Source organism: Astatotilapia calliptera, chromosome 10, assembly GCF_900246225.1.
Source record: "Astatotilapia calliptera chromosome 10, fAstCal1.2, whole genome shotgun sequence".
NCBI classification, from domain to species: Eukaryota; Metazoa; Chordata; class Actinopteri; order Cichliformes; family Cichlidae; genus Astatotilapia; species Astatotilapia calliptera.
The window spans coordinates 27,170,094-27,279,387 of record NC_039311.1 but is presented as its reverse complement, the minus strand read 5'-3'; the positions used below and the strand labels follow the sequence as shown (position 1 = coordinate 27,279,387).

Below are 109,294 nucleotides of genomic sequence, written 5' to 3'. Positions count from 1 at the left end.
TTGGCTGCAGTGGTTATTATTATATTTACATTCTTCCGTCTCCCCTTTCTAGTAGGTCATTTGTTGAATAATCATTTAAAAAAAATATTTCTTCACGTCATTATGCGTGAAGTAGGGGTGACATGGGCTGCGAGATTGAGACACAGGCATTATTAGCCTCTAAATGCGTGTTTCGTTTGGGTTTAGACCAGCGTGAAATTACCAAAAATAGACAGGGCATAGCCTACCATATGAAAGAGGAAAAGACCGCTGTATAATCTATCAGTTTCAACAACGTAACTGTATTCTGAATACCACCTTTTTAAATGGTAAGTGTAAATACGTAACGCCGGTACATGTATTCCGTTACTCCCCAACACTGCCCGTGTCTATTTGTTGTACTAAACTGAATTTTTAAATGCTGTAAACAAAAAAGAAAAAAGAAGAAGTACTCACCTTTGAGTTAAATTTGCAAAAATTGCAAAAATTATGACAGACCCAGAATAAGTTTTCCCGTTTTATTTCAAAGTCATGCCACAAGTTGACATTAAATACAAAAGAAAAAATAATAATTTCAGATCTTAGCTATAAAATAACCACAGTGTAACCGAGAACCAAATTAAAACGAACAAGTGTTAAAAAAAACAGAACAAAAAGTAAAGCTCACGCTGAAAAAGAAGACACAGACAAGCACACAGTACAGAACATACAGCACGGCTCTCTGATACCTAGCTATCAGTAAACACGGTAGTTGGGAGTGGATATATAAAATTAACAAGGTTATAAAATACTGATAAAAGATACTTGTTATAAAGACCATAGCATTTTCTAGAAGAGTCACCATGCAGTAGGTATTCCAGTCTCCAGTTAATAAACAGCAGAAAAATACAAGAATCACAAGCTCATTCCTTGAGTGGACAAGACTTCGAGCTCAGATTAAAAATGTCAGAGTGTCAAATTCGGTACGGCCTACATGATGCTGTCGTTAGGATGAACGTGATATCTGGTGCAGCCGCTTCTCGACTCCAATTTAGACTCATGCAGCAAGCTGACGAGGCTGTAAGATCAGCACGCAAGCAGTCGTTCTGTCTAGAAATGATAAGCGCTCTAAATCCAACATGTTTTCACTTGATTCCTACTTCCATTGAACCTTGTGTGCATCATGACTGCAGGTGTCTTCGCTCTTCTTAAAGATTTGGGAGCCTTAACTGCTTATTCATACCAGAGAAGAAGAGAAGGATGACTTAAGAGATGAGGCTCACTCAGGCTCTTTTGTGCTGAACCATCAGCAGTCCTGACCTCTCATCTTCATTTTCCCTCTCTCCGCCTTGCATCTATGCTCTCCTAAACCTTCTTTATCTCTGGATTGTTCCCTTTCTGCATGTATGAAAGGTGTGCTTGATCATTGTGTAGTCCTTTCAATTTCACAAAACACCTGCAAACTGCTTGAAGTCCCCAATCAATCTATGTCATAAGTTTCTTATGCCCCTATTAGAGGCAGGTGACTGGCACTTGGACAATGACACAGATTTTGTAATTTTGTTTCTCTACACCACCTCAGTGAATTTCTACATCAAATAATCAAGATGTGACTAAAGTACAGACTTTACTAAAAGGGCTGTATTAACTGTTCAGGACATTTTTATACATAGTTCCTCATTTCAGAGGCTCAAAAGTAATAGAACAGTTGATTGATGAGCTGTTCTGTGGTTTTTCATGACAAATCAAGCAGATAAAACATCCTAAGAACCTCCAAACTTAGGATTCAATCAGACCCACATTTTTTTGTCACTACTTCTTTTTTTTAACCTATCAAAACATGACTTCAGAAACCAGTGGGTGATCATCACATCACAGAAGCTACATTCATATTTTTTAATCCTAAACGTGTTGGTAAAACTACTGTGCAGTGGGCATGTCTGACTTCCAGAAGAATCGAGGCCCTGTAGTTTATTGATGATGGGACTGCTGATAGAAGTAGCAGGATGATATAGTCTCTGCACGAATGGATAATGGCTCAAAGCAAACCCCAAGAGTAAGAAAAGTTTCTGAAATAATGCAATTCTGTTGTTAAAACTCTTGAACTAAAGCTTAAAGTCTGCACTTCAATCACACCTTGTTTGCTTGATTTTAAATCCACTTTGGTGGTGTACAGAAGTAAAGAAACAAGATCCGAATACTTATGGATCTAACTGTAACTCACACAAGGCATTATGGGAGAAGGAATAAGGGAAACAATCGGATTCCTTTACACATTCTAGCTGATCACTAGAGGTTGTGAACACAAAGTGCATTCACTTGAAATGAGTGTCTAGGATATAAGCATCCACCAGAAAGATGGATCTCATGATAAAAACTAATAAGTCAAGTTCCTGCTACTTTTATATACATACTGTATACTGCTGGATACTAAATACAAAATATTAGAAAACTGGTTACTGTTTCCATGCATGCAAGTGTGCAACACAAGCCTTTTACTTCACACAGTATGTTTATCAAAGTAGCAAGTGGGTTTTTACGGCACTCTGAGAACTGAAAATGAACACTCTGTGATTCGTGGTGGCGCGAGCAGATCTGAAGTGTTTTTGCTACATGCACTGGCATTTTTGGATTCGTACAAAAGTCGCCGCCGCTGTGACTAATTCGGCTTCATTCAAACAGTTTCTTCAAACCTGCTTTGGCGTGGCCATGCAGAAAATCTACACAGAAGACTGATACGCTTTACAGCAACTGTCAAAAAAAAGGTCCAGACACTCCAACAAAGCCTGGTCCGTGTAAGTGTGTGCTTGTGTTTGTGTGTGCGTGTGTCTGTGTGGTGGTTAACAGTGAAAGCCATTAAACACTTTTGGCAAAAGGATTACAATGTGCAACAATTACAATGATCGACACGGTGACAAAAGGCAGAAACAAAACTGAGCATGTAGTGAGGAACAAAAGCATTTGTCCAACTCAAACACTCCATCACCCACAATGCATCTCTTCAAAATAAAACACCTTTTTTTTTGGCACATGAGTTGGGGCTCGGACTCCGTACTCTTATGATTGCTAAATCTAGTGCCTAAATACTCACATGTGTCGCAGCTGTCAACTTCAGTGTTAGCCGTTATATTTCTGCGTCACTTCTGTATGAATAAAGAAACAGCCGGAGCCGCGAACCATTGATTGGAAACCTCATAGTACAGAACTGGCATCACCTGAAGGGACACTCAGAGGGAAATAAAATCCAGGTTGGCTGATGGGAAGCTTGTACTTCTGAATAAAAATAATGTCCTGTTCAGTCCCTGTCAGAGTTGATGAAAAATAATCTCCCTTCACTTATCTGCTGTTATACTCAACAACAAAAAAATAAGGGCCATATCTATCCATCCATTTTTCCTAACTGATTATCCGAATCCCAGCTCTCACTAGGTGAGAAGCGAGGCACACTCTGGACAGATGGCAGGTCCATCGCAGGGTTAACAGAGACTGACTGCCACTCACGCCATTCATGAATGCTAACAGACAGGGTGAAAATTAGCATCCCCCAGTCTCAGGCCATGATGGAAAAGGGCGGAGTACTACTCCAGGAAGTGGTGGAGCTTAAGTATCTTGTGGTCCTATTCACAAGTTGGAGAAAAGCAGAGCAGTCTGTCGCAGTAAAGACAGACCTGAGGGTATTCATTTACTGATCGATTTGTGTTTCTACCCTCGCCTATGTATACAAGTGGTAGGAATGAACTTCCTCTGAAAAGTGCCAGGAATCTACAGACACGCTGAGGAGCTCAGGCATTTTTAGGAATTAGACATAAGAGTAGGAGAGAATCTGGTTTGGTCATTTCTTGTCTTGCAAACACATCCACAGTCATCCATTTCCCATTTAACATACACATTTGTGCAAGAAATGCCAAAGAAATAGGAATCATAGATAAGGAACACTGCTGGGCAACAAGCAATGCATTTCGTGTAACCTGCAGTAAACAGACTGATGATTGGAGAGGGGGAGGGGGACCATATGGGCTAATTGAGTCCCATGTGATTTGTCTGTAAGCAACCTCATTGGTTAAAACACCAAAACTACAGCCCGTCACAGCGACATGTTTACCAGGAAGAGGGTATTTGTCTGATTCCAGCTTATATCTTTGTATCTTATATCTTTCATATCTGACAACTACATTTCACTCATAGAGAAGAGGCTGTGTTTTCTGAAAAATAAATCCCAAGCAAAAAATTTAAGACCCAGAACACTGACATTTGAGGTTGCAAAAGCATTTCCAGAATCCTCACATCTCGAACCATTTCAACAAAAGATTTTTAGTCTCCTGCACAGTAAAAGAACAATAAAAAATTACTTTCAAGCTATTTTCTTTCGTGAAGCCTTGCCAATTTTGTTACTCAGCATCAGCATAGTTTCTTATGAAGTCTGGTTAATTTTGCATTTATTTAAGAAGGATGCAGGTCATTTACATAGGCTGTATATAAAGATAGAAATGGACACGGTTTAGTTTGTAGATTCAGCATTTTTGAAGCCTTCACATCAGAGTTTTGGCCACGACTATGGTATTTTATTGGAGCCAGAATTTAGAAAAGACGATGGAGGGGAGCTTTTGGATAACCCATTAAAATGCATCAAAAGGCACCAAGAGCAAAAACAAGGTCGGGTGATTTAGTTTGGTGGCGGTGAAGTCAGACAGCTGCTGACTACAGCTGTTGTCTGCAAACAAAGCGACCACATCCCTAAATTTTAAGCATTACCAAATCCAAACAGGTGAGTTGAACATTCACCTCGCATTCATTCGATATGAAGACAGAAATCGTGTTCTGGACTATACACACTTTCTTTTTTAACTCTGTAAACCTGGGCATTTTTAACAGAGCACAATGACTCGTTTTGGAGCCCCAAGTGGCCGATATATGAAATGCAGTTTTTGCCTTAATGCTTTTTTTCTAATTTACATCTGCAACTTAAAGGTTGAAAATTTTTATCGTGTGGGAAAAACAATATTTGGTGGTTAGAAAATACTTTAAGGATTCAGAAAATACCCAAAAGATCAAAAGATACTTCTTTTTCAGGAAAAATAAAAGCTCTGTATCACAACACCCGTGCACACATTTGGCACTGATAATCTTCCGCAATAAATTCATTTATCTGAGCTGTCTGATTTTTTTTAGCACATAGACAAAAATGATCTTTACACTGTTTTGGACAAAGAGAAACTCATTTTAACCAAACTAAATTAACCACAGCTGGGACTTCACTGCCTTGCAGTAGGCCACTCTGTGTGAGGGAGGGGGAAAGCCTTCTTTGTTTACCCAAACACCTCTTTTTCACAGTAGGTGTTGGTTAGGAGGGAACTCTGCATCGATACCACTGAAGAGCCTGCCTTTATTTAAACAAGTTCAGGAGCCAAACATAAAGTGGTGAAAGCTGGAGTAACCTCTGCTCTTCCCATAGTCACAGGTTCCAACTTCAGGATCAATTTTATGTTGCAGAGCTTGCCTGTTTTCAGAGAAGTGCATGGAACTGATTGGCAGAATAAAGAGGAAATACTCTGCAAATAAAAACCGGCAGGCTGTCTAATCTCACACTGCTCTGCACTTACAGTCACCAACACTGGCTGTTTGCACTGTTAACACGCTTCAGATTCAGTCTCATGTTACATGACGTTCACTTTCTCTCTGAGTGAAACCAACAAAAAGACCACAAAGAAGAAGATAAATAGCACCTAAATAGTTGTTGACAACTGCTGCTAATGTTCACAGATGCTAGAGGCATTATGAATGCATCACTGTAGTACAAGACACAACTGCTTCAAACAGACTGACATGATCAGACTGACATGAGGTGCATTTAAGTGTAGACATGCTCACTGCTCAAAACTAGCATTTCCAAGACTTCTGAGATAGAAAGAATAAATATATAGAGTAACAATTGAACAGTACAATACAAGGCTGTGGATATCTTGGAAAAATAACCCATGCAAGACACATTTATAAAGATGCTGTACACAAACATGTGTGACCACTTAAATGCCATGAGTGACAGTTCAAGTCATGGAAAAGGGCACTGAAAAAAAAGGGGGTGGGGCTTGATATTTTGTCTGAGAGATTAGTCCACTAATGGTTTACATTCAAAGGAAAGGTCTTAAAAATAACCATAAGTTACATTTTTCAAATTTTAAGGGGAAAAACATAATAACCAAAAGTTTATAAAACTTGGATTGCACTTTTGAAGAGAAACAAAAAACACAGGCTGTTATTTTCTGTCACAAGAAGCCGACTGGATGGTAAAAGGTCGGATCGGATGGCCACATGATCTACGCGAGAAATGTCATCAGAGAAAAGATTAAACTGTACCAGTGTTGGTTCAATATTCAAAACCATCTGAATTCAACAGTTCGTCCGAGTTGTTTTCCTGCTGTGGAGGCAAAGCCAGGAACAAGGCGATGGCACAGGTTGTTTGGCAGGACGTCTCCTCTGCTAAAGCACTCCTTTCTCTCTCCGTAGTCTCCGAGGGTTTTTCTTTTTACCCCTCAAAGCTAAAGAAATAAAGTGCAAGGTGTGTTTTTTCCCTTCAAAAAAGGTCCCTTTTACTATTCGGTTCACACCTTTCCTTTGTGATCTTTTTCTTTCAGGTATAACATGACATTCACTCAAACACACACACACACACACACACAGTCTCACACACTCACGCTTGCAGAGCTGCTGTCTTTCGGGATCACGTGGCGTGAGTCTTTGGCCCGGGCCGACAGACTCAAGTCAGAGGAAGCGTCAGGCAGTGGTGTTGCCGTTAAGAGATGATGTGGCACAGGGGGTGGCGGTTTGTCGCTAGGCTTGGGCCGGGCCGGGCCAGGCTAGGCCGGTTTGAAAAGGGGGCCTGGCTCCTCTTTGGTCCCATAAAGCACTTGATTTATGTCAGGGTGAATCTTTGCACTCCACTGGACAGGAAAGATGTTTGCATGGGGAGGAGGAAGGGGGTAGCACTATCGGAAGCACCGGCTGCTAAGCTACGACTAGAGAGATGTGCAGCACAGGCAGAGAGTTTCGGGGTTTTTTCGTTTTCTTTTTAAAAGCCATGCAGTTTAGAGATCGTCCATAGCAGCCGGCGACGGAAAGCATTCTCGAATGATGCTAGTGATGGAAACCGGGAGGCAAGACTTCACACACGCGGGTGCGCTCACAGAACAACACAGAAAAAGCACTGAGTCGAGGGGAGAGAAGAGCTGCTGTTGGCTTTGAAGTCCAACGCAAAAAGTGACAGACTGCTGCATGCTCTCCAAAGCACCGGCAAACTGCTGAAGACTTGAGGTGTCTGGGTGGTTGGGCTGGCTGGCTGGGCGGGAGGATTATTCACAGTCATAAAAGAGCATTTGGGAGACAGAAGCTGATAACACGATGGCAAAAAGCAGGGCTTAATGCAAACTTTTAGAGACAAAGAAAAAACTAAACCAAGGCTGTGCTAAGATAAATAGTATTCAACATAACCCACCTCCCCTCGTCTCCTCAAAGAGGTGAGACAAACTCAGCCTTAAGGCAATGCATAGCCCTTGGAAACAGTGGCACATGCATGGAGAGTGCAGAGATGTCTGCATATGTATTATATTCATGTATATGTGTGTGTGTGTGAGTATAAGAAGAAATAAAAACAAGTCTGTAATTAAGGGTCAGAACAGCAAAAAAATCTGATAAAACTTCATCAGTTTCTTAAACTGTTGCTCTGATAGAGATTTCTGCTACTTTAAGAACAAATTTGTGACTGATGAACAATTTTGACAGGAATGTATTTAAAAATAGTCTGTACAACCCCCTGTACAGCTTCCATCAGGATATACAGATGCAGGCCTTCAAAAATAAAACCCTGTGAAGCTAAAGGAAGCAAAGGAAAACAGAGACACACAGAGCACGCAAGCGGCAGGAAAAAAAAGACACAGTGAGCTCCCGCGACGGTTAAAAGATGAACGGCGAAGGTGAACGGCGGGCACGGTTCGTACGCCACCTTGAGCTTCGATCATTGCAATTGTATAAACTGCCGCTTCAGATGTTGGTGAGCGCGGTGGACGTGATGAGGCGCACAGTGAGCGTGCCCGGGAGGTCGTTGTCCTGGCGGCTGCCTTTGTCGCGCAGGTGAAGCGTGTGCTGCTCCTGGCGCTCGTTGGGGTCGCTGAACAAGATCACCTGACCCAGGAAGGTGTCCACGATCATGTTCTTGTTGTAGATCTGTTGGCCACTCAAGGGAGGAAGTCAGAAAGGAAAGAAGGAAACAAAAAGACAAAAGGCAGTAAGCACAAAAAAGGAGGAATCAGCAAAGGAAATACACCAGAGAGAAAGTGACAGAAGAAAGAAGACACTAGGAAGGAGAGAAGTAAAACACTGAGGAAACAAGGCAGCACGAAGAAATATTGAACCTTTTTTTCCGTTATTCACTCACACAGGTCGTTTGAAACTTATATGTCAGAGTATCTGTTTAAAAATTAAACCACATGTCACAAACAGCGGTCCCCAACCTTTTTTGCACCATGGACCGGTTTAATGTCAGACAATATGTTCACGGATTGGCCTTTAAGGTGTTGCGGATAAATGCAACAAAATAAAATGATACGACCAAGACAAAAACTGTGGTATTTTGGAAATATAATAATAAAAGTGAATTCACTGTGTAATTGTGTAACTTTATTAGCAGCATCCTGCTGAAATGCGCCAAAAACATTGAAAGTAACATCCTCCTCTCTGACCCTTAATGCTCTCTGGTCGCTATGGTAACGTGTAAATATTTCGTTCAAAATAAGACACACAACTACAACACGGGAAAAGACCCAGGGAAACCGAGTTAACGATAAAACCCCTGAAACGACCGAGCCTCAACTCTCGTGGCCCGATACCGGTCCATGGCCCAGGGGTTGGGGACCGCTGATTTAAAACAATAAAACAAATATTTCTGAAATCTATTAAAAGCTTGTTTAATAGTAAGAAAATGTCATTTATTAAATAACAAAATGAAATGAATAAACAGTCCTTATTCACACGTTAACCAATAAACATAAAGGTAACTGTCTCTCAGTGATTGTTTGACATTTTATAATAGTAAAAAAAGGGATACTGTATTCATACATATACACACATTACTATGTAATTACATCGTATGAGAGTTTATTAGTTCAACAAAAGGTACAGCCACTTCAACGACAGTTTCACTAACCTGGACTAACAGCAGCTAACATCAACAGAAATGGCAGTGCTACCAACAGTTCACCAAATCCTCAACAGGTTCTCTAACTCTGCTTTCAAAAAGTTTTACAGCCTCTTCACAACTGAGGAAAACAATGGAGTGACAGCCTTCAACAAACAGGGAAAAGCCTAACAGTCAGATCCATTTCAAACAGTAGTACAAACAGGTCAGCCGGCCACAGCCATCATCTCTCGTCTGTCTGAAACATGTTTGTCCTATAGCAGCCACAGTAGCTAAGATTATGCACTTAAATTAGAAGGGCTAAGAAAACACCTCAGTTGACTGCAATCTGAAATCTTGAAATCCTGAAAACGTGGGATGTGTAACTGGGATTAGAATGACTGAATTTCCAAAGTAAAAGCGAGGGGACTGGCCACGGATGAATAGTGAAAATGATAAAATGAATCATTAAGTACACTTGGGTTTTTAATGGAGCTCTACTGGACAAATTAATAAGCTCAATGAAGGTCTCCTTACTCAGTTTTGAATTGATCTGTCCATCTTTTAGATTGTTTGGTGAAAAACAACATGAAGGATACCTCATGTGATTGTCTAACTCTCTTATTTATTTAAATGAATGATGTCTCTCTCTCTGATGCTAACAGTGTGTAAATACAGATGATTTACCAGCTCTAATGCCCACTCATGGTTTCATTTCACTGTGTTACAAATAAAACAATTTCACAGCTCTAAACAAGCAAATCCAACATCGTATTACTATTAATAACCTCCCTCACAAATACACTGGTTTACACGTGTCACCTGATATGGAGCCTGTAACTGATTAGTTATGGATGCTCTGCAAACATCCTTAGCAGCCTCATTCTCACGTCCCGTAGGCTCAAAGAGAGAGTTGATAAAGGGAAAAAGGACTGAAAATGAGACAAGCGATGAAACGCTGTGAAACTCTGCATGAAGACAAGTGCCGCGGGACTATCAACCCAAATTATTCCTGCAGCTAGCTCCCACTTTTCTGCAGCCGTCACTGTCGACTGTGTATTTAGGTTCTTGCTTTCACTTTGCGAATACTTAAGATGTTTTGACATATCTACAAATATAAGAAATATATTATTCATGCCTAGTAGATCGTCTACATCATGTACTGAAGGAGTCAATTTTTTTTTCAACTCAAATTTCCCACGTGTTCGGTTACAAAATGCTAAAACACACACACATACAGCGCTGTCACACAGGATGTCAACGTGAGACCAGAGAGCGATGAATGTGGCAAAACGTAAGGTTTTGCAACGTTTTATTTCAACATATGTAACAGCTGTAACTCCTGAACCACTTGCTCGATAAAAGAATTCCAACAGTTCCCGAAAGCAGCGGGGAACTGTTGCTTTTCAGTGATATCAGGATTATTACAATAATTCCAGGAACAGTGTTGCAGCAGCCTCGCTGAATGTGGCGCCCTACCTGGGATTACCATCACGACCCTCATATCACTGATAAAGCACAGAGTTGATGCTTTCAGGAACCGTTGGAATTTTTCAATTGCACCAATGGTTCAAGAAGTACGGTAGTTAGATCTAAATGTTTTACCTAATGGGTTAATAACAGTTTGATGCCCCTGAGGAAAACTTAAAATTTGTGATTATGAACATTTATTTCTCAGTAAATGTGATCAATTCTTAGTATTGGATTTTTACTGGCTGGATAACCCTGTATTTTGAATTCTACGGCTACTTTTTGTTTGTGTACAGCGTATATTATGTCTGCATAATAACATGTTTGTTCTGTAGGTTTATTTTTATTTTCTTTATATATAAATTATTTTACATGTAGTGGCAATATGAACATGAGCTTTTTTCCTTTTCTGGAACATTGTTATTTTCCTTTTATAAAACACCTGCTGGTGTTTAAGTTTTTGCACATTTTCCTTTGATATAGGTGAGTTTATGCTTTAATCTGATGATTTTTAAGACCCTATGTGGGTTATATAACAACTCAAATGGCTAGTATTTAATTTAGAGTGACCATGTGTTTGTCAGAGCCTGATGAAAAGCGGTTACAAAATGGTCTGATCGCAGAATAAACACACAGTATATAGCAAGACTTCCTAGACTTTGTTTTCTCATCCTGTTACCTTGATTTGAGTTTAGTGAAACTATGCAATGAAATCCAAAGTAAGCAAACAGTAACCTTTTAGTAACCTTATAGCTACTGTTCAGAAGATGTGCACTTTACATTTTGGTGCCATGTATAAATGTGAAAGTTGTCAAAGGCCACTGGCCAAAAGCTGTAGTTTCTGAGGGATAAAGAACAAATCAAATTTGAAGTTGCATTTTTTTTCTTCAACCTTTCACACTACGGACTGCAGAGTGACAGCTCACCTCGATGTGGATGCCCTCCTTGGGCTTCTTGCGGTAGAACAGGCCTTTGATGTCAAAGTTTGGGCACCGTGTGTCCTTATGAACTGGTGAACGAACCCTCTCTCCTTCACAGGTGATGATGACGTAGGGATCTACAGCTGTCAGAAAAAAATGAACAAATATCTAAAAGTTTAAAATAGCTCTGCCGGGATAAAACCAGCAAAATGTCAAAAAATGTATTAATATAGTACACTGATAAATAAAAAACAGCCACAGAGGACATTTTTATTAACAATGTGCATTTTGCTGATAATACCTCTGGACTTCTACATTTGAAAATACTATTTAATTAAAAAACAGCAACAAAAAACTAGTATTTCTGCCTCCACTTATGCTTTATAAGTATGTACAAAGCAGTTAAAGTGGGCGCTCGATGATAGTATTGATACCAATGTTGGTATTGGTATCGGACTGATACTGGCATTATGAATTGATACTTTGTTTCTATCCTCTGTTCAGCATGTAGCCCACTGAACTGAATAATTTTGTGGGAAAATAAAAACATGCATTATGAAAAACATCTGAGCCCTTTTGTACTGACTGTCAAATCTAATTTTATTAAGAGAGGTGGAACTAAAGTGCTTTAGAGACAGACACATGGTGGTCATTAAATGTGTTCAGGATTTGGAAACTCATTGATTTATCTCTTAAGTCATGACACACTGCTATCCCCTACATAAGCTAACTTTATAAATTTAAAGTAAAACCAAAACTGGCCCTTGTATTTACTTGGTATCGGAACAGTTAATGACCCCCTGTCGAGTGGCTCCTTACTGTAGTGGTTTACACATTTGCCTAACAATTAAAAGATTTGAACAGTTTTATCTCAGGAAGGGTAAAAATAAAGTAAAATCTGTCAAATCAAACATGAGGAGCTGCTCGCTCTGGTGGCTCTTTGTGGAGTAAATGTAAATAAAGCTCGACTTTTTGGGGGATGGTGTACACTGACTGCTCAGCGCTGATTTACTTATTTAACAGAAGCATACTATAAGACGCTACAATCACATGAACCTTTGTGTTAAAGTTACAGCAGTTAGTTCACACGCACGCACAAACACACACATGCACACACACACAGTAAGAGATTTAAGCCATAACTGCGGCACACTACAGGCTGTAGACACTACACTAGCTAAATAATCTCAGCGGGTGGTGCTGAGGTACCTCGTGCTTTGCTCTGGGCTCTCGCTCTCTTTTTGGGATTGAGGCAGTGCAGCTCTGTGGGTTTTCACAGCACTTCATCATTGACATGCAAATACAAAACACAGCACTCAATGTCAGGCAAGGTTACGTCTGCTACGCACCGACTGGAGTCCTCATACCGACCTCCATTGGAGTCCTGTCCCTGCAGACCCTCAGCGTTCAGTACATGGACCTGAGTGACCAGCTGAGGGTAGCCACACATCCCCGTCCAACATGTCTGAGGAGGCTCGTCCAGGGTCAGCTCTCTGAGTAAGATGAAGACAGCACAGGTACATGGATGTATGAACACAGATATGCCTCATGTTGGAGTGTGACAGGCCTCTGTAACGCTGCCAGTGCTTCAGCAGCAGGTTCTGGTCGGCAGTCCCAAAAGCAACAGGAAATAATAGGTGAAAAATTATCTACTATCTGTTACTGTGCTGATGTATCAACGCAGCATGAAGCAGTCCTTCTCTTAAGCTAACATGAATGAATTCCTTGGCAGAATTTCTGTGGTTGTGTTATTACAGGAATCAATCTGGTTTAATGGGTGTAAATGTAGGACTGTAACTGTCCTCATACACTGTATAAATCATTTTTAAAATTAAAGACAGGAAAATATTATATATAAATTATATATATTTTATATTAAGACTTAAACAGTGTTTATAATGGCTGAAATACAGACATTCTGGCTTTGAGCGGAAGAGTATACTCTAAGCAGGACACCAGCTTCAAACGGCCTAAGATAAAACTGGAAATGTGCAAAGCACCTAACAGCAACAGTGGGTCTAAGACTGATATGAACAAAGTGCATTGTCCCATACAATTCCACTATTCATTCACTCTCACATTCACACAAGCTACAATTGTAGCCACAGCTACCCTGGGGCAGACTGACAGAGGCGAGGCTGCCATATCGCGCCATCGGCCCCTCTGGCCAACACCAGTAGGTAAGTAGGGTAAAGTGTCTTGCCCAAGGACACAACGACCAGGACAGAGAGCCCGGGGAACGAACCGGCGACCTTCCGGTTACAGATGCGCTTCCCAACCCCCTGAGCCACGGTCACCCCGACCTTGGAAACCTAAACCAAGGTAGCAATCAAAATAAGCCGGGGAAGATACCTGAAACCCAGGCATAAGATGATTGAAATAAGCTAGACAGGACAACACTGGTATGAGAAAATCAAAATAAGCCAGGCAAGGAAGGAAGCTGATAATAAACAGGTCAGAACAACACAGAACCAAGCATTAAGCATTGTTCCCCTCATTAAGCCCATGATTTGTCCAGATGTGTAGGCAGATGTTTAGTGTTAACTATTGATTAAATGGGAGGTCTTGGAGCGAGTATTCAAAAAAATTACTTCTTGCAGAAGTAACTGTGTAAAGTGACTGACAGGAAGTACAATTTCATCCAATAATGTATCCAATTGCATCAGCCTCTGACGAGACTCTAAAGATGTAAAGCCTCCGAGTGTAGCTCTTTACATCCACATGTAAGACTATCATACACTTACTTGCAGTCTGAAGGCACATCAGTGAAGACACGGAGCAGGAAGTCACCCTGCTGCCCGGGGTCAAAGGTTGTGGGAATGATGACGTAGCGGCCCTCCTTCAGCTCCTTCCTGAGGAAGACGCAGCGTGAGTTGATGTAGATGGAACCTGCTACTTTCTGCTGGGCTGTGTGCATACGGTACTTCCGATTTAGCTCCACCTGTGAAGGAGAAGATCCAGATCTATCACAGGTTTACTTCCTGGTTCCGCTTTGTGAAGATTTCTCGGTTACGTGTGGGTGTTTCTACCCTGTGGATATCGAAGCCTATTGCGAGATTTTCTGATTTGCCCTCTTTTGGTGTGGCTCTCTTCTCTTTTTGCTGTAAGCAGATCAGCACCTCGTCCTCCACCTTCTTCACATCAAACACATACTAGGAGGAGAAAAAGAGGACGGTGCATCACAGTCCAGCACTGATCACACAGTTCTTAAAGACAAAACCACGACATGTACCGACCTGAGGGTTCTGCAGGAAGGTGGCTTTGTGATTGATGCAGCCTCCGGATCGGTTGCGTAGGGGATCCTGCCGGTGGACCCAGGAGCCCCTCATCACCTCCTCCTCCCAGGTCTTGTGGATGCTCAGGTAGGAGGTGTTGATGAGGCGGCACAGGATCAGGTCAGTGAAGTACTGGCAGAAGTCATCAAATGTCATCCTGCAGGAGGGCAGCAGGAAAAGAGGAGAGAAGAGAGCAGAGAGAGTGGATACCAACTAGAGGAAAAAGCTTGAAAGAAGAAGATCTTGAACAGGTACAAAAGCAGAGGAAACAAAACCAGGAGCAAAGCAAATGGTTAGGATGTACAGAGCTGAGATAAAATGAGCCTAAAGCTTGAGTGCCGAGGGCTTCTGAAGAAGAACTGCATCATTTTATTTGACACGATGAAGATAACCTTCTTAATCTTATTTCTAATTTGACTTCTTTCTTTAGTGATACATGCAACAAAGCAACAAAGTAATAAATAAACTAATAAATGAGCTTAAGCCAGGCTAGCTTATACTCTTGATGCTTGGCTAAACTACCCACCTGTAGGTGAGATACAGAAATTCATTAGTTTCACTGTAAGAGCTATTCATATATCAGAGGTGATTTGAAGGCCTTATTCATGTCTCTGCCTTCCCCTCATCATTCTGAGGTTGGTGCCAAAGAAAAGGACAACACAGAAATGCGTATACTTTTAGACCATGTTTAATTGCTTAATTATCTTTATGCGGTTCATTTACATCACAGGGAATTAAACAATGAAAAACAGGAAGAAGTGCGTTTCACATTCTAGTCTTCCCAGAACAGCAGTTCTGAAGTTCAACCCCTGAAACAGATACATTTCACATTGGTCCTAACCTTGGGTTTGTCAAAAATATAATGTCCGTAGTATGAGCATCTACCTTTGTGACATCAAACATGATAGGCCATCTGCTTTAGCTTTGGATCAAAACATCAAAAATCTCAGCAGGAAGTAAAATAAGCTCAAAATGTCAAACTGTTCCTGCGGCCCAAACATCAGTGCCTGAAAATAAAAGTGCTGTAGCCTTTTTTTAATGTAACAAAATGACTGTGGGTGTATTTTTTTCAGGCTCTCACCAGAACTCGCCGTCGTCCTGTACGGTGACGCCCAGCTTTTCTCTCTCACTCTTGCTCACCTTGTTCCACTCCTCCGAACTGCAGGGAGCAAAAACAAAAGAGCAAACAGGCTTTTATGTGAAATGAGCTTTTGTTAGAGGTAGACTTTAATTTTGTTGTATAAGTGTGTCAGATTTTAGTAAAAGGCCTCACTGTTTCATGACCTGAACCCATTTGGACCTGCTCTGGGTGACGTCTGTAGTTGACACGTTATCTTCTGTCTCATGTGTTGGTTTTACACAACCCCTGCAACAGAGCCCGGGGGGCTCAGGTGCTGCACATGGAGGGGGGATCCTTGAGCATTATCTTTTTGAGCTCATCATTTGTGACAGCTAATTTCCCCCTGCTCATCATCAATTTATTTCCTCTGTGACGGCAGCACACATTACAGGAGCCTTCACAACCTCTTGCTGGATAAACGGCACAAACGAAACACCTTTAAGCCTCTAAAAGACCAACTATAAATGGACCATTGGGCGAGCAAAAATCAAGCCTACAAATGAGACCTCAAAAAATAATGTCTGAACACGTAATTATACTTTCAAGTAACCAACATCCAAGATTGTTTTACTGTTCTCATTCAGCTTAGGTGCTGCACAGAGCCAACTGCTCCCTGTTGGAGTCTAGTATGACACTGCATTCGTAGTGTGGAGATGAAAGCCCACGTCTACCTGTCAGAGCTGCTACTATCAGCAGGGGGAAGTGCCAGAAATATGTACAACAATCAGTGGGAAGACAGAAGTCGACATCCATAAAGAACTTCTTTGTAACAAATGAAAATTGTCCCTGCAAATGCTTCTTAAGCACGATTTATTGATCATCCCTTTCCTGGTCGAGTCAGCATTTGACTTACATAAACCATGTTGTGGTTAATACTATAATCACCCCAAAAGAGCACTTTGCTCTCAGACTGTAGGCTTACTTGTGGTTGCTAGGATATTTAAAAGTAGAATGGGAGGCAGAGCAATCAGGTTTCAGGCCTCTCTTCTGTGGAACCAGCTCAAAGTTTGGATTCGGGAGACAGGCGCCTTGTCTACTTTTAAGATTAGGCTAAAAACATTTGTCGTTAGGGCTTAATCAAGTGTATCTGAATCCTCTTTTAGTTAACAGGCCTATTAACTAGGACTGTTTCTTCTTCACGCTTGTCTTCTCCATCACCCGTGTTTAGACATTTCTCTGCATTTAATCATTAGTTATTATTAAACTCTGGCTTTCTTCTTGCCCATAGGGGGTCGTCTAATTGTTGGGGTTTTCTCTGTATTACTGACTTTACCTTACAATATAAAGCAACTCGAGGTGACTGTTGCTGTGATTCAGCGTTACATACTGTAAATAAAACTGAACAGATCTACTCATCCCTGCGTTACCATACTGTTTTATAAATCCTGCCCAAGTCTTTAATTGTGAGGAAAAACCTGCAATCTGTTGCTTCAAACATGTCTTTGTCACTCGAAATATTTCAATTTTTATTTTCTGCTACTTTCAGTGCAAAATTTCCTTTCATAGCTAACCTTAAGTTACCCTCAGAGTACTGCAAATAATCCCTAAGGGTAATAGTAAACACATTTACACAAGATTAGCAGATTTAAACCATACAACTTTAATTTAAGATGCGTACAGTCATACTAGTAAAATAATATAATCAAATCAAATCAAATCACTTTTATTGTCACATCACATGTGCAGGTACATTGGTACAGCACATGTGAGTGAAATTCTTGTGTGCGAGCTTCACAAGCAACAGAGTTGTGCAAAATACAATAATGTAAACAAGCAAAATACAAGAATGGCTACATCTGAAACTAATAAATATATGTACAATATATAATATAATAGTATATACATCTGCCTGCTATGAAAATGGTGGGACCTCAAATATGGGGAAGAGGAAAAACATTTAAATTATTAACAGAATATTATAAATATTAATTGCAAGACTTATAACGACCACAGCTATAAAGTTTATTTCTGAGTAGCTGTATCGAGTTCAGACAAATGAATTGCGCGCGCGTCTCTCCCTCCTGAGCTCTATTTTACAGCACCAGTCGTGGTATTTATTACCGTGTGAATCATACCTGCACATCAAGGTTTCCTCTGTATTCAGTGCTCAGGGGAAACACAGGTGTTTTACTGGATGCATTAGCTCTGTGTTTATGTCTCTGTTTATGATGCCCTGACAAACGTCCAGCGGTCTGTCAGCCACCATTTACAGTAACGGGTTTTATCAAACCATGAATGAATTATTCAGCGACAGTGAGTGAATGATGAGGGATGACTCACGTCTCTTTAATAACAGCTGTCTCTCTTTCAGCCTTATCAATAATTCAGAGTCTGTTATTATCCGACTTTACCGGCTCCCTGTTTGTTTCACCGAATTTGCCCGTTCACGATTCAAAGACAGAGACGAGGAGCAAGCACATTTATTTTTCCGTTTTACCCACTCCTGAGCTGAAACATTTTTCTCGAGGACGTCTGAGCTGCTTTCATAAACGAGCGGCTCTCCGACTGGGCTGAATTTAGCCGTTCTTCTTTGCTCAGCGGCCCATTAGCTTGATTGCATTTCCATTTTTCATTGTCTACATGACATTTCCCATTGTCCTCCTCTTTTCTCTGTGTCCTGGACCTTATGTATGGATTGCTTTCTGTTCGGTCGTTTGGCATTTAATCATTCGTCATGTTACGTCTCTTAGAAACCTCGTGAGTCAAATTCTGAGGGACTGGCGCACTTTGACATTTTCAATTTATGTAATTGGTTAAATTGATCGTGACACGGTCACGTATCCTATTACGGGCAAAATACATTGTTTTGGGAATGCTCCACATCTGACTCACAGAGGTAAGATGTCTGCTACGAGTAATGATAGATGAAGACAGCTCAATTACCTTTAACAGGGTAGGATTAGAGACTGAGGAGCTTCAGTAGTTTATCTTCCTGCCTGCAGGTGGCAGTGTTGTGATTACCTGTCACTCCAAGGGCCACTCCACTCCTTCTCCCCCCAAGGGTTCCTCATGCGGATCATGTGCAGCTTCTCCGACTTGAAGAAGGCCAGCAGTCCGTGACCTAGCCGCACCTTCCGTACATCTGTCACGGCGTAGGCGTGGCCTTTGACCAAACCGCAGTCCAGCCGCGCCTCCATGTCTTCTATTGTGGTCGCCTGGAAAGCAGAAAACACAGATGCCTCTGTCAGTCTAGACAAAAGAAAAGGATGCTAACAAACAAAGCTAACACACAAAAGCAGTTCCTCTGGTGGCCACTTGAGGCAGTCTACAAAACTATTTAAGGGACCTCTTAAATGTGTGTTTGTGCTGTTGTTCCTTTAAAGTCTTTTTAAAGGAATTTTCACTAGTATTATCCCATCCCTGAGGTTTGTGCTTCAGTTTTGGTTAGTGATAAACAGGGTGATAGAAGAGGTCAGGCAGGAGTATCTGTGGACTACGATGTTTGCAGATGACACTGTGATCTGTGGTGAGAGGAGGGAGCAGGTGGAAGACAGCCTGGAGAGGTGGAGGTATGCACAAGAGTGATCGCCCCATGGTCGGAAGGTCGGCGGTTCGAATCCACTTAACGGCTACCCTGAGGTACCCCTGAGCAAGGTACCGTCCCTACACACTGCTCCCCGGGCGCCTGCTTAGTGGGCTGCCCACTGCTTCACTGAGTGAATGGGTCAAATGCAGAGAAAACAAGTAATTTCCCCATGGGGATCAATAAAGTATCCATTAAGAGTATGAAAGTACGTAGAAGCAGGTTTGAAAGTTGAAGATGCAAGGAATAGAGAGATTTTAAATACCATCCAAAACAACAGACAGTGCACCAGAGAGGTGAAGAAGAGAGCCGAGGCAGGGTGGAGTGGGTGAAGATGATTGTCATGGGGGATTTGTGGCAAAAGAAGAAAGGACAGTTTGCACATACAGAGGGCTGGTGTCACAGAGGAGCACGGTAGAAATAGGACAGGGTGAGATGGAGGCAGATGATCTGTTGTGGCGACCCCTAAATGAGGCAGCCGAAAATATTTAGCAGATGTGTGTGTGTGTGTGTGTGTGTGTGTGTTCCACCTGTATAGTTTATGAATGCAGCTTTGTTAAATGCTAGGTGGTGTTAGCTGATTTATAAGCTTCTGGCTCTAAACCCCCCCATCATGGTGGCAGACAAAATGCTAACGCTGGAATGTGGAAATGTAGTGCAAAACCAATGGGTGACATCATATAGGCTATGTCCGTCATGTATACTGTCACGGACCGCCATGTCAGTATGTTCAACTTACATACCAAATATGATCAGTTTTGGTTAAAAAAGAGCAACGAACAAAATAAAGCAAGCTGCAGGGGCCAAAAAGCTAGAAAAAAAGGCAAAAAGGTGAGACTTCAAAAAGCTCGAGTAACCAACATCTGTTGTCTTTTACATGAAATCTATGCTCGCAACAGCTTTTACTATTTTGTTCTTGCATAGAGGTGAGTCGGCTTAATGTTTTATTGGAAGAACTGAGCTTTGTAGAAAAGCTGCTATATTGATGTCTTAACAGATGGTGGCAGGAGAGCAGTAATTCTCAGTTTACTGGAGGTTCAGACAGCATAAAAGATGGACGTAGCCTCCTGGTCTTAAAAGTTAAGCACCTGAAACCTGAATTCTTAGGTGCATCTTGTCCTGTACCCCCCAGCCGGCCCCGACAGATGGGAAAAGGAGGTTTCTCCTTCCCGCTTGCTCACAAAGGGTCGTCTGATTGATGGGGTTTTTTTTTTCTGTTATTGTGAGGTCTTAACCTTAGAATCTCAATCACCTACAGGCGACTCTTGTTGTGATTTGGCGCTATATAAATAAATAAATAAATGCAATTGAATTTAATCTTTTTAAAAGGCCAGCAGGGGGCTGCTTATCTTATTGTAAAAAGACTTGGTTATACAGAAGTTCATGGGAAAATGGCCCTCAGCTCCCTCTGGGACCTCAGTGAGCACTTTCCTGATGGCTTTATGGGCTCGTGCTCTAGTTTCAGATCACACTGAATAAAACATTAAGATCATCTTGCAAATTACAGTAACCCACTGCTACTTATATAGTATCTTTCTACTCCGTTTTGAGTCACTTGCTGATATCTATACCTAAGCACTTTTATCTAACATTTACACACACCCACATTACAATGAATGCATCAGGGTATTCAGAGTTCAATATCTTGCCCAAGGATACATCAAAATGTGGACTGTAGGAGGCGGGGATCGATCCACCAACGTTCTGATTGGTATACGAACCGCTTTAACACCTTTTAGTGTCAAAAAGACAGGATTATCAATGCTATCCTCATTGGCCAATGACTGCCGACGTCAGTCAGATCCACACTTCATCATCTTTAGTTTCAAAACATCAAGATGTCAACGGTGAAAATGCTCAGCTCGAGGTGCAGAACAGGATTTCAGTAACGAGTGGGTGACATCAGAGTGGCTACATCCATGTTTAAGGCTGTCTATGCTTCAAAATGACAGTCCTAATAATAGTGTCTTAGCATAGACTCTATTAAGATTTATTTGACCCATTTATTGTACTCAAATTAGTCTGACTTTCTACTTTCCAATGTTGCAAATAGCTGCAGTGAATATTTGTTATTTTTCCTCCTGAATATTTTCAAGGGCTTGCTCAAAGGGAATGTAAAGTGCCCTGAAATGAATGTTGTTGTAAGGCTGGTGCTATTTAAGTGAAAATTAAATTGACCCTAAATGAGTTCCAAGAATAAATTTTACTAACAGCAAAAAAAAAAAAAAAAAGGAATGAAAGACCGATTTCTGTCTCCTTAAATTATTCAAATAAAAACAGAAGCTCTTGCAAAAATAATAATTTCCTGTGCTCAAACACATATGAGCACACACACATATAACTTGTAAATTAGAGCCAGAAAATAAATACATAAAATAAAATAGAGACTCAAAGAAACTTCATACACAGCCCTGAAGTTTGACTGTTGTTGCATTTCCAGCACTAGTACCTTACAGCTACAGTTATGTGTCGTCAGGGTGCAAAAACCTTGTGTGTCATTTCAGTATAACTAACAGCAGAAAAAAACCCAAATTAGTAACAGAACGTGATTTTAACTGACTATTCACGTCTTTACATTATAACTTTAATACAAATGGCCATAAATTTCTCCTGGTTTATAAGTGAGTTTTTATTGGCTTCTCTTTTTCACTGGAATGGACCGTTTATTAATCCCCACATTAAAACCTGCTTTTGCTAACAGGAAGCCTATAACAATACCCGGGTCTGGTTCTTCAAATGCTGAGGACAGGAAAAGACACACAGGCAAAAATCTGAAATGTTGCGCACAATGGCACCTCGTTCGCACATTAATTATAGCACAAAGTTGAAGAGCCTTTGAGAAGAGCTCATTCGGAGATTCTGAGATGGCTGCTATCTTTGCCAGACAATTGAATGTCTTTGGAAAGTCAGTCACGACAGGCAGAGGTTGGTTATTCATCCCTGGATTTTAAATCAGAATAGAAAACGTTCTAATTATTAAAGGGCTCTGGGGAGGTCAGCTGTGGGTGATTACACAATTTTCAGACAGCAGGGTTTTGAATGCTGTTGAAATGCCAAGTGCGAGCTTCCCGATGGCTTTGTTTCAAAAGTCAGGTGCTTGAATGCGTCTTTAAATTGCACTCTACTTCTGTGCTATTGCACCTGGATAAAGTGCGAACAGCAGAGACTGACATCCTCTGACTATTGGAGTGGGATGAGGTTTAAGTTCTGACTAAAATTACTCCATCAGCCGGTTGAGCTGCAGTTTAGACCAACATCTTTGACTCTGACCTCCAGTAAGAGAGTTTTTGTGCAGTAATTAGCGCATTAATTACTGAAGTATGGCCAGAAATTGAACTGTAATCCAAATTTTAGTCTTAACAAAGAAAATCAGCTTTGCTTTGAGGGCTGTGTTCAAGGTTTTCTTTTGGTGCTTCATATTCATATATGTACATCCAACAAACACAAGCATGTTAGAATAACTGGTGATTCTTAGCGTGTTCTTTAAGCTGAACCTTTCGCACGGTTCTTACCCTGATGGAGCAGCTGATGAGGCCGTCTCTGTTGTGGACTTTGAGCACGCGTTCAAACAGCTGGTTACGGGCCGCCTCGTCTGTGGCCATCTGACCCTCCAGCAGGTCCACGGGCTCAGAAACACCACCCGTGAAGTCCACCAGTGCGTCAGCCGTGTTCCCCCCATCCAAAGCCTCGTAGCAGCCGTAAACCCTGCAGGAAGAGGGAACTATTTCATATACAGTTCCTATTTTTTTGGGACAGTCGCAAAAACAGGTTACTTCTGACTGGTTAAATGTGGTAACAGAGATAAGGCCATGATGTGTTTTGTTTTTGTGTTATTTATTTAGAGAATTTTCCAATTTAAAATCGAGTTACAGATACCGGTTACAATTAAATGACTAAGTGTAAGCAATAAAAATAGTTCAGCAAATCTATAAAATCAAACTGACGTACAAAATACTGAGAAAATGGACATCACATCGAACTGTGCAATCACATCTTTTAACCGATTTATCTTTTTTCCATGAAAGAACTAAAAGAGCAAACTTGTGCATATGAATGAATGTTGATCTCTGGAGTAATCTGCCCACAGATGTGACTCATAAGAACCTTTTTAATATGAAAGGCACAAAAGAACCGCTGACCTTCATAAAGTAATGCACTTTTATTTCCAGTCTGTTTTTTAGCTGTCTTATGCTGTTGACTCTACAACAGATTGTAGAGTTTTATGTTTTTTGTTTAAAAATCACAAAAAATATGCCATATTCACAGGTGTAGCAACAGAAATTTACACTTCATTGTTTTACACTTAATTCCTGCATTTTATTTAAATTTTGCTTTCAAGCTTATGGTAAAAATGTCTATTTATTAATGTCCAAAAAAAGGCAGAGAGTGTTTTCCGCATAGCTTTAAAATTATTTTTGTTATTTGATATCAATGCTGAGTCATCCACGTCTAAAAAATGATGTACTCTTGTGTCATCTTGTGTTTTATGAAGGACATAATAAATCTTTGTATCGGGCTGCTTTTGGTGTTTTTGCTTCGTGGACAGAAACCAGCTGAAATGTGCTCGTCTCGCCTGTTCACTGATAAATGATAAACGTTCAGCACAGTTTAACACATCTTACAAATTTCTGTGTTATGGGATGATTTCTAGGAATAATGAATGTATCTGTGATGTTAAAAAAACTGTTAATGACACCAATATGTGACCACACCCTTGGTGACTCTGTACAAGCTTCATAAATCTGACTCCGATGGATTTATAGTCGAGTTTAAGTAAAATCTGCTGCCTCTGATGCTCACTTGGCATAGGCTTTCTCCACCAGGGCGCTCCAGAACTCGTTGCTGTCGTTGGAGTGGCAGTAGACCAGCTGGTTGTCCACCGTCGGTAGCCGGTCATCAATCACCACGTCCACCCACTCCCCGAAGCGCCAGAAGCGAAAGTGGAAAATCCCAGCGTAGGAGTCTGGTTTTTCTGTATCCCACTCCTGCTCCTTCCAGTCTGGAATGACCTACATGGTGGAAGAGGACAGGGGAGCAGAGGGGCAGGTAAGCCAAACAAATAGCCGTTGGTCCATGGAGCACAAATAATATCATAGTGGAGTGGGCAGGTGAAGCGAGACCACCGTCCCCCTCATGTCTGCTGTTGCGTTCAGGATTAGGGGACAAATTTATAACCTTGGCTTTCACAGTCATAAATCCAGCTGTAATAGGACATGGGTGAGAGGTAATAACTGTTTGACTGCAGTGTGTGTGTGTGTTTTGGCTGCCTGCATTTCCTCTGGCCCAGCGAAATGCCCATAACCAGACTCCATTTTGTGAACTGTAGTTAGTTTTTTCACAGGGGAGGTAAAACAAATACACGTATCAGGAATTTCTTGATGACCTCAGAGCCCAGAGCAGACACAGAGCAGTGTTTCCTGCACAGAGACGTGGCTCGGTAACCCAACTTTGAGAACTTTTGACCTCCTTTTGACCAAGAGAGCAACATTACCTGCAACTCATTTATTAGTTTACAGTCCTCTTATTTTCAAAGTTCAAAGTTTCAAAGTGCTCTTCCAGGCTCAGGTCCCTCAGGTCTTTGATATCTTTCAGCTACGGTGAGAGACACTGACTCCACCGTACTGGACTGAAACCGGTCACGGCAGTCGTCCTTCTGCTCTGGAGAGCCCCTGTGTGCTGGAGGGTCCCTTTAACCACACCTGCAGCAGGTGAAGAAGTGTTGCACCTACAAGAAGCTCACAATGTCTGCCACCACCACCTTGCAGTCTGAGACAGTGGTGCTGGAGTCGGTCCACACAATGGAGAGGCAACTAAAAACTGCCCTAGTATCACAAAGTGCATATAGTTATCACTTAACTGATTTAAGAAAGCATGCACACGTGTATGAATGCAGGACTGCACATGTAAATATGTATTTGATATATAACTCGCCATTTACAATACTGACTCAATGCAGGCAAAAAAAGCTTGTATTTCAGTCTTTCTTTAATAATGAAACCATCTATTATCTTAATCACACCCAAATTTCCTAAAAAAGTGCAAACCAAAGTTAAATGACAACATTTTTTGACTGATATCGATTAAAATAAAGAAATATCTGCAGCAGACAGGTTACAGCCTTTGTTAATATTATGGTATTTCTATTATAGCCTCTCACTCTCCTTCTGTTATAGAAACAATGCTGTGCCAGTCCAGCAAAGTTTGGTTCCTGACGCAATGAGCAAAATTCCTCCCAGAGGTTTTTGACATGTCCCCAATCTCCTTTCACCAACCCAGTGTTAGTTAAGCTAAGAAGATGTTTAACCTCTTTCATATGATCAGATATTAATGTCTGGTTACGCCCAATTCTTTGTTTCTGCTACCTTAGACTGTTATGCATGCTGCTGTGTGTGTTTGTGGTTGAGAGTGCAGAGTCCAGGGCTTTTCCTTTTAGCTCTACTTTAGTCTACGGTAGCTCCCACTGTATGTTTGAATTTCACTCCCAGCTGGTCCGCATATGTGTGGCAAGCAATATTTTATCTCAGCTTTTTCATTGAACACAACTTCCTGCTGCAGGAAATCAGTCAAACAGCCAAAATAATGTTAATCCCAACAGACTGCAGACAGCAGAAATAAACATGTTTACATCCTGGTACAAAGAAGAGCTTTGTTCTCTCCTCCTCATCAGCTGCTCTCAGACTGATTTGGTTCTATAACTCACATATTTAAATGATGATTATCTTCATACTTTCTGCAATGAAATGAAATCAGTGACCGGACAACATCCAGAAACGTACAAGGGGACACAAGTGATTTCTGAACTATAGCGTGGTGTGATTGCTCTCATCTTTTATGAAATATCATTTCACTGTGATCCCACTGCGGCTCAGAGTCATAACGGAGCACCTTATGGACACCAGAAGTGACCTGCAAAAAGGGTGTCTGTGAAGCCTCTATCAGCATGAATACAGTCTCCAATAAAACCTGCAAATGATGCAGAGAGCGACAACATGTGTGACTGACTGTCCCAGCGGGAGTTCTTGGAGATGTCAGGGTGCGCTAACTGAACAGCAGTTACTGTCAACCCTCTCTGCAGGAGGTGACACCCACTGATGGAGAGAATCTGGCCCCTCCAGAGCTCTGAGAGGCAGCAACAGCTCCTTTTTACAGGCGAGGAGAAGGAAGAAACAAAAAAAACTAAGCACCACACCACAGAGTCATTTCGTAATCCTTCGGGAAGCAATCTCTCTTGCACTCCACCTTCGCTGCTACTTAGTCTCTGTCTCTGCAGTGTGCATCTATCTCAGCTTTCAGCTGGGCAGTGCTGCTATACAGCAGCTGAACTCTGGAGGGAAAGTGACCCAACGACTGACCAGAGACACAAGCACAAAGCGTCGCGGGTTTCCCCTGCTGCCACATAAGAGGAGTGAAGAGGCTTTCTTAACACTCCCTTCTTCTTATCCTCAGATGATAGAAGCCCACCCATTACATGCGAGGGACCACCTGACTCTTACTTCTGGCATTCACATTTGTTTTGCCACTCATGCAGGCTTCCAAAATCTAGACGACACTTCATGCAATAAATGTGTTACAGTTAAGAATCTGTATCTAAGGAAGCAGAGACACAAACGAATGTGACAAACACTATTAAGCACAGCTCCCTGAGGGCTAACCCTGCACTGTGGTTGCATCTTGTTTTCTCCTTCTGTAGTTCTAAGTAAGACCCGCCTCTACTATCAGTAGTACACGCTCATGTGTAAGCCAGCAGAAAGGAGCGGAGCACAGGAGAGTCTGGACAGAGATAAATTATCTTCGACACAGCTGCCGATCTAATCCAGCCTTGCAGTTGGTATTGACCTCTCTGCCTGTCAAGGTGTGCCCTCTGAGCATGTCTAAAGAGGTGAAGCTGCCCTTCCGGCTGGACGTGGAGCTGACGGAGGTGATGCGCCTGCGGGTTCAGTCCCTGCAGCAGCGCGGCCAAAAAAGGCAGGAGGGCGAGCGCCTGCTGCAGGGCAATGAGGCCGTGTACCGGCTGGACTTCTCAAACCAGTCCCTCCAGTTCTTACACTGGAAGGTGTGGCTGGCCCAGCCGGGCCGCCTCACCATCATGGGTACCTCGCAGCTCTGGACGCCTGACCTCACCAACCTGATGACCCGTCAGCTGCTCGAGCCGGCAGGTGTTTTCTGGAGAGCAGCGGGCGATGGGGACGACGCGCCGGTCCAGTGCTACGAGGCTGACGCTGACGAGTTCGGTGAGAGGATCGCGGAGCTGGCCAAGGTGAGGAAGGTGATGTACTTCTTGTTTGCATTTTCAGAAGGCTGCAGCCCAGAGACGGTCGACTGCTCCATCACCTTCACAGTGGACAAATAAGACTTGGCGTGTATGATCTCGGACAGATACTTGGACTCATCTTCAGTCCTTGTGTGCTTTCAGTTGAGGAACCCGCTACTATAAAGCCAGCCCTCTGTCTCCTTTCATGATTCCTCCCCTCTAAAATATCGACACAGGCCATATGACATCCTTTAAGGACTCAAAAACACTTTAGTGATCAAAACAGGTTGTTGTTTCATAACTTTGTATCAGATCATTGAAATAAATCCAATCATTCTAAAAGGCGTATCTGCATTTTCTTAAGTGCTTTGGGTTTGAGTGTTGAACAAAATTGTTATCCCATCTCTAACTCACAAACAGCCAGCCCTGAAGGGTTTGCTGGAGCCGATTCCCACACGAGATAATGCATAGAGACAGTGTTTACTTCTGTGGATGGGTGCAACTATTCCCCAGCGGACGAGGGGAACAGGTTCCTGCCACCTCATCGGTCTCTGTCTCACATGGTGACCCTGACAAACAAGTGAGGAGATGCATGTGGATTTCACCTCTCTGCCTCCTCCTCCTCCACTTCTTCCTCCTGCAGGCTCGCCCTGACTGCTTTCAAACTGCCTCAGGGGATGAAATGCTAACTGTGAATGAGAAGACAAGTGTCTGGAAAAGTGTGAGAGAAAAAGGAAAATAACCCAGACGACAGGAGGATTTAGACTCGTTTCTTGTCTGTACAAAGCGTGTGACTAACATGCAACTCAGAGGCTCGGTTTTGCTTAAAAAAAAAAAAATCTAACTCTGCATATTCTCAAGAGTCTCAATTAAATCGATCTTGCCAACAGTGTTGAATGCATGAATATGAATTTTCACCGACTGTCCTCGTTGGTATGTCTTCTCTGCTCACTCTTTCCTGTCGCCCTGTGACTGAGAGGTAAACTAATGCACCAGAGAAATAAGCCCACCGGTCATCCCATTATCAAGTGAGGATTTTTCTCATTAACACAAATAAAAGAACATCAAAAATTACAAGTTAAAATATTTCCAGAACTATTTGAAAGAACTTTAAAAGCTGGCAGCTTTTTGCAGGTAATTAACTGGTACAAAAGTACAAAATGTTTTGAAGTAGGATCTCCAGGGAGATGTGTCTGCTCCTGGGAGACTTGGACCATTTACTTGTTTTGCTCTCACAGGAAGTAAAACTAGCAGGAAACTAAGTAAATGAGGATGTCTATTCTCGCTTACAAGACCTGACACTGGCTACTTAATGCATTCAAAAACTGTGAATTAAGAATAAAGGATTCTAAGATTAAAGCCTAATTTTTCATGAATTAAATGAATTATCTTGCCCAAAAAAGAAAAGATAAATAAACCTGTTACTTTGTTTCCTGCACATTTACATTTAAATTCATGACATTTTTATATGGTTAGCTTTTAGATGGCTTGAAAGATGTCCCAGCTATCCTTTGTTGACATATTTTGGTTTATAGGGAAAACTTAAACTAAGCATCCACCTGGAGCTGATCTGGACTTCCTGTGTGACGACCGGTTAGTGTTTCGGCACTAGAGCCCAATCAGGTTGTGCGGTATGCCTATCACCCCCCCCATGAGATTAGTAATAACTGCTAACCACAGGTACAGAGGGAGTCAGTAATGTCTACTCATTAATGTGGCGCTATCCACCCTCCATGCTACACGACAAAACCAGAACAGGGCTACTGCTACTGAGAGAGAGACTAACAAGGGATTTTTTTCCACATTGAGCATGAAAAAAAAAAAGAATGTAGACTATATGAGTGGGAGCACCCCAACAGCTAAAACGGTACATAGTAACAACTAGCTCATTCAGTCTCTTGATATATGTGTAAAATGGTCCACCTGTCTCTCCTCCAGTCTCCACCACGACCTCCTAACACACAAACACAAAAAGCACAGGAAAGGACACAAACCTGTATGTCTGTGGAAGCACAACCGCATTATATCTCTATTAAAAAGAAACAAAAATCCTCCTCCTGTTTACACTTGTTTTGAGGCAATGACTGCAAGTGTTGGTTATATTCAAAGGTGCCGACATGAAACCATAGCAAGGCAGATTATTTCAAATAAGAATAATGAATTTCAGTTTACTTCAATAAGTAAGGAATCACATGAACCCAAATAAGTAAAACACTTGTTGACAGTGGGAAGGAAAAACTCTCTTTTAACAGGAAGAAACCTCCAGCAGAACCGGACTCAGGAAGAAGAAGGAAGACAGGGCAAAAGCCACACTATGGAAGAGAGCCAGAGATTAATAATAGCTAACGATTAAATGCAGATGCAATGTGTATAAACACACAGTGAGAGAAAAGGTGAGTGAAGAAGAAACACACAGTGCATCATGGGAAGCCCCAGCAAAATGTGTCCCTATACATTTTTACTCAATAAAATGTGTCCAAAATGAGGAATGAAGAAACTCTGGTTCCACGACAGAGTCAGTAATAAATGTTTTAAAACCTGGATGTATTTTTTTTTTAAAAAGTGTATTATAATTTATTATGTAACAAATTCTAATGACGAAGAACAAGAAACAAGAAAAGAATGAACAAGTGGCAACATCTTGGAAAAAAAACAGCGGATGCTGATTGGTAGGTTCCTTTAGCAGCTGCAGGCGACGCTCACTGAGGGGTGGCAGCATGGAGCGGATATTTTCCAAATGACCCTACGTGTCTGTTTTCTTTTCTGTTGAGCTGTACTTTCTTGCAGGTGCTGATTGGAGGGTCATCTGCGGTGTAGACGACACCTGGGCCTGTGCTGAGTATGCTCCACTCCATAAAAACTTCCTCCTGCCTGCAGATTATTTCACGAATTTACTTCCTTTTTTCTCCACGTTTACCATCACACAAAGCATATGTGCTTTACATTACTAACATACTGTTATTTAAACACTGCATCTTCTTGTGGTTTTTTGTAAGAAAAAAGAAGAAGATGTTTTTCTCAAGTCAAGGTGCAAAAAAGAATTTTAAAACCTCAGTGTGACAGAAAACAGACAAAAATCACAAAAGAAATGTTAACCTGGTTTGAATATTTTGATACTGTTTTGAAACTGAAGGTGCTCTAAAATTAGGTGCAGTTACCTCGTACCGTGCCCGAGTATGATGGACCCTCTTCTGGTCTGTGTTTACACTGACTACACTTCGTTTTGCATCTGAAATACTCTCTCCTGTTCAGGCAGGACACAGTTGAGTTTATGATTTACAGCATTTTGTGGCTTTACAGGAGCAATTCTGGAAGAAGTGCCACACTTTTATATGCCTACAGCAGCCCTGAGAGGTCAAATACACTGGAACTTAAACACCTTGTTTATTTTGTAAGTTACCTGACGTGTCCAGTCTGTCCTAGTCTTTATGTTTTTGTCCTCAGCATCTCCTGTGAGAAGTCAGTTGCGTCCCCGTGTCTGGTTTCTGTGTCCCTGTTTAGTTCTGTCAATTTAGTATGTCTTAGTCCTTGTCCCAATGTTCCTGCTTTACTTTGACAGTCCCTTATCTCATTAGATTCAGTTCATCTGTTTCCCCAGATGTGTTCACTCTGTCCCAATCTCCTCTTGTGTATTTAAACCCTATCAGTTTTCTATTCTTTGTTGTTTCATCCCTTGCAGTTTGTCTTTTGGAAGATTTGAAGGTTTGGTTGGATTATTTGTTCTTGGCTTTCATCTTGTTTGTTTTGTAAGTGGCTCAGCAATAAAAGTTTTAGTTTTATAACTTCTTTGCCATGTGTACGTGTGTAGGCAGCACTCCGAAAACTCGCTACAAATTTCACACAAAACGTAATTCCTGTACTTGTGTGCATGCATTTTAAAATTGCATTAAACAAGCCTACAAGTGCACCTATCATTTCAGAACGCCACCTGGGACTTCAAAGAAAGGCCTACTGTGGTGATAATGCACCTACAGGTGTCTGATAACAACTGCAATGCACCAGAAAATGGCCTGTGAATTTTAGCTGTTAAATTACAGGAACAATTACACTGCAGGTAGATGGCAATAATCAACACAAACATGCATTCAACAAGCTCAGGTGGATTAAGGAAGATTTACAGTGATTCTAATCAGACATGTGCATCATTTAAAAAAAAGAAAAGACATTAACAAAGTAGGAAAAACCAGAACAAAATAATCAGCCAAAACTAAAGACCTAAGAAGGGAAATAAGCAGAAGACATGCTGTTCCTTGAGGATGGACCTGATCAAGCTGCCATGTAAGCATCCCCATGTGTACTCGGCCTAGTTCCACAATACAGCATTTCTCTAGAACAGGCTGAGGCATCTTGTTTCAAATCCCATTAAACCTCACTAATCATTTTGTTTCCTCTATCAGCACGTGAAAGAACATCTCAGAATCATTCTGACGCCAGAGACTTCAAACCGGCTCAGCACAGTTCAAATAAACTGCTCTTTATTGACAAAACGCTGCAAGTTTGTGTGCTCGAGCTGGTGATAGTGGATGTGTGATGCCAATCAGGATGCAAACACTTGTTTATTTAAATCTGTGTTTAAAAGGCTTCAAATTGACTTTTCATTGCAGCGAACTACATCTCTGAAAGTAAGGACAGCTGAATGAAGCTCTCTGCGGTCCATTTAAAGATCTCCAATGCACCTTTATTCAATTAGCAGAGGTAGTAAACATTGGATGAAATCTGTTAAAGCACTGTTGCATCTCCTTACAACAAACCACACTGCTGGACAACAGCTATGACTGATTAATAATGACATCCACTTTGCTGCATGTCACCCCCCCCCCCCCTTTTTCACCTATTACCCATCTTATCAAATAGAATCAAAATGCCTAAAAATAAATCTTGAAAAAGACACCTGCTAAGGCTGATCACAATGCAAAACGAACACGAGAAAATCAGAAGAATATCCGATTTTTTTCTGCCTAAAACTTTTTTTTTCCCAAATTATAAATCTGCCATAGATGTCACAAAAACAGAAGTTCCACTTGTGAATTAATTCTGGATTTTTATTACAGTGAAAAAACATACTAGCGGCTGCCAGTGCTACCCCTGAGCCTCCTAGTAGATGCACCAATGAAAGTCTTAGGTGACACACAAGAGCACAAGATTTTCAGAAAACCTGACCTCTGACCTTATGAATTTTAGTAGATACACATATGGTTTTTTGATGAATTTGAAAGTCCTACGTTGCCTCGTTTTCGAGTTATCGCATTCACAGACTTGGATATCCACACCGCCTGCCAGTCACAGCGCCAATAACACTCCATCAGCGTTTATGGCTGAGGGGTACAAACGTCTGCATTCACTGGTGAAGTAGTCGCCACTACAAGCTTGAATAAGCCTCACCAGAGCTAAAATGCTAATATTGCTACAGAGCAGGAACCTCTGAAGTCAAAGTGGAAACGCCAAAAACTGCAGTTCCTTCAGTCAATTCTAAATTTTTAGATTACTCACTGATTTAAACTGTATTCAAATCAGGGCTATTTTGAGTGTCAGTTGCATACCTTTTGAAGCATTCAAACAGGTAGGTGTATTTGAATGCTAGCTAACCAGTAACATTTTAAACTGCATTATAAGAGCATTATAAGTCTTGTTGCTTTTCCTTTTATGAATTGGCTAAAAGGCAGACAAGGCACTGAATCCCGAATAGTAGTCTATGTTGTAGGTTGTGTAGGCTCTGTGATAGCAGGTTATATAATTGTTATGTGAGTGTATTTCGAGCCTTGGCCTCTTCTCCATGGTTTGATCATTCAGGTTAGCTGAGGGGGTTTACCATGCATACATTAATGGAGTGCCAGCAACTCTCCATAATGCACAACGTGTGGTCCAAACACAAAAACCACAAATGTACTCTCCAAAGCTGTTGTGGTTCTACAGCACAAACACACACCCAGAAGAGGAAAAGAAACAAGAAGAAGAGATAAACAAGCAAAACAGGTTCCTCTGATTTAAATTGAAACCACTGGATGCAAATCGTGTCTTTCTGTTTTTATTTTTGTTTTTGTTTCCATTTAAGTCTTACTTTGGGGAAAATGTATCACACCTCTGAGCTGTATTGAATAACTGCCCAGACACATTGCAAAGATGGCTGCTAAGTGACAGGATTTGGTGTTAGAAGGGCTTACACTGATCAGGCATAACAAAACCGCTGTCAGGTGAAGTGAATAACATTGATTATCTTCTCATCATGGCACTTGTGGCACATATATCAGGCAGCAAGTGATAATTTTGTCCTCAAAGTTGATATGTTAGCAGCAGGAAAATAGGTAAGTTTGACAAAGGGCCACACTGAGATGGCTAGACAAGCTGGAGCCCTTGTGGGGTGTTTCCAGTCTGCAGCTATCAGAGGCAAACCAATGACAGGGTTCTTTTTATTTTTAGTTATTTAATTTGTCCAATCACCTTTGAGCCCCTGAAATGAAGGGACTGTACTAAAAAAGATGCTTTAGTTCCTCACATTTTATCCACTCTTTGTTCAACCCACTGAATTAAAGCTGTAAGTTTGCACTTCAACTGCATCTTAGTTGTTTCCTTTAATAATTCAGTGTTGTAATGTATGGAACCAAAATTAGATAAAAGTTGTCCATGTCCAATGTCCAAATATTTATGGACCTAACTGTATTCTGTCTTCTTACGGCTAAGTGTGCCCCTGCTTGCTTTAGCAGTGCAGAAACGCCTCTGCTGGTTAACCATGTAAAATAATAATAAAAAACCCCTCACTAATAAAAACGCATTCAGAGGACATCCATCTAGCCTTAGTGCTTCCAGTCTGTCCTCAGAGACTCCACATTAGACTCCACCATTCAGACTTCTACTGACTGATGCAGTCTGGTGTTTACTTCTTATAGTAATGTTTCCTAATGGATGCTTAAACACAGTCGAGCATATGATGCATCCCTTTTTTCCAATGTACTGTGCACACTTTTGCACAGGGACTTTCTCTCTTTAACTATGCCTCCATTACCTGGCCGATCCTCAACCAAAGGGTTGTGTGTGGTTTGTTTGGTAATGCTGGCAACTGTTCAGTGAGAAGAAGTTATCTGACAAAAATGGACACTCAGCCATTAGAGGGAGCAAAAGAGTACAGCAGCTTTCAACTAGCAAGCAGCTGCAGTCACTAGTTTATTCGGTTTTAAAGGAATAGTTCAATATTTTCACAAGAGGTGGAGAAATGCGTGGGGAATTGGAACTTGAAAAATTACAATTTATAACACTAAACATTTATAAAATCACAAATCTGAAAAGCATGCTGGGTAATACTAGCTAGCTAGGTGGGTTTCTTGCTACATTCAAGATCCAAAAAGACATGGATGAAAATCAATCGTGGCTCAACTTGGACTGACTGTAAACAGTTTGCAAACACACTGCAATCAGTTTGAATCTGAACAATTTGTCTGCGACTCGTCTCTTTGCATTAAGGAACTCAAATTCAACTATCACAAACTGATAGCAGACCGACTCCATCTTATTGCTGTTTATCGCCGTCTTGATCCACCTAACTTGCTTTGAAGATGACTGAGTGGTTGAAGCAACGATTTCAAAGTTACATTTCCATAATCTTAAAAAGATCCTAAATGTATACCACCCATAGCTAATAACAAGCTTGGTCTGGAGTTTAAAAATACCCCCACCCACACTTTGTTTAAAATCATTTAAGTGCAGATTTACAGTAACAACAGACACAATGCAAACCAGAAGTGTTTCATCGGTGGGTTTATGTCTTCAGGGTTTAATACAACATTAATCCAACCTTGTAATCAGGAAAAAAGGCAGAGGAAAAAACATGTTCTTACCTTTTGCCACAAAGACTCTCGGGAGGCCAGGCTGGAACACGCTGCAACAAACCAGCAGTTACCCAGCTGTCCCTGATGCAGATCGTGTGCACTGATGCCATCTACAAACAGGTGAGGGTCCTCACACAGCTCCTACACTCCCAGAGAAAGACAAAAACACTTATGAAACACGCTGCACAGCCAGTACATGAGTAAAACCCTTGCAGGAACTCATACTATTATTTATATGTGTTTAAAAAAATTTTTTTTAATGGGGGGAAAAAAAAGCAAGTTATTGTTTTGAGGGTGAAACGCCTCTAAAATGAGGTTTCTGGTTAATAAACTGTGTGTACAGCCCACAGTACAAGGCACAGAGGTGCATAAATAGGTTATTGAGTTCATGAATCAGAAAGAAACCATCTGTCCTTATGCATCCATGTTTCACAGTCATGAGTCGGGAGTGGGGGGGGGGGGGGGGGGGGTGATGGGTGGGCTGTGTGCATTTGTGAAATCACATTTGCTGCGGCTGCTGTGTCGAAGTCCATTTTCTGGCACAGTGTGTACAGACAGCCTATTACCGCTAACAACACGTTCAATGAGCTGCTCACGCTTTTTCTCCTGCATGTAAACTGGACTCTGCACATCTATCGGCACGCACAGCCACATCTTCTGTGGGGCGATTACAAGAGGCTGTGTGCTGTCAGTGGACACTTTTACTCTCGTCCATACACGCTGGCTACACAAGGTTATCTGCACCTTTTAAAAATCAAATGCAATCCCGTTTCCAACAAATCTGGGTCGCTGTGTAAATGGTGAATTGAGTGGCATTTATGGAGCTTTTCCACTCTCACTCAACACTCACACAGTTTGGAGTTCAGTATGTTATCCAAGGACACTTTGACATGTGGACAAGAGGAGTTGGGGCTGAAACCACTGAGCTTTCAAGTACTAGAACACCAGCTCTACCTGATGATGACAGCAACATGAGATGGGCATGTTTACCACAGTGTTGCCTCACCTCTGCTTTTAAAGACTCTCTGTAAGCGTTTGGGAATTTACTGAAATGGGTGCCAACACATAGGAAACACTTTATATAAGGCAACAACAGTGTCAAATTCTAGCAAGCTTGAGAGTTAATGTGTAGTATGATCACCTTTATTCTTCAGCACAGTTTGAACTCTTTAAGACAAGATTTAAGACAAGAATTTCGTTAAGTAGTCTTCAGGAATAGTTCTCCAGGGTTCCTGAAGGGCATTCAAAGATCTTTGGATGCTGGCCGCCTTTTGTTCTGTTCTCTGTAAACATGATCTCACACTTCTTCAACAGTGTTTAAGATTATTTTCATGTTGAAAAATGAAGCTGCTGACAATCAGAGACTGTCCAGGGAGACTGTGGATCAAACGGTGTTGTTTTGTTTTATTTTTTTACTGGGATTTTAATTCCATCAATTTTCACAAGAAGATGGAGGCCCTCCTGAATCCTGCTGATCCATGTTTTTTCTTTGCATGGTAGTTGTAACTTTTACAGCAGCAAACTAAGTTCCCTGACACTCTTTCTATTGCAGCTCAATAATAATGTAGTGATAGTGGGGTAATAATATGGAAATAGGAAGCTATTACTACTTAATTATCAGGACAATGCCTGAAGATAACGATATGGAAACAAATATGTTAGTAATAGCAGAGTAACATTTTTGTAACAATATGATAACCAGCTGGCAAAGAAATGGTAATATCAGTGCAGCACTGAGCTGTTGAATGCAGGCTTTTGGCTTATCAGCCTAATTTAAGTGGGACTGTCTTTATCTTTTAATGATACTATGCACCATAGATTTTACAATTTTCTCTTACTTCATATTATTCTAAACATTTTCTGATTCTAACCTGGCGTTCTATATAATATGGCAAAACAAAACAGTTAAAAAATGATTACACAAGGAAACAAGCTCAAGTAAATAGAAGAAATAAAATAATGGAGCACAATAACAAAAAACCTAAGACAAAATAAAACAGAAACAGGTGTTTCATGGAAATTCAAAGAAGAGTTTGTTTTGTATAAAATCATCTAATGCACTAACTCCAAGCTTTAATTTAACCTGATACAAAATATGAGCCAGCTTCATTTTTACTGCAGAGCTGTGCTTGCAGTGTTCTGGGTGTGAAGCCTGTCTGTTCTCTGCTCTCTGCTTTATGGGACCAGAGGGTCGATGAGCACCTCGGCCATTACTCAACAGGCAGCAGCAAGCATGGGACCACTTAGCAGCTCTTTATCTTTACACACTGGCAGCACTCAACTAGGGTTAGAAAAGTAAAAGAGGGGCCAGGAGGGAGAGAGCATGGTGCAGGTTGAGCTTTTAGATAGGCAAAATTTAGAAAACGGTTACACTCGTTTTACACCTGCGTTACCAATTCTGCAGACTCCACATTTAGGAAAGATGTGACTGATGCTTTTTAGTTCACAGTAACTTGTGTGCATCTGCTCGCCAGATCTGACTTTAATCATTGTTAGTTTTCCTTGACCGTAATTAGTTTTCCACTTTGCTTCAGTCCATTTTAAGTGAGCCCAGAGAAGATGGTGGTGTTTCTAGATCATGTTCACATCTGGCTTCTTCTTCGCATGATAGAGCTTTAACCTGCATTTGTGGACAGCATGGTGAACTGTGTTCACAGACAGTGGAAGTGTTCCTCATTTCATGCAGTGATTTCCACGACAGAATCATGCCTGTTTTTAATGCAGTGCCAACTGAATGCCTGAAGATCATGTTTATCCGATATTGAATTATAGTAAGTGTGGAACTTTGTGATGTTTTGGACCTTTGTTTGAGAAAATTTTCTCTGGACCTTCTTAAATTCTAATTGAGTATCCCTGTAATAGATTAATATTTAATATATTACCAGGTTAAGTTCTATTGATCTTGTTTATAGTCACAAGGTATGATTTTTTTGAATATGTAGACTTTTCTGTGAGCCACACTATGTGGACCACCTACACATTACACCTACAGGAAACCCATGCCATGACGCTCCCGGCACACAGTTTCTGTGCTGATGTTAATGTCATAGGACGTCTGGAGTTCTGCAGCTCATTTGGAAGTTAAAATATTTACATGCAGGTCTTTTGGTGATACACATACCCAGCCACCAAGAAGAGACTCTAAACCTGAGGCAAATCCCGGTAGTCTGCATACTGTTTTACAGTCTAAACATGGCAGCTGAACAGAGACTTAAAGCGTGTGCCCTAGGGGTGATTTTAAGTATGACTGAATCAGCCCTCTAATAGCCCATCCAATGTGGGCTGGGACGGCCTCAAGCACACCATTTGACTTTAATCATAAAGATTAGTGCTATTATCAGCCTTCACGGCTCATGTGCATGTATATAAAGGCAGATCACAGCATACAGATACACACAAGTGTGTGAAGCTAAAGCTTGCAAGCGTGTGCACACACACAGGACACAATAAGGTCAGTCATTTGCTGACTCTGCAAAGCTGTATGCTGCAAAAGCAAACTTTTAATCTGAAGCAGAGGCCACTGCAGTGCTCCCCAGAGGCCTGCAGTCTCTAACAGCAGGATCCTCTCACCTTACACTGACCAGCACCAGAGCTTCCTGTCTGAAATCTCTCTGTACGTGCAAGTCGGCAGAACTTTGTGAGGCAATGTTTTGATGTTGTTCTGTGAAACTGTGTCGGAGTTAAGATATCTAATCACGTTTCTTCTCCCTGTCCGCAACAACATTGATTGGTGGAGTCTGAGCAGCGGCGAGGGCTCCCTGTGGTGGCCTGCCATCCAGGGATTGGCTCAGGTGGAAAAGTAATAGAGTATTGATCAGTGCCCAGCCCTGCAGTCTCTGAAGTAATGTGAATATTGTGGCTGAGCACAGCCTAATCATTTACCCTGCCATTGAGAACCTTTCAACCGGCTTCATAGCCCTCCTCAGCACCATTCATCAGCTGGTAAAGGAGACATGAGCCACGAGTGCAAAAACCCAGAGAATAAAAAGTGCAATCCAGCAGTGAGAATCCAAAGTAACCCAACATTTTAGAAAAAAATGAAAGCTTGGATTATTTACACACAGTTTTTGCCAGTTTACATTCTTCTTCCCTACCTGCATTCCTTGGCACTACTAAACTGTCACCACTTGTAACAGTAACGGCTGCGTCCATCACCACCTGCTTTGGCAGTTTGGACCAGCTGAAAGGACAAACTCGTGTATGAAGTTTGAATTATTAGCAGTTATTGATGTTCAAGGATGAGAAATAGCAATGGTTCCTAGTTACCCCTGTACAGGAAGTCAGGACCGAGGTCAGCGTTTCTGATGCTACGATTATTACCCTAGGTTAGGCTATGCAGAGACTAACTTAAGCCGGTATCAAGGACTCTCACCTAGATCTGCTTACATCCAAATGCCGACCCGCCCCCCACAATCCTCTGATGATAACAAACTACCAACCCAAACAGTTAGGTACAATGCCTGCTAACAGCAGCTTTCCTCATTATAGAAAGATAAATTGGCTGAAAGTTATTACAATAGTTATTAAAATAGGCCCCAGGGATCTTTTCATTTTCAAGGACCAGAATAACCTGTAAGAATTAGAAGACCATTAAAATACTCCTATACATTCTAACCTTACATGAAGACTCGAGAAGGGAATGCCCACAAATTCAAACTTTAAATGAAGAGTTTAAATAAAATATCCTATGTGAAAAAAAGCTTACTGCTAGATGTCAGTATATTGTGAATTGTAGTCAAGTGAGTTCTGCTTGCGTGCCCATCCTAATTCCTAGCTACAGTGGGCGCTGTAGGACAAACATGTTTTAGTCCCCCAAGAGAAATCAAAAACACTAAATGTGAACTGTACCTCGTAACAGCTGTGGCCAGCCGGCGTATTTCTGCTACTGTTTGGAACAGATTTGGATCTACACAGGAGTTTTTCCCTATCTGTGGAAGCCAGTCAGTCCACTCTTGATCTCAGATGTCAATGCATCCACGTTTACTCTAGGAGAGGCAGTCAAACATTGTGAAAGGAGTCCGATATGGATCAATGAGTCAGAGAAGCCATACTGAAGTGAGTTGTTAAGGATATGCTGAACCTATTGCATATAAGAGAAAAGGTTACTCGATGCAGAGCTGGGTCAAAAAGACCGAATCAGAGCAGAATCAGGAGATGATCAATTATAAATAACGCTAAAAACATTCTAATCCTAAACAGCGTCTTTGACCTAAATGTAAACTTGAGTTTGCAGAAAAGCTCAGTACAATGAGTGTGCATACAGTATTTTAAATGAGCTTTTGTCTGGAACCTCATACATTTTGATTGCTCTGAACATTTCATTCTCTCATAGCCACTCTGCTCCTAAGTAATTTGATGTTTAACTTCATTATCGTGCACTCTCCCTTGAACGAAATGCTGCACTAAGAGCTTGCAGAGAGAACAGAATCAGCTTTTGTATTAACAAGTTAAAACAGAGCTCTGCTTTGTCTTGTAGATTTTTGGGTCAGCTACATTCTTTACTTTTTTTTTTTTTTTTAAAGGATAGATTGCACCAAGAAAAACCACAGCAACAATCACTGGTAATGCTATGGGAGATATTGATCTGCAAAATTGGTGGTGAAGTCCCAACTCTTTTGAATGCCGCTGCACTCATTAATTCAAGTCTGGCTCTATGCAAGCACCACCCACTGGCAGGTAAAAATACTACTTTATCAGATAGTACTTCATAAGGGGACCTATCATGCTCATGTTATCTCGTACTCAAACAGCAGGCATTGTGGAAAGGTTAGTTTAGGACTTAGAAAAAGATGATCAGTGTTATTCACTGCATCTGTCAGTGTTTTAAATGTTTAATATTAAAGGATGATTGGTGTACAGGGAGGTGCTTTTACAGATTCTTGAGCAAAATTAAGAAAATCCCCAATAAAAATCACTAAAGCACATTATTTTTGCTTTTTGTGAGCTTCAATAAAACCTTTAAAAATAGCTGGGCTAAAAATGTCCTGCTCCGGGTTCCTAACCTTCTCACATAAACCGCTGTCAGTGACGACACAAACCGTGTGCTGGCAAAAATGAAAAGGATGCTCCTCCTGCTTTCTCTCCCTTTGACTTCTTCCAGTTTTCCGTCTGCATGACTGACATCAGCACAGACCAAAACATATAATCTGTGTGACCCAGTTTCCATGGCAATGCACGCTGGCTGCATGCTGCAGCGGTACACAGGCAGAAGGAGGTTACAGCATCCAGAACCACGACGTGCTGTGAGAGGAGGATAACAGCGGCAGGGGACTCGGCTCAGTAAATCCTGAGGCCCTACATCTGATATCATCCACCACCGAAAGACATGCGCGGTGCCAGCTTATACAGGAGACTAGAGAGTGCAGTAGAGCAATGACTGATTACAACTGATGTTAGTGTTGAATTATAAATGTTTAGTCTTTCTCTATGTCACAAAACTCTTGTTCTGCAAGCACCTTTGGCACTGATAACTCCCCAATGCGAGTGTTTTTACAGGTGCAAACACTGCTCACTATTTATGTCCAGAATAAAATATTGCTGCAGGGCATCGGCTGTGCCTCACTGACTGTCCAGGGAATAGGTTGTTATTTACACGCATGTATGCTGAGGAGTAAATTATTCTGAACATATAAACTGTGAAGTTGTGGGTAAAGTTTCTTGTATAAGAATTGAATTCAGATTGCATTTTGTAGATTTACCAAATTGCATGCTCAGACCCCAAATTTTAGCTCTTGTTGTATTTGCAACAAGTTTGCAGACGATACGATAGTCATCGCACTTATAACTGCTAACAATAGGCATGCATACAGGGACATCATCATGAATCAATAATAACTTGGTCTTAAACATGACAAAGACCAAAGAGATATAGATGTAGGGCTGCAAAAAAAAAACAAAAAACCCACACACAGAGCTCATGGAGTCTTCAGCTTTAGGTTTCATCTTGCCTGGAATGACAATACCTCAGCAGTCATGGGTAAGGCACAACAGTGCTTTCATTTCTTAAGGAGGTTAAGGAGAGCCAACTTCGCCTAAAACTGCTTGTCAGCATTTACAGATGCACAATAAAGCGATCTGTGTGACAACCTGGTACAGTAGCAACACCAAAGCTCACAAAAAGGCCCTCCAGTGTGTCATGAAATAGCACAAAACATCGCCGGCACAGACCCATGCATCGCTCGCAAATCTCTACAAGAGATCTCTACACACCCTCGGCGCCATTCGGTTAAGCTTCTCCCCGTCTTTTCAGAGCGCTCCACACACACACACTGAAACACAGCATCTTCCCAAAAATCTGTGACACTGCTGAACTGTCAGTGACTTCAGTGCAACCCCAACGTGCAGTATGTTCAGTTTCACACGTTTACTTCCCTGATATGTATATATAAACTGCACAAAGAAATCAAACCACAAATGTCCATTAATGAAGTTAAGGAAGCTCCTTTCCATGCATGGAGGGTTTCACCTCAAGTCCAGGGCCCTGAGACTTGTTAAGAGGAAGGAAGGTCTAGTGAGTATCAGAACCACTATCCAGGATAAAACAACAACGATCTATGAGTACATTAGGAAAGCGGCCATGGCTGATAGTGTGCTTAGTAAATACCTCAGGCAGCAGAAACCTGAGAAAAAAGAGGAGTAAGAACAGGAACCATCAAGGAAGAACAGGTCCCTGCAAGGCATGTACCACTGACAAATAGAAGAAGTAGCTGACGTCGAGAAATCCTACCAATGACTGGATAAAGCTGGACTTAAAGACAGCACAGAGGCACTAATCATGGCAGCACAGTAACAAGCTCTAAGCACAAGATCCAGGCAAAACCTCAGGTGCAGACTGTTCAAAGATCCCCATGAAACAATCCAGCACGTACCAGCAGGGTGAAAGATGCTAGCTAGCAGGGCATACGTGGAGCGGCATAATCAAGAGGCTTACATGGTAAGTCCTGAGGTCAAAATGGGATAGGGTGGTTGAGAATGTCTTGTATCTAGAAGGATTTTAGCTCAGTCAAAGTGGTGATGGCTAACCAACATAGTACATAGTAGTTGTAGATAAGCAGAGGAAGATGGCTGTAGTGATAGATGTAGCGATACCAAGTTAACATCTGGAAGAAGTTACACAAGAAATGAAAAAAAAAAAACTACCAAGGGCTGAGAGCGGACCGATAACAAAGCAATAAAATCAATGATTAAATTTGATTATTAAAAATCTGCTATCCATTACAGAACCATTACAGAAACATAAAAAATGATTTTGACAAATATATACACGTCTTTTTATATAAGTCAATAATTTATACTTATTTAGATGTTACACATCATGTGAGGTTAACAGAAATCTCATTTTATTAATACCATAATATTTTGAACTACAATGAACTGCGTATAATTAGAATTAGAAAGTAGAATAATTTAAACTTACATTTAAAATGTAAGTGGGGAAAATGATAAAAAAATTCAATAATTCTACCGCATTAAGAGTTAGCAAATAGAGCTTGTAACTGTGGGTTAACACATAGATTTACTGAAACTACATGTAGCACAATATTTATAGAAATAGTAATTGAATGAAAATATATCAATAATAAAAAATAAGAAAGAGTTAATATGGAGTTAATATTTAGTAATGGTAGCTAGCTATATAATATCCAATGCGCAAAGTAACTCAAACACTTGTATTTATCTACTGCAATCATTCAATATTTACATGTATTTAGTTGCATTCACACTTAGACAGTTCATCCTCATTTCATGAAAATCTGGGTCAACCCCATGGAAATACAGTGATAAATGTTACTACTACCAAGCACCAACAACAACAGTTAGTTAGCAACATCTTAGCACAAATTATTTCCAGAGATTCAAATGCACATTGCTCCCACATGTCTTTCAGTGGGTGAACTGATCTTGGACCAAGAATAACAGCTTGTTACTCCTTCTGTGCGAACATACATGTTAACACAGGTGTCGAACTCCAGGCCTCGAGGGCCGGTGTCCTGCAGGTCTTAGATGTGTCCTTGATCCAACACAGCTGATTTAAAGGCTAAATGACCTCCTCAACATGTCCTGAAGTTCTCCAGAGGCCTGGTAATGAACTAATCATTTGATTCAGTTGTGTTGACCCAGGGTGAGATCTAAAACCTGCAGGACACCGGTCCTCGAGGCCTGGAGTTCGACACCCCTGTGTTAGAATTACTGGAGCTGCTTTTCTACAGGCATTTAAATAATACAGGCAAAAAAAGAGGTCAAATTTCAGTGAAGCTGAAGCTTATTGAGACTTCTTACTGGTAGAATTGGAAACACTGGCCACAAATGCTGATTGGTTGAGTCCAGAAATGTTTGTTGTATTTAGTGTGCCTTAAAGGAATGAAAGAGTTAACTGTAAAAAAGTTAAAGTGGTGGTTAGGAGTGTTCGGTACCATTTATCATATTTGAATCTTCTCTGATATTGCAGAGTTTGTATTCTACCTAAACCAGCTTGAGTCTGTCTTTTTTCTTCTAACGAAACTTAATAATATCTACCATCGTGGTCAGAAATGTACATTTTTTCAACAAGACGAATGTCTTGGTAATTTGAGGCTTTTAATGATTTGTTTGAACTGTTCTTTTTCCATGGTGGAATGATTGTACAGTTTTATTATTTATTGACAATTCATATCTGGACACAGACACTTTACGCCTTAGCAGTTTTAAAACTAAACAATACCTAAAAAGCACCAAATGTGTTACTCGAAACCAAGTTTTTATATCATTCTTTATGGTAATTATATTATTAGCCAATCAGTAACCAATCCATGAGGTTTGTTTTTATCAAAATATAAGTACCGAAAGTAAAAGTAGTAATTACTAAGAATAATATGCATTACAGACTATATTATTTAATCTTTAGATAATTATTACATCACTTTTGATTTTCAGCTGGAGATTATTTTAGTTTCTTATTAACTGCAGGGTACTTCAGCTATAAAAATATAGTGTAACATATTTTTAGATCATCTTATCCAAGGGGCAGTGCCCCTCTGTTCGCCCACCCCCCCCCCCTCTCCCCCCTCTGGACACGCCCCTACAATCCAGTGATTTCATCCAGTACAGCACAGATATCAACACTCTTGTTTGGTTCAGTGCTTACCTGTAGATACTTTTCCTCATACAAAAATAAATAAATGGATTTAAAAATGCTAAAACACATTTCATTAGCAGTTTGGTGAACTGTAAAATTAATACCTGTATATTCATCAGCAGCAGTAAACCTTTAATGCTGCACTTTTAATCAGATTTATCAGTTTTTGTTTTGCTGAAACAAGCCGACCTACCCGAGGCCTCTTCCAGACGACACGTCCGATCCTGTTACCCTGGTAAAAGAGCGAGTCGTCTGTGGCGGGGAAGCGGGGGTCCTCGAAGAGCAGGCCACTCTGCAAGCACTGCCTCTTCAGGGTGGAGTACTGCTGCCCCTCGAAGGCCTTCACTGAAGTGAACATGCTGCAGCCCTGGAGGACACAACGCAGATGGCAATGAAGTACAGATCTGCATCCTGTCATCACACCACCCTCCTCTTCTGTCATTGACTTTCACACACACATTTCAGCATCCTCTCTGAAAAAGCACCATCTTGTGTAATTTCTGAAAATAAATTTCCTTCCTGCTCATCTGGTTTTCAACTCACAGTCATCCCAGCAGACTGACAGCCGAATCCAGCAGACGGTAATACCTTAGCAGCGAAAGCTCTCAGTGGAAACAGAAAGTCGATGTGCGCTGCTGCCTTGAGCACAGCCAGGCTTCACTGGGTCAAAATGATTAATCTGTCAATTCACTGATATCCCTCCTGGGCCTAATTATCACTGCTATGCATTAAAGGAGTCACATATACATTGATCAGCTTAGGGCAAGCAGGGGAACCGGTGAGTGAGGGAGGAGGCAAACTAAGAACTATTGAAGGGATAATCAATACTGAAACACTGAATAAATGGCACACCGTTCCACATATCACTAACTGCTTACTTAACATACATCACTAGGCTACACATCGATACAAAATGAACAAAATAAAACACTTACACATTTATTTACACATTAAGCAAACACAAAACAATGTTATAATTTATTTGGAGCCACATTTCTTCCATACTAATGAATAAAATACTTTTCTTCATTCTTTTTAGCTCCATTTTGGTCTCCACCAGCGATTTAAAAATATCTTGTTTTCTAGCTGTTCGGAGCTTCCACCTCACACTTCTGTCTCACACTTCAGATTAATATTATTCACAGTGAAAGCAGTCAAATATCAGTATCAGCCCCAAAATGTGTGGTATCGCTAAGCCTCAGAGCTCAAATTTCTGAGCATCAGCACAAGTAAAAATATAATATATGCCACTTTCAGGTAGATATGGCCCCTTATTGATAAAAGACACAATAACCAAAGGTGACATCAGTCACAGCTAGAAGTGCATGTTTTCTTAGCAAATTACTTATTAAATGTGATCTATTATTATCGTATCCACATTCTTATTTTTGGAGTTTACTAGAGTAGCTTTGCATCAACTATGTGCCTGAAATAGTCATATTAGCAATATGGCTTCTTAATGACATCATAAAGAGCCAAGAGTAGAAAAGAACTGTCTGAAACAGAGCCTTTTTGACTCACAGAGATTACTTACACATACATTGTACATATGTGTAACTTGAGCCTCCGCCACTGTAACATATGTACATGATAGAAAATAAAACAACAAAGTACACAAGGTCAACTTTAAAAGTCTGACTTTTAGGACAAATCAGCAATATCTAATAGGGTTTTAATCTTACCGACTGTTTTTAAATAACTCATCATATTTATTAGTTTTACTGTCAGAATGTCAGAAACAGGTAGCTATCCCTTAGCACTGGACTCAACACAACTGACAACTCTTTATATTTAATTAAAACCTCAGAAACAGTCAATATGCTTTTCAGATGCACAGAATTATTCATGTCTGAACTTTTCATGGTCAGCAATTTGCATATGTCCTTTTCTATCAGTGTCACATCATAATCAATACCTCTGCCAGCAGAACTATTGACAACTTATGAAATCAGAGCCTCGCTGTAAGGCATTTAAGGCAAAATCATACTGGCTGATTAGAAACTGAGTTTATTGACTGGTGATAAAAATATATTTTCTTATTTTGTCTGACGGCAGAATTTTTAAATTATTATTGATTAACTCACCTTATTATTTACCCAGTTACAGTGTCACAAAGTAGTTCCTCTAATGTTTCCTGAAAACACTTATCGTTGCCAAGTTCTTATATTGTCTCACGTCACATGTCTAATCATAATAAGCTAATCTAATATTTCACACATTAAGAAAAGTTTGGAAATAAATATCCAAAGTCTTAATGGTGCAGCTTAACCCTGCGTACCCACGAAGAGACTCTCAATCTCCACACTGGGAATCATTGACTTGAGATGGGATGGCATTTAGCTAATCCGCAACTTGGAGGCATACACCTCTGATCAATTCATTTTATACGTTCCAGTCTAAGAGCAGTAGAAGACTGCACACTGGCACTGCTCTTACATTGCTATTACACAGACTCTGTGTGCTCGGGAACTGGCAGGTTAAAGACTGTTTTAATGTTGAATCTAGCTGTGGTTGTACCTCAAATTAGTAAACCATGAAAAACATTAATTTTCTAAATATTTTGTTCTTATAATGTTCTTGATATTAATTAAGAACAGTACTGCATGTGTGGAAAGGTCTTATTGACAGGTAGAAGTCAGGAGAAGACAAATGCAGATCATGCAGATCAATAAGTCTTGTTGCACTCAAGGTTAATGTGACATCCTGCTTTATTTTGATTGATTTGCCAAGATGCACATATAATTAGTACAGTGCCATGAACCATTATTAGACCCTGAACACTTATCAACTAATAAAATGACTGCTGGCAGGAAGAAATGTAAACAAAGAAATATCAACACCAGGAGAAAAACACAAATATTAATAATTACAGTTGATGCTGATAAACACTGGATTAGTGTTACTATGGTTGTGGTCAGAAGATAATATGCACTCATCATGGACATGAAGGTCCTGATAATTTGGGGCTTTTGATTTGATTTTGATTAATTCCTTGAACTGTTCTTTTTTTCAAGGGTGCAATGATTGAACAGCATACATCTTTAGTGACTTAAAATAAAATTGGGTGCACAAGTTCAAATTTATTTTGGATTTTCTATAATCCACACAGGATCAAAAGAACACAGACTCAAAGATATGCATATACTTCCACATATTTGGTTAAATGTCTCTGTGCATAGACCAGACACTTATGGTAGCCATCACCAAGTTTCTGGGTGGCTATCTGACCTTTGACCTCTTCTTGGCGGAATTAATAGAATTTATTGAATTTTGTTTGTTTCCTAGCATAGATGTGGCCTAGCATGGTTTGGGGCCTTGGAAGTGTTATTCTGCAAGCTTAATGTTAGCCAGTTGTATCCATTCTAAAACCAGTTTTAATACGTGTTTGGAATCATTACCCTGTCTGAACAACCAAATCTGTTCACATTTTATCGAGCTGATGAGCTGAGGGGAAGCTGAAGTGAAGAATTTGGAGGTAGTCCTTATGAGTGGGTTTTGATAATCGATTTTCCGATTAAAATCGATTCTAGCTTGAATAACGTGATATCGATTTATTAAAATTTTAAATAGAAATTTATTTTGCCGGAAACGCCAGAATCTCAGGTTAAATTTTGACAACCACCGAACAGCTAAAACAGTAAATGAGACACGGATACACGGTACACTGATTCTGCACAAAGAGGTTAACACAAAGCACAGACCCGCCGACGCATCAGAATCAGTGAGATGTCGGCTTTCTCACCCGATGGCACATACACGGACACGCCATCGGGGCTGAGAGCCGACATCCCACTGTTTCTGGTACGTCGGCAGTCCGGTCTTTGTGTTTACGTCTTTTTTGTGCTAGATTCTGAAGCTGCAGGTTTCATCACTATCCAACCAAACCAGCAGCAAAAGAAGATTCAAACTACGCTTCACATTTAGCTTCACATAAACATCGCAATGAATTCCCTCTTACTCTTGCTGTTTTGCTTCCACCACAATAAAATAACACTTCATGCACAACTCTCTCTCTCTCTCTCAGTGTACTTCAAGACAGTTTCCCATCTAAAAATCTCTGTTTTCTGCATTATTTGCTTGCTTATTACCCGCCAGTCTACCATTATGTACAGCGCTGTCGGCCACTGTTTTTTTTTTTTCTTTTAATTTAACTGACTTCCGACAAGAAAATCTCATGTCTGCTGTTCAATACTGAAGAAATTTAACAATTTTAAAATTATGCGAAATTGCAAAACGCTTAGCCGTGTCTCTAATTAAACCTCTGTAACTTTGCTCTGCTTCACTTCAGCAGCATCTGGTAATGTTTATATGTTGATTCATGGTTTTCTTTAGTTTTTGTTGTATTGCAGAATATTTTTAAGGGTTTCTGCTATAAAAAGCCAGGCCAGGAAAATCTCCTTCATGTTTTTCTGTTTTATGCTCAGTTACTTTGACGCAACGGCATCTGCTGTGATGCTTACACCTTTGATAAAGTCTCAGAAGTGTCAGCTTTCTTTTTATAGATATAAAAATATGGATATGTACTAATAAATGATCAGAATTATAATATTTCTGACTGTCTGAGGCAAAATTTCCCCGATTCAAATCGAATCGATCGAATCAAATCGGGACCTTGTGAATCAGAATCGAATCCAATCTAGAAATCAGTGACGATACCCAACCGTAGTAGTCCTCCTTCATTTATATACTGATACTAGCGGCTACAAAACAGCCCCAAAGCATGATGCTGCCAATACTATGCTTGACAGTCGGTACAGTGTAAACCTAAAGCATCACTCTATAAAATATTTAAGTGAGGGCGTGCACATATTTGAGCCTGTATGTTTTAGTTGCTTATACTTGGCAAATCAAACAATACACATAACCTGTCAGATGCACTCTCGGGTGCATTATGAGAGCCTGCTGTTTTAAAGCTAACACGTTCTGAATGCTAAAAAGACACCAGTGTATAATCCGGCTGCTTGAGGCACTCGAGTCTTTGTAGGGCTCAGCTTTTAAGTGACGCTGTGCTCCAACACAGAGTCAAGGGGGAGATGTTCAGATTAAGTGGGAGGGCTTATTCCGCTACAGCTTTTCAAACTCATCTTAAATCATCTTGAAACTCACAGATGAAATGCTCTTGTGATGTTGTTTGGATCATACTGCAAACTGAAGTGTGCGGAGAAAAACCTGCTCAGAGAAATGGAAATGTATCCCTGTTAAACTTGGTACTGAACCAATCTGCATCTGAACAAGGTCAACTCTGAAGCAGTAAATCAGCATTTTCTGCCGTAAAATTACCTAATACATTCAACAACAACTGAAGACTGGAGAACAAAACATGTGTGCATGTGCCGGTGGTATTAATGTATAATGTAAAATGTCTCAGTATTTCTCAGTATAGTATAGTAACAAAACCAAATCCTGCTTATGTCTCTTTATGCCAGATTACTACGCAGCACTGCTATTAACATAAAGTGTTTTTTAATTGGGCTGAGATGACCTGTTCACCTTCCAGCAGTGCTCAATGACATCTAATATCTTTGGGAAAATGAGGAGAACAGAAAATTGAAAGCAGCCCCACTGAAAGTACGTCAGCAGCTAAATGAAATCTAACCACAGTACCTTTCAAACATTATTAACCTGAAGGATTTAAGGACTAACTTTTTCTGACACTTTGAGAAATCTCATGCTTTCAGCAGACATTCATGTGTTCAAAGCAAACTTTAAACATCCTGCTGCAAGTGTGGTTTTCAGATATGTCACATTACCTACAGCCTGTATCTGATTAGTCTCTAACCTTAATTAAAGAAAATAGCCAGTAAGTTCACTTTACAGGAATTAACAAGCTATCTCACTCTTGAGTGAGTGATAAAGTAAATTCCTGGGGGAATGAGGAGGTCGCAGTTGGAAGCAAAGTCTGACAGATGGCCTGGTGACTTGGCTCGTGACTGCAATGGGGAAAACCATGCTGTCATCTGGCCTCTGTGGACTGCCAACAGGATCACCTGCAGAGAACGAATCCTGAGAAGCTGCTGGGCTGCATTTCTTCACTACTGTGGCAAGAACAGCAACAATCACTGCTGAAAATTAAAGCTGCAAGGTTTCTACTATGATTATCTGTCAGTATGTGGCACATTTAAATCGAATTTTCAAACAAATTCTCTGTTCCATGAAGCAGGATGATCCATAAACTTGACGCCTGCACTTCCCATACAGTCTCCTATGCTGGTACATTTGCTATTTTAGTACTTTTGCTTCTTTTTATTCATCTGAGAGAAAAACTACTGCTTTAATCCGCTACTGGATAATCCATCCATACATTTTCTGCCGCTTATCTGGGTTCGGGTCATTGGGGGACACCAAGACGTTCGCAAGCCAGCTCAGACATAATCTCTCCAGTGAGTCCTGGGTCTGACCCTTGGCCTCCTCCCAGTAGGACATGCCCAGAATACCTCACCCAGGAGGCTATCAGGTGGAATCCTAGTCAGATGCACGAACCACCTCAACTGACTCCTTTCGATGTGGAGGAGCAGCGGCTCTACTCCAAGTCCCTGTCGAATGACTGAGCTCAGCCACTTCTTCTCCTGGTAAGACGTGCCCAGAACACTAAGCCATCCTCGTCAGATGCCCAAACCACCTCAGCTACATTCAGCTCCCTCTTCACCATAATGGGCCGTATCTAATGCCCCTATCACAAAATCACTTTCCAATATAACTATATGCACATATACACTCACAAATACCCAACCCATTTGATAAATACACTCTAAAGCTGCAAAAATCTCCGTCCTGATGGAAGTACATCACCATCACTTAGGGTGGCTCACCCCCTTTCCCACCACTCTGGACTAACATAGTTGCATAGAGGGATCTCTGTGTTGTTGTCTTGCTGCTCCTCCACATCGAAAGGAGCCAGTTGAGGTGGTTTGGGCATCTGACAAGGATGCCTCCTGGGCGCCTCCTGGGTGAGGTTTTCCGGGCATGTCCCACCGGGAGGAGGCCCCGGGGCAGACCCAGGACCCGCTGGAGAAATTATATCTCTCGGCTGGCCAGGGAACGCCCTGGTGTTCCCCTGGATAAGCTGGAGGAGGTGGCTGGGGAGAGGGAGGTCTAGGCTTCTAACTGCTGTTTAACTGACACAGGTAGCAGGAACTGAAAGGTGAGGACTTAAGATTTATTTCAAAAGGATCACTCTGACTGGTTTATTGGAATCGCCTCTTTCTCTCTGATTGATAAATGATGAAGATCATCATTTATCAATGCAGGTCTGGTTCTTTTCAAGCTCCCACAGCTTTTACTTGAAGTATAAGCCTCGGGATCCTTTCTTGTAAATGACACTTGTGGTTTTCATCAATTGCTAAATATATATTTTAATTTACATCCTTGGAACAATCCTGTGTTGCTGTGTCTTCCTGATCAGTCTAAAATTAAAACTCATCTTCTTTGTTTGTTTTTTGGACTGTTACCTATACACACATCAATCTGACATGGAGCTGAACTGAGCTGAACTCCAGTTCTGGCACAGATAGAGGATGAGCTAATGGGCCACTGTAGCCCCACTGTAAAAGTAAATCAGGATTATTTAGTACTGTCAATCTTGCAGAGCTCTCTAGCAGAAGAATAACAATATGAACCTAAAAATGAGATTAATAGGCCTCTCTTTAACAGTGGTTCTGTTCCATTAAGTGTCCCCCTGAGCAATGACAGCGAATCAGTGTACACAATAGCAGGGCCCTCCCTAAGTGGAGCGCAACCACCATTAATGCACATGTGATTTTCCCGTAATGACATTTGAAAACGTCTGCTTTGAAAAAGGTCTACTGGTGGCCACAGGAGCTCTGATGTGGAAGAAATGCTGTTGGACTGCAGGCAGATGTTTGGGAAGACGTGCTTTATGATGATTTAAGACTTCAGCCCTCCTACGAGTGCGGAAAGAAAGCAGATGGGAGGTTTCTCCAATGGAAACTCAGTAAGAACTGCCTACGCTATGGGAACAAAGGGTGAAGCAAGCAAGTGGAGGCAGGGCAGACTCTGGTAGTCATCAAGAGGCTAAAAGCAGCCCATTTGGTTTCTCTGCCTCTTCAGAAATTACAAAGACAACACAACCAAGAAACTGTGAATATTAGGAAGATGGCATTTCCATCATTCAATAGAATTATCAAAATTTAACCATTAGAAGTGACCATGGCAGATTTTGTTTGGAAGTGAAAGCAGTCAGAATGAATAAATGAGGTAAATCCTGATGCAGCTGAGGAGGAGTGTGGAGGAGGAGGAAGACTTTTGAAAGGACAAAATGACAGTTAAAGAATTCCGAGCTGACACAAAGCACAAATCTCTCCCCCAAAACAATGGAGACATGATTAAGAAAACGACGGCTCATGCACTGGAGAGAGGTGAAACGCTGGAGGGAAAAGTCAGCCAATCAGCGATCAATAAGAATGAGGAAACAAGGGGCCCTTTCTGACAAATGTGAGCAACGCTGATGTAATAACAACATGTTGTTTAATGCATTGCTTCCAGCAGCAAATATTAATCTTCAACTGCGCTCTAAACTGTTGATCTCGGAAAACAAATTATTCACAATGCTCGCTTTTTCCTCATTTCTGACACTGGGCTTGTTCCCCTGTTTGTTTACACAACAGTGTTAGAAGCCTGACATCTTGTGAGGTTACAGATTTTGGTGGAGAGGCCGCGGCAGTGATAATAAACTGATTGCAGTCCCAGAATGATCTATGATCTTCGCTGTGAGTGAACAACACACATGAGCAAATGGCTGAATTCGAGCAAAGGTGCAGACTGCCAGCTGCCCTTGCTTCATTGTGCTATGCCTGCATTACTGAGCAGGAAGAGCTGCTGGTCAGCAGATGTCAACATTGATGTCATTCGACTGGTGCTGCCCAGTGCAGGCTGAGGCATCGCAGAGTATCGATGATGGCAAAATGGCAAGATTTTGACATATGTGAATGCCAAACTAATTGAAAAAATAAATCTGCGGTTGGGTTATTATTGTAATCCACACTTATTGATTATTCATTAAGTTACCAACATCATGCAGATAACTGAATTCAACAACATGTTTTTTTTTTTTGCAGTAATTTTCTTAAACGTCATTTATAAGAAACACTGTTAGGCTTCCCCCAGATTGATCTTACTGTAGGAATGCTCTCTTCTGCTTACATGAACCAAAACATTAAGCAAGTTTGAGGTTTAAGGAGGGGGTGAAAGAGCACCGCTGTTAAAGAAGCAGGGGCACTGGATTTATAATGAGAAAACACTGACAGCCCTCTAGTGAAAAATGAATGCAAAGAGTATCGCATTATTTTGTTTTCTGACTCGAGCCTCCTTCTGTCGAGCCTCTTCTGCAGCACCACCAAGAGTATTCGTCTAAGGACCACGGAGAGCTCCTGTTACACAGCACTGGGTGGGACCAGTGCTGTGAATCAATCACAAAAGAGTCAATCTTTGTTCGCGTTCCTGGACACAAAATGTCACGTGTTTTTCTTGATAGTCGACAGGGATTTGTGGGTAATGTATTTTTAGCAAAAAGTCTGGCATATTTTCTTTCTGCAGCTTGTCCAGATAAATTCGGGGGCTGTGTCACCATGTCAACCAAGAAATCTGAGCTTTCAAATCATGACATTTCTAAACACTAACCCGTTAGTGTTTTAATCCATAAACCTAACCTAAATTTTTAATAATCACAGCAACCTATTTTAAGTTAATAACATATTAAAAATAATCAATGCAGACTCATATTTTTTAATTTACTAATTTCAGTTTTGTGGCAGATGCATTAAGCCAGACAGAAATATCCTTCACCAGAAGAATTTCAGGACTTCTGCTTAGGAAGAAAGTCAAAACTTCCAAAGATTTAAAACTAAGAGATATAAAACTCATTTGTGCCATCTGCTATAAGTAAATTCATTTCATTGGAATGAAATAAATTAACATTTTTGTGCATTGTTGGTTTTAATCACACAAGCTGCTGCGCAACAAGTTTCCCTACTTGGGAAAATAAAGTGAAGTCAAGTCAGGTTCTACATGATTTTTGAGTCCTTGAACACGTTTTCTTCAGCAGTACGCCCTCATATCTACAGAATGCACATTTTCCACTTGCATAGGAAAAAAAAAATCTGCATTTGGAGGTTTAGTGGGTTGGTGATGGAGTGAATCGCTTTGACGCTCATGCCAGAGACAAAAGTTTACTTTTTTTGATAGCTTATTAATAAAAGGATTTCATTTGGTTTCAGGACATAAAACAAAGCTTTACAATGTACAAAAAGGACCACTTCAGATATTTTCAATTATAGAATAATATCTAAATTATACCAACAATGAGGAGAACAGGAACTACAGCACTATATGTTAAACAGAAATGGGAAAAGTAACGCGTGAGTATTTCTGAGGATGAACGGTTGCAAATACGGAGACACAACAATCCACTACATCATCACATACTTCAAGAGAACGCGGTTTTCGAGAATTCAGTACAATTTTTTGAAATTTTGGTGATTGCCAAATACTGGGCTTTCATATACCAAGGTACCATATTTAGGTAATATGGAAGGAAATATTGTGTCAGTAGAAGAGAAGACAGCTTTAAAATCTTGTTAGTAGTAGTAGCCTGTAAGAAAGCAATCACAAAGCGATGCCACAAGCCAGATCCACCAAGGCAAGATGAATGGCTGAAAACAGTGAGTGAAATATTTGTTTTGGAGCGACTGACTCTGATCAGTCTGATAAGACGGAGACTGAGAGAAATGGAAGAGCTGGACCAAATTCAAGTATCAGTGACACAGTGAGGGATGAAAAACTACACAGTCAGGTTTAGGAAAAGATAAAGGTTTGGCTTATAACACGGTTATAAAGTAGTTATCAGGTCTTATAAAGCAAAAAATACTTACACATTCATGCTAAATGATAAAAAAAATGTTTGTTTTTATCACCACTTCATGCTTTGCTACAAGTCTGTACTAAAACAATTCAAATGAAGTCATGTGTAGATCTCGAAATGCAGTCTTTGCACTCCTACAACTTCCAAATGAGAAGTTTTCCTGTGTGTCAGAGTAAATTCACAAACAATGACTCTACTGTACGTTTTGCTTAACCTTACCCACACTCAGGTTCTTCTTACTTTTAGGTAAGCTGTTAAGTCTGTAGGCATATTTCCATTTAATCTGTTAGCAAATTAGGAGCTTGGGGCACGCCTGCCTTCTTCTGTGGATTCTTGATAGAGGAACCAATGAAATTACCTCCATATTATACCAGCAAAGAGACAGAGAGTTCCTTTAAGAGCATTAATGGTTAATGTTAAATAGACTGGTTTTTATATAAAGCTTTTCTACTCTACTTAAACACTGAAAGCGCTTTCCGCAAAATGTCTCATTCCCCCATTCACACCCAAGTGCTAGCATTTACGCACAGCAATCTAAGGACCACGGACAGCTCCTGGGACACAGCACTGAATGGCAACGAGTCTTCTAAGCTAGTCAGAAAAACACGTATCTAATCAGATCTGGGGGGAGAAGGCATCACTGAATAATGATGTGCAAATGAGTCCACACACACCCTGGAATCACAGTAAGAGGCTGTTCTTCTGTTCTTTTAGCTGTTGCTCACGACGCATGCAGGAAATTCACACACTAGAGATGATAAGGGTGTATGTAGAGCAGAAATGCAGTGTAGGTGGGCTGTAGCGTAGTTAACTTAAAGAGTGATGTGAATATTGCACGTTTCCATCTGGTTTTGTATGGATAGACAACACTTTGAGTCACAAAAACAAAAACAACAACAACGGAAAATAAAGATTATTGAACCGATTTGAGCTTAAGGCCGAGGCACCCCACAGGAAGGATGTGGTGAATGTGTGGTCAGATATCAGAGTGTGTTCAGGTGGATCTGGATGTGGTGGTGGTGGTCAGGAAGTGACTGATTGAGTCTGCTTCTGCTGACAGACTGATTACGCTCTGAAGTGAACAGGGAGGAGTAATGCACCAGAACACCACGGAAAGAGAGGGAGAGAGAGGAGAGGGAAGGGTGTGCCAGACCATCCTTCATCCACCGCCCCCACCTCTCTCCTGCATCACGGAGGAGGGCTATCCCAGCTTCCCCCATCCTCCCAGCATCGTGATCTCCCCTCTGCAGTATCTCCTTGTGCTTCTGTGGGCTTGGCCGTAACACACAACACTTATGCCCAAAGTCCACCCAGGCCAGACTGTTTCACTTTTAGCTACTCATATGACACTTATATGATGAGATAGATAAATGTTACATTATGTGGTTTTTAATTATTATAAGGTGTTAGTTAAACCCGACAAAAAGCTGACATTTTGACCATTATCTTCTCTTTAATGAACAATAATGGCACATATGAAGTAGCAATTATTGGGTTTACACAGTTTACCTGGCATGAATCGGATTAAGGTTGAATGCCAGTAAAAACATGCTGAGAGTGTCCACTTTTAGACCCTGAAAGCTGGCAAGTGGTCCAAACATAGACTATTAATGTGCATCCACTCCCCTCTGGGTTCTCTGCAGAACAATATAGTTGTGCAATTACTAATTTATTACTCCGAGTGGAGTGGGGGAGAAAAACAGGCAGCACAGAGTCACGCAGAAAGTCCCTGTTTGAGAGGTAAACTTACTGAGAAAGGCTTTAATTTTCCAGCAGGAGCCATTACTACTGATGTGAGTGATATTTGGTGAGGGTAACAGCAGCTCGCTCAGATATGGCTCCCACACAGATTTACTGCAACTGTGGCTGTGCATTGTAAATATGAAACGAGAAGGTAAAAGACTAAGCACCTTTGAAACAGTGGATATGCTGCAAGCCCTGAAATGCACAGGCAAGACCAGTAAAGCCTGGAAGAGCGGCTCTCCCGTCCAAGATGCACAGTATATAGCGCTCTTTTTGCGCAAAGTAAAAGCTGCTTTCACACCGGTGCAATACGAGTTCACTCCCACCCCCCATCCTCACCTCTTGTTATCGGCTCGGCAGCCCTGGACACAGAGGCCGTGTAAATCATACGACAAGTAAGTAACAGGATATCGAATCTACCGAGATTTAACTCGCTGATCGCCGACTCTCCATCTCCGGCAGCCCTTCACACAGCACCTGCCTGCCAAGGGGGAGAGCAGCCTGAAGCGGCTTAAAACAGCACCCTCACCTGAACCGAGGCCTCTCCCGTGGCAACGTGGGTCTCTCTCGGGTCCTCCTCCGCAGGGGGGGAGCGGGCGAGGGAGGAGGGGGATCCAGCCGGTCCGGCTCTCGCTCTCCGGGGCTAGGGGGGGTGGGGGCTGCTGGGATTCCTCTCCACGCGCTCCCTGGTCCGCCGACGGAGCTCCTCTCTCCTCCTCTCCTCTCCTTACCCAAGCAGCGTCAAGCTGCGGATGGAAAACGAGAAGTTCCGCTCTCTTGATTTCAAAATAAAAAAATGTAAAAAAAAAAATGTACACACATGACCTGTAATATAGCCAGCGAAACAGTAGGGGGCGCCATAAAACAACCCCCAGCCCCTAATTAAGATGACCAGGAGCTTAACGTTTACTTCTAAAAAATGAATTAATTACAAAATAAAAATATGTAATTTTTCGCACATTATATTGTGTATTATATTGTGTTTGATTTAAATAAAAGGACACTTAGTCTTTAGTTCCTTGTCCTTTAGTCTTTCTTTCACCAAAGCAAATTTTGCCCATAAGTCGCTAGCAAGTGCATGCTAATTGGTACATTGTGCCATTTCCAAGCCATAACTCGACTCAAAGAGCAGTTAAACCATAACATTAACTACTAACTGAGTAGAAGCTGATTACCGTGGTCGAAGGCGACTGTTATCAAGATGGTAAAAATATCCTGGACAGGTGCCAGCTTCATGCCTGAAATCAAAATGGCAGATACTGTGACGTCCATAGAGACAGGTATTTTTACTTCCCTATTCGTCGGCTTAGTTATTGATATTTTAACTTTGAATTATTGTCTGTATATATTGCGCTTTTGGGATCTTTTAAAGTGTTTATCTTGAACTGACAACTTTGGTTACACTCCGTACTCACTTCTGTAAAACACCAAATTTTTAGCTGAATTTCCTTTTCTACCTCATTTTCCACATTTAGCCGACTTTTTCTCGGGAAGAAATAGCACCTGATTTGTTAGTTCTACCAGAGGGTTTGTTAACACCGCGCTTCAGTGCGTTTTATTTTGAAGGTACAAATGGGAAATTGTGTATCTCCTTTGCTTCCTCGTAACGGGAATCCTCAATATTGGGCTGTACACAGTGCGCATGCGCTCAGTTAACGGGCCTGCTGTAATCCCCTTTGTCACAAATAACAAGAGGACGCAATCTGCTGTAATTAAGGAAACCTATCCGCCCAATTACAGGTTTCCACTTATGTAACAGTTAAGGTCATTAAAACAAAAATAAACACAGCTAGGTTTATTCGATATTTCTCTTTACAAATTAAAACACAAGATCTGTGCTTTGCAAAGTACAATCGTGCAGTCGTTTCATCAAAAAAGCAACAAATTCACGCAGTAAGCCCTCAATTTCAAATGTAAAGCAAAAGTATTGGCGAGGAAACTTAATATAACAATTACCAAGTATTAAAAAGAAGATATTAATAGTCTTCACGAACTCTGCCATTGCTCATTTAATTTCCTAATTAACTGACTGATTTTTGAAAAACAGAAAAATAGTGATACGTGACCCAGAGTCAAAAGTGACATCCCAGAGTCAAAAGTGACATCATTGTGCATCATTTGTGTTTTAAAACCAAATCTTAAAAATTATAAGTAATAACTATTTAAAAATAAAACGGAACCGCCTCACGTTTCAGGAGTTTTGGAGCTTTTTGCGTGACAAAAGCATCACTGGATTTCAAAAAACAAACAAACAAACAAAAATTAAAATTAAAATATTTCGCTCTTGATGAATTAACATATGAGCAAAAACGTTGGAGCTTAATAGTTGTTTTATTTTTCCTTAAGTTTTCCTGAGAGTACAGTACTTAGTTACATCAAGCCCGTGCAAGCTTACCTTACCAGTGAGAAACTGAGGTGAATTATACCTCCACAAGTGCGTGTAAAGGAGGGTTTTTTTTAAGGTGATGGATTTTCATATGCACACTCACTGCTGTGTAGATTCCAGATTTTTTTGCTGAGGCTCTGGCACCATCTGCTGTTCAGTGACCACCTTTATAATGCTGCTGGGAATATCATTTATCTACAGGTGAACAAGCTGCCTTTAACGTGAGCCTCAGATTTAATGATGGGAAGAAAAACAACAACACAATTTTGTTAAACAAAATCTAATTCTAAGTGCTCAAAATATCTCCATGTTTAATGAAAATAAAATTTCATGGTCCCCAGAGGATGAGTGCCACTTATTTTAAGAGAACCAAGTGGCCTTTCCTCCAGCATCACTAGTTGGTCAAAGTTTTCACTGATCCAGTGAAGTACACTATATGGACAAAAGCACCGGGCCACCCACATAGGAGCTTCTTGGCCATAGAAACACATACCATGAAGCTCTCATTGCACCGTTTTTCTGCCGATTTTAATGATAGGAGGGAGTCTGGAGCTCTGCAGACACATTGGCGACTGTTAGGCACTATGCACCTTAGCACTGGTGACTCTGCTCTCCAACTACGTGGCTGGAGACTAGTTGCTGTTGCTTCCACTTTGCAATAAGTCTACTTAAATACTGTAATATCTCAGAGGGAGGACTTGTTGCAATGATTGCATCCTATTACAGCACCACACTCGAATTCTATGAGCTCTTTGGAACAACCTGTTCATTCACAAATGTTTGTAAAGGGAGACTGCATGGCAAGGTGCACCTGCAGCAATTCAAAGAGATAAATACTTTTGTCTAAATAGTGTATGTTAAAATCAGCGTGATGTATAGGCACAAAAACCTGGGACAGCTGTTGTCCCAAGAGAATCTATGCCAGAATTATTGGTGACCTCTGATTGGCCCTGGACTACAAGAGGGTACTTTTACAACACAACTGATATAATTATTACTAAAGTTCATAAAGATGATGTATTTTGGTCGCTTAATAACTTTTCACCTTGCATCAGTATTTATTGTTGGTTTTGGACCACTATCCTGCAAATTAATAATAATAATAATAATAAAAAAGAACATTTTAGATGAGCTCGAAGTTGTACTCATTATAGCAGCACTTAGCTGTAACATGTTAGATTTACTCACTATTAAATTAACTACCATACCAGAGTGTTATCCGATAGGCGAACCTTGCGTGTTTATTAACACAAGAAACTGCAACAGCCCTCCTGGCCTATAAATGGAGGCTGAAGGAAGCCTTTCATGATTAATGGTTCAAAATAAGTTTTACTTGGTTCATGCTTGATCCATCCATCAGTTCCACTCTGTCTGACACAGGGGGTAGGTGGGGTTTTTGTGCTCACATCCAGAGCCGTATACCTGAGATGATCATACCATGGGTGTTTCAAGGAGTCTGAATCTTGAGCTTTCAGCTCACAGGGATTACTTGTACATGGCTAAAATTCGAAAAGGAGTACATGTATGACTGAAAACCGGTGGTGACGAGTGAGGAGAGAATCTGACGGAGAAACCGAGGAGCACGGCACGGCGACTGGCTCATCGTCCTTCTTTGTGATGCTTCCAATGAGCACATTTTTAAACAGTGGGCTTCTTGTTTTATTCCAAACTAGCAACTGATCCCAGGAAAGTCTGGGTACCTCTGGGCTAAAGTAAACTTGCTGTAGTGCCAAATTATAAGAGACACTTTGTGTGAAAACAAAACAACTGGCAGTCTATTATAAACCTACACTGCATTCTCCACAGTCTCTTCCTGCTTGGTTACAAGGTGTAGCTTTGGGAAAAATGATTCATTGATAGCCTCTTGACACAGAATGGAGGTTTCTAGCATAACTTCACCTACTTCCTAGGTTCGTTTAGAAGAACCAAGGGTCTGAAGAGGTCGAGGCTCTAGCAACACTTGCAGTATAAACAGCAGCTTTATTACTTGACTAACGCGTTTTGGCTTGTGGTGCTGATCAAGTAATAAAGCTGTTTTTTTTTTTATCCTAGTTTAGAGTTGCTGGAGCTTCAACCTCTTTAAAGCTTCTATGAACAAAATATTTGAGTGAAGGAAGCGTACGCTGCTCTTAGCTCTGCCTGGAAACAGGCTTGTAAATGACTCCAAATATACCTCAATTGAGGGCAATTAAGAGGATTGTTAGGGCTTCCTTTTAAAAAAAAGAAATCACCTAAACTGTTCATGTGATGAAAGACAAGCCTACATGTTGTTTTATAATAAGGTGCTGTTTATTTCATCATTTCATTATTCACATCTCACAGTACACTTTCTTATAGCTTTGAATTGTAGTTTTTAACCATGTGTAATACTGACCTCAGCCTCCTCTCCCAGGCTTCCTGGCATCACTCCCACCTCTGTTCCTGGGTACATTTGGTCGCAGGGACTCGGATTCTAACTTTTTACCCAGGGCCAGAGGCTTGAGGGAGTCTGGAGCTGGCTCTAGATTGTTGTCTGGTTCAGTCCTGCAAACTGTGAAGTGCTTATCTTGTTTTGTTTATTTATTCACACAAAGTCCAGATTAAGTGTTTGATCACTTTAACTGCAGAGAGCCGCCACCATAAACAGGTTATAGCAGCCTTTGAGGGACGCGGGCGGCGCTTTATTCAACGTTCAGATGATGTGGATTTGGCATGGATTAAAAGTGGACTGCAGGTATTTTGAGTTCCTCGGCCGTTTCCTGTCAGCATGCCTTCAGAAGTGTGCAAGCACTGAGCAGGAGTGTTATAGTGGCTGCCCCGATGATGCACCACTGCATCACAAGCAGACCATTAAAGATTAACAGCCTCATCTGGACGGCAGAGGAACCCCGCCGTAACTAAAAATACTTATGATCACTTGGTGCAGACTCCCACTGCAACTGGTCTTTGTTTTTGTTTTTTTATGTCTGTACAACTTTAAGGCAGGAAGTTGAATTTTTTTAAATAGGAGTCAGTCTTAAAATTCATGCCTCCCTGCACAGGATTTTTTGTTTTTTTTTAAATAAAGGACGGGGAGCCTGGAAGTATTCTAGTGTCCATCAGGCCTGATCCACTGAAACCAAAGTCAGAACAAGTCGTCCTAATGTGCTCTGCTATGCCATGTAGATGAAGGTGTTTATATCCGTCTCATCCCGCTTTATGTACTTATGGTCTATCAGCCACTCAATCTGCTCCTTGATCATCTTCTTCTGTGGTAAAAACATGTTCTTTAGGATTTCCACCAGCTCCGTCTGCAGCTGAGCGTTGTTGATGCGCTTCCTCATCTTCATTATTTGGATGATGGCCTCCTGGACGTGAGAAAAGGAAAAGAAGAGGGTGGAAAAATAACAAAGCAGGTCAAGAAACTGCACTGTGAGGCTCTTTATTCACAGTAGGTGGAGTTCAAAACAAATGAAGATACACCAGCCTCTAAACCTGCATGCTGCGAGCTCATCTCTGTACCTGTGTTCTTAGTATCCTGAGCTGGACGATGCCCTCGTTCTCCTCCTCTCTCATTCGCTCCGTGGTGAGCTGCAGCCGACCGATCAGGTTGATCTTCCCCCTTTTCTGAACCTTGGAATTTTTTCTGTAAAGTTGAATTTGAAAAATAAATGCCCCGGGTCAGCGTATGGACCTGTGGTCTCAACTAAGATATCTGGTCTGCAGTGTGACCAACTATTAACACCATCATCACTGGTCTGTTCGCACTAACAGCAGTGACGCAGAGAGGCCCGGAAGAAGCTGCTAGTTGTCTAACCCTGCTTACCTAAGCTATTATTTATTTAATAGGTTTTTATTTATAATAATATTATTTGTATTACATTTGCATATATTTTTATATTACTTATTATTGCTAGTTTCAAATCACAAAAATGTTATTAGACAAAAACTCTTTTTTCTCATTTATATAATGCATTCTCATTTATCACTGCAACAATTTCTTGCGTTCGTAGAAAAACTTCATAAAAAATTAAGGGAGCCTCAAGATTTTTGCATAGGGCTGCACATTTAAAGCACATCTAAGATCCTGTTCTTAAAAACAAAAGTGTTTTCAAATTAAAAAGAGAATGAAGTGATTTTGAATCTGAAATGTTCCTATTTTTGGAATATGATAATTTCATTCAATAACCTCTCAGCATCTCTAGTGTCCCTCAAGTACATCTGATGCTATAAATGTGGTAAAAGCTGAAACACATGCACAGAGCTAAACTTCCAACCACTCAAAAGTTATGTAATGGATTTTATGAGTCATTTGGAAACAACAGAGTGTGCAAAATTATATTTCTTCCTCACTAAGACCAGACTGTGTATTAAAACTTCACAGAAAGAACTAAAGAGGCAAAGTTGTGAATAAGAAGAAGAAGAAGAAGAAGAAGAGAGGAACAGGGTGAACGTGATCACTTACATGAGAGAAAATTCCTGGTTGACATAGAATAACGTTCCTTCTGCAAAGTCTTTTGGCGAAGACACTGCCGGGTCATAGAGCAACACCTGCCTCTTGAGTTTGGGAAACGCTACCAGAGACTGGGCGAACAGAGAGGTTTAAGGAGGGAAACAGAAAATCTTGTATTAATCAAACAAAAGAACAAACTTGTTTGTCTAAGACGTGGTAGAGACAGTCATCTACAGTTCACAGGCACTTTTGTCCTCGTTGTTTACCCAGAGAGTGCGCCGCAGCTCTGCATCGGGCAGCTCAGTGGCTAATTTGAGGTTTTCAAAGCTGATCCGCTCCCTCGGTCGCTGGTTCCAGGCAAACAGCACCGCCAGCTGGAATGTGGTCACCTCCAGGTCATACTGGCCCACCTCGTTCTTAAACGTTATCTGGAGAAGTACATTTTATTTAGATTACTAAGTTCAAACAATAAAGAAATAATAGATCGCGGGAGGAGTACATGTGCATGGTCGAAACTCTCCTTTGTAAAAAGTTTGAAGGAACTGCCTGGAAAATGTTCAATACAGAATTAATATGCTAATGTGGTCACCTCAGACACACACATGCTTTTCTAACCTTGGGCAAATAATCAGAATGATGCTGGTTTGAAGGGACAGGAGCTGATTAGCTTATTTCAGACAGTGGAGAAGTGGAGAAGCTGCTGAGCTCAGTATTAGATAAAAAAGGATTATTCTAATCTGTGAAATATGCAAAGCTGCACCAGTGAAAGTTTTCCAGTAAACTGCTTTGGCCATTACAGTAACTGGAATGGTGCAATTTCACAGTTAAGTTGCTTTTGTGAGTTCTTGTGCAGACACGTTAGACTCACGATGCCGTTGGACATGAGGTGATGCCAGTGAAGCTTCCTGCCACTGTGGTTCTTCTTATAGAAGTCTTCTACCTCAGGTATCAAATCCTCCAGCTCCGTAGGGAGAGACACAAAAACCTTCTCGCTGCTCCTCGACCACGCTCCAGCATTCAGGATCTTTATGTTGACCGAGTCAGCTGCAAGGGAGCGCACCAACATGTAAACCAACAGTTTACAGTTATAGCACATCCCAGTCAAAAGTACACATTACTGCACCTTGCTGGCTGAAACCAGCTACTAGTTAGCTTAGCATAAAGAAAGTCTTTAGGCTTTTGTGTTATCTAATGTTAAAACAGTATTTGATGTCTGTCTATTTTGAACACTGTGCTCACTGTTCTCGTGGAGGATGTAGATTGCAGTGTATTGAACTGTAAGGGAAATCCCCTTTGGGGTTGTGTCTCCTCCCAATAATTTACATGTTATGTTACTTTTTTATTCTACCCAGAAGACAAAGTCGTAGGGGTTAGCCGTTTCCCCCATTTCCAGCCTCTATGCTAAGCTAATCTACTGCTCATTAGTCTTTGTGTTTAGATTATACATGAGTGACATCAATCTGCTCATCTCAGTGGAGAAAAGCAAGAAAGTAAAATGTACTTGCTTCCCCAAACTATCAAACTCTGTCATCATTTTATTAAATAAAACATTTTCTGACTTTACCTGGTAAAGCAAGCTTGTTATGTTTATGCATTTCTTTGAAGGACTGGTTGAGGTCCTCCGACACCTTGATGTCTTGGAACATCCTCGCTAGCTTGTTGACATAGTCAGCTGGCATTCCTACTTCCTGTTTGTGCAAATGACATCACAGTAAAGATTAATCAATTAATCGTGTTACTAATTGTGTCTGTGTTAATTTGCGAGCAGTTTCTCATTATGATGTTCTGTCGGTGATACTTGTGATGATAAATGAAAAGGAGACAGCCCCAGATGTCTCACTGATGAAAACATTTAGTAAAAAGAGTAAGGTGAGCTTCATAGAAGGAAAAATAGAAAGTAAATGTTCCCCGTTAGCTCCTACCCTGAGCCACTCCACCATGTTCTCCTCTATCTCGCTGTCGGCTGAGATGTCCAGGATGAGCCGACGGGTCAGGTGGGCTTTGTGGTAGCGCATGAAAACATCTTTGTTCTGGACATACTTCAGGACTAAAAGCTGCAGGAAAACCGATAAATAAATTTAAATAAACACCGGTTGGAAAGGACTCAGCAGCGACTTTCGGTGTTTGTTGCAGTTTCTTGAGAATTCAAACACGTAAGAATATTTGGCACAAATTTGTTGAGGTTATTGCTCTTTACTTCTTAACGTTCCAATAAAGTCAGAGCTTGCCTGTTTCATGTTCTTCCTGCATGTTCTCTCAAGACTTCCAGAGCAATAACTAACAGTAGATCAATGTCAGATGCAGGAATGCCATTTTAAAAACTTACAAGAACACTAAACTTACCACTTCCTTGAGCTTGGCCTCGATCTCTTCAGAGGTGAGCTTCTTGCTGAGTGGAGTCTTCCTCAGGAGCATGTCACAGTAGTTGGCTAGCAGCTCTGGACACTTGGACTCAGGCTGAGTTTTCAACCCTACCCTGTAAACGCAGGTGAGGAGAGACGAGTGTAATCAAGCTGTCATTCGGAGCTGAAGTTCATGCAGGCAGCTCTCTTACCCTTTCTGTTTCATGGGAAGCTCTAATTTAAATATCGTGGCATCATTCACAACCGCTTTATAGGCCTGCAAAGAGGATTGAAAAAAAGTTCTGAGGATATTCTAAGACAGGCACCCTACAGTTACAATGGAACAAAGTGTGACTCACTTTGTCTCTAGCAGTCAGGAAGCGTGGATCATCCTGAAAGGCCTCTTTCACCAGTCGACTGAAGCGGTTAAACAGGGTGAGCAGCTGCTCCACGTATTTCTCTGAGTCCTGCAACAAAGACCCGATGGTGCAACCACTCACTGAGATCAGGATAAAAGTTCAGATTTACATTAACCAAGCTCAAGGTCCACAAACTTACAGTACGTTGAAATTTTATCTACAGGCCTTAAATTTTATAATTTAAGCATTAAAAATCTAAACCGTTAAAAAAGGGACCATAAGGACCACAAGGACAACCTGTAATACCAGTTACAAACAGGTACAAATGCACTATTCTTAAAATTAAAAACATTTATAAAAGCCCCCCCATCTGGTTCATTTTCACACTGCACAAATTATGTAGAAAGCAATAAACTTACTCCCTGACAACACCCTTATAGTGTTTCTTAAAAGAGAAGGGACATACACTTTGAGGCCAGTGGTACCCCTCAGCCTTCGAGATTTTTTTCTTTCAAAATTCCAGGTGAATATTGCATCCACAAGATTTTTAGAAACTTTACCTCTGGACTTGAGGTCAAGTTCAAACTCGTCTGAAGTTTTTAGTAGATACACCTATGGTATCAGTTTTAAATTCCTACATCGCTTCAGTCTCGAGTTATCGCATTCACAAACTTCGATGTCCATGGTGCCCACTTGGCCTCCTGGCAGGGTGACAACAATACCCTCCGATGGGGTATCTAAGGAGTCCAAGGATTTGTGTAGATTTGGTGTACCACATCTAAATTTCTAAATTAATTTATTAGCATAAAAAGGACTGAGTGTGAGACGAGAATTTTTCAGCTTAAACAGAAGTGTGGAGGTGTAAAGTGAGGAAAATGTTTTGCAATATTAAAAAAAAACAACCAAAAAATAAAAATCTAACATGTTCTCTGTTAGCGCTGCGACAGACTGGCAACCTGTCCAGGGTGTACCCTGCCTCTCGCCCTATGGTAGCTAGGATTGGCTCCACCACCCCTGCAACCCTGAGAAGGATAAGCTGAAGATAATCGATGGATGGATGTTTAGTCTTCATGCATAAGATTAACTCATCTGCTGCACACCCATTTCTTTTCCCAACCCCAACGATCTCTCTCTGGATCATTATCAAGCTGGCGTTTTGATTAATAAGAATGACGGCATCTCAGCATTTACTGCTGTCATTGAAACGCATCTCGATGTTAATACAAACTGTAATAACCTGCAGTCTATTCTGGCTAACCTCCCACCATCACCAGTGTGGCATGTTTGTCTGTGCGACACTCACAGAGGTGATCGTCTCCGCCGACGCTACCATATCGGCCAGCCCAGCACTCATGATGTGCTCCTCCAGGTCCTTCAGCATGGGCTCGATGCCGTTGGGCACTTTGTCCATGAGAGAAAACATCAGGTGCAACTCTGTGGTGAAAGCAAAGGCATCATCCTTGCTTTTTAGAAAGACTATGACTCAGAGTTATGGAGCAGTCAACAGCAAGGAGGTGGGCAGACCCTAAAACAGATGATATACTGCAAGAAATAACTCTGTGATGCCCCAGTCTTTACCAGAATCAATACAACTTGAAAAATTAAGACTGAACTAAATCCCTAAATGTGCATTTCTGTACTAGTGACATGTCTCTAATGTTCATTTTGTAGCTACATTATAACACGAGCAGAAGACGAGCTACTTTAAAATCCATTATTGTGGAAGGCCTTTGTCAATTTCATGAATTAAACCACACACACACACAGATGCATTAATAATACGGATGGGTGGTTAATGCAGCCCAGAAACTTGACAGAGGTCTTAATCACGAAACAATTCTCCAATACAAACTTTTATGTATTCTTAAGATTTTCCATATTGGACATTTACATTGAAATCGTGCAAAATGTCTGGAAGAAAAATGCTACATAATCTCTGGGTAGGTTTAATGCACCAGGATGTGTTCATCTACAGTGAACAGCAATGTGAGCAAAAGAAAAGAACAAGATGTGATACCAGCAGCTAAAATATCAAATTGAAAACTAAATGCATCTGTGGCAACGAGCACAGACTACCTTTAATGTATAAAATTATTATTGTGATATAAAACCTCATGAATAAGTCTCAAAGCTCGGGCACAGATACAAGACTTGAAAGCCTTTTATTATTAAAAAACAAACAAACAACAAATTCATGTCTGAGTAACGAGTTTCAAATCCTTATTTTTGTTTTACTTTAACCTGAACAACTTCTGCACTTCCTGCACTCAGTCTGTGTGTTTTCAAACCAGCGCGAGAATCAGTTATGATCCACTGAATACCTGTTTTTATTAACGTTATGAAATTTAGTGTATACTATTTAACCAGTCCCCCCCCCCCCCCCCCCAAGTAAAAGCTTTGGATCCCACAGGACACTCAGTTAGAACATCGAGTGCTGTGACAGACGGATCTATCGTGACGACCTTCCACCTCACACGTCGCCTTCTGTGTAAACCTCCGACTTCGTTTTAGATTAACGAGGCTGGTCATACTATCACACAGGGATGTTGTACAGATGCAGAGAGATTTGTTCAGGCTATTTTCTAGTGCAAACCTGAGCTGGCTGAGCCTTTGGTGGGAACAGTCCTGCCGTACTCACTCTCTGTCTCATTTCGTTTGATCATGCCCGGACATTCGGCTAAGATGGTCTCCTTGAACGATGTTACTAGCGCATTGACGCAACACTCCATTAACTGCAAAGATAAGCAGAGGCAAAAACACTCAGAGACAACACACGTGCAGATATCAGAAATCAGCATTTTTGGGACGATCCTTCAGCACTGTCTTTCCAAGAGTAAGAGGAGAAGACCAAACTTGGAATAAGCCCATCAAGGAATAATAATAAGAGGAAACGTGAAATAGGCTTTGCGTGAAATAACCCAAAGATTAAAGTAAAAGGAAATATGTGAAAGGAACGCCTGGCCACATCTGTATTATTCACTATACTACAAACAGCAGTTTGTAAAAACAGTAAAAACTGCAGTTCAAGGGAACTTGAACTGCTACATACTCTAAATATTTATTTGCAATCTTTTAATCACACAAAGTAAACAAGGATATTTTAAAAATATGCTTTTTGTCTTTGATTTCTGGGTGAAAATTGTGAAATATGGCAGAAACTGGCACAATATTTTTTACTGTAACTTGAAAAAGAAGAAAAAGCTTAAAAATTAAATAGAATATAAACATTTAGAGACCACAGAAATTGATGTTTATGTTTACACAATTTCAAACTAAAACAATGGAGCTTATACTAACTGCTTGTACAGAGTTGCAGTCACGTCTCGTCTCTAGGTAACGCAGGGCACGTTTCTCCTCTTCCCTCAGCTTCGAATCAGCCTGATGAAAATAAAACATATATATGCAATATTTATGCATGTTAGAAAAAGCTAAAAGCAAACATATAAAGATGAAAAGCCTGTAAGTTTTAAATGTTTATAGTTGGTATTTCACAAATATGGGATAAATAAAGGTAGTTATACCAGCAAGTAAACAGTGAGCAGCAGTTCCATTAAAATAAACAAAGAAACTGGGAAATCTGTTTTCTGGCCCAGGAGTGTTACTCACATATTTCATGTAGTTTTGGACGCCGTTCTGCTGGAGGTAGGCCGGTGCTTGTGTTCTGTAAAACCTCTCAGTAGAATCCATATACGCTTTTTCAAAGTTATCCCTGTAGATCTGCAGCTTGTCGTCGGGGTTGGAGCACAGGTTTACTGCTCAGGACAATAAAAATCATCACACAGTGAGATACAATACAATTTTTTGAGCTTGAGTGACTCAAATGTTAGTGTTAAGTGGTTAAAAAAAAAGTAGTACAAAGGCTAGACATAGCAAGACTGTTGATTTGCATATCTGTGGTTTTTCATATTTTTCTCTTCCTGGTCCTGTGTTTTTTTAACAGATGGTGATGAATTACATTTTCTACTGCGCTCCATTTTCAGGGCTCGCAAAATTGCTAGCCCGATGGGCAGGGCTGAGATAGATTTTGGTCGCCCGACCAGAGATATCGCTAGCCCCGGGACGTAGGGCTAGTACTCAGAAATCCTTAAGTACTTCTGAAAAGTTTTTGTGTTTTTCTGGAAAGGCAGCTAATTTTGTGTTACTTTTCAAGTGTTTTCATCATTTCAAATGTTAATAACTAAAGACAGTATTTTGGATTTTGTCTCACTTGGCCTCTTGGCCGGAGTTTATTCAATAAAGAAAGAAAGAAAGAAACTGAAAACTGAGTTTTCGAAAATCTCCACCCCGGCAGGAGTTTTAAAAAAATCTGTTTTCAGTGAGCAAAAACATTGTTTACGTCTGGACGAAAGGCCCAAAGGCCCAAACGCATAGAAAAAGCTGCGTTTTCAAAAATACCCGAGTAGGTGTGGACATCGCCGTAAAGAGTTAGTATGTTTGGTGCATTCAGATCATTGTTCTGATTGCAAAAGCGAAGAAATACGAAGAAATGAGGGGTGACTCAAGACTTTAGTATGTATAACACAAAGAGTATTTCCGGTAGTCCAAAAGGTGTGAAGCAGACCATCTCCAGTTGTTGTGCATTCATAAACAATGTCTGTCATGTAGAACAGGAGGCCTCAGCCTCAATACCAAGCTGCTGAAACCAAAAGCTACTACGCTGTCATTCACGAGCAGTCATATTTTCTACCCTTTCTGATCTATGACTGGACAAACAGAACCTTCAGACGTCGCCTGCAGGATCCAAACAAAGGCTTGAAACAGGTGTGTCTCAGTTTTTCTCACCGTATGACTCCCGCACTCCGATGACCAGCTGTGAGTCAAAGGCCTCCCCCAGCCTCTCGGCGTGGACGAGCTTCATGGCACTGTCTTGTAGCCTGTTTTTAATGTTGGAGAAAATGGACTCGTTCCATGTGTCAAGCATGAGCTGCAGTGAGCATAGAGAAAAAGTGTTAAACACAAACATGCACACTGACGAATGTTTCTTTGGATCACAGTAAAAAGACAGAAACAAACAAACCCACTCACCTTGCGGACGATGCTGTCCTCCATGTTGGACTTCTTGTTGCTTCCTTGCTTACCCATCAAAGTGATCTCCAGCTGGCAGAAAGGTTTGGGCAGAATGTCACACTGTGTGAAGAACTTCCTCCACTCCACAATGTACGCCTTCAGCAACGCCGTGTCATCTTGGTGACTAAGCACCCGCTAAGAAAAGGAGAGAGACACAAGTTAGGGTCAGTTTGCACCTGCAGAAATAAATTGGTAGCCGATATTTAAAATTAAGATACACCTTAAAGAATCAGCACGAACACTGATGAGAAATTTAAACTGATGTCAGAACAGAAAGTATTTTTTAAATGTCTGGAGGAAAAAAAACATAGCCTGTATCTATCATTCAAACAGACACAGATAATTTGAAATCTCTGTCATAACATTCATCCAACAATTAATGGAGCAGTTCCCAAAACGGTCAGCTAACAGGTAAAAAAAGGAGAACTTACACAAAACTTTGGGGAACAAGTTGATAAATCTCAGTTTGAAATTGAGACTAGGCTAGATTTTACTAAAGTTCTGTAATACTTATATCTTTTAAGTATTTTTATTACAAATGCCACTCCATATTAGAGAAAAAAAAATCTGTTAAAGGGAAACCTACTCTTTAAACGCTGGATGGAGGAACTCATTTCAGCGTGACTTTAAAGCTCTGAGTACTAGAGAGCAGAATGCCGTCCGGCCTGACCGGGTCATCTGTCAGGGGAAGTTGGCTAATGTTGGACGATGATGCTGCCAATTAAGCATAAAGGGGACTCTCAAAACCCAAATGTCCCTTCTGAGAGAAGAAAGGAGCAGTTGATCTTCAGAGGACTGTGTGAAAGTGTCAGCTAAGGCAGTGGGACCAGGTTTTTCTGCTACTGTAAAGTAGAAGCAACCTCACAAATAACTGAAAGTCTATGTGTGCTGCAAAAATGATCAAAAGAGGAACTCATGACATGAATCTATTTTGTTCATTGAAACAGGGGCTGTACAACAAAGAAAGCTTAAATTATAAAATATTTTTTTTTCCATATCTAGCTTCATTTATTCCAACAACAGCAATCAGACTAGCTACAAGCAGACGGACGTGAAAGATGCAACAGTGGCAGCATGTCAACAATCACAACCATGGACAGGTGTAGTGGCCGCAGAGTCACAGTCACACAAAACAGTGGTCTGAGATGAGAGGTTTGCAATGGTTGCTTTGAAGAAAGGATCATTTGCTGTCAGTTGTCTTCTTCAAAGCATCTTAGGTGTGTCACAACGGAGTTAAAACACCAATAAGATGCAGTCGGTCTGCTACTCATCTGTGACTGAATGAGGTTACGTTTGCAATTATATGCAATCTGTCTACGAAGATAAAGTGATTAACTGTAACAAATTGACAAAAAGTGCAAATTTGTTGCTGTCTGCATCCACAGAAATTCATGTCAACTACTTACATTCAGTGTCCAGCCAGAACCCCGTAGATACAAATCAAAAATTGCTCAACAAATAATGAAGCAGTTTCTACAATACGGCAATTTATTGTGAAACTATAATGTTGCTTTTATACAGGAATATACCCAGAATACAACAAGCTGAGTGGAGTCCACGACTGCAAAGAGACCTGTTGCAGACTCAGATTGATGGTAATGTGAAGGCATCTGTCTGCATTTACAAATTAGACAGCAAACCTTTCCCAATCTGTGTGAGAGTGACTGCAGTCAATATAAGTCAAACTGTGACTGTTTAAAGACATGTTGCCTCCCCTAGGCAACCTGTGCAATCACCTTGCGATCAAAAGTAATTGTCTGGGATCGAGGATATTTGCGCGTTCAACCTCTGTCTAGAAAAGTTCAGTGTAATCACTAGGAAACTTCCCATTCTTCCTAGTCACATAGCCACAGTAAAGGAAGATAAAACTACAATATTAGAAAAATGCAAAGATGTTAAACAGGAAGGCTTTCTCATCTACTCAGATAGATACAAAAACATTTACAAAACGCTAAAATAAGTCACAAAATATACTTGAGTGTTGGGTAAGATGCTTGTATATGCTGTCCAAGCAACATGTATGTGTAGGAAACACTGAACTTAAATGAACTGGAAGACAAAAAGCTTACTGCTTGTGCTTGTTTGATGAAATCTAATATGTCCTCTTTGAGGGCCTGGTGGATCTTAGCTGGACCTTTGTCGTCCCACAGGCACACAGCATGGACATCTCTGTAGAAGCAAAAAAAGGAGTCACATCATCACATCTAAAAACCAAAGCCTAAGGTGAAAGCGCAGAGGTAGAGTCACCGAAAACTTACGAGAACAGGTCAAACCACTGTTGTTTGGTGACGGACTCTTGCCGCAGGAGCTTCAGTACTATGGGGCGCATCAGGTCCCATTTATCTTCAAACTGAAGGGAGCCTTTGTTCTGGAAACAAGCAGGAGAGGAGAAGAGTCAAATTATATGACTCACTAAAACAAAACTTTAGGGTGAGCTACAACTCAACATTAATCTGCTTTCAAACACCTGGCAATTTAAGATTATTTATATGTATATATAAGTTTCACTTTCTCAGCTTTCTGTTTTTCTCTGTGAAACTTTCTCAGCTTTCTGTTTTTCTCTGTACAATGACAAAATTTTGAGATGGAGGTTTCTTTTTGACAACACAGATGAAAGGGAATGGGAGGCAGTGAGAGGAGAAGCAGAATCTTCCCCACAGAGAACAATCACTTGTGATGACTTATCAAAATGGACAAAGCTGCCCCTCCTCAGCCACAGACTAAAACATGACTTCACGGGCCGACCATAAAGCCTGATTTAGGAATTGCAAAACACCATCACCATTCCTGGAAAACTGCTCTGACCTCAGTGTCCTGACAATACGTTTTCAGTGACAGTCTTTGTCTTTCCCTGGTAAGCAGAAAAAGCCTTAATATAGATGATCCAACAACAGGAAGTCTGAACCTTGTACTTCTGTACCACATATAAAATCTGCAAGTAGGCTAAATCTGCATATCAGATCCTCCCTGTTTCTTAACAACAAAACTGTGAAGTCTGTTAACTTACACACTCTGACTTAAATCGGCTTTATTCTTATATTGCTTTTCAGTTTTACTGACTTTCATTCAGTGCTCTTCCCCTCTCTTCTGATTGGTCAGATGCTGCCAACTTCACCTCATAACTAGAGTGATAAACTCTGTACTTATCGAGTTGTGAAGCAGATTTGTGTGACCACTCAGCCTGATTGATGATGTTAGGTGAAGTGAAGCCAGATAAGGAAAGATATCTCAGATGTGTTGAACTTGTTTTGCAGTGGAAACCCCAGGAAGCTTAAAGGACTGGATGCTTGTTCAATTCACAGTGTTAAGATTTGTACAAAAAGTCAAAATAAAAGCATTTGGATTTTAATTTAATCTCAGCTGTTTTTCATTTTGATGGGTCATATAGTGACTCATTCAAGACACGCTGCGGTGCTGATGGACTTTTGATATGTCTGATATTATTAATGCCAGTGCTGATATTGATTCAGTCTGCAGTGTGTTAGCTTTTTTGTTTCTTTTTTGTTATATATCATTCAAAAAAAAATACATTAAAAAAAGACAAGTTTTTAGAGTGGTAATTATTGCACAATGACTTGATAATAGTGCAAATGAAATAGACTAAGGTTAGACTACCAAAACTACCATCTAGTTGCACAGCTAAATTTGTGGCTATATAACATTTTATTACTTGTTGATTACCTTGTGCGGGTTCTCTGCATCAAACTAGTTTAAATACCTTTATGATTTTAGTGTAGTTGGTCACAAATCCTGGGATCATAACAACCCTAATATTTAAAATAATGCGGCTGATCAACTATGCTAGTGTTTTACTGTTTTTTTTTAACCTCTTGTGCCAAGGAAACCAAGAAAAATAACTGATGTGACAAGAAATAAATATCTGCCTCTGACATTAGCAGACATCAATCACCAGTATATCACGGTTTCTCTGGCAATCATCAAAAGAGTTTTGGCCTTCCCTACAGCTGGACCAACCACCGTAGGTACATACAGGCTATTCCAGTTTCTTACTTTTTTGCATATTTGTCACACTTCAATGTTTCAAATTATCAAACACATTTTAATATTAGAGAAAGATATTTGATATAAGATCAAAACCTACCTGGCCCTATATGAAACAGTAACTGCCTCTTAAAGCTAATAACTGGTTGTTCCATGCTTGGCAGCAAAAACTGTAATCAAGCATTTGTGATACCTGGCAATGAGTCTTTCACATTACTGTGGAGGAATTCCTCCCACACTTCTTTGAACAATTGTTTTAATTAGGCCGCATTGGGGGGTTTTCGAGCTTGAACGGCCTGTTTAAAGTGAGTTCAAAGCATCTCAATTTGATTTAGGTCTGGACTTTGCTTAGACCACTGCAAAACCTTCATTTTATTTCTTTTTTTGAGCCATTCAGAGGTGGACTTGCTGGTATGTTTTGGATCATTGTCCTGCTGCATAACCCAAGTGAGCTCGAGTTTTAGGGCAAAAACTGATGGCTGGTGATTCTCTTTTAGGATTTTCTGGTAGAGAGCAGGATTCATGGTTCTACCTGTACAACTTCCTGAAGCAGCAAAGCAGCCCTAGACCATCAGGCTGACACCACCATGTTTGACAAATACTTTATCACACAACTGTATGTGGCCTATTTCTTGCTTTTAATTTGATTAATATGCACAAACACAGGTTGATCTCAAAATAGTCTGCATAGCTTTTTTCACCCTCTGGTGTCCCATTTCTCCTTTTACCTTTCACATTTTGTATTTGGATGACCTTTTGTTGGCAATAAAATAAGAGGAAAACAACGAATTTTCTTACTTTTTACTAGATCATTTCATAAATGCAAGAAAACATGGCACTATGGTAAAGAAGTAAAAAGCTAAAGGACCAGATAATCATAAACAGCTCACTATGGTCACATGTAGCAGATTTAATTATTTACACCTATCATTAACCTTGCGTGTGAAGGCCTTCATAATAAAGATCCACACAGATTCTGTTTTGGTCAAAGAATGTTCATCTGACAGTAACTGTTGAGAATCACTGAGTTATTTCCCTACTGAATAGACAGTTTTTGCATAGACTGCTGCTGTCACTTAACTATACCTAGCCTTCAGCTCTAGCCTGTGTCTGCTCACATCCATAGGTGTCTGACAAGCGAAGCTTTGTTAGCGAAACAGCAGCTGAAGATTACAGGAGCCACCAGAGCAAACAGCAGCTCCAGGCAGCCTTTAGCTTGGCTGCAGATTCCTGAGCCACTGACAGGTAGAGGATATGAGACCTGCACCCAGCGCGCGCACACACACACAGACTGTGGTTGTATTTTAACGCAGGCTCATTAGAGAATACATCCCTGTGACTCTGCAGCTCCCCCGTATCTGCCGTTTCCCTTCACATTTAGCAGTGTTGTAGCTTTTCTGTGTAGCCAGCTAAATCACTGATAAGTGGCTAATGTTAGCCAGATGCAACTTAACTGCTCCACGCTGAAGTAAACACCGACGGGACGGCCGTAAACGGGTGCAGCGTGCTGTTCGTTAACACCGGAGCTAAACGCCCACAGCACACTGCACACATGACAAGCAATTCCACGGACGCTGAGTACAAATAATTGAATCGAAGTGGATCCTACCTTTAGCAAATTAGACGTCGCCATGTTCCCTCAACTTATCCTCTCGTAAAATCTCGCGCGAACAACAAGACCTACGAAGATTAACCTTATCGAAATATCGCTGTTGTTAGGGAAGCTTTTGTTTTTTAAATAGAAATGTTTTAAGGACAAAAGTATCATTTTAACCACTTTCTTTTACATATAGATGTACTTTATTAATATGTATTAATAAAGTAAAATTATGTTTATTAATATTTACGTGCATTTATTTACGTTTTTTGTTGTTCCTTAAAGCTCAGCCTATGTCAGAATGTCTTTTTGTGGTGCTCATTTTACGTTTGTTGTATAATTTATTCTCACCTTCATTAATAACAGTATTTAACAACGCTCTGTAGTGGAACGTTTATAGTATCACATAAAAGGTTTATTTTTAGTTACAGTTAGTTTATAATGTAGCCATTAAGAAGTATTACTTGTTAAAGTATATGTTATGGTTTTCATGTTTCCTGCACTCTCCTTCTCCTAAAACTTTTTTGTTTATTTTTATGTTTTTGATTTGTGTGTGTGTGTGTGTGTGTGTGTGTGTGTGTGTGTGTGTGTGTGTGTGTGTGTGTGTGTGTGTGTGTGTGTGTGTGTGTGTTTTTCTTCTTCTTACAGCAACATTAGTGTAGTAAGTGTAACGGAGGCTTTGATTTTATTGTCATTCGTAAATTGTTGGGAATTAATCCACAGTGGAAGTCTCATTTTAACAGGTACAATCAATTTTTGGAGTGTTATTGTGTGTTCCCAAATTTGTAAGGTCACATCGAACGAAAAAAGGCACTATGAGATTTAATCATAGTTTGTACCTGACCAAAATATTTGAATTATTTTAAATGATTTGTGTGTTTTGTTTGTTTTGTTTTGTTTTAACATAAAATGATTTTTAAAAATTAATCATATTACAACATTGTAGAATAAACAGATTATAGACATTAGCTAAAATATTCTCAGGCTGAATATTATTTATTTATGTTCACAAACAACATGAGCAAAGTGTAATTTGAGCAGGTATACTGCACTACTTTTGCCAACCGTAAGGGATTATAGTGAAAATGTGGCGGCCCTAGATCTCCTGTGTCATCTTTACCATACCTCCACAAAACATTCCTTTTGCAAGTTCATAAAAAATAAATAAAGAGTCTAAAAAACAAAGTCAAAGTAAATAAAAATCTTTTAGTTTGGTTAATAATTACTTTACGGTAACTTCAATCAAAAAATCAGGTACGATGTATAATCACGTTTGTGAAAACTTTTTTTGAAGTTTATCATCTGCAACTAACTGAAGTTTCTTTTTAGTTCTCTAAACCTTATAGGATTTACAGAATTTATGCATTTAGGACTAATAAAGCACAAAAAAAATGGTTCCTGTACAATAATGTATAACAAATACAGCTAATCAGAGACATTAGAAGGTATTTTCTGCCATACTGAACCACATAGCACTACCTCTGCTGTTTTACTTCACTTTCACTGCCTTGTAAATGATATGTAGGAAAAGTAAAAGGAAACATTTGCCACATATCACACTGAGTGCAGAACTGGAGATAGGAAAATGTTTGTACAGTCTCAGGGCCAGTTATTGTTTCACTGTCAGCATGGTCTTTATTATCATTCCTTCCCTGCATGACATGAGGGAGAGAGGAGAGAAGTACAACAACATTAATAAAAAAAGGAATTTTGCTCAGTCACTGCTGGGATTTTTCCATGACAAGATCATCCTGAGGAAAAAAGAAAAGCTTGGAGAAATCAAACCTACATTCTTTGAGTAAGAATGTAGGTTTGATTTATAAAGTGAAGTGCTGGGGACATTTCCTATCCTGTACTTAGACACATTATACTGTTACTGTATAATACTTTCTCCACTCTGGTGACCATATAGGAAATATGACCAATTAGACATTTGCTGCATACCTCATGAATAAACAAACCCGCTAATAGCGATAAAACATTACTTTTAATACAAACTTCTGTGTTGTCTACAAATGTTTTATATTAATTATAGCCTACAAATGAAGCGGGAAAATAATGAGAAAACAGGAAGAATCACAGGCGAAATGTTCACCACTCTAATAAACACATTGCTGCATATACTGGAGGTAGAAACTTTGGGTTAGTGTATTTCTGTTCACCTCAAATGTATTTCAATTCCAAAATTCCAATTTGCAACAACTGCCTGGAGTTACTTTATATTACAAAGTGAGAACCCTAAAATCAATCCCTTGATTTGGATCTGAGTTGGTCACACAATGTTGCTGTGATCACAAAAGCAGCAAGACAGCAGCTCTTCTTCCTGCGGCGCCTGAGAAGATTCAGATGAACTCCAGAATACTAACAAACTTCTATTGAAACCATTACCATTGAAATTATTCTGACTGGCTGCATCACCACCTGGTATGGCAACTGTAATGCCCTGTACAGCAAAGCTCTGCAGAGGGTGGTGAGATTAGCACAGCGCATCACCAGGACTGAACTGCCAGCCATGCAGGATCTCTATAGACAGTGCTGCATGAGGAAGACACAGCGGATCCTCTCTGATCCCAGCCACAGACTTTTCACACTTCTGCCGTCTGGCAGGCAGTTCAGGAGCATCCAGACCTGCACTAGCAGACACAGAAACAGTTTTTACCCACAAGCCATCAGGCTTTTGAACTGCTGACACTCTTTACACACCATTACACACTCACTACAATTACAGGGCTCTACACACTGTCACTTCAAAAAATGCCACTTAAATGCTCATTGCACAAGTTTTTGCACAACCGGTAAATACTTTTGCACAAACTTTAAATACCAACTTGTCTTAAATACTCTAAATATTAATACTTTTTCTCTCTTGTATTATTATTATTATTATTATTATTATTATTATTATTATTATTATTATTACTGCTATTTTCATGTTATTTTCTTCTTAATATAACTGCACACTTTCTATATGGTCATGCAAAACTGAGGAGCACGAGCCAAAGTATTTCATTATGGGTAAATGTAGCTACACTGTTTATCTGGACATAACAATAAAACCTGAAACCTGAACTTGAACTTTTCAGCAGCATTTGGTGACAGTGGAGTAGAAGAGCTCCCTTCCTCTCCTTTCCTTTCCCTTCCTTTGCTTTCCTTTCCTTTCCTGTCTTGCCAGAAGACATATCTTGCAGGACCTTGCTACTTGTCAATGGTCTAGTTAAACATGTCTTGCATTCACAGACTTTTCTTCTGATAACAATACCCCAAGTCTTTCAGGATGAGGGATAATGCCACGCAGCAGCGGAATGGCCAGGGGACATAGGAAGCCATGGGAAGAGTGTCTGTCTCCAGAATCCAAATTAGGATCTCCTTCCACACCAGAGGAGCCTGACAGCTGAAGACTCTGCCTCCCATTCTACTTTTACAAATGCTAGGAACCACAAGTAAGCCTTCAGGCTGAGAGTAAAGTGCTCTATTGGGATAAAATGATACTATACTAAAGTACTATATATACTTTAGGGTATATGGACCAATTCGGGGCTTTTATGTGAGGAGAAGGATTGGAGAGATTTCGCAGGTCTTTCCTCCCTACTGCTGTCGGACTCACAACAAAGACTTCAACTGATCAAACACACACATCCACACATGTGTAATAGCAATAACACTAAGTGCAATACTTTTTTCTCGCATTGTTGTATTATACTCAATTGTATATAGCATTTGTATTCTATTTTATTCCATTGTATATTGTATTTTATTTTATTCTATTCTATTGTGTACAGTATCTCATAGATATATTATTCCAGTGTTTTTTCTCTAATTTTTCTATGCAACTTTGCACTGTCCACTGCTGTAACAAAACAAATTTCCCACACGTGTGGGAACCTGTAATAAAGGTTATCTTATCTTATCTTAAAAGGGTTTTAAGAGGAAGCAAATGAAGAGAGGCTAATACGGAAGAAATATAATCTCTGTTTCTAGCCTCTGCTAGTAGCCTACTTTTGTCTGCTCGTCTGTCTGGTTATTTCCTCTTTGGTTTTTTCGGATCAGCAACTTTTTAAAAACATAAAGTGTGTGTTGTTAGACTCACATGCTGACTTCTGCAAAAAATGTGGAACATTATGTGGAACTCGGGAACAAGGCATAGAGATGCAGTGCTAGCCCATCAGAAAAATCAGAAAGGCAGATCTCCACACCGCATGCCACAAGTACGCGATCAGCAAGTAGGACTTTATAAGCATGAAAGTTTCCGTAAACAACACTGCCAAAGCATCAATGAGCAATTTGTACAAATATACTAATAACAATAATTCATCCCTAATAAAATACGTTTTGTGTTATTTTTTTCTGACTAAACTAACTGTAATTATCCTCTTTATCAGCTTAATAAGTTTGACTGCACTGTGCACACGTCACCTAGAATTCGTTGCAACCAATCAGAGCGTAAGGGGCGGTCCTACGCGAACACGAGGTTAGTCCTGTTCATCCTGGTTGAGAGGTGTTTCCTCGTGGACGAAGATTTTTTTCTTCCTGAATAAACATGAAATCATCACAGCTGGAGGATGTCACCACATAATTGAACGTCAAAATGTATGTTTTATTCATATTCATTTACATTCATGGATTAATTCGCTGTTTTGTTAGCTGTTTAGCTAATGGAGTGTAATAAATGACGCAAGGTTCACCAAACTCCATTTGAAAAGTTTAAGTTTAATATTTCTGTACTTGCTACTAATTATTTATACCTGCTTTAACGTAACTAAGTACGTATTACGAATCATTACGAGCTACACTACAATTCGGGATATTTATTTTCTAACTAAAGCATGTAATAGTAAACCTATCAGCGTCGACGCCTCCAGTGTACACAAAGCTCGTAACGAAATATATATATATATAACCGGTTTTAATCACTTCATGCAATGTGTTTGTACATTAACCTCAGTCCTTTGGAGATTAGGTGTCATGCTCTGCTTGGGCAGTCTGATGAAGATACTGAAAGCGAAAGACACTAATTCCCAATTATTTTTCTTCCAGCTTTTAATCTTGCTCGGTGTCCATGTCTTTATGTCTTTATGTTTAGCTCTTAGAGAGATGGAGGGGCCCGTGGAGGAGAGATTGTGTGGGAAAATGAAGATTGGCTGTGGTTTGCACAGATACAACCTGAGAGATGTTTTCACGTGGTGAGTACAAATCTAGATGTGTAAATCTCGTTTTTAGCTACTGTAATGTATGTTGTATCAGTGAATGTAACAGGCGTGGAATCACCAGGGTTGTAAAAGAACTAGAGAACTTACATCCACAATTTTTCAAGAGTCGAATGGTTGAATGAGTTGAATGGTTGAACAGCATACATATTTAATGACTGTAAAAACAAAAAATCAGGTGCACAAGTGTTTATTTATTTGGGATTTTCTCTAAACCACACAGTGTCAAGAGTGCACATACAGCTGAATATACAAATATATGCATCCACCCCTACCAATATTCGGTTAGATGTCCCTAAGCAAATTGCAAGTTGGAATATCATCATGACATTCACGACAGTGTTTTTCTTTTGATGCATGATTCGTGTTCTTCACTTACCAGGAGTCTGCTGAAGACTATACTCATGGGTCAGGTCCTGTCACTGCTGATATGTGGGACAGCAGTCAGCTGTGAGTACCTGACTCATGCCAAAGTGGAGACACCCATGCTGCAGAGCTTCCTCAACTACGCCCTCCTGCTGTTCACCTACACAACACACCTCAGCACCCGCACAGGTCAGACTGTCATGCTCTCAGGATATTTGACATTCTGGCTGCTCTCAGTGAGTCACAATAAGTAAATGTTTCTCTGTAGCATCAATCATACTGATGAACCTGCAAATTTATGGTAAAGTAAGCTGATTTAGCGGGAAAAGGAATAGTGGTGAGACCACAAGAGTGAACTTTAAAGGAGATGTACAGTATTAACCTCATTTCCAGCTCCATGCTTTTATTTTTGGAGTAGCTTTGCCTGATTCACTGTTAAAAAATAATCCTTCTCTGTCACATCAGCCCCTCATGTCCTCCTCCTTTTTGCGTACAGAGGGTTGATGTGACAGAGGAGGCGTTTAGTAGTGATGGGCAGATGAAGCCCCATGAAGCACTGAAGCTTTTCATCCAATTGGTTCACCCCAACGCGAAGCTTCATGAAGCTTCATTTGCTCTAGTAGGACACCTACTGGACGTAAAAAATAATAGCTGGCATGAATTTGAAGAGTGTGGCATTTTGCACACAGCCTGTAAATGTCAACAACAAAAGGAGTGTGTAAAACATGTATATTGTAGTGATGGCAGTATACTGTGTATATTTATATTGGCAGTATGGAAAATGATTATTTGGAAATGCTTGAAATGGAAATGATCATTTACTGTGAGGTGAGGTGTGGTTGGGGTGTGGACAGTAGTTGTGCTTTTGTAACGTTGAGGTATGGACAGCTACACACTGAGGCTTTGAGCCTCAGTCCTGCCTGTTCACATTTTATTCTGTAAAAACTAAATTTTCACTGCTTTTATGGCCTTTTTAGTGGGGAGAACATAGCTGGGATTTAACGATTTAACAAATCTTTTAAATCCTTTGTCCTCCACAATGCTAAATAGCTGTGAGTCCTCAATCACCATGCTGACCAGGTCTTCATCTATTTGAGATTGTTCTCCTGAGGAAAGACAATAAAGATAAAGCACAAATATAAATATCACACACGTAACTTATAACAGTTGTATAATATTGTTATATCATTTAGTAACATTACTGCATGCTATATTATCATTGCATTTGATGGCTCACCTGGTCTTGCTCCACAATCGGTGTCCCCCTTATTCTCATGCAAAGCTCTGTAGTGCCTAAGCATGGATGAGGTGTTGTTGTTATATCCCAGCTCCCTGGCACATAGCAAAAACTTCACCTTGTACAAAAGTACAGACAGCTTAACATAAATTGTATTGCACCATCAGTATTATGAAAATACATCTTCTGTAGAAATTTACATACCTTGTTGGGAGGAATAAGATCAAAATGTTCCCACACAGGGGAGGACATCCTCCTCTTCTTAGCTGGCTCCATTCTCTCCTGACTTTCTCTCCTCACTCTCATAAACCTCCATACGGTCTCCAAACTCTCACTAACCGCAACTCTCCATCAAACACCCACATTTTTGAATGAAGTCTGAGGGGTTTATATCGCTGTCATATCTCGCGGCAAAGTTCGAACCACTTCATGAACCAGTCACGTGGTACAGCCGGGCAGCGAGGCTTCGGACGTCATCATTTTCAGCTCCTCCCATAAATGAAGCAAGCCTCGATACGCGCTTCGCGGAAACGCCCCCTCCATTACTCGACACACGCTCCGAAGCCTCGATACAGAACGTCCCATCACTAGCGTTTAGGATAGGATGAGATGGAGGCAGATGATCCACTGTGATGACCCCTAAAGGGAGCAGCCAAAAGGATTTTATAAGGTACTTGGTGCCGCCTCTTAGATCATCCTCTGTCTGAAACAAGCTGTTTAAGCTCCTCCCCCTTCAACACAACTTTCTTCTGATTGTCTGCCTATCGCAAGCAGAAGGTTTGAACCACAGATGATTGTGACTTCTGTGCCTGAAAATCTATAGTATCATATTATCTGCTCTCACTGATCTCATAAAGAGCAGAAAAAACAAGGTTAAGTCTGAGCGTCTGGCTCACAGAGATCGCCTCATTATTTAAGACTTGTGTCATCCGAGCTTCCATCCTTGTAATATAGCACAAAACAAGGTAAAAGGACAATAGGCAATAAACTAAAATTCTGTGCAGAGTTCACAGAAGCTGCAGTGTTATGTGATGATTAATTGTCCTCATGTTGCTCACTATAAGCATATTAGCGGACAGAAACAAATATTAGTACTAGAGCTCTTATTCTGAAAATCCATCTTTTATCGTAAACATAAACTGTTTACATATACACATTAATTAATTACAAATGGATACAAAATATTTAGCAATGGAGCAGAATCACGTTGACGTCATAATCGTATCACGTAACCACTATTTGAATGCAAATAAATGAACATTATCCAGGTTATAACACAGCACAGCATCAACTCCTCTAAAAGGAAGCTTAATTTAATTCCCTTTGTTTATAATATCCTTTGAACAGTGAGTAAAATAAGATCAAAGGAGCAGAAAATAGCACAAAGGAGTTAATGATTCACAGTTTGTTCAGATCACCAAATGTATGTGTAAAGCAGTGTTTAGATGTTTAAAGGGTCTTATGGACCATTTGAATTCAGTCTGATGTGTTTCTTCAGGTGACAGGAACATCCTACAGATTTTAAAAACCAACTGGTGGAAGTATTTGGGGATGGCTATAGCAGACGTTGAGGCGAACTACACAGTAGTGAAGGCGTACCAGTTTACCACGCTGACAAGTATACAGGTAACAAAAGAGTGTTGTCAGTAAAGACTCTTCTCCTGACTTTGCTTTGAACACATGTATAGTTTGGTTAACCAAAAGACTTCACTGGGCAGCAGGGGGCGAGCCTGATGCTGCTCTCCTGATGAGCTTATTGTCTTAGCTGCTAGTTTGAAGTCTTGTTGAAATAAGTGCAATGTTTATTTTGTATGTAATGATACTCTATAGACTCAAAGAGGGACATAAAACAGGTGCTACTATGTGAACGTATGGTGTTTCTCACTTTCTCAGTAAAATTCTCCCATCTTGGTGTAAAAAACACTCTGGGTTTACAGCCGAACTTGACTATTTTTTAGTCAAGTTTGGCTGACTTCACATGGTAGGAGGTTATACTAAAGAGGTCTGTTTGTGAGGAACAAGCTGGCTTGCATGAAGTGCAACATGTCTTTTGCCCTCATGTTAACGCCTGTTTGTCACTGTGTGTGTTTCAGCTGCTGGACTGCTTTGTGATCCCGGTGCTGATGTTACTTTCTTGGTTTTTCCTGAAGACTCGATATCGGGTGATCCACTTTGTAGCTGTAGCAGTGTGTTTGTTGGGGGTGGGGGCCATGGTAGGAGCTGACATTCTGGCTGGAAGAGACCAGGGATCCAGTAAGAACATTTTCCTCAGTCAAAGTTAATGTCAGACTTTTTTGTTTATCCTCTTGATGCATGAAGGCATTCAGACAGCCAGTATCCTCATCTGACTAAAAACAAACAAACAGGCAAAAATACATTTATCACTGTAAAAGATTCGTAACGCAGTCAGTGTAGGTTCATATTAAATAATTCCTCAGTGTCTGAGAGGCAGATGTTGGTATGAATTGAACTGAATTAAATTGGAATTGTGCCTGTGTCTTATACTAACTGTCTCTTTCTCTCTGTGCAGCCAGTGATGTACTGTTGGGCGATGGGTTGGTCCTGCTCAGTGCCGTCCTCTACGCCATATCCAACATGTGCCAGGAGCACACAGTGAAGAACTTGAGCAGAGTTGAATTCCTGGGCATGATGGGCCTGTTTGGGACTCTCATCAGCGGTGTACAACTGTAAGATATTGTGTTTTTCTGCACCACTGACACAGCAGGTAGTATTGTTCTGTACTGTTGTTACAGAGTAATGACTATTGTTGAGCCACTATTAATGTGCTAATATCATTAATATAATGTGAATAATGTCACTTTTTTGCCATCAGATAATATACATCACAGCTCTCTGCCAGCCCACATTGTTTAATAGATGAACCAGATGTGTCTTAAACCTGAATTCCTTTTAACAGCCAGCAGGGGGCGATAGCTGTGTTTCAAAATCCTTTGGGTCTTTCCTCAGATCTTAGACAAGCAAAGGACCTGACCTTCACAAACACTTTGATTATTTTTGGACTGGGTCGCTCATTTAAAACATTAAATCCATTTTATGAATTTAAGTCATTCCAAGAGTCAGAAATGAGAATTACCCACAGTTTGCTTATTTGCTAGCAACTTGTGTTTTAAAATTTTAATCTGGTTTCAGAACAATAAGAAGGCGAGAGCAAAAACACATAGATGAGACCATGATAGACACTATAGAAGATGTTAACAAGAATAGTTGGAAAATGGAAAATTTTGAGATTATGATTGTGATTTTAGCATCTTTTTTTCTTATACTTTCTATGAATTTCAGTGATATCTGTGTGAGAAGACCTTGCTTGTTGAGCTTTATTTAAATTTAGGTTGTGGGTATATGTATGAATATGGAGGATTTGAGGATGACCAAGGCTAGCACCAGTGTTAACGTGAATAAAACAAATTAATAAAACAAACAAAGAAACAGGAAAAATGTGGGTTTTTGGTGGTTTTAGTCAGTCGATAGGTGGTTGCTAGGTAACACAATGATGTCACAATATACTACACATACTGAAGATTTTGTGGATATATATTAAGTGTTTTGAAAGTTAAACAGAAATCAAAATCATCCTCTTCTTAATACATGAAGCTACAAACAGGTCATTTTAGGCCGCTGGTAAGTGGTTGCTAGGCAACATGATGATATGATATCTTACATATAAGGACCTTCAGGAGCCAGTTTTGGTTGCTCAACCTTTACTCATGTATAATGAGTTCAAATGCAAACAAATATTTTTTTAATCATGTAATACCTAATAGTACCTAATTGTGATGCAATACCCTTTATTAATGATGTTCCCTCATCATTTTAACTTGTTGCTTATTGTTGCAGAGTTGTGCTGGAAACACGTGCAGTAGGAGAAATCAAGTGGGACGTTCACATCTGTGAGTTCACTTTCTGTACTGTCATATTAAACTGCAACATAATCACATTTATAGAAGCGTCTCTGATTTTAATATCACTCCACTGCCTCTCACTCAAATCTGTTTATTGTGTTCTGCAGCCATGCTGTTTGTAGTCTACACCTTGTGCATGTACGCTTTATACAGCTTCATGCCTGTAGTGGTGAAGATGACGAGCGCCACAGCAGTGAACCTCTCTCTGCTCACTGCTGACCTCTTCAGCCTCTTCTGTGGCCTCTTTCTCTTCATGTACAAGGTGAGTTTGTGATGTCTGTATGTATGCATGTCAGTCCTTAATGAGAGAAATGAGCGATAGCTCTGCCTTGTCTCGCAGCAGCAGGAAATGCAAATGATTTATTTGGTTAGTTAAAATATTTATTTTGTGCTGAACCAGTTGGTTCCTACTAGAGCATGAAAAACAAGATGACAGGCACATGACCAGTGAGAAATATTTAGAAAATCAAATAGGTATATTGTTCAGTAAAATAAATGCTAGGAGTGCATTTAAATAAGGGGGTAATGATTTCCTGTATCTGACCTTGTGGCAGTAAGTCTAAGGCTGACGTTAGAGAAAATGTTCAAGCAGCATGCCCAGTAAATGATGCAGAGGATGGTCAAGATCCCTGTATCATCCATTATGCATCAGCAAACCCTGTCATCCCCATAGCTCCTTAAGGATTCGATACGTTACACAGGGTAGTAGAAGTGTGATCAGCTGATGAAGATTTTCTGTAAGATTTATTCTAAAGTTGACTTGACAAGACTTGCAAAAAAGAAGGCATTTCAACTTGCATAAAAACCAATAAACAGCAAAAATTGACTTTTTCACATGACAATAGGCTGCCAGTCAACCCGGGGAGGGTTAATGGATATGTGAAGGTTGGCTAGGATTTGACAGAAGAAGAATTTTGTGTTCTTGTTACTGTTGCTTGGTTTTTAAATGGGTTTTTTTCTTTTGGAAAGTTTTGACCTCCTAGAACTGTTTTTAGTTCAGAACAATGCAGAAACGGTCTGAAGTCAAAACCCAACCACAAAGTACACAAGGTAGATCATAGTTGTTTAACTGTAGCAGGTGGATTACAACAGGAGAGGACGTACACCTGAAATACTACACTGCCCACAACAACTCCATTTGATTAATGACAGTGGAGGTATAAGCAAAAAAGGCCTCACACATGAACAAAATCCTCTAGCGTTAATCTGTGTCCCTGTTGTGTGTCTCAGTTTTCAGCCCTGTACATCGTCTCATTTGTCGTCATCACCGTGGGTTTTATCATGTTCAACGCTGTCCCAACATACTCAGTTTTACCCGAAGAGCCTACTGAAGCATCTGATGACCCCGAGGCTCAAAGCTCCTCAGACCAGCTGCTGCTGTCTGCAGACAATGACACTCAGAGAACCGAGACACTCACAGCCAACGATACACCATGACTGAAGAATGACATCTTTTTTCCCCTACTGTAGGTCAGTGGATAAAGGCCAGTTTTACTCTTTTTACTTCAATATTGTTACAGAAGTTGAGCTTTTATGCACTAAGCCAGAGACTACCTGTGTGTGCTCAGTTCAAAATAGATGAAGAGAGATTGAGAGGTCAAAAAACCGTGTGGCTCCACTCTCTTCTTGCCAAACTTCCTGTCTGCACCAGACTATCAGAATAAAAGTATACATTTTAAGCACAAGAAATCAGACTGCATCTAGGGTCCTACAGTTGTATTGCCACATTTTCATTAATGCTGTAGCATTTTTATAGAATATTGCCTGTTGCTTCCCTTGAAGTTGTCAGAGTTTTACAAAAAGGACCTATTGTGTCTATTTTCAGTTCCATATTTTTATTCTTTAGCTTGGTGTGATCCACAGTTCAGAATCATCCTTTTTTAAAATCTTATTGTGGGCGTTAGCACAATGCTGTATAAATGAAATTGGATTGAACTGAATAGCACAGCCCTTCACTTCATCCACTGTCTAAAACAAAGTGTTTAGGCTCCTCCCCATTTAAGCCAATTTTCTTCTGATTGGCTGCCCCTCAGAAACAAAGTTCTAACAACTGGTAGGCGGAGCTTCTGTATTCAGAGTCTTTGTAGTGTACCTGGGATGACCATGTTAGGAGTACCTCCTCTGATAAACAGAGCCTTAATTTAGACTTTAGTTATTTTTAATTTGAGCATATTAACAGAATATCATCACAGACAAAAGGAAAGCATAATAAGTCCCCTGTAAGATTTATTTTTGCGGTTTTCTCCTTTATTTAATAAACAGAGAAAAGGGGTTAAAGAGGGTGGGTCAGTTGACGTCAACTTTCACTCCCGCTGCTGTTTATTGTTTGATTATTGATTTTTGTTTGTTTTCTTTTTTGTTTCATAAAATGTCACCATATTTCATGTTTTGTTTTTGTTGTTTCTTCACCTCTACAGTCTACAGTTTTACATTCCTCTGAGTTACATGGCTGCATGCAGACAAATGACTTAGCTCATTTAGTTGTCTCCTCTGGTGCTGTTACAGTTTTTACACTCATGTCATTTGGCAATCTACAAACTGCATCATGGCTTTCTTGCACCCAGAGTTTTACTTTTTTACTATTAAAATATTTTTTGAAATTTTCTTTGTTCTTGTCTTTTCTCAGTTACTTTACTTTAAAATGATTTTACAGAAATGAAAACATGTAAGTCTATCTCAGTCCTGCATTAGACAAATGATGTGTGGATATTCTATCTCTTGATTATGCACTCACTGTCCTCTTGTTTAGGTATATTTGTTCCCATCTGCGGAAGTATCCAATCAGCCAAGCACATGACAGCAACTCAACCCATTTAGGGATGTAGACAGGGTCAGGACAACCAAGTTCAAACCCAGCATCAGAGTAGGGAAGAAGGGTGATTTAAGGGATGTTAAACACCACATGGTTGCTGGTCTCTCGTGGGCTGATCTGAGTATTTCAGGAAATGCTGATTTCCTGAGATTTGTTTTCCACACAACCAGCAAAAGGTTTACAGAGTCCAAAAAACAAATATTAAGTGAGTGGAACCTTAGTGGGAGAAAATGCCCCACTGATATCAGATATCTGCTTCCAGATGATAAGAACAGTTACTCAAATAACCTCTTGTTACAACCAAGGTATACAGAAGAGCAAAGCACATCAGACCTTGAAGCAGATGGGGTACAGCAGTAGAAGACAGCACTGTGCCACTGGAGGCTGGAGTTCATATAGGCTCACAAAAATGGGAGAATAGAAGACTGGTAGGGTCAGAATTCAGTCATCAAATCTCAATTGATAAAGTACTGTACCTTTGGGATGTGGTGGAACAGGAGATTTGCATCAGGGATGTGCAGCCAAAATATTTTCAGCAATTATGTGATGCTAATCATGTTAATATGACCCAAAGTCTTAAAGGAATGTTTCTGCCTTGAATTCTGAAAGCAAAGGGCAGTTCAGTTGGGTTCTAGCAAAGTGCACCTAATAAAGTGGCTGGTGAATGTAATTTAACAAGAATGTGTGTGTGTGAAATATGATGTGGAAATATGGCACGTGCTATAATTTTGCACATGATATAGGAAAGTTGATCTGGTTATGTATTCAGTTTAACCAGAACAAGAGTCCTTAACTATGTCATGACCTTAATTAGTAAACAGTAACATGGAAGCATACTGATCAGGCATAACATTATGACCACTGACAGGTGACGTGAACAGCACTGATTATCTTGTCACCATTGCACCTATATGTGGATGTTACTTTGACATGTACCTCCTACCTAAGCATTGTTCCAGACCACGTACACCTCTTCATGGAACCTGCACTCCCTGATGGCTGTGGCCTCTTTCAGGAGGATAATGCACCCTGCCACAAAGTGAAATGGTTCAGGAATAGTTTGAAGGCAACGGCAGTATCCAGTTTGAGGTGTTGACTTGGCCTCCAAATTCCCCAGATCAAAATCCAATAAGGGATAGAAGTCCAACCCATGGAAGCCCCACCTCACAACTTACAGGACGTAAAGAAGACTTAGCAATACGAAACCCAAATGATATTGTACTGTGGTGGTTCTCAGTCCAAGACAAATACAGATGTAAAGATACAGAGCACAGCAAACAATCAAAAATATTTTGGTGTGTATGTATTCTATTTGAATAAAAACAGCAAATGTATTGAGATGTTATTGTTAATTAATTTATTTGAAAAAAGTACATAATTAAAAAAAACTTGTTTATCTATAATTTAGCTTTTTCCTGTTTTGCTCATCACTGGTTATAGCATGAGATGGTACCTGCAGCAGGAGATAGGCTGTCACACAAGGAGACAAAAGGGCTGCAGAAGGACATCAACTATCAATCAATCTGCTGCTTTGTGCAAGGAGGAAGAAGGGTAGTACTGCTGGAGCCCTACAAAATGACTTCCAGTGATATGCTCATGTGTATGTATCTGATCAGATTGTCACTCTATTAGGGTGAAATGATGGCCTGACATCATTAGTTGGACTTAGTGTTCATAGCCCACCACTGAAGAGCTTGACTGGCATAATCCAGAGAGCACCAGAACCTTCAGGTCCACCACCGATGTCCCATTCCCTTCACCGATGAGAGCAGGTTCACACTGAGCACATGTGGCAGACAGAAGAGTCTGGAAACACCGTGGTGAACATCATGCTGCATGCAGTTTCATCCAGTGTGATTGGTCTGGCAGTGGATCAGTGGGAAAGGCAAACTCATGGCAAATGCCAAGCTGAATCATCACAAGATCATGCAGCTTAGAGATGAAATGAATCCTGTGAAGCCACCATTGGCAATAACCCTGTGTTATCCTAATATGTATTTTTTTTATTGTTCATACAAGTCTTTAAAAAAAGCCTTTTTTGGTTTTATCCAAAACATAGGATAATGACCAATGATGACTCAGACCACAGAAGGTTAATGAATCTCTACACTACAAGATATTAAAGTGGTCCTATTACACGTTCCCTTTAATATCTATATTAGAACATTTATTGGTGTTCATAGTGATACGTTTCAAATAATGAAGAACCAAAATTCTGTGAACCAAAACGTAAGGCTTCAGTTTATTCTTTGTCTACTTTTGGATCTATATGGCATTAGGGAGCTATTTCTAATACGGCTATCTCAGGTCCAGAAGCCCCACCCACCTGCTATTCAAACCGTCTGTTTTTGAGGGGCAGCCAATCAGAAGAAAGCGTATTAAAGAAGAAAGGAAAGGAGCTAAACTGGTTTGTTCTAAGGGACAAACTGAGGCCCTAAGGGCAAGTATAAACCAAATAAGGATGGTTTTAAACTATAAATCATGCAAAGCTGTTTTGGTTGAGAATTGAACAATGAAAACAAGGAGATGGAAACGTGCAACTACACTTTTTAAGGTACAAAAACAAGAACGTGTCCAGTTTTATCAATACATGATACTGGTAGAAAATGTTCCTGGGACTTTATGAGTGCTGTTATTCTGCACTGCGTTGCTGTTGCTGTAGCTTTTAGACTGAGTGTCAGTCAACATGGAGGAAAGCAGGCGACTGTAGCCCAGAGAAGAGGACAAAAACGCTGCACCCTGCCGCCTCCCGCCTTCCGTTTTGCCTCCTTATTATCCCAAATCGGTAAGAAAAGGGTCTTTTTCTTTTGGTTTTACCGGTTATATTACAGGTAAACCTTTTACAGCCGCTGTTTGATTTCCTGTAGCGTCTTCAGCTACAGATTACTCAGTGTTTGCGCCTTGGTTTGCCAATCACACCGGAGACGAACGAGGAATGAAAATTGAATTTATCTGCCTTTTTCTGCTCTGAAAACCTTAAATAACCGCCCTCAATCCTCCAGAAGAGCTTCTGTGGGTGGCTGTGGTTTTTACAGCGCCAAATTTAACCCAAACAGAAGCTCTGCGGCTCGCAGGAATCAAGCGCTGTTGCGGCGGAGAGCCGCAGATTTGCATGCGCGTTAATTCCTCAGCACCGCGGACAGCTCCGGAGCTCGGGCCTGTCTGGCGGCTCCGTGTCCGCTAGCCTCAAACACTCATCATCTCCTCCGTTTCCAGGTGATCACTCAACTGCACTAGCACCGAAGACACCTGAGGGGTAACAGCGGCCGAGATGAAGCATTTCCTGAGGTAAGGCGAGTCTCCGTGATTAAGATGGAAGCTGTGCTGTGGATTTGCATTTTGCATGGAAACGTGAAGGAATTCATCGTCACTCTCCTCCTTCTCTTCTCAGCTTGTTTATCCATGTTTGCCTTCTACCTGCTATAATTAATTATTAATAACAAGCACCGCGGTCCCTTTATTCCCAGTCCTCCCATTTAAGCTCTTTCCAGTCCATTATGCCATTGTGTAGCAGTAAGTGGCTGTTATGGTGTGAATGGCTTTGAATGAGTCCCTTTGTAAGGAGGCCTCTTAATAATGGAGCACTCCAGAGGTGTTTCTATTAATAGTTCTCTCTTTCTGCCTTGGCTTTTTAATGTGTGTTTTTTTTAATGGGTTTTTTCCCCCTATTTTGGGCTCAATATTGACCAAAACTGGGAGAGTATAATATTAAAAAGAAAAAGTTTAATCAATGTGGGTGAAATTAACACCTGAGCCTATAAAGTCTTCAGGAAAGTGTTTAATGAGGTCACTGAGGAAGAGCTTTCTGATAGTTTGATGCAGAAGTGGTTAGCACTGTCACTTTGTAGCAAGAGGTTTAAATGGCCTGGTTAGTTTTCTGTGTTAAGTTTGTTGTGTGTTTTGTCCTGATTCTCTGGCTTATTTCCATAGTCCAAAGACTATGTCTACCACTCTAACTGGTGGTTCTAAATTGGTCTAGATGATTGACAGCTTAGCAGCAGATCAGATTTTGTTTGTCTTGAACTGAACTTCTTAGGCAGACAGACATTTTGTTCTTTAGTGGAAACAAGCATCCATAGGAATCTGTACATATAAGGCTTGACATGTATAAATGTATTCAGGGACGTGAAAATAAGGAGGGGAGGTTAATGTCCATGAATACGATTAGAAGCTGTGAACATTTCACAAGCTGCTGTGAAACTGTGTTGGCGTAGTAAACGTCTCGACAAAGAGAAAGACAAAACACGAGGGGGGAACAAAACACAGGTGAAATAAAACACCTTTAATGTAAAACACCAAATGACGGAGAAAAAAAGAACTTGGCAGTATTTTGGAGATAGATTCTTAAATGTTTTGCATTTAGCAAAGCCAGCAGTATTCATAACTGTGCTTTTTCCACATCTGTAGTCATCAATCTTTAAATTGGCTTTACCCACCAGTGCTCCCCCCCCCCCCCCCCCCCTTTGCCCCAGTTCATACCAAATTTCCCATAAATCCCAACTGATTTCCCAAGTGAATGAATAAATTTGTTGGAGAAAATTTAGCTTCATTAACTTTTAATGAACAGTAGAGGCTGCCAATGTTTTTCACTGATGGCTGTGTTTGCTTACAGTAATTATTCTAATGTGCCACGATGACTCTACCAATAGTTTAGAGATGGAAATATGATTCATGCTTTTGGCTGATCAGAGTATTTTGAAGGAATTAACGGCAACACTTTAATCATTCTAGCAGCTGGGGACATCAGTTAGGGTTTTTTCTTGTGTGTAATTAAATCAAAGTGAAGTTTAATAAAATGATGGTGGGAGGTTGTCTCCATTGTTTTGACCGTTTTCACAGGATGAGCAGGTCTCGCAATAACCAGCAAACTGACCTTTATGTGTATGACTCAGTGGGGTAACCCTTTAAAATAGATTAGCAGGTGGCAAGTGTGTTGTTCAAGGACATTTTATTAGACAGTTCTGTGTATTAAGCCTGTAATTGTGGGTTGCTATATAACCTTAAACGCCTCCTTCACTCTCCCTTTGCTCGGTGTTTGCTTCCTTGAAGGTTAAAAAGCTGAGTGTCAGTACGAGCTGTTCAACATGCCAGTCTCATCCACAAGCTGAGAATGAAAGATTAATCCCCACGGACCTTTCTTACCTTCTATTTGTTGTTGTTGATACTGAAGATCATGTCCTACTGTGATCTTTGTGCACAAGCTGGCTTGATTTCTGTCTGGAAAAATTGTAAATGCTGAACAAAGATAGAGGATTTGCAGCTGGATAGAAAAGAAAAGTTTTCAAGTGTACTTAAAGTACTGTGAGTCCTCCCAATCGCTACACAAAATCTGCTTTCTTGCTACCATTAGCTTACCTACTAATGCTTTCAATCCATTTATACATTGGAAATTTAAAAAAAAGTAGTAGACTCAAAAAAATAACTCTTTGAATGAACATAAAAAAATCATTGAAAGAATTTCCACGTAAATAAATTGCTTTATTTTAGCATTATGCAATTCTGTTATTCCAACTTAATGTACTTGAGTTAGAGTAACGTGATTAATTAATGATGAATCAACTGTTTTACTAAGGTTGAGTCCAACTTAATTTAATTAAGTTGATCCTACCCATGCAAATTACGTTAGTGCGACAAAAATGCTTAATCGTAATAGAAAGCTATTTATTAATGTGGAAATCCTTTCCATGATTATTTTAAGTTCATTTAAAGAGTTATTTTTTGGAGTGTTCAACAAAGTCTAGAGTCTGGTTAACATAAGATGTTAATGGATTTATAATAATAACTCCATCCATCCTCTTATCTTTACCAGGGTTGCAGTGAGGCTGGGGCCTATCCCAGATGTGATAGGGTGCGAGGCAACAGTGCTAACCACTGTGCCACCGACCTGTCAATCTAGACTTCAAAAAAATAGGGAAGCTATGATTACAAGGCTTGATATAGAATTTTCTGTATGTTTTTGTCCTTTACAGGTTAAACCGCAATAAATAGCTAAGGCATATAGTGTGTGTATGGTTGTCTATCTCTTCTAACCGCAGTGATTTTCCTGTGGTTTGAACTCTTGTGTGATCTTGTGAATTCTGTGAGTCCAGGCAACTAACCACTCTTACTAGATTGTATTATGTCATCTCAACAAGAATAAATGAAGTTGCCGGATTTCATGCAGATCCTACATGATTTAATTACGTTCACCACAGAAACATGAAATTATTTTGTTCACATTACAAGTTTGAATTTTGCAAATTTAACAACCACCCAATTTCATTTTTTTGAGTGTAGCAGTGGAAAATACAATTTTCAATCTTTAGTGAGACAACCGATGGCGAAAACATTGAGAAGAAAAAAAGGATTGTGTTCAGGGTGATGTTCAGCATTCTCTGCAGACCGAGGCGGACGAAGGCCGGAAATCATTTATTCTCTTAATGGGTCACTATGCATTTCCCAGGACATTTCCATTTTCATTCTCAGCATCCCCTGCAAAAATAGCACGCTTTGATCTGCTGCAAGTCTCCCCTAGTAGACAAGATGTGAAGCACACTCTTCTGACACTTTGTGTCTTCCTCTCTGCTTCTGCATTTTCACTTCAGTGTCTTTGTCTCAAACTTAATGTGAAACAAAATTGGTCAAAAAGAAATTTGTGTAGGCATATTTGTGTAATATGCTGAACTGTAAAAAAGCAAACAGAAAAAAAAAATCATACCTACAGTTATTTATTATTTCATTACTCACCTGATGTCGGTAACAACAAATCCAATCCACACAGGCAAAGAAATCAAACCACAGATGCCCATAAATTATGTGTAATACTGAGAAATGAAGGTGAGAAGTTCATGGCAATAGCACCTTTAGAAATATATTACTTAGAAAATTGGTTATGTATTCAATACTTATTTTACCCACTGTATATAATATCTGTGTAAATTTTTAGGAGTATAATCCCCTTGTTTTCTCCCCTGCAGAGTCGTGACCCAGTTCTTTGTGTTCCTCTACTGCAAGTGTCTTTGGCGGGGCCTAAAGTTTGTTGCCAGGAAGTTTACAGGACGCTGCGAGCTGCAGCGAATCTGCTACAACAACAAACATGGAGCCCGCAGGACGCTCAAGATAGGTATGACTTTCATCTTATTTGTAAAAATGTTTCGCACACATGCATCAATGTTCATATTTGTATATGATTTGGTCATATTTATCATTCATTGATTCTAGTTGCATTTTGAAATAGACGTAGACTCCAGTTGTGACGCCAGTGTGGAAATGACTTAAGTCTGCATTTTGTGTAATGGCCAGTGGGGGGCCAATTAGATTTCATGTATAGGAGTCTATCTGAATAATGTTTTTCACTTGATTTATGACCCCAGTAAACACCGTTCTGCCTGTGTTTGTGGTATAAATTTCTAGTTTTGAGTCTTCATTGATACAGGATTGTGTTCATTTTGTAAATTTTGGTCACATTTTGAGCAAAACAGATGATAAATAAGAGTTTTCTTTGGGGCATGGCTACTCAAGTATTGAGTCTATTGCACTGTTGACTATTTACAAAAAGTATTGCACAAGGTATTGTACAGTGAGGTGAAGAGGCACTACAGCTTAGTTGTTGCCCCCTCCTTTGTCCTCCTGTTTCCCCTCCCTCTCCCCTCCAGAGAGGAGTTAAACAGTCTGATGGCGTGTGGGACAAAGGAGTTTTTAAGTCTGTTAGTTCTTGTCTTGGGGAGAAGCAACCTGTCACTGAACAGACTCTTCTGATTGTTTATGGCCGTGTGCAGAGGATGCCCAGCATTGTTCATAATGTCCAGCAGTTTCTTTAATGTCCTTTTCTCTGCCACTGTCACCAGAGTGTCCAGCTTCATGCCGACCACAGAGCTAGCCCTCCTGATCAGTTTCTCCAGCCTGGATGAGTCCCTCTTTGCTGTGCTGCTCCCCCAGCACACCACAGCATAGAAAAGTACTCCAGCAACCACCGACTGGTAAAACATCCTCAGGAGCTTCCTGCAGATGTTAAAAGACCTCAGCCTCCTGAGGAAGTACAGTCGGCTTTGGGCTTTTTTATACAGGTGCTCTGTGTTGCATGACCAGTCCAGTTTATTGTCCACCCACAGCCCGAGGTACTTGTACTTGTTGACCACCTCCACCTCCTCCCCCTCTATCTGAACCGGCAGTGGAGCTTCTCTGGACCTCCCGAAGTCCACAACCAGTTCCTTAGTCTTTGAGGTGTTGAGTTGCAGGTGGTTTGTGTGACTCCATGCGACAAAGTTCCTCACCAGACTTCTGTACTCCTCTTCCTGATCATCCCAGATACACCCCATGATGGCCGTGTCATCTGCAAACTTCTGAATATGGCATAATTCAGAGTTGTAGCAGAAGTCAGAGGTGTACAGGGTGAAGAGAAGAGGGGACAGCACAGTTCCCTGTGGTGCTCCTGTGCTGCTGACCACAGTGTCAGACGTGATGTCCTTCAGCCTGACGTACTGTGGTCTGTCGGTGAGGTAGTCGGAGATCCAGGCCACCAGGCAGGGGTCCACCTCCATCCTGTTCAGTTTTTCCTGAAGCATACAGGGCCGGATGGTATTAAAGGCACTGGAAAAGTCAAGAAACAGGATCCTGACCGTGCCTTTTCCCCCATCCAGGTGTGAGTGGGCTCTGTGTAGGAGGTACAGGATGGCATCCTCCACTCCGACACCCGCCTTGTATGCAAACTGTAGTGGGTCCTGGGCATGTTGTACCTGTGGTCGGAGGAGGTTGAGGAAGAGCTGCTCTAGAGTCTTCATAAGATGTGACGTCAGTGCCACCGGTCGGAAGTCATTCAGCTCATTGGGCCGGTTCCTTTTAGGGACCGGGACGATGCAGGATGTCTTCCATAGGGCGGGCACTCTCCCCAGTCGCAGACTGAGGTTGAAGACTCGTTGTAGCGGCTCCCCAAGTTCAGCAGCACACGCCTTAAGCATCCTAGGACACACCTTGTCTGGGCCTGCTGCCTTTCTGGGGCGAAGCTTCCTCAGTTGCCTCCTGACCTGATCCACTGTGACACTGGGAGATGTTTGGGAGGAGGGGAGGGGGGGAGATGTCTTGCTGCTGAGAGAGGGATTGGAGGAGGGGGGTGTCATGGTGTCAGGAAGGGGGGGAAGCGAGGGAGGCAGGAGAGTGGGGAGAGGACTCTGTAGTGAAGGTGAGGGTGAGGGTGGGGGGGTTGTGGGCTGGTCAAACCTGTTGAAGAAGTTGTTGAGTTCGTTTGCCTTCTCCACAGTCCCCCCCCCACTGTGCTTTTCTTGGTGTTGTGGCCTGTGATGGTTTTCACACCATTCCAGACCTCCCTCATATTGTTCCTCTCCAACTTCTGCTCCACCTTCCTCCTGTAGGTGTCCTTTGCTTCCCTCAGGCAGCGTTTCACCTCCCGCTGTGCTGCTTTCATCTCCTCCTTCACTTTGCTCCTGAAAGCCTACACGAAAACATACACGAATACTAACACCAGGATGTGCAAGAGGAGGAAACACAAAAGATTCAAAGCTTAAACACAGTAATTGAACAGAGCGAGGCACAGACGAGAACACAGAGAAGAATCAGAATATAATCAAACCAACACAAGAATTCATTCATCCAATTTTCTTCTGCCTCTTACTTATTCAGTATTATGTTAGCTCAGAGATTCATGATTTACATTCAGTGTACCATATCAGCAGTCTGAGGCATTGGACAGAGCATTGTTCACTGTTACTGTACACATTTGTCTTACTCTTTGCAACATTTCCTTGCAGAGTCATCTCTGAGGTACTCCAAGAATGAGGTATGGGGCTCTTTCAACCTGTCGTTATGCACGTGCAACATAATCTGGGTTTATTGCTCAGTCTTCTTGCCTCAGTCCTTAACATGTGTTCCCACTCTGTCCTTGCCTCTCTCTTTATATTCCTGCCATCTTCTCTGCTCTCATCCACTCCAGCTGCTGCAGTCTGCCCTCAGCGTCCATCCTGATAAAGTGGAGAAAACCATCGATGACATCATGGCCTTGAAGAAAATTAACCCTGACACCAACCCACAGTGAGACTCTGCGCTGCATATCACATTTCTGTTCTTGTGTTGTGGTTAATTAGAGGTTAACAAAGGAAGCTAATCCCTAGAGTAGCTGTGAAGGACAGCGGAGAGTTTATACAATGCACCCCTCAGAGACAAACGGACTACCTGTCCCTTTGTCTCTCCAGGCTCGGCATCTCTCTGCAGGCCAGCCTGCTGCAGATTGTGGGCTACAGGAGCCTGGTGGCAGAGGTGGAGAAGCTACGCAGGGAGCCTTATGACTGCGAAAATCCTGAGCATGAGGAAATGCTGATGAAGGTATGCAGTCTCTCTCTGGTTGGTTAAAGAGAACAAAATATTGTATCTGTCTTCATGTAGTGTCAGATAAACTTCATGACTGGGGTCACTTATTTGAATCATTACTCTTTACATTTGCTTGAGTTAAATCGGTTATCCCGTAGTTCATTTCATTAAATGGATGTTCTCCCACTACTAAATTAAATACATTTTTTACTATAGAAAAAGTTCCCCCTGTACCACTATGTTACAGTCTCGTACTTACACTTGTCAGGCATGATATTACACTGTAATGAATACTATGCTTTGTTATAGAATAATAATTTTACTCTACTGAGCTGTGGTTGTGTGCTTGTGTGTGTGTTGTAGCTATGGAAAGAGCTGCGCCCTGACACACCTCTCACGGGTCGCATATCCAAACAGTGGTGTGAGATTGGTTTCCAGGGCAGCGATCCAAAGACTGATTTCAGGGGCATGGGACTGCTGGGCCTGCACAACCTGCTGTAAGCTGTCGGCCTGGAACACAGATTAAAAACCAGCCAAGCAGTGCAACACTTACATATGGAGATATACATGTTCAGCATGTCATTTAAAGACTTTAAATCAAAGCCAAAACTATAAATAAATAATTATAATTCATAGGCTACATATGCATATCCATGAACGGGAAGTTCAGACATGCCTTTTCCCTTATGTTGTCTTTCTACAGGTATTTTGCTGAACACGACAAGGCTACTGCCCTGCAGATGCTCCATGATTCCCTCCAACCAAAGCACAAGTATGTTCATTTTGCCTTTCACGGGCATATGAAAGGAATACACCAAGTGGATTGGTAGAACATCTCTGCCAATAATTACAGATGTAGACTGTATATGAATTTATGGAGTTTATAGTTCATAGAAAAAGAAAAGTACAGAAAAATGTAACCTTGCAATAACAGAGGAAAGTGCACATTGAGCTATAATAGCACAAAGTTCAAGTATTAGTCAATGAAAAGTGTGTAAATTATACAGCAGAATCACAATATAACACATTATATTAGATGTAACCACAGTGCTGGAAATAATATCCTTCAGATTCAAACAAAGCATGGATGTGAGGTTGGTTTTGTATAAAATATAATCAAAGAAATATCACATCTGTTCGCTAAAAGGTCATATGTATGCCAAACAAACTCTATTGAAACCAAAAGTGATCAACGGTGGACCTAATGGTAAAACCAGGACAGCTTTCTGTCATTGACTAACAACTTAAGATTGATTTGATTGAACCCTTAGCCAATGTACATAGCTTGGGCAATTGTACTTTCTGTCTCTAACACTGACCACAATTTGAAAAATGAACTTTAAGTTTTACTAAATGTGACGGGACTCTGGCGACTGACTTCATAAAGACACCAGAAAAGTGTTAATTGAGGTCACACAGTTAGGGAACTGAGGACGTTTTTTCCCATACGTTTCAGTACAAATGGAAGTCTTTTTGCAGCCAGAGGAGTCGCCCCCTGCTGGCCATTCAGAAGAGTGAAGGCAATTCAGCACTGGCTTCATTTTTAAAAACAGATATAACATAAAAATAAATCAAAGCGTCTACTTACAACTACTTGGTGTATTCCTTCTACATTAATCTGTACTTAATCATGCATAACTCTGCATCCATCATACTCTGCTTGATTATATTCATTTTTACAGCTTGATGCCATTCACTGCCTCATCTTTTATTGACTACTGCTGCTTGTATTGTTTCTCATCGGCATCCCAGTGAGCGGTCTCATTTCCAAAATGAAGATTCTTCTTCTTTTTCTTTTATTTCTCCTCCACCTCCATTTCTGCCCATGCCTCCTTCTCTGTCTGTCTCATGCACTGTAGGAGCACACACAGAAAGCCAAGGTACTCTACTTCACTTTCATTCACTTGCCGTTTGCTGCGTTCATTGCTTACTCATTTAGGTTGATTTTTCATGCACCTAAAGCTGCACTAAGCATGATAATTTATACAAACTGAAGCATCATCTTGTCAGCCTAAAGGCAGAAAAAAAGAGAGCCATAAATCAGCATTAACAGACAGTTTCTAAATTGTTCTCAGAAGATTTAGCTTTTATGCGCATTATGGTGCACTGTGGTTGCTGCTTCACATGTAAACTATCCGTGACTCAAGTGTGTGTCCTTCACAGCGAGGTAAACAAGCCTGAATGGGAACAGAAGAACCTTGACAAAGCGATTGGGTAAGTCTCACATGCACATGCAATATATGCAGACATGCACGTGTGTGTGGAGCAGGGAAATCTGGGCTGCTGCTGCTGGAGCTGTGTGAGGTTTGGCCTCAAAACAGAGCAGCTTCAGCATGTGACGCTCACAACAAGCCAGCATATGCATGTGAGTGCGTTGTAGAAGTGTGTGGATCTGTAAGCAGGAGACACTGTGTTTATGTGCTAATGGGCAGGAAGTATTTTACTACTGTGTGGCCTGCTGTACTGCTACGCTGGCTTCTGTTGTCAGTCTGCATTAGTGCCGAATAGAGCCGAGGATTGTTGTGAAAAAACAAGTGCGACATCGCAGCAGTGTCTTTAATAAATAGACAGTTTGTGATTTGCACTGAGTGTGGACTTTCTCATGAAATGAAATGGTTAAAGATGTTGAGCACACCATTATGGCCGAGTGATGTTGGGACAGTAATCCTGTTAATCTATATTTTATGCCTTTAGAATTTTAAGTCCTTGTGTTTAATGTCTATGGTTATTTGCTTACAGAGGCTCTCTTTCCATCTGTTTGAGTGTAATCTCCGTTCTCTACAAAACATAAAATCTTTTGTGAAATGGAAAACCTGCAGTCTGTTTCTCCTCTCCTGTCACAGCAGTCTAACAAAAAACAGGGTCCCACCTACTGACTTAGTAAATATTTTGTCCCCCAGGTATTCCTTTGCCATTGTGGGCATCAACATCACAGATCTGGCCTACTCTCTGTTGGTGAGTGGAGCTCTGAAGACCCATCTGTACAATGTGGCTCCAGAGATGCCCAGCCTGCTGCACTTCCAGCAGACCTTCTGTGAGTACATTGGATTGGGATGAACAGTATTTTATCTTTATTTTTCCCGTATATTGATTTATGTATTTTTCATTTTGCTTAGAATTTTGAACGTTTTTGCATCAGAATTAAAAAAAGTTTTCTTTTAAATTTTAAGGTTGGGGAGATGTTGGTATACAGAACTTGCATAAAATTGTATTTTAACCAAGTGGCATCTTCCAAAGCAGGTCCTTCTCCAAATACCCCAAGCCGAACATATCAATAATACAAGTTTAAAGCCTGGGACAAAAAACTGTTTTATTCTGTTTGGGTAGTTTCAACCTTTATTCCAACTGTATATCTGGGAACTCTTTTTATAACTAATGTTTCTGCAGACTGTTAAGGCTTATAGTTTTAACCAACGAGCATAATCCTTCTGAAACTTAAAATATCCAAAATGTACAAAATGTATTTTGGATTACTATTATTTTATTATTATTTGAATTAATCAGTTTGGCCAAAAATGGGTTAATGGACTTTTATAGCAGCAGAAGTCTATGGGGTCCACCACAGGTAGCGCCCCTGGTGGCTGTTTCTGCATTGCATCCACTTTTCTGGGCCAGAACTACGTTCATCTTTTAAACTGTGAGAGCCTTAACTGTATACAGTCATAGAAAAAAATTTCTAATGTCCCAAAGTGGCAAAAAATTAAACCACATAAACCACATACATTGTTAAAAATATGTCATTAACTTTCAGCTGTTTGTTTAACTGTGTGTGCAGATTTGTAATTGGAAGCTTTTTCTCTTTTTTCCACCTGCTATGGTAAAAAAAGAGGTGTGAGAAAGAAACAAATCAGTTAAACTGTGTGGTGGAAAATAAAAAAGATGCTAAAATGCAGTACGAGGATAATTACTTGTGGATTAGCTGCACATATGTGTCTATTTACTTTCTTTCTTGGCAGGTTACCTGATGCAGGAGTTCCACCGCTTCTGGATTGAGGAGGATCCCAGTGACATCATGGAGTTTAACCGAGTCCGCTCCAAGTTTCACCGAAGGATCCTGCGACAGCTGAAGAACCCAGACATGGCTCTGTGCCCCCACTTCTCTGCCTCCGATCTCCACCTTGTCAACCTCTAAACACCCTCACTGAGCCCTTCATACCCCTACAGAGGTCTCCCGTCTTCATGAACCCCCACAGAGGTCTCCCTTAGATGTCTGGTAGGCCATCAATACATCAGAACCAGCCTCACACTCGCAGAGATGGTTCCTCCATCTGCTGGACATATCTGGGAAGGCTCTGTTCCATGTCCGCTCAGCCCAACACGTCCCAGCTAACGTCATGTCGCATCACTGCCAACAGCTTAACTCAACCACACACACACTCACACACACACACACACACACACACACACACACACACACACACACACACACACACACACACACACACACACACACACAAACAGAATCTAACCTTAGACAGGACCTTAATAATTTAAAATGGGGACTTTTCCCTCAGACTTCCCACATTGTAAACAGATGTTTGACCCCAAAAAAAAAAATTAAAAAAAGAAGTGCACACACATACACACTGCCTATCTGCCCTCACTGCAGCGTTAGACCACCAGCATCAGAGATGACCATAGCGATTGTAGCTGTGCATGAGGAGGCTGGCACCACTCCATCACTACACTCATTGTTGTTGCTTTAAGGACTCATAACGATTGTATCACAGCCGTTACACCTCAGTTATGAACCCTTTTTGTTTAATTTAATAACAAACCAAATTTACTTTATCAGCCAAAAACAGCTATTAGATAGATTGCGATGTATTGATCAGCAGTTTGGAATATTTTGACGGTTAGCGCACTGACTATCAGAGACGAAGACGTATAGATATATGAAAAGGTGTGATTTATGGGGCAGGGGGGTGTTTTTGATCCTTTTTGGGAGGGGATGAATTCCAACTAAGTTCAGGAGCTGCTGAATTTCCAGAAAAACCCCTCTGAATCTCAATTTAAATTTCAATTTGCATCTCAGTCTCATGTTTTCATCTTGTGGACACAGCAGGATGCAATCAAACATAATATAAAAGTGTATCCCAGTTTTATATGTCATTTGGCCACACTTAAATATTTTATATCCAGTTAAATTGGAGCGGGACTCCCACAAGATCTTCTGTCACAGTGGTGCTGTGTCTATTTCTGACTGTTTTGAAGTTGCATTCAGAAAATTACCTAGCAGAGTAGATAAATTCTGCCCCAATTGGGACTAAACATAATTCAGCAGAGATGAGATGTAGACCAGAGGAGAAAAATTCCCCTCATCAAATCAAAGTTTGAGAGAACTTTTGCTGGTGCTGTTTCAGTCAAACCATGAAGGGCCACTTCACCTCGAAACTCTGTTTTACGAACTGCCACAGATGGTGTCTAAATGACATCAACACCTAAGATTTCTCCTTGCCAAAATATCGAATGTGGAGCAGCAGCTTTGCTTAAATTTCATTTTTGCAAACCTGCTAAATTATGTTTATAAATATTTTATGAACCTTACTCGATGTGTGGCATTTGGCAGCCCTGCTCCCAGCTTGGATAGTAGAAATCTAAATATGTATGTTGTGAACATTTTCTACAGGTTTGCAAAAGCTTTTTGCCTTTGATTTGACTCCATGCAGAGATTCTGTTATGAATGTTTCTCACATCCACGATTGTTTGATTCTTTTTGTATTCATTGAATGTGACACTGTGTCCACTGTTGTATCAGCCAAAGCAATAATTTACACTCATTTCACTGCACATTTCTTTAAAATGTGTTTATTTGCACCATGCGTGCCTGAGTGTTTTGTTTAACTTTCTGACTCAGAGCTGGAATACTAATCAGTTTACACAAGCCACATGCAGAGCTGAATACAGGTGAAATGTCACCACATTAACTTTGAAACATTAGTATAATTACCGTAGACGAAGGTTTCCTCGACTGTGGCAGCAATTGCGCTGCGTTTAACAATGCTGGAATTTGGCAAGACATTTAAATGCAGAGTTGCTCCATAGGGAGTTTATTAAGTGACTGCTGCTAAAACAGAGGAGAGCTGACAGTGAAAGTTTAAAATGCAACACGATGGAGGTGTTGACCTGCCAGTCAATACACCACCTGCAGAGCTCTCACTGTCACACTGACCAAAATGTTTTTCTTTCCTTTGTGCTACCATCAGCAGTCTGACTGATGGAGGCATCAGCCTCCTAGTGAGAGCAATAGGACGCTGATGGTGCAGATTTTTCATATTTTTTGTTTAAAGTTAACTCCTATTTTTTATTAAAAGAACATGTTTAAGATGTGCAAGAATGACCTGAACAAGAAAACTATGAGAAATACACTCACTGGCTAGTTCATTATGTACACAGTTCAACTCCTTGCTGATGCAAATGTTAAATCAAACACATGGAAGCAGCTCGGTGTAATTAGGAATACAGACATGGTCAAGATGACCTGCTCAAAATTACTAATTGAATTGGAAAAAGAAGACTGAGAATTATATTTGACGACTGTGAATTTCTGCTCCAACATTCAGATGGTAGGGCCAGCTGAGCATTGCTTCCATTAGGTTAACGTGTCATGTTGCAAAGCTCAAATCATCTCAAACTGGTTTCTTGAGCATCAAAACGAGTTCACTCTACATAAATGTTGACTCCAGAGTCACCAGAGCTCAATCCAGTAGAGCCCCTTTGGGATGTGGTGGTACTAGCCAGGTGTTACTGGTATGAGGTGGCCAGTGAGTGGATCACAAATTAGCATTCAGGAAAAATGCAGTTAAATATTTGGATTACATTCTCAATGAGAACCCTAATTAACATTTTTAATTGACTGCTATTTTATTACTGATGTGAGAACAGATTGTAACATAACTTAGAAAATAATTCCTGTGTAAAACACTGAATGGGATTTGTCCTTGAAAATCCAAAGCATGACCTTTATGCTAGCTCCAGAGTGCCTTCCCTTGCCACCTCTCGTTCACTCCCAAATACAAGAACTAATCAATGCTAACTTAAATAGAGTCTACTAAT

General features: G+C 40.6%; 5 protein-coding genes across 7 annotated transcripts; 3 read left to right on the top strand and 2 right to left on the bottom strand.

The window, feature by feature from the left end:
- Positions 1-483: 483 nt before the first annotated feature.
- Positions 484-59,723, bottom strand: capn5b (calpain 5b). Its single transcript, XM_026182795.1, has 16 exons — positions 59,652-59,723; positions 59,412-59,474; positions 58,766-58,982; positions 45,811-45,984; positions 35,513-35,644; positions 24,233-24,441; positions 22,945-23,137; positions 18,871-19,064; positions 15,871-15,948; positions 14,751-14,946; positions 14,544-14,666; positions 14,259-14,455; positions 12,886-13,007; positions 12,724-12,777; positions 11,521-11,657; positions 484-8,175 (listed from the first exon to the last, which is right to left on the bottom strand). The coding sequence occupies exons 4-16, from the start codon at positions 45,973-45,975 to the stop codon at positions 7,993-7,995; spliced, it is 1,983 nt and encodes a 660-aa protein (XP_026038580.1). The 5' UTR covers positions 45,976-45,984; positions 58,766-58,982; positions 59,412-59,474; positions 59,652-59,723; the 3' UTR covers positions 484-7,992.
- ompb (olfactory marker protein b) lies at positions 21,368-28,540 on the top strand. Its single transcript, XM_026182796.1, has 2 exons — positions 21,368-21,395; positions 27,310-28,540. Exons 1-2 carry the CDS (start codon positions 21,368-21,370, stop codon positions 27,780-27,782), a joined length of 501 nt encoding a protein of 166 aa, XP_026038581.1. The 3' UTR covers positions 27,783-28,540.
- Positions 59,724-62,889: 3,166 nt separating the features above from the next.
- On the bottom strand, positions 62,890-78,485 carry LOC113030685 (cullin-5). Of its 2 annotated transcripts, none has more exons than XM_026182342.1 (19): positions 78,413-78,485; positions 75,060-75,169; positions 74,871-74,970; positions 72,760-72,936; positions 72,517-72,658; positions 71,341-71,486; positions 71,032-71,112; positions 70,328-70,466; positions 69,038-69,168; positions 67,735-67,842; positions 67,588-67,652; positions 67,377-67,509; positions 66,956-67,087; positions 66,598-66,721; positions 65,902-66,077; positions 65,300-65,461; positions 65,046-65,164; positions 64,103-64,226; positions 62,890-63,948 (listed from the first exon to the last, which is right to left on the bottom strand). In XM_026182342.1, the coding sequence occupies exons 1-19, from the start codon at positions 78,434-78,436 to the stop codon at positions 63,754-63,756; spliced, it is 2,388 nt and encodes a 795-aa protein (XP_026038127.1). In that variant the 5' UTR covers positions 78,437-78,485; the 3' UTR covers positions 62,890-63,753. The 2 variants fall into 2 exon arrangements, with proteins under 2 accessions (XP_026038127.1, XP_026038128.1); XM_026182343.1 differs by having other exon boundaries at positions 70,373-70,466.
- Positions 78,486-82,800: 4,315 nt separating this feature from the next.
- On the top strand, positions 82,801-91,496 carry slc35f2 (solute carrier family 35 member F2). The gene is made up of 9 exons (XM_026183106.1): positions 82,801-82,987; positions 83,481-83,580; positions 83,987-84,159; positions 86,706-86,833; positions 87,301-87,460; positions 87,738-87,894; positions 89,063-89,115; positions 89,235-89,389; positions 90,358-91,496. The coding sequence occupies exons 2-9, from the start codon at positions 83,492-83,494 to the stop codon at positions 90,562-90,564; spliced, it is 1,122 nt and encodes a 373-aa protein (XP_026038891.1). The 5' UTR covers positions 82,801-82,987; positions 83,481-83,491; the 3' UTR covers positions 90,565-91,496.
- A 3,024-nt stretch (positions 91,497-94,520) lies between these two features.
- elmod1 (ELMO/CED-12 domain containing 1) lies at positions 94,521-106,650 on the top strand. Of its 2 annotated transcripts, XM_026182983.1 has the most exons (12): positions 94,521-94,724; positions 95,156-95,227; positions 98,896-99,041; positions 101,683-101,711; positions 101,865-101,962; positions 102,124-102,253; positions 102,602-102,735; positions 102,942-103,010; positions 104,098-104,118; positions 104,402-104,452; positions 105,139-105,272; positions 106,195-106,650. In XM_026182983.1, exons 2-12 carry the CDS (start codon positions 95,211-95,213, stop codon positions 106,368-106,370), a joined length of 1,005 nt encoding a protein of 334 aa, XP_026038768.1. In that variant the 5' UTR covers positions 94,521-94,724; positions 95,156-95,210; the 3' UTR covers positions 106,371-106,650. The 2 variants fall into 2 exon arrangements, with proteins under 2 accessions (XP_026038768.1, XP_026038769.1); XM_026182984.1 differs by lacking the exon at positions 104,098-104,118 and having other exon boundaries at positions 94,527-94,724.
- Positions 106,651-109,294: the final 2,644 nt, after the last annotated feature.

Excerpts from the sequence above, each read along its gene's own strand:
- slc35f2 (XM_026183106.1), top strand. The coding sequence starts at position 83,492 with ATGGAGGGGCCCGTGGAGGAGAGATTGTGTGGGAAAATGAAGATTGGC. Across the intron at positions 87,461-87,737 it reads TGGAAGAGACCAGGGATCCA|CCAGTGATGTACTGTTGGGC; the intron begins GTAAGAACATTT and ends CTCTCTGTGCAG. Across the intron at positions 89,390-90,357 it reads TCTTTCTCTTCATGTACAAG|TTTTCAGCCCTGTACATCGT; the intron begins GTGAGTTTGTGA and ends TGTGTGTCTCAG.
- capn5b (XM_026182795.1), bottom strand. The coding sequence starts at position 45,975 with ATGTTCACTTCAGTGAAGGCCTTCGAGGGGCAGCAGTACTCCACCCTG. Across the intron at positions 23,138-24,232 it reads GTGGAGAAAGCCTATGCCAA|GGTTTACGGCTGCTACGAGG; the intron begins GTGAGCATCAGA and ends CTCTTCCTGCAG. Across the intron at positions 14,456-14,543 it reads TAGGCTTCGATATCCACAGG|GTGGAGCTAAATCGGAAGTA; the intron begins GTAGAAACACCC and ends TCTCCTTCACAG.
- LOC113030685 (XM_026182342.1), bottom strand. The coding sequence starts at position 78,436 with ATGGCGACGTCTAATTTGCTAAAG. Across the intron at positions 69,169-70,327 it reads CAAAGGCTCAGCCAGCTCAG|AGTTGCACCTGATGTTTTCT; the intron begins GTTTGCACTAGA and ends CTTTCACCACAG. Across the intron at positions 63,949-64,102 it reads TCAGGATACTAAGAACACAG|GAGGCCATCATCCAAATAAT; the intron begins GTACAGAGATGA and ends TCTCACGTCCAG.
- elmod1 (XM_026182983.1), top strand. Across the intron at positions 102,736-102,941 it reads CTGGGCCTGCACAACCTGCT|GTATTTTGCTGAACACGACA; the intron begins GTAAGCTGTCGG and ends GTCTTTCTACAG. Across the intron at positions 104,119-104,401 it reads AGCACACACAGAAAGCCAAG|CGAGGTAAACAAGCCTGAAT; the intron begins GTACTCTACTTC and ends TGTCCTTCACAG.
- ompb (XM_026182796.1), top strand. The coding sequence starts at position 21,368 with ATGCTTCAAAATGACAGTCCTAATAATA. Across the intron at positions 21,396-27,309 it reads AAATGACAGTCCTAATAATA|AGGTGAAGCTGCCCTTCCGG; the intron begins GTGTCTTAGCAT and ends GCATGTCTAAAG.